This window comes from Spermophilus citellus, assembly GCF_964194105.1.
Source record: "Spermophilus citellus genome assembly, chromosome: 13".
NCBI lineage: Eukaryota > Metazoa > Chordata > Mammalia > Rodentia > Sciuridae > Spermophilus > Spermophilus citellus.
This window is the reverse complement of record NC_138193.1, coordinates 91,597,240-91,741,418: the sequence shown is the minus strand read 5'-3', so window position 1 is coordinate 91,741,418 and position 144,179 is coordinate 91,597,240. Positions and strand designations below refer to the sequence as shown.

Here is a 144,179-nt window from a genome sequence, read left to right as displayed (position 1 = left end):
GATTATCCAAAATTGGGCACAGAATCAAAACCGAAATCATGTGAATTTCAGCCAGATTATGCACCACAGACACATAAAAACTCAAAAGGCCCAGAAGCAAATTTCAATCATTTTGACCTGCATAATCCTTCCGCATCTTGACAGTATCCTTCACACTCAATAAATTTTGTAATTCCAGGGTTATTTTGTGGTGATGATGTTGAACTCGGTGGCTACCTGGACACAGTAAGGTCTCCCGTCTCTAATCTGAACCACTCTCACATAATTCAAGAAGGGGGGTTCTTACTTCTTTGCTCACTCAAAGCCTCAGCTCACACGTGCCCTGTAGACAATTCCGGCCAATGAGTCATCGATGGGAAAATTATCTACACAACCATTGCACCCTCACACCCCTCCCCTGATTTATTTTTCTTATCATCTGAAATGCTGCCTGGCGAGCATTTCTGTCTTCCTATACCCAATAAGATATCAGCAGGAAAGGGATGTCAACCCGCCCACCAAATGGTCACATTCTTTTTCTCTAGTGAGGAGTTCTACCGGGAGGCCACCACACAGCAAGGAGTGACGTTCCCAGGTTCCATGTGCAGATGAAGCCATGTGACTGAGTTCTAATGAATGTAATATGGGTGACAATCCAAGTTCCCACAGTAGATGTCAATGCCCAGGACAACCTTGGGAGCCACACACCTAAGACAGAGGAGCCTCTAGTCATCTCAGTCCTTAAAGCAACACAATGAGCTGAACACTTCCCTCTCCCACCCCTGCTGCCTAGTTGACTTTACCGGAGCAAGAAATGAACTTGCACTGTATTTACCCCCTGAGGTTTCTCGGTTCATCTGCTATAACATCTAGAATTACATTTAATTATACAATAAGTTCTACAGGGACACACTCAGCTGTCTTTTTTACTCAATGCAAAATTCTGCCTGGATATGGCAGACACAATACAGTATTCCCCTACTCCTTTATCCACAGTTTCGCTTTTGATAGTTTTGGTGACCTGAGATCAACCATGATCTGAAAGCATTTGATGGGAAATTCCAGAAACAAGTTGTAAATTTGAAATTGTTCCCTGTCCCAAGTACTGTGATAAAATTTCCAACTCCTTGCTCCATCCACAAGGATAAGAGTTCACTCTCTGTCCAGTATATACATGGTGTATGTGCCAAGGAATCACAGTGCTTGTGATCAAATAACACTTATTTTACTTGCTAATGATTCCAAAACAAGAGTAGTGATATTGCAAAGAAAAGTTAGGAGGTGTTTGTTTGTTTGTTTTAAGTGAACAGATATGCATGCATAGAAAGAAATACAGTATATTTATTATTCCTATCCAAGGTTTCAAATATCTACCAGTGTTCCTGGAACACATTCCCTGTATATCACTATGATACTATTGGATACTATTGTATTCATTTAGAAATATTTGTTGAATATGAATGGATGAATGAGAGTAAAGACAAAAATCAAGTTTTAGTTAAAAGAGAACATGGCTTACATGTCTAGCTTGCTCACATGCAAAACTGCATGAGGGCCATCACCCAGGATCAAGAGCTCCTGAGTAGAAGAACCTGGTCTCATCCCTAGGTCTCAAGTGTGCCCACTGCTAAAACTTTGTTTTAATGGTGGACTCCACAGAACTTCTGTACTAGGTAATTTTTCCATCTTTTTACTTTCAACTTTACTGAGACTTTGATGTGTCAAGAATTGAACTATGAATTGATTAACTCTTGGGTCAAAGAGGTCTAAGAATATTATTGTTTTCCTTTATAGACAGCCAACAATGTCCTGAGCCGCCATTGCACAAACTAGATCCCAAACTCTTTATTGCCCTTTTAAACATCACCATTCCCCAAAGCAAGGCTATAGAATGCCAACTTACATAGTGATACACTTAAAACAGCTCTTGCATGAAAACTTGAGAGCTTCCTAGTTTTATTACCACAATCTCTGGAAAGTCCATTTAGGGATCAAAAGTTTATCAGAAGATCACCTGTTGATCTTATTCTTCCTTTGTCCTTGTTCTAGAACTCTCCACAGGAACAGGGTTGTTATTGTTATTTGCTTTGTTTTTCTTCTTAAAAGGAAGAAAATCCTTCTTTCCTGAGGGGAAAAAAAAAAGAAGTCCAATGTTTACATCCCAAGGCATATATCCCCCAAAGGAGAAAAGTCCCTAAAGCAATCAGGGGTACAACATGAGTCACGTCCAACCTATTCTTTAGAGTATGTACAGTATTTCTGGAACTCAGGAGACATCAGAAACTGGACTGGCCTCCTCCAGACAGTCTTCCCTACAGTATGAGTCACTTGGTGGTGGCTTTATCCATGCCTGCCCCAGGCTGTCACATTTTTGGAGAAGGTCTGCCCTTATCTCCAGAGCCTGGAAAGCCAGTTAATGGTTCACACTTGTGTATACTTGTGTATTAATTTTTGAGATTTTAGCTATTTGTGGGTAATCCAGAAGGTTCATGATGTTTTTCTGAAGATGAAGTCTTGCTCATGAACTATATATAGCATGCAGCTGCACCTCAGTGCAGTGAGCAATTATTCAGATTAAGAGTTTAAAGGGGGGCTGGGGATGTGGCTCAAGCGGTAGCGCGCTCGCCTGGCATGTGTGCGGCCCGGGTTCGATCCTCAGCACCACATACCAACAAAGATGTTGTGTCCACCGAAAACTAAAGAATAAATATTAAAATTCTCTCTCTCTCTCTCTCTCTCTCTCTCTCTCTCTCTCTCTCTCTCTCTCTAAAAGAGTTTAAAGGGATAACTTGTTTTATTAGTTTGATTTTAGTGCATTTTATGGGGATTGGGAATGCTGGGACATGCACACCTCCTTACTATGTAGCAAGTAACCTTAGGCTCTTTTAGGAAAGTTATAGTTCCTGCTATAGATGGTGCCACCAAAGGCCTCCAGCCCTGAGGTCAGTCCTGAAGTCTGAAGTCCTCTCCACAGTGAGAGACATTATGAAGAGGACAAAGCTTTATGAAGCTGCCAATGTGTGCCAGGTCCTAGGAGAGGTGATCCTTATGGATTCCACTTATCTTTCAAAAAAAAAAAAAATCCTATGAGAGCGATCGATGTACCTATCTATCTATGTATATATATTATTATATAGATAAAAAAAGTTGACTAGGCTCGGGGGTTAAGCAAGTCATGCAAAGTCACATGACTGGTAAGGTGAAACCAAAATTTGACCCAAGTCCTGTGACACCAGAATCTTCTGACAGCAATAGAGAGCAAAGGTTAGGCTTTCTTAGGCAGACACCACCCAGAACAGCCCTTTCATATTCATGGAAGAGGAGGCAGAGGGGAGAACACCTCTTTTGCAGAGCTTCACCGACACTGACTTGGCACCAGCGAGGAAGTTTGGACTGAAGAGAACCAGAGTGAGGAGGGTAGAGACGGAAACATGTGCAGCATGACACAGGCAGGCGCAGGGTTGCAGGCCTGTCCTTTAACACACGGAGATGGTGCCTTTCTGTTTCTGCTCTTAGAGTTACTTTAAAGTGCTCTGAGGATGGAGACCACCGAGGGAACAGAAGTCTGACCTCTGACTATGAGAACCATGGAAAGCTCTGTGATCTTAAGCTGAAATGTAGAAGGTAAAGAAGCTACAGGAACGGAGAAGACCCCAGGGAGGTCGGTGTAGCCAGCATTCCATCTGACCCTTGGGCTCTCTGAGGACCTAAGGAAGGGCCTGGGTCCCAGCTTCCCTCGGTCGGGAGGAAAAGTGAATAACTGCCACCTCCCTCGAGGGCCCCAGTCCCAAGGTGTGCAGAGAAGAGGAGAGGAGAAGCACTTTCACTGGAGCTGCCTGACACTTGGACTTGGTTTGAATTCTGTCAGGATGACCAGAGGCTTCTGGAAAGCAGTGCCCCCTGGTGGCTTGGAGACTTCCTGGACCCTGGAGGGAACATGAACCTGGAAAGGAAGATTTTAACCCTTCCTTTCTAAGACCCATGGTCCAGAATAGAGAGTGATGGATTCAGCACAATAAGCAGAGAAGAAGGAATGAATCAAAAAGGGGTGGGTCCAAAGGAAGGTGAACACAGAATGGCAGCCATGGTGACCTCAGGGACCAACTACTCCATGGCCTCTTGGTCAAGTTTCCTAACCTTGTGATTGTTTCTTTGTTTTGTTTTGTTTATATCTTGGGACACTTAACCACTGAGCCACATCCCCAGCCCTTTTTTATGTTTTATTTAGAGACAGGGTCTCACTAAGCTGCTGAGGCTGGCTTTGAACTCTTAGTCTTCCTGCCTCGGCATTGAGATTACAGGTGTGCGCCACCAGGCCTGGCTTCCCTGTGATTCTTGTTGTTGTTATTCTTTTTAGATCTACATGACAACAGATTATATTTTGATTTATTATACTTACATGGAGTAAACCTTATTCTAATTAGGACACCATTCTTGTGGCTGTGCATGATGTGGAGTTACCCTGGTCGTGTATTCATATGTGAGGCTAGGAAAGTTATGTCTAATTCAAATTTTTGTCTTTCCTATTCCCATTCTCCCCTTCCCTCCCTGTGAGTCTTGATTGCCTTCTGTCTCCAGTTGATGAGCCAGACCAGATGGTTAATAGTCTCTGGTAACCTGGCCACTGTAATTTTATAGTCTTGATGACCATCAGTATTTTCACTAAATCAAAATTCTCCTTTTCATCATCTCTATCTTATTATCACCATTATTCTGAGAATGGCATGTAGAAGCAGGAACCAGGGAAATAAGGACCTGGGTGCTGGTTGCCTGAGAATGCGTCACACACAGCCCCTGTGGCTATGTCTGGGGTGCCAGAGAAGCAGCAGCTTCCAAGAAACTCACGGAGCACCTTGCCTGGAGGCTGAATGGGAGTGCTTCAATCATGTGTCTCTGAGCAAATATTGTGGACTTATTCAAAAAGCAAACCTTATCTGCATCTATATCTGTGTCGGTACCTATATATCTTCATCTGTATTTATATCTATTTATCTGTTCCTAGGCAGAATCTTGCCAACCTCCCTTACCTTTGCTATGAACAGAGGCCCCATTGAACCATTCTAGAGCATTTTGGAACCAAATATCTGGTTGAGATGAAACCATGGAAAGAGTCCCAGGATAAGAGAAGAGAACTCAGTGACATCCAGTGATCTGCTCCTTTCTTTGTCACTTTTGGCCAGCCCTTTCCCCATCTATAAAACTCCAGGGCCCCTTCCAGCTCTGACAGTGTAGCATATCAGGGCCTGGGATAATGCTGGGGTATCATTGCTTTTGCATCCTTCTTCCTGGTGACAAGACCTTTCTATGAGCAGGATGGCCTTTTTTTCATGCTTTCTGGGTCCCACCCATCTCTGAGCAGGTTGTGACAGTGCTACAGGATACTCCCACTTCTCATCCCACATTGGTGTGGCTAGAAGGCTAAAGAAAGGGTTGTCATATCAGATTAAGGAAGCACTCTAGTTTCTTGGATAATTGTCATTTTTATGTAACCACCTAGACCAGTATTTTCTAATACAGAATATCCTTGAGTCATCCTTTCTTTAGTAAGCCTCTCAAGTTTTCTTTTGATGTAGCCAAATACGTTGTTAGCTTGAAACTCTCTTTTACGCAGGGGTAGGGTGAGCTCCGTTCACACATCCACTGGGGGATGGAGGTTATGAGATGTCTTCCTAGAGGCAAGATCTGCTGTTTCTGCACACTCAGTACAGTAACCCTGAAAGTAAGCCTCCTCATAGGTATGACATGGCTCCTGATAGCCCCACCTTAAGGCCCCGCAAGAGGTGGTCTGGGCCAGCACTCTAGAACTCTGCTGTGACAGACCTCTCCCTACTGAGTAAGAAGTGCACTGGGCCTGAGGAAAGTGACAACTCAGAGTCCAGGTCACAGCCCTTTTAGAGCACATCTCACAGGCCACAGTCCCTCCCTAGATCCCCTGGGGTGACTCAAGGGGCAGAGGGCTTAGCTTGGCTATCTAGGCTGTGTTATCGCCTCAATTCTACCACGCGGCCTGCGCAGTGGTTTCATTAATGAGGTTCTAGGCATAAAGTTAGTTAGAAGAGATCGAAATAAAACACACAGACAGTTACCTTATTTATATTGCTAGGTCCGAGACGGCTCACCTCCCTGGTTCCCGCCTCCAGCCGCCCAGCAGGGCAGCGAGGATTACTCTGGGCTAGCAGGAGAGAGAGAGAGCGAACACGCCTGGGAGTAGCCTTTTATTTGGGGAACAAGAGATTCAGGGGAGAATTCCATCCAGTGAAGGTTGAGGGGGGCTGCACTCCAAGGTCAGGGTCAGTGATTGGTTCCCCGGGGTCAGTGGTTACGCACACCCCCACACGGATGGGCTCTCTCATCAGGAAAGGGTCAGGAAAGCTTTGACACAGCCAAAGCGCCTCAGGCCCATAACGGGCGTCACCCAATCACCTGTCAGAATGGCTCCCCACATATTCCCCCCTTTCTTTTCGTAACAATGAGGCGGCGGTTCACTCTCTGGAGTTCCTGGATTCTTGATTGGAAGAATCGCCATCCTATGGTTACAATACAAAAGAGAATTAACAGCAAAGAGAATAATCCAATAATGTACCAAGCGGAGTGTTTAAGAATATTTCCAGGGTTGAATCCATTTAACTCCTTCAATATTTGGTTAGCCAAAGAAGAAGGATCTGAAAAATCAGCTCTATTATTTTGAATGTCTTGGATATGGTGATGAAGTTCCAGAATATCCAAGCTATTATTACTATTTTGCCAAATACCTAATAAATGGTTTTTAACCTTCTCCCAATCCCAGAGAGAAGCATTGTACTTGGCAGCTGTAACACATACATACTTATAATTAGCATGGCATTTAAGCCTTTCCTTAAATTTTAAGGCTGAAAGTTCATTACCTATGTTTATGACAGTCGCCTCTAAGGCATTTAATTTAGTCTCAATCCTTTCATCAATATTTACTTGATTACGCAGAGCCTTGGAAGTATTTTGAGCTAAATTATTAAGAAATTTTGCATGCTGAATATTCTGAGACAATGTCAGAGATGCAGAGACAGTTGAGGCAATAAATGAGACCAGTGCTAAGACACCAACAATTATGACTCCAATAGCACGTTTAGGTCTTGTGAAATGACACGTGCTTGAGAAATGACTGGCCCAGAGTGAGAGAGAGCTGGGGATGGAAGTCACAATGGGGAGGGGAGACAAGCTGAGGGAGAGGGGTGGTGGTGATGTGCAGAGTCTGGAAATCGTCCATTAAAGTCTGATCTTTGAGGTAGTTATGAGGGTTTGTCAAGGGAGGAGCGCAGGGTATTTTGATTTAAGGTTTTTTTATGTCAGTTTGCAACTTATAAATATGTAAACATACAGCACATAGGTCTCTCCATAAGTACCCTTGCCCCACACCCTGTAAATGTAGGGGAGGTCTGGAAAGTGGTGCCTTCCCAACAGCTTTAGATACAGTGGTTCATCCCTCAGTATCTGTGGGGGATTCATTCCAGGGCTCTCTACAGATATTAAAACTTAAGGCTACTGGTGTCCTTATGTAAAATGGCCTCGCATTTGCATATCAACGTCATGCACCTTCCCGTAGAGTTCCAATCATTTCCAGATTACTATTAATATCTATTACAATGTGAATGCTATGAAAATAGTTTTTATAGTTATTACTTAGGGAATAATAACCAAAACAAAAGTCTGTACATGTTCAGTACTGACATAATTTTTCTTTCTGAATATTTTCTGTCTGAGGTTGGTTGAATCCACAGATGTGAAAGCCACGGATACAAAGAGCTAATTGTTTATTATTAAAGAGGGGGCGGAAATCGATGAGCAGTTAAAAAGACACACAACTTTAAAGGAAAAAAAAATCTCTCCTAAAAATCAAGGCAAGGCAACTAGACTCCAAGTCCAGTTCCAACCACTCTGTTTTAGCACACAGGGCCACACCACTGGGCCAGAGACCAGGCCCCCTCTGGCCTCATTTATGGCCACTTCTCCCACACTACCCATTTTGGTCCATAAGCTCACCACCATGTTCTTGTCTCCATGGCCCAGGTCATTTGCCCCGCCTAGAACTCCCTTTCTCTCCTTCTTCTCCTACTAAAATCTTTTAAAGTTCATATTCAGTGAAATCAGCTCCTCAAACACACACCCACAACCACACCCATGAACAATATTGTTCCCTCATCTATTTCCATTGCATTTCATACCTTCCTCTATTGTGCCATATAACACAGAAACTAGATTTTACTTATTTTCATATATGCAATAGCATAAGAGCACCAGTAAATATTTGCTCAAAGACCTCTGCTCAGTGGCAGAAGGCTGAGGGAAAGCCCATTTTCACCTGAAGAAATAGATTGAGTGAGCGAGCAGCAGAAGTGGAGGTGGAACCCCAGTTTCCAGAGTAGTGTCCTTTTTTCCTCTACTGGACCCCTGAGATTGCAACCTCTATGCCCCCACTGTTCTCTTAACCAAACTGTCTCCACCAAGCCTGGAAACCAACCAGCACAAATCATTCATTGCCAGATTGCACCAACAAGGAAGAGTTGGGGGGGGAAACCCTCAATGCTTAACAAATAAAACAACAACAATGAAAGTTCATGGACAAGGAAGTAACTTCCACTTAAATAAACCCCAGTCACCAGAAATGCTGGTTTAAGGAAAACAGGACTTTCCAGAAGAGAGACAATTGTCCAGGAGTTACGCCTGACTTGAACTTCCGTCATGGCTGATAACTGCAGGAAACTCACTCATGAGGAACATTCCTGAAGTGGTTTGGAAAAAATGCTTACTGAAGGGGTGGAAGTGAGCCAAAATGGGCGAATGGAGACTGTAAAGAAAGAAGAGGTGAGAAAGGGGCAGGTGGGAAAACAGGTCTGGGCAGAAGGTGAGGAAGGCCCAAGGAAAGCCGGCCGCAGGCACCAGAGGGGTGAGCCGGTGCCCCTGCCCACCTCTGTGGCCTCAGGTTCCAGTGGCATGATGCCAACTGGACTCCACACCAAGCCAGATGCGTCGGCTCTGGCAGGAAGTCACAGAGAATGGGTGGGACAGGGGCCATCTGCCTCTCTTCACTAAAGTTCCTGGAAAGTAAGACAATCTCTTCCCATTTCCTTGCTGAGGAAGGAGAAGCTGCCTGTTCACTGCAGGGTCCCTTTCCCCTCTCAAAGCTCCCCCAAGTTCCCCTTTTGCCCTCTCAGAAAGCAAAAGCCCCACACTAAGACCCTTTCTGCTAGGCCACAGGGCAGGTAGACTGTCTTTCATTTTTACACTGTGTAGGCAGCATGATCTGTATTGGGATTTGCAGGATGCGATAAGAATAATGGTAATGCCCAACTCATGTGGCTAAATACAGTTTTTCAGAATCTAAGAACAGGGCCTGAGAATCAGATATCAACTCCAAGAAGCAGTAATAGGCATGACCTGATTAAAGACTTACTTTCACACGCCTGGCACCTGCCCTCTCCCTCAATAAGGAACTGGAGCTACATCTCTTTCCTACCAGTAACCACTGAAAGGAAAAGAAGCATTGAGAATAGGGGGAAGACACTGTTTGCGTGCAAAGCTTAACAGAACCCTGATATGCCACTCACATTTCCACCAGAAGCTTCCTCAAGGACAGAGCTGCAGGCCCAAAGTACCCTGCAGAGCCACTGGCTGAGGATTAGTCACCAACAAGAGCTGGTAGAACAGCTTCAGAACAGATGTGATAGGGGCAGGGGCAGTTAATGACACTGTCTGAGATATTGGTGCCAGCAGTCGCCCCAACGGGTCCCCCTAGTTATGGTGTGCTCTCTGACTTGGGAAGCTCCACAATTAGTTCTGGGAAGCGGTGTGAGCAGAGGGGACCTGCACCTGGCCTCTCCTCTGGAGCACCCCAGTGTCTTCAGATGGCAGTAGGCAATGTCACATGGGTCCCAGGAGCCTCTCTGAGAGGATGGGCTCAGCCCAGGGGCTCCCACTGGAGCTCTGCTCACCCCTGGCTTCCTACGTCAGCCCAAGGCTTGGTTTCATTTGCGCATCTTGGGCCCGAGTAGCCAACAGGAGTCAGGAAAGAAGGCTTTGCTGTTTTGATTCCCAAGTGTTGCCCCTCAGGACTTTCTTTTCAAATGTGTAAGAACTAATTTTGTCACAAAGCGATTGTTTCCAGGAGACACACACACACACACACACACACACACACACACACACACAGTCTAATACCAGTTCAGTAAAAAGAGGTTTCGAGGGAAAATGTGCTAGGGATGTGATTCAGAGAAGGGAATACCTAGAGATCTTACGGTATGGACATCCTCATCACTAACATGCAGTGTGGGAGCGCAGGGGGGAAAGAGGCATCAAATTCAAATTCGTTCCTGTCACTGGCTTTGCACCCATAGGCAGATCCTTATATTCTCTCAACCTATTTCCCCATCTGCATAATGGAAATGGTAATATTTTCCTCACCTGGTTGTTCTAAGAAGACAGTATTTGTTAATGGCCAGGAGCAGAGCAGCTATTTAAGAAATGTTTCTTGAAGCAGAAGTTGGAGCTTGGCAGTACCTATACTGTATTTTAGACCACTCTCCCCAAAACTTCCTGGCCTTGCACATCTAACAATTAACAATGATGCTCTTTAGGCACTTCCTTGGGAAATGCTCCTGCACCCCACATTCCATACTGAGGCATACCAGTGACCACTCAGGTGAGGAGGGAGCACGGGCTTCTGCATGCTGACCAGACTGGAGTCACAGAACTGAACTAAGTGCACAGGTCCTCTTCCTCTCACTTGCAGAGAGCCAAGCAGAAATTAGACAGAGTGGTCTTAGACACCTTACAAATCAGGGCTTCAGAATCTTTATAGATCAGAGTCCACGGTGCTCCAAGGTCCTATCTAAGAAATGCTTAGTGGCCCAAAGGACATCAGTAAGGAATCAAGTTAGAACCAAGTGCTTTTCTATTAGGTGCAAAAGACCTTATAAACAATCTCATATTCTCTCTGGCTCCCTCCCTCCTAAACCATAAATATATAATCTGCTTTACATTGTGCTCCCAATTTGTTATGTGCAACTGCATTTAGACCAAGAGACCCTGATTTCTGAAACCTGGAGAGATTCAAACAAGGCAAATCTTCATGGAAATGATACGTATCACTTAGGCAGAATCAGTCACATATCACAGACAACTTCAAGGAAGTGTATCCATCAGTTATCTTAGTTTGGGTTAAACTGCAAAAGTGTTCTACCCCCAATTCTCAATGGTTTACAGAAATAGTGATTTCATGTGACATATGGCCATCAGGTGATCTAACACCCTGAGATCTAGACTGAAGAAACAATCCCAAATGGGACATTGTCATTCTCATGATGAACAGAAAATAAAGCTTGTAGATTGGTTCAATGACCCAAATGCTTCTGTTGGCATACCATGCTCCTATCCTTGGCCACAGTGAATCATGTGAACAATACCTGACATCCAGAAACACAAGCCTTCTGTATGGAGATGCTTCCACCACCAGGCACAGGGCCAAGAGTGATGGTAAAAGCACTGGAAGGTCTAATTACTTTTATCACAGGGGAGGATGGCAGACACTGGAAACAATGATTTCATTGATCACAGTAGGAAAATAAAATTCTCCCTGTAAATCAAAGTGGAAGAGAAGGTAATATCAGTGAATATTAGAAATGTGTACCATTAAGAGTTACAAAAAAATAAATACAAAGGACTAGAACATAGAACACTGTAGGAGAAAAATTCTATATGCTGCCTGCACGTGACTGGGGATAGTTACACAGAAAATCAGACAATGATCCAGGTCTGGGGTAGAGAACTTATCCTCATCTACTTTCTACTCAACAACAAATTCATTCAACAGATAATTAGTGGGTATCTACTATTGGGTACCTGCTGTTGTACAATGAAGGGAAAAACAGACCTGGTTTCTACCCTTACAGAGATTAAATATTGTTAGAGAAAAGTAACATAAAATCAATAAACATACAGATAAATATATACAGATTAGGCTACAAGTTACAATGGAAAAGACTGGGCTGTCAGAAACATGTCATGATATAGTAAGAGCGAGGCCACACTGAGGAAGCAATGGTGAATTTGAATGCTGACTCTGAGTTAGTCAGGCAAACAGTGGTGAAAAGAACGTTCCAGGCAGAGTGAACAGCTTGTACAAACTTTCTGAGATGGAAAAGAGTTTGATATACCCTAGATACCAGTAGGAAGAGGGCAAGCCCCAGAGTGAGAGGGAAGGCTTGGAGATGGGAGGTTGGGAGGTCAGCTAGGTCATGCTTGAGATCACATGAGGGGTTTTAGATTGTGTTTTTCAGGAAAGAAGCCATGGGTAGTTTCCCGGGGTTGGGGGAGTTTGTGTGAGTGTGAGACGTTTCTCTACTGCCATTTACTCTACTCATTCTGGCTACTACGTGGAGAATGGATTAAAGTAAGGTCACAGTTGAAACAGGAAGACCAGTGTGGAGGTTAGGCATCAAGAGATGGTAGGAGCTTGGGTTAGATGTGTGCAGATGGATATGGATATGTCTATAATAAACCCCAAGCGTCTGGGAGGCAAAATTGATAACACTATGTGATGAACTTGCCCTGAGCAAGAAGATTAACTAGTTCTCCCCCAGTTCCATCTCCCTAAAGAGGGAGAAGCCTGAGGGGTCAGGAAGGGGGAAAACAAAAGTTTATTAGGGAAAAGAGTCACAGATATTCATTTAAGGGTCATAAGCATATTGTGATATCCAAAGTCATGGGAATGGCTGCTTGAGGTAGTAGTTAGGAATGACAGTGGAATCAAACTAATAACAAGGAGGGGTCACTGGTTTCCTTTAAATTATTTTTAAGGCAAATGAATAATTAAATAACTTATAGAAAAAACAGCAGGTAAACAAACACTGAGAATAAACAGGGAGAAACAGAGGGAGCCAATTAAGAAATACATCAAGAAAGAAAGATCAATGGGGCGAACCCATTGTCTTCCAAGTAATTGTAACACAGTCTTCCAAGGTCATTGTAAAGTTAGGATTTATGGCCACAGCTTTCTCAGTGAATTTCAGAAGAGAAATTTCTTCAGTAGCCACAGGTGCACTAAAGTAACGTTTGTTGGAATACTGACCCTGATACACATATTAACATAGGATTGGCTGGTATGTGAAGCCCCCTGAATAGGATGGCCACCCTGAGAGTTCTGGAGAGGACCGACTAATGTCAAACCCACCCCTGTTGGACGTGAAGGAGGAGTTGAACGCCAGACTGATGAAGAGTGCAGAAGGTGGACCCCAGCTCTCCAGGAAACATGAAACATCAATTGGAAGCAGCCCTGTTTCCTTTGTCCTTCTCTGCTCTGAGATGACCAACTCTCTCTCTCAGGAGTGCTCTCTGCTTGCGCCTTACTGTACTTTCACTCATAATAAAATTCTCTTGCTTGGCTTCCCATAGCTAACTTAAAATTTTCTTTCTTCAGGATACAAGACCTGAGGTTTGGAACCTCAGCTCCCCGCTCTCCAGGGACAGATGGATTGAATGAGGATTGAAAGGGAGAAGAGCATCGTGGACTTCTTGTATGAGCACGCAGATGGCGAGGGAGGGGACTGTTGGCAGAGGAGTCTGGGAAGACCAGGGAATTAATAGAAAACCAAGGGAGTCCAGTGTCATGGAAGTCAAGATAAGATAATGTGGCAAGAAAGGAGTGGTTAAGAGCCTAGAATTCTACAGACAGGTCCAGGAAGTTGGGGACAGTGACCTTAGCCAGATACATTTCTATGGAGTGGAGGGGGCAGAAACCCAAACTGAATACACAGAAGAAGAAAAAAATTAATGCAAGCCAAGGTCAGGAGCTAAAAGGTACCCAGGGCAGAAAGAGTGCAACTAGAAACTTGGAGAATTTGCAAATATTCCTTGAGAGCAACAGAATGAGCTGAGGCCAGCAGTGTGGCAACTGGTGGTGCCAATCTCCCACATGAGGTTGGAAATCGTGAGCCCAGAGAAAGATTGGTCATCACAGGAGAGAAAAGACCCATCAAGTATGGGACTTTTTCCCAGAAACACGCAGCAGCATGCAGACAGGTAGGCACAGAAAGGGCAGTGTCTAGGTCTATCCAGGGTGGGATTGCCACGGGCAAATGCAATGGAAAAAGAGAGGAGAGGTGAGGGTATCTGTGGGTTCTACCCTGGCTAAGAGGGAAGTGAAGAAAGCTCTGGTGGATACGGAAAAAGCAATAGAGTCATTAAAGTGGAGAGCTCGGGAGGTGAAGGAGAATGAAGTTCAAGAGCAAGATCCTCAAACTTACAACTTAGGAGTTGGTACAATGACAGTTGCTACCTTCTCATGGAGTTTTTAATTTTTAATTCACATACCATTCAATGCATGAATCTTCAGTGTACAATTGAATGATTTTTGACTAATGTATTTGACTCTTTTCCCACCCCATTTCTACCTTTCCAGAAAGTTCTTCCAAGCCCCTTCTCAATCAACCCTCACTCCTTACCCCCAACAGTAGCAACTGCTATTCAGATTTCTGTCGCTGTAGATTACAATACTTCTGTCTGTTTCAGAATTTCATGTAAAGGAACCCAGAGTATGTATTCTTCTGTGTCTGGCTTCTTTCATGCAGAATAATGATGTTGAGATTCATCCATGCTGTTGTGTGCTTTAGCAATTCATTCTTTTGTTTTTATTGCCAAATAGTATTGCATTGTAAGAATACCCAGTTTACTTATCCTTTCTTCTATTATGCTGGGTAATAAAACAGAGGGATGTTTAACTTCAGAAGAAATTTCTTGATTATCCTTGAAGATGGTGTAACATTTTACACTCCCATTAGTAATATAAGTTTTAGCTACTCCACATCCTGCCCAATATTGAATATTATTCATCTCTTTCATTTTTCTATTGGATTGGGAGTAAAGTAGTGTTTTGTGCTTCCAATTTCATTTCCCTGATGACTCATAAATTTGAATATTTTTTCATGCACTTACTGGATATTTACATAACATATTTTGTGCATCCCATGGTTCAAATTGAAGTTTTGTCTTTGCATTATTTATCTGTAGGGGTTCTGTGCACATTCTGAACTCAAACACCTGCTAGAAGTACATAAATCTCGAGGTTCCTTTCCCTCTATGGCTTGCTATTCCTTTCCTTAACGGTGTCTCTTGATGAGAAGTTTCAAATTTTGCTTCAGTATGATTTATCAATTATTTTATGGTTAATGAATTTTGTTCTATTTAATAAATTAATGTCTGCTCTAAAATAACCAAAATATTCTGTTTTCTCCTAGATGCTTTATAGTTTTAGCATTTATGCTTTGGTCTGTGACCTATATCAAATTAATTTTTGAGTATGGTATGAGGTAAGTTGAAGTCCATGTTTCCCCATACAGTAATAAAGCTGCTTCAGCATCATTTATTAAAATAACTTTTTGGCTAGGGTTGTGGTTCAATGATAGCGCACTCGCCTAGCACATGCGAGGCCCTGGGTTCGATTCTCAGCACCACATAAAAAAAATATATATAAATAAATAAATATAATAAAGGTCTTGTGTCCAACTACAACTAAAAAAATAAAAATAAAAATCTAAAAAGATTTTTAAAATAACTTTCATAACTTGATATCCCATCCAATCCATTTGGCAACTTAACAATTTAAAAATGGGTAGATCTGTTTCTGAGCTCTCTGTTCCATTCAGTGAGTCTATTTATCATTCTTATACCCAGGCTGCATTATCATATATACTGTCATTTTATAAGGCCTGAAGTTAAAAAGAAAAGGTCTTCTAATTTGTCTTTTTCAAGATTGTTTTGGCTATTCTGGATCTGTTATATAGTATTTTTGTGTAAGCGTTAAAATCAGTTTATAAATTTCAACAAAAAAAAAGTCTACTGAGATTTTGTTTGAGATTATATTTCTATAAAACAATTAGGGAACAATGGACATCTAAGTATTTGGGGGGTTTCTTTTGGTTTTTTCTCTTATTTTAATATTTTTATTTGTTCTAATTAGTTATACATAATAGCAGAATGCAATTTTGATTCATTGTACATGAATGGAGCACAACTTTTCATTTCTCTGATTGTACATGATGCAAGGTCACACCATTCATGCAATCATACATGTCCCTAGGGTAATGATATTCATCTCATTTCACCATCGTTCCTGCTCCCTTCTCCCTCTCCCTCCCTCCCCTTTGCCCAATAAAAGTTCCTCCATTCTCCCCACGTGTCCCCCTCCCCATATGGATCAGCATCCACATATCAGAGAGAACATTTGGCCTTTGGTTTTTAGGGATTGGCTTACTTCACTTAGCATGATATTCTCCAACTCCATGCATTTACCTGCAAATGCCAAAATTTTATTCTCTTTTAATGCTGAGTAATATTCCATTGTGTATATGTACCACAGTTTCTTTATCCATTCATCTGTTGAAGGGCATCTAGGTTGCTTCCACAGTTTAGCTATTGTGAGTTGAGCTGCTATAAACATTGATGTGGCTGTGTCACTGTAGTATGCTGATTTTAAGTCCTTTGGGTATAGACCAAGGAGTGGGATAGCTGGAATTTCTTATGTTATATAAGTAGCATTACTTTTAAATTTTCATTTTTTTCAATGCTTCATTGCTAATATAAAGAAATACATTTAATACTGACCTTGAACCCTGTAACACTGATAAATTCACTTATTCTAATATTTTTGAGGATAAGGAGTTTTAATTATTTATCTCCAATGTTCGTATCTTTTATTCTTCTTTGTAGTTTTTGCTTTGTACTGGTTAGGACATCCAGAAAAATGCAGTAGGCATCCTTCTTGCTTATAGAGAGAGTAGCTTTTTATATTTATCTTGTTTCTACTGTAACTACAAAGACCCTTTATATTAGGAATCAAAATTTATTCATAAAACTGGAAATCCATATGTAACAAAATGAAAGTAGACCGCTATCTCAACTCTTGGTGGACCAAGCACCTATGCATTAGACCAGAGACCCTATGCCTATTAGAAGAAAAAGTAGGCCCAAATCTCCATCATGTCAGTTTAGGAACTGAATTCCTTAACAAGACTCCTAAAGCACATGAAGTAAAATCAAAAATCAATAAATAGGGGGCTGGGGATGTGGCTCAAGCGGTAGCGCGCTCGCCTGGTGTGCGTGCGGCCCGGGTTCGATTCTCAGCACCACATACCAACAAAGATGTTGTGTCCGCGAAAAACTAAAAATAAATAAATAAATAAATAAAATTCCCTCTCTCTCTCTCTCTCTCTCTCTCTCTCTCTCTCTCTCTCTCTCTCTCTCTTTCTCTCTCTCCTCTCTAAAAAAAATCAATAAATAGGATGGAATCAAACTAAGAAGCCTCTTCACAGCAAAGGAAATAATCAAGAACGTGAAGAGAGAGCCTACAGAATGGGAGAAAATCTTTGCCATCTGTAACAGATAAAGCACTAATGTCCAGGATATATAAAGAAGTTAAAAAACTTAACCAAAAAAAAAATCAATAAAAGGGCAATGGAACTGAACAGACACCTTACAGAAGAAGAAATATGATCAGTTAACAAATATATGAAAAAATGTTCAACATCACTAGCAATTAGAGAAATGCAAATTAATACTATACTGAGATTCCATCTTACTCTACTCAGAATGGCAATTATCAAGAATACAAGTATCAATAAATGTTGGTGAGAATGTGAGGGAAAAGGTACACTCATACATTGCTTGCAGGACTGCAAACCAGTGCAACCACTCTGGAAAGCAGTATGGAGATTTCTTAAAAAACTTGGAATGGAACCACAATTTGGAACCCAGTTTTCCCACTCCTCTGACTATACCCAAAAGAATAAAAATCAGCACACTACAGTGCCACAGTCACATCAATGTTTATAGCAGCTCAATTCACAATAGTCAACTATGGAACCAACCTAGGTGTCCTTCAACAGACGAATAGATAAAGAAAATGAGGTATATATACACAATGGAATATTACTCAGTCATAAAGAAGAATGAAATTATGGTATTTGCCAGTGAATGAATGGTGGGGAGGGGGGAGTATGGGAATAGGAAAGACAGTAGAACAAGTCAGACATAACTTTCCTATGTTCACATAGGAATACGTGACCAGTGTAACTGCACATCATGTATAACAACAAAAACAGGAAGTTATACTCCATTATGTATGAGACATCATGTATAACTAAGAAGAAAAAATGAAAATTTTATAAAACTTATTCATAGCTGTATTTGCCACCATTTTTGACAGAAAAGAATCTGACATTTTAGAAGCATGTAATAAATATTTGCTGGTGGCAGCAATGCCTTGGGGTCTCCATTTTGATTCTTGGCTACATCTGATGCTGATCTCTTAAAACGAAATGGCATCTCATAAAACCAGGCATGTACTGATAACATATTTTTTTAAGATAATAATTTCAAATTCTGAGTTTTATGCAAACATCATGTTAGAATGTCAAGACATGTCCTGAGAAAAGTGGTCATTTTCACCAGGATGTGAAGACACAATACATTATTCTAATTCTGAAATCCTAAACACACACACAAAAAAAATTATGAAAAGTAAAAATAACATTCAAGTTCATCAAGTGTGAGTCCAAAAATATGCAAAACCATAAAGTTTATTAAAAAGAATAAAAAAACTATAAACTAAGATTTGTGGGGAAAAAAATTCATCTTTTCAATACCCATCCCTAAAGTACATCACTTACCAGAATGTTATTAAATCTTGATTATCAAGTTCAGCAGCAACTGTTGATTCAAAGCATTTTTGTAAATAACAAGTAATAATAAGTGCCACTAATTATTGAGTACTTATATGCCTAGCATTATGATAAAAGATTCAAATATTCATGCCACATTAACCACCAATACTTGGGGAGAGGATTACATCCCACTTTGTAGACTGAGATTAAACTGCTGTCCCAAGCCATGCAGTTCCTATAAACTAGAGACAAGACCCATAAACCGAAGTCTAAACTATGTAAAGCTAACCACTGTTCTGTCTCTCCAAATTCTATGTCCTGTGAGGGTGTGTCCTGGTCACCTTCTTGTGCTGCCCCAAGGCCAAGACTACCTGATCCATGAGAGCAGGGACCATATATGTATGTCACTTATCCATCCAAAGTCTAGAATACTACCTGGCTTAGTGCCCTAACTTAGGCACTCCACCAAATTGAAAAGCTAAATGGCATACATTATCAGTTAGACAAATCACAGCCTTAATGTTTGTCTGTCTTAACTCTCAGGGACTGAAAAACATTGTCTTGAAAACTTCTAATCTGATGCTATATTTGTCAATTTCTCCTAGTATTTCTAGATACTTTGCTGATTTTCACCTTATATTTTTAGAACTATGTTGAGACATCTTTTTAGCAATTTCAGCCTTTTAAATGTTATATAAAGACCTCTTCACTCCTAAATGTGCATTTTATCTTAAAGTCTATTTTACCTAAAATTAATGTCTTGCCACCAGCTTCCTTTGATTTAGGATCTGCATGTGTTCTTTTTCTATCTGTTTTACTGTTATTTTACTTGTTCAAATCTTTAAGTTGAGGGTGTGTCTTTTGTCAAAGCACATGGCAGAATTTTGTGAACAATTTTCAAATCTATTGTTCATTTTAACTAGCATACTTAACTCATTTACATTTATTATTATATTATTTAGAATTGTTCCTACCATTTTCCTTTGTGCTTGCTTTTATAAGATTCTTTTTTCATTTCTTTTTTATTAATTTTTTTATTTATATATGACAGCAGAATGCATTACATATTACACATATAGAGCACAAATTTTTCATATCTCTGGTTGTATATAAAATATATTCACACCAATTCATGTCTTCATACATGTACTTTGGATAATGATGTTCATCACATTCCACCATCATTTCTAACCCCATGCCCCCTCCCTTCTGCTCTCACCCCTCTGCCCTATCTAGACTTTGTCTATTCCTCCCATGCTCCCCCTCCCTACCCCACTATGAATCAGTCTCCTTATATCAGAGAAAGCATTTGGCATTTGTTTTTTTTGGGATTGGCTAAATTCACTTAGCATTATCTTCTCTAACTCCATCCATTTACCTGCAAATGCCATGATTTTATTCTCTTTTATTGCTGAATAATATTCCATTGTGTGTATATGCCATAGTTTTTTTTTTCAATCCATTCATCTACTGAAGGGCATCTAGGTTGGTTCCACAGTTTACTTGGTTTTTAAATATTCAGTTTGTAACATGGCTGTTTTCTTATTCCGTTGCTTTTTTTTTTATTTCTGATTTGGCAGCTTTGACTCTACTTAGATTCTTTTAACAGTTGTTCTTGAATGTTCTTATGTACAGGTGTTTTGAAACGTTGCCTGGTTTCATTTTTAGGTGTTCTGTTTTCAAAGTTTTAAAATTTTTCACCCTTTCTAAGAATGATCTGTCAAAACTCTGGCAATAGAAGTAGCAAAAGAACAAGAAAAGGGTTTGTGGTTATGAAATAGAAACTGTATGCAAATTCCAAATACTTATAAAAAGTATTGATCCAAACAACAGGAAGCATCTAGACTTCAAACTTTTGTGAGGTAAAGACAGAAACATTGATTTACCAAGAAAAAGGAAAATCCCTCTTTTACTTGAAAAAAGTGATTTGGGGTAGGGGGCTAGCCAGAACTTTTGTAATCTAATTCAAGTTTCTCATTTCCAAAAAGTAAAAATATTTCCCCCAAATGCTGATTTTGGACATGAGACACACTATAAGGGAATCTCTTTTCCTACAACTGTGGCTGGAGGGATAAGGGAGAATCTAAGCATGAAATAATAACTGCAAGAGTCAGACTGTTTCTTCCATAAGCCTCTTCATCCAAGCAGAACCAATAGAGCCCTTATATCAGGCAAGGTGAAGGGGACCCCTGGCAACAGTTGTGGGACAATTACTATCATTTTATTGACTTTCAATTGCAGATCATTTGCCTATAATTCACCTGGTACCTCATATCAGCAGCATCCAAACAACTAGTTTTCAAGAAGTAGGTCAACTCATAGAGACCTTTTTATTTATGATCTCTTTATTGAAATAACAAAACACAACAAAATTAATCTCTATTTGCTAATTGCAAACTTCACAAAATATATCTGTAAGGAATTGAGCTGGTGAGGTCCATCCAGGAAAGCGTTCATTGCTTTTTGGACACATCTACTCTATAAATTGGAGAGTGATTTAAAATGGTGCTTTCCAAACTGATATTTTTTTGAAGAAAATTAATTCTGATAGGTATTTAAGTCATCTCTGGAGCGTGGGGGTCCTAATGTCAAATAATATACATATAAATGCTGGGTTAAACAAAGTTAGACAGAGAGGGCTTTCTCAGAGACTTTTTCTGGTTAAGGTGCTTTATGAGGAGATTTCATAGCTGATCCACACAAAAGAATGTTTTTTTTCATCATGAATAGTTTCATGGAACACAGGTTAAAAAATATAAATTAAAGAAATGCAAAATTTTGCAAATAACATCATTCTTCTTTTTATTCTGGAAAAATATGCACAATATAAGATTTACCGTTTTAACTATTTTTAAATGTGCAATTCAAATACATTCACATTGTTGAGCAACCATCACCAAACATCATCCATCTCCAAAACTCAAAGTGCATACCCATTAAACAACTGATCCCCATTCCCTCCTCCTCCCAGGCCCTGGCAGCCATTGTCCTATTTTCTGCCTACTATATACCTCGTAGGATCATACACTATTTCTCTTTTTTACGACCGGCTGGTTTCACTTAGCATAAACCCTGGCATCAAAGTTCATCTATGTTATGGCCTGTGTGTAAAATCAAATAATGCTTCACTATGTTTACCACATTTTGGTTGATTTGGTTTTGGACATTTGGCTTTCTTCCATGTTTAGATTATTGTAAAAAAAAAATTATGCCGTGATTCACTAATCTTTATTTCCTATAAATTTTACTCTGGTTCTATTCTTGAACTTGGAAAAAAAAAAGAAAAAAAGAAAAAAAGAAGTCCAAAACTTTCTTTTACCCACAAAATCATTTCTGGTGTATAAGATTTCCTGGCTCTAGCTAAGGCATTTAAAAGCTTTAAACATCCTGGTGTCAAACCTTCTCACAGGCACTCTATTACATACACTCTTTGAGGGGAAGCATTTGGCAGCCACATAGATTCTTCCATAGGGCACGCATAGCTGTCTATTACTCTCCTGGTTCAGCTTTGCTCTCTTCCATGACAAGAAACTTTATATCCCAGGACTTCGACCCCAAGTGGGGAGGGCGTGGAAGCTTTCTTGTGAGCGTCAGGCAGGAAGCAGTATGACTGGAGCTTCAGGATCTGCTTTTCCCAGTTGGAAGAAAATAGTCTCCTCTCAAGGAAAAGAGTGTTTCATCAGGTACTTAACACCCTGCAATTACTGTCTTTACTGGGATGGAATTTTATTGCTCTCTATCAAAATTCCTTAAGAATAAAGAGGTGGTAACCTGTTTTCTTTTAAAAGCCAGAGAAGCATGAAATTGACATGATCTCATACTCTACAGTGAGAAGAGAGTCCAGGGATGCTTTTAGGAATAAGAGGGAAACCATGTTGGCTGGTCAAACCACATGGGGTGGGAAAGAGGAAGAGTTTAGGGAACCAAAGCTTCCACTTCTGGAAAACCAAGTTCTTAGCTCCTTCCAAGAGAACAAAGTATCTGCTCCGTGTGCAGGACAAAAGACTCTACATTACGTCCTCTTGTAACTGACGCCCTCCTCCTCCTCTAGGCCCAAACTTACAGCTCTGGGCGGCATTGGTCCAGGCTGCACCCAGTTCTCCAGCTCACCATGTTTATCCAGGCCTTTCAGATTTAAATAAAAGCAGACCAAACTAAATCCTAGGGATGACAAGCATTCAGTACTCTCCCTCCCTCTGCCACAATTTCTGGGAATTTATAGAGACATAATTCTCCTGGTCATTGCTTGGTCCTAATCCCTCCTTTCACAGAATTCTTACACTGTTACATCTGGTGAAGCGTTTTCATTCTCCATCTTGCATAAATTTCCAAACTTGGGGCTCAGTCCTTTTTTTTCTTAAGTTCCCAAAGTATCACTCACATGGGCAGGTATGAAGAGTAGGGTTTTATTGAAGATTTTGGAACACTAGCAAGGAAGCCACGGTGCTGATACAGAGCTTCTCACCTTCTGTTTCATATAGTTTTATTAGGTCCTCTCCCCACATCTCTCTCCCTTTTCCTTAGATTAGTCCTGGTGGCTTGGATGAAGGGAGGAAGACAGAGGACGAAGGGTCTGCCTTCATCTTGTCCCCTCGTAAGTTGCCCTTTAACACTCAAAATTCTGCCTTCATTATTTGTACAGTAGAGTTTAGCATCTGATGGATGCCAATCAATCCATGCCAATCTCCAAAGGGTACTCTTTAATGTCAAAAAACAGTGCATTGAGATGTTTTGTTAAATACAGTCCCTTCTCTCACAGGCAGAGTTTACTCTTCATTATCAATATTAAGCCTGGACCAGAGCTGACCTTTGATCAATCTTTGCACACTTCTTTTAAGATAGCGAGGGTTAGACAGAGATTAGGGCAAAGTTCTATTCCAACAGAAAACTCTCAAGGCTGAGCCTCTCATTGGGAGATTGCCTGAGGAGACACAATCTATGCTCACATTGCACTTTCCCCCCTTGTCTGCCTGCCTTTCCACTGGTAGGATCAGAAGGAAAGTTCTGGGAAGCAAAAAAGAAGAACCCAGAGACACCATTTTGGAAAGTCCATTCCAGCACCATCCAAGGAAGAGGATGCCCGAGACGTTAGTTAGACTGGCCCAGGGAGAAAGTCCTGCCCTGCTCTGGCTCTTCCTTTGTTCCCTTGACCATCTGTTTGAACAGTCTTTAAAAATTTGAGTTCCCTTCCGGGTGGATGGACCACAATCCAAAGAAATGCTGGTCAAGCTAACACTTGCACCATTTGCTCTTCTTGGCAGTGCAGTCCTTGGTGTACATTGTTAAATCAACATTTTGGTTTCATAAATCCTCTCCTCGAGAGCATGAGTCAGCATCCCGGCCCCATCAGACCTAGGATAGCTAGCTGGTCGTAGGAAGGGAGCTCAGGACCTACCCTGAGTGCATTCACAGAAGGAAGAGCTGCGTGGCCTTGGGAGCCTTCCTCATCATGAGCCAATTGGCCTTCCCCAGGAAATGCCCCTCCTGCCTTCCCATGGATCCATTCTTTGGTTCAGAAAATAGAAACTACTTTGAGAATTTCAAGCAGGAAGGGATTTAAATTCAGAGAATTGGATCTTTTCAAGTTCACTGAAAGGGCTTAAAGATCAGGTTCCAAACCGGTCCTCTTGGAATAATCCTCCAGAGACGTAGAACAGATCTGCCATGGGAGTGACACCTTGGAGACTGTCACTATGGCTATAGAAGCAAAAGCCACTGCCCTGTCGGCTGCCTCTCACACCCACAAAATTGGAGAATGGACAGCCCAGGATATAATTAGGATTAGAGGCAGATCATGAAGCCATGGACAGTGCCACTCTACTCACAGGAAGCTGCAGGGTGAACTCTGGCACTGTCTGTAGGAAGGCCATATGTTTTTACAATTTTCTTTGCAAGAATACCGCCTCCACTTCACCTCTAATTTTAAAAAAGAAAATGCACAAGTGTCAAATTGTATGATTGGCAAAACCAAATTCACCTCCTGAACTCTAGCTATAGAAAAGTATAAGAGAGGCAGTTTTAAGTTTTCTAGCCTCTCCATCCTGAGATGGAGGCTGAGTGGCCCAATGCAGGGAACCCAACACAGATGCTGTCACCTCTGTTTGCAGATGAACTCTCCACATATATATGATATAAGAAGAAGCAAGAATCCATACAGGACTGAACTGAATTGCAACAATAACCTTCAGGTTCAGGGAATAAAGCTATTTACAAAAGCAAATGTACTGTTTTGGTCAGCTTTTTCACTGCTGTGACTAAAAGAACTGACCAATTTTAGGGGATGAAAAGTTTATTTAGGGGCTCATGGTTTCAGAGGTCTCAGTCCATAGACAGCTGGCTCCATTCCTCAGGGCTTGAGGTGAGGCAGAACATCATGGCAGAAGAGTGTAATGTAGAGAAGTGGCTCAAATGATGATCAGGAAGTGGCTCACATGATCAGGAAGGAGAGAGAGAAAGACTCAACTCAACAGATACAAAAATATATACCCGAAAGGCATACTCCCAAGAACCTAGCTCCTCCAGCCACACCCTGCCTGCCTTCAGTTACCACTCAGTTAATTCCATCAAGGACTAATTCATGGATTGGATTAAGGCTCTCATAACCCAATCATTTCTCTGCTGAACTTTCTTGCATTAACTCACATGTGAGCTTCTGGGGACGCCTCACATCCATACCATAGCATGTATGAATGGACAAGGTGACTGAGAGTAGGAAGGAAATTGGTGAGCAAAACACGGTAGGTGGCTAGGAGCCTGTTTTAAACATGTGGACATCCATTTAGAGCAAGACTAGTCTGAAGGGTGATGTAGAGTCGCACAGAAAGCCAAGAGTCAATTGTTCAGGGCTAAGGGTTTGGCAAATATATAATGGAATGAGAATAAGAAGCACAGTAAGAGAATTACCAGCACAGGAAAGCAACTAATTATAGTCTTAACAACTGCACATGGAACCAAGTGGAATAAGGAGAGAAGTGGGTTCACGAGGGCAGTGATAGAAAGTAAAAAAGTGGGGGAGCTGATGATCTTTATGTGACTAGAGAATCCATCTAGTGGGATTTTTTAGTTATTTTGAAAAATGATGGGTTTTTTTTAACATCAGAATTTATTTGATTTAGGATATTCCAGGACAGGGGTCAGCAAACCATGGCCAGTAAGCCAAATCTCATCCTTTATTTATTTTTATAAATAAAGTTTTATTGGGACATAGAGCCATGCTTTTTCATTTATGCGCTGTCCATGGATTCTTTAGTGCTACAGCGAACTGAGTATTTGCAACAGAGACTGCGTGGGCAGCAAAGCGTAAGATATTTACCATCTGATACAGTTCACTGACCCACAGCCCCTTCCAGCTCATGCTCCAGTGGATGAAACCCTTCCCACATCTTCCACAACTACCCCAGCACATGAGGGTGAGCAAGAAGACCTGAGCCAAGGGGCCAGATCTCCCATCTGGGGAACAGCCATATTGAATGGCAGGGAGAGCTGCTCACACACTGTTGAGAGCCACAGCCAAAGGGGCCCCAGCAAACTTCCAGCTGCCAGCAAACTTCCAGCTGCCGGCTGATGATTGGCTCACAGCGGCCCCAGCAACATCTAGCTGATTGGCTCCTCTGCGGTGATGTTCATTGGACTGTTTCCCCGCCCTTCAGACTGCCAGCTGATGATTGGCTCACAGCGGCCCCAGCAACATCTAGCTGATTGGCTCCTCTGCAGCGATGCTCATTGGGCTGTTTCCCTGCCCTTTCAGACCACGGAGCTGCTCATTGGGGGACTTCTTTGGCTCCGCCCACACGACCCAGCCAATCCGCCTCAAGAGCAGGAGGATTGTGGGAGGTGGAGAGGCTGGTGTTGGGGTGATAGGCTTGTTGGAATCCGGTGGTGGCAGTTGAGCTCTGAGGGTTTTTTCCTGAGGAGTGGTTTTGTTTGGCGTGTGTGGTTCTAAAAATAAAGTTAGTTTCTTTTGACAAGTGGCTCCTGAATTGTGCCCAGCCAGACTGCGGCAACACACAGTGACCTCTGGGACTAGACCTCTTCAAGACTTGGAGGACTAATGAGAACTGAGGCCTGATTACTTCTCGGGGGCCATGTGGCACTGTTGGGGACAAAGGTGTGGGTGCAGGCATGTGTGTGGGTGCAGGCTTGCTGTGAACCCAGGGTGTGGTGTGAAGGGTTAAAAGGAAAGGAAACAGGAATGGGGAGAGGAGAGTTAAGAACCCCACACATGGAGCTCCTGGTCAAGGAACCTCACAAGAGCAAGGCCAGGCCCCAGTGCATGGCTTCCTGTTACCGCCCCAGTAGCCACACCCTGTAAAACTTCACAACGTTGGCCTAAGCTTTCATATAAAGATTTGTGCACAGCTACACAGAAAGGCAGCTAATTTAACCACTGGGGCCAAATAATAATCATCCAAAAAGATACTAACCTTTTATATATGACTCTTTAGTTCTCATGGCAATCTTTAATATGACTGATACTCTTCTTATCCCTTGTTTCAGGTAAATTGAGGCACAGAGAGGCAAAGAAATACATTAGTCATCTTTGTGTCATTATAATGAAATACCTGACACAGGGTACTTATGAAGAAAAAGAGGTTTATTTAGTTCACAGTTTTGGAGATTCTAAGTCTAAGATTTGGTGGTCCCATTGGTTTGGCCTGTGATGAGGCCAGCAGATGGAAGAACATCATGGGGAGGGGGAGCCTATAGAGGAGCAAGTTGTTGCCTCTTGATTAGGAAGAAGAGAAGGACTTGGGTCCCGCAATTCCTTTGAAGGGCATGTCCCCAATTGACCTGAGGACCTCCCACGAGGTCCTGTCTTTTAAAGAATTCACAGCACTTCTCATTACCACCACCACAATGGATTCTTGGGAACACTCAAGCCATACCCAGGCCATAGTAAGTAACGTGCCCTGGGTCCTAGAGCTAGAAGAAGAAGTAGACTATAGTCTGGTAAGTATGGCTCCAGAGGCCACCTCTTAGCCCCTACCCCAGATGGCATTGCCATAGCATGTTATTCAATTCACTTACAAGGTGTATTCATGCATTTATTAAGCACCAAGCAAATGCCAAGGCCTAAGGGGCAGAAATAATAAGCTGGACTCCTTAGCCCTCGTCATCCAAGAGACACTGACCTAAAAATTGCTGATTTCTCACTTGCATCTGCACACAAAAGCATTCCTAAAAGGAACTGAGCCACATGTAGGCAAAGTCACATGCTAGCTTTTCTAGGAGGAATTATTGAAGCCCGTTTGGGCCACAGAAAGGAGCAGGCACAGTAACTGAGTGGCCCATCCTGGGAGAGGCAGAGGATAAGGGTGGAGCCTGGAAAGGTCCACAGAGAGTGAGGGTTGGACCAAGTCTGGAAATGTAAGCAGGTGTTTGCAGGTGGGCAAGGAGAGGAAGGCTCCCAGACGAACGCAGTGGTGTCCCCAGACACAAAGGGCCCGGAAACAGAAGGGCACAGTTACTAGTGCTCCTGGAGCTGTGCTGATAGCTAAACTGAATTGTGTGTTCTCCATAGATGGACCCCTAAGGTGAGGCTGTTCTCTCAACCCCTGCTCATGGTCCCATCAGGACTGCAGTGGGACCAGCACCGAAGTCCCTGACTCTATTAGATGCCTGTTCCAGGAAAATCCTCAGACTTCCTAACTGAGTGGAGAAGAAGCTGAGCTGAGCCAGCAGGTTTCCTGCAAAGCCAGGGAAAGAAAGCTACAGAAAGAAAGTTCTAGAAAGGCCACCAAGGAGCTCAGAGTCATCCGACAACCAGGAATTCCATTAATTCCACCATCACTGATTGAGATCCTTTGCTCTGTAAGGCACTATGATTGTTGTTGAGCCATCAAGTTTCTAAATTGTTCCATTAATTCTTAATGTTTTCCAAATAGCATGTGCTGTGACACAGCAGTGTGACAAAGACAGACATGATCCTGACTTCCCTGGACTCTCTAATCTAGTGTGAAAGACATGCCTTAAGTAACTAGTCTCACAAATAAATGCTTAAATTACACTACTTTGTAGTGCTTAGAAAAGCACTACAAAGATGAAGAATTGCAGCACCTAGCTTAGTTGGGTCCCAGACAGAGTAGGAGACATTTAAAGTGAAATGTAAGAAGTTGTCTCAGCAAAGAGGAAAGGGAACCACATGCAGGAAGACTCAGAGGTGGGAGGAAACTTTGTATGTCCATGAGCCTTTGTGTTAGCTAACCCTTCCCACAGAAATAGAATCTCCAGCTTCCCGCTTGGAGATGAGGCCAAGGATACCATGCCCTTGCCTTCAAGTGGGACTGCCCAATCCCACTGCAATAGGCAGGGAGGGCTGGGGCCATCTCCAGAAAGATTTCAAAACTGTCCTATATAACTCAGTTATTTCTATGCTTAAATAATCCTTGTCCAAATCCACCAGGCATCTGTTACAGTTTCTGTACAGGCTCTTCTCTTTTTAATGATGTACCCCTGCTCTGTCTCCCTTCTAAGGTGCTTCTTCATCTTTCACTTAAGTTGCAATAATGCAATTCTCAGTAAAAGGGATTTTAGGTATTAACCAAGACATAGGAGAGATTTGTGGAAGGAAAGATAAAGAAGGGCATGCTACTGAGGCCTTTTAAATGGCCCCATTGATGTGACTAGACCTTGGTAGTTCTCCTGTTCAAAGTGGTACTCTGTAGACCACAAGCTCGGGTAGATTTTTTTTCTTTTTTATAATTGGTAATATCCCATTAAGGTTTGCAACTACAATTTGTTACCAGAAAGAAAATCTTAACTGAGCTAAGCATGTGCCCAGAGTCCTATCAGGTCAAGTCCCAGATGACTTCTCTTCTGACTCTGTGACTCTTCTCTGGCCTCCAAACCTGTGTTCTATACACCGTCTATGTAGAAAATGGAGAAATTGACTGGGGACCAATATATGTTCCCATATGTGGGAAAACAAATACTTAGAAAATAACACAAATACTTAGAAAATAAATAGTATCTTTAAATTCAATTTGTCAACCAAGATTTTCATGCTGTAGGCTTTTAAAACCTTCTGATGGGAAGTCATGTGAGGATTGTTGTAGAAATACAAGACCCAAGACTTGGAATTGACACAGAAGATTCTTATTGGCAGAAACTTCTTTTCAGGAAGAAAGAGGGTGACTGTGCACCGGTTCAGGTTTGGACTACCAACCCTTTATACATCAGCATTTCTTCCCTATATGAACCTAAGCCGAGGATCCTCTCAGAATTTCTTCAAAATCATCAGAGAGCAAGATCCCTGATAGGGAAATGAGACTTTGGCAGGATGGTGAGATAAGACTTTGCCCTCATAGATTAGATACTTTCCCAAACAGGCTATCTGAAATGGGTACTGATAGTATACATTCAAAAAAGAACACGTCTGCCCAATAAATATAAAGGATCTATAAAAATTCATAATATTTACCCAAGGGACATACTTTATTACACACACACACACACACACACACACACACACACACACGGGAAAATCTATATAAGTAAAGATCTATAAAAGTGAAAGCATTTTTCCAAGGGAATAAAACATTAAGTATCCCTTTATTTGGTTGAGATTGTATCTTCTAAATCAACTAAGACTGGCCTGGGCAAATTAGGATGGAAACCCATGTTACACTACACCACATTTAAGTGCATTGCTCTGACTCATTGGCCATGAAGCCCATATGCATGCTAAATGTAAATGAAACTAAAATTAAGAGGACTCTGCAATTTGTCCAATTAGTGAAAGCTGCTCAACGACTTGGGACTTATGATTTAGAAGTTCCAATGATGCTCCCAGTGTCTGTGGAAGATAAGGACAGTGATAGAATCTCAGGTAAGCAGGGGTGATACAGACTCCACCTAGAGCAGAGGTATGGTCTCCTACCCAAATAATTACTATCCTTGAAGGGAAAAGTTCCTGGCTTAGTACTGAGTCCTGGTTGAGACTGAAGGTCTGACCATGAAACCCAAAATACCATTGGCACAGCACTCATTACGAGAAGGCTATTATCTGAAACCCAGCTTGCAGCATTGGGCATGCACAGCAGCAAGCCATAATTAAAAGTAGAATATTCCTGGAACAGAAGTCATTTGGATGAACAGGTGGCTCTGGTCTCCATGACATCTGCTTCCACTATATCACTGTTGCAATTAAAATTGCATCTGATTAAATTTTCAAAAAAAAAAAACATTGCATCTGATTAAATTTTCAAAAATACAGTCATTCTCCTTGACTCAGCTACCTTTTGGCCAAGCCAATAGGCAGATCAAGTGGGGCTCTTGGAGCAATCAACATCTGAATCTTTCAAGTCTTTGATGGTGACACAGTTTAACAGATGTATGGCACTGGCTTTGGGGCACTACCTGTAAGGAGAGGAAGTTCCAAGGGTTTCTGCTTAGATCTTCCTACCTTAATGATCCTTAGTTGACAAGTCAGGAAACTAACATGGTGGTTCTGCCTGGTACCACTAGGTCTATTCCAACCAGACATCCAGGAACTTTCAAAATTCAAAGACTTTCTAAAACCCACTCTGAGGTAGTATTAGACTAGCACTCCATTTAACACCCGACCTCCATAAGTCCCTACACTGGTAGATCATGAATGTGTTTCAGGTCCCCAGGGATTAACATTGACTCAATTTCTTGCCTGTAATTCCTCATGATCTTGTTTTTTCTTCTTCCTCAACTCACAGTTATATGATGTTTGGATGCGGGTCCTTTGGGGAAACCTCAGAGGACTACTTTCACTGTAGAACTGTGGTAGTATCACAAGGTGGTATGGCAGCCTGCTCAAAGACACTCAATCTCTCCTCTAGTCTCTGAACTGGCTTTGTCAGGGACCAGAGTGAAAGACCACAATCCCCTGCTGTGGTAACAAGGTGACAATAGTGACTATTGACCAGATCTTAAACCTTTCTGATCATATGTACTAGTTTATTTGAGTTCCCACAGATCAGTAAGATGCTGGATCCAACAGCCTCCCTGGATCACAGCATCTGATTTCTGCTCCACCCTGACAACCATTTCAGTAACTGGGCCCACATTGTCCAGGAAACAGATACTCCAGAGCTTTACAGAATCATTGTGTTTCCCTCATTATTGTGTTTCTTAATGTTCTGGGTTTTCCCAGGGACATAGAACAAGGTCATAACTGAGAAATATATCTCAACCTTCCTCTTTCTAAGCCTTTGGCGTCCCTCTTTTCGATTATGTTAGAGAAGTCAAGACACCTTAACTTCACTGAATTAGGCCGCTGGCAAGTCCAGGTTTCAGACCACTGAACAAGCAAACTGATAGTAAGCCCTCCAGCGGTCCATGGTAACACATCGACTGCAAAGTCTCTGAAATTGCACCCTTATCAATGAATGCAGTTTGATCCAACATTAGGAGCTGTCGTCCTTGATAGCAAATACTGTATCAGTCAGGTTTAGTCAGGGGAAAGAAACCACCTTAGGTTTTTTAAGCATACAGTGACTTAATAGAATAGACAGTGTTTTACGTGTTAAAGGGACTAGAAGTGGGAAGGAGGGAGAAGAGAGATTTGGTAATGTGAGAAGCCACTCTCACCTGAGTGGGTTTTTGCTAGGGATGCCAAAATAAAGTACCATAAACTGGGTGGCTTAAACAACAGGAATTTATTTTCTCACAGTCCTGGAGGCTACAAGTCTGAGATCAGGGTATCAGCAGAACTGGTTTTTCCTGAGACCTCTCTCCTTGCCTTGCATACAGCCATTGTATTAGTCTGGCTGTCCAGAAAAACTGAGCCAATAAATGGATGGATGAAGAGATTTATTATAAAACATTGACTCATGAGGTCATGGAGGATGAGAAGTTCTAAGATCCATAGTCAGCAAGCTGGAGACCCAAGAAAGCTGATGGTGTAGCTCCAGTCCAAGTCCAGAGGTTTGAGAACCAGGACGTGGACTGTGTAAGTTTCAGTCTGAGTTTGTGTCTGAAAGCAGGAGAAGACTCAATGTCCCAGCTCAAAGACAGTCCAGAAGAGAGGGAATTCTCCCTCAGTTCCATCTTTTGTTCCATTCAGTCCTTAAACAAATCTGAAGGACCCACCCACACTGGGGAGGGGAATCTGCTTTACTCAGGTCACTGATTCAAATGTTAATCTCATCCAGAAACACAGTTCCTCACAGACACACCCAGAATAATATTTAACCATAATATTTGCCACATAAAATCAGCTATCAGAGCCATCTTCTCCCTGGGTCCACACCTGGTCTACTCTTTGTACATACTTGGGCTCAAATTTCCTCCCCCACCCCAACCTCTTACTAGGAATGGAATCCAGGGCCTCACACATTCTTGAAAAACTCTCTACCCCTGAGCTAAACCTCCAACCTATTTCCGCTTCTTTTAAAAACACCAGTTAGATTAAGATAGGGCCCTCTCCAATGTCTTCATTTCGACTTTATTTCAACCTCTTTAAAGACTGTCTCTGAACACAGTTACATTATGAGATACCCAGTCTTAGAGGTTTGAGGGGAACAAGATTCAGCCCACAACCTCTGAAGGGGTCCACACTGGCCTGCTTCACAACCTCCCTACTCCTACAGGATCCTGTAGAAGTACAAGTGACCCCCCAGGGAAGCCTGTCCTGCCACTCAAAGGCTTCTGGAATCCACACTCATTTGAGTCCTTGCTCCTCTATCTCCATGCATCTGTGCCCTTCACCCAGGTGCCTATGACTCCTGCCTCAGTCACTGAGGTCCTCCGAAGCCACACGAAGTTCCTGCTGTCCCAGGTGAGATCATCACAGCCTGTGATATGCTGGAACCCCTTTTGTGGCCACAAATACCTCTGCTGGAGATGCTGTCACTACCATAAACAGAATGGCTTCTCTTTCCTGTGGTCAGTAATCTTGCACAAATGCCTCCCTGGGTGGAACACTGCTGCATGTCTACTGGGAACAGACTCTGGCATGCAGTCCCTGCAGCACTGGGAAGAACACAGAGGGCAGTCCTGCATCTGAGAACCCACCATGTGCCTGGCGTGGAAGCTTTTCTAATAACATGTGAGCAGATACCTGCAGGAACAGAGGGGCAACCCTGCAGATGCAGAAAGCAAAAACATTCCAAACCCAAGGGCTAAAAGTTGCAAATCCCTGAGGGGGGACCATGCTTGATTCATCTGAGGAATCCAAAAGCAGTGTACCTGAAATGGAATGGACAAAGGAGAGTAGTATGAAATGAAAATAAAGAGGTGGTCAGGGCACCAGTTCCCAGAACATATATAATGTGAATGATAAAATAATGTGTACAAACCCAGGGCATTTTGAGAATAAAGGAATTAATCCTATTACTAACTATAACTATAGTAATCCTATAATAACTATACAGGATGACAGGCATAAAATGAATTATCCCAGACTAACCAATGCATAGCCACTCTATGAGTCATTGTAAGGATTTTTTTTTCTTTTACACTGAATGACAAGGGAAGCCCTAGGAGAGTTTAAGAGCAGTGACATAATTTGACCTACATTCTACAAGGAGCACTCTGACTTTTGTGTTAAGAATTGGCAATTGGGGGGAGGGGAGAATTGGTGACTGGGGCCAAGAATGGAAGCAGACAGAATCCTACTTCGATCACTGATGTGTGGGATCACAGTGGCAGGAATAGGGGGACAGCCGAGAAAGTGATGAGAAGAGAGATTTATTGATGGATTGGATGGGGATGCAAGAAGAGAAAAATTGAGGATGGTGCCAAGGTGGTGACTCTTAACACAAAAGCCAGAGTGGCCCTCAGTGCCTGGGTCTCCCCTCTTCTCTTTCTACACTCACTCCCCTGGCGCCTACCCTCAATCCCATGGATTTAAATGCCTAACATTGCTGTCATGCCCTGCCCCTGACACGCAACTCATGTATAGCATCTCCAGACTCATATCCAATGGTCTTCCCCAGGTTTTCACTTGAATGACTAATAGATGTTCTAAAGTTATTATATCCCTATTTGAACTGGGCTCCCTTCTACCTTTCTGAAAATGTCCCTGCTTTGCTCTTCCTCCATAACAGTTCGTTAATAGTCTTCCAACCCATTTCTTAGCCAGAAAATATCTTGACATGAACCTTGATTTCTTTCTTTCACTCACACACTGCATTCAATCCACCAGCAATAACATTAGCTCTACCTTAAAATACAATCTAAATCCAGCCGTTTGACACCCTGCCTGCCACCTCCACCTGGTTCTTACACCACCCTACCTCACCCTGACTGCTTTCCTTAGTTCTCTGTTTGAGCTCCTGTTTTCAGCTCTTCTCTCAGCACACAAGTCTGTTACCCGCCACTCCTCCTCCTTCCCGGGTAGAACACACAGCCTTCTCCATCACGCACCATTCACTTTAGGCTAAAGGAACCAAAAAAGCCTTCTAAAACCATCAAAATGTAAACTAGGTCTTCAAAGTTTTCTCAGATCTCCTTGGACCGTGTGTTCACTTCTCTGCCTCGTAACTGGGTATTTCTTAGCCTGTCGTCTTCCCTTTAAGCCTCTCAATCCCCACAGGACAGGCCCCTGAAGTTGTCTCTCCCTTTCCTTTAGTAGTAGAGAAGAGAAACAGATGCTATGTGCAGACCTTCTAAAAGAAACCAGGTGGTATGGGATAACAGAAAGAAAATAGATTGGGGAGTGGGTCAGATAGACCCGGGGTAGAACCCTAGCCAGTCATCATGTCTTTCAAAGTCTCATACCTTACATCAATAACACAATCCTCCCCCCAAAAAAAAAAATGATACAAGCACAATACTTTCTTATCAAGGTTTTATGACATCGAATGCCTGGTTATACTGTTTCCTCGTTTCTGTTCTTACTCCCTCCACCCAGGATCTATTTATTTTCCCTTTCTTCTCAAATGGAGAGCCAACTTTATGTACACAAAGCTGAAGAAGTGGAAACCTAAGAAGATGGCCCACCTGTTTAGAATCCCAAACCCTACAAGCTAAGACTCTTAGGTTAAAACAGCAAATTGTGCCCTTTGAGGCTACTCGATTCTTTGGATTCACTTGAGTTGAGGAGACCTGGTTTTACTCCCCTGTCTGTCCAGCCTGAATTAATGGAAGAGTGACCAATTTCTCCTGCTGCCAAGGGTAATGAGATCTCTGATATATAGTCACTCAGAGGGGAAATTCAGTGTGGAGCTGATTTCATTTGATAGGATACTTAAATCTCAGTGCCTGCAGAAACTGTTCTGTTGAAATAGGAGTGTTGGTTCGTGCCATATTTTTATTTATGTAGTATATTTTAGTACAGTAGAGAAGGAAAACACATGCTATATGCAGACCTTCTAAAAGAAACCTAGTGTTAAACTGTGTTCCCCATTTTATACAAGGAAACAGGGAAGGAGTAGATAAACTTTTGTAAGGGAACAAAGATCCCTGAAAAATCAGGCTCCTGAAGCTCTTCATATGTGGAAAAATAAAATCATAAATATAACCAGTGAATTGCAGGCAGATGAGGTATTTGGAGCCTAGTTTTATCAGAGAAGGACCTAATTGAACCTGCAAAATATTCTCAGGGAAATGAGACCAATTAAACAAACTACCATTTGAGAGCAGTTTTCTTCTTTTATAATCTTGTCCTACATGTTATTTATCCCCGATTGAATAATATAATAAATCTCTGGAGTTTTCAAAAATAAAGTTTTCTGTTTTGTTTATAAAGAACAGTTTTTCAGACTTTGGTCTATGGGGCCAAGGTTACCCAACCATAAACCATAAACCAAGGTTTCCAAAGCCTGGCACCATCTCTTACCTGTAGCCACAGCTCTGGAGAGGTGAATGCTCATCCCCAGTGGAATAAGTTCATGGTGTAGGAAAGGGACACATCATTCCCATCAGAGCTGATGACCATTACCAAGTTCATTGACTCAAATAATTGAGTCAAACCAAGAAGGAAGAAATTGCCATACTAGCTTAGATGATTTGATAATTGACTGGAGTGGAGCCTTTTCATAGTCCTTGGACCAAATATATTCTAAGTTCTCTTTCTAAATGCTGTGCAAGTGCCAATTAATCAGATAGCTATTTTTTATATTAGCAGTTAACAACATCAGAGGACAGAGAGCAGCCACCATGGGTACTAGAATACATCACTCTTCACTCATACAGAACTTGACTTTCTTTTCTTTATTTAGAAGTTGATCTGGAGCAATGCAAAGTCTGTGTTTCCTATACTATATCAGTACCTATATTTTTGTATATGAAACATTTTTTAAAAATACTATCTCCATGTTTCTAGATACACTAAGACATACTCTACCGCAGTCTATGCAGGTAACAAAAACAGAAAATTTGCTAGATATACCAATGACAGACTGCACAGTATATTGGATGCCACATGCTTAGAATAAACAGGGTGGCTGTCATTTGGCTTCCATATATTGTGTCAAGCAGAAACTCAGGTTTCACAAGTAGATGGAAAACCTGGATTTTTTTTATTTTTCAGAGTTTATAAATGATACTTATTTTAAACAAACTGCTCAAAGCTCCTTGGTTTGCAGCCTCCAAATTCAGCTAATGATTCTGGCATTGCTGAGATTCCCAAAGTTGGGGAGAGCTGTAGTTCCCGAGCGGCCACTGATGTGGTCAACACAGGAGGACAAGGTTTAAGAGAAACATTATGAGTTCACCTTGATGCCACCAAGTTTAGGAGAGAAAATTAGGAGCAAAAGGATATTCTGCTTGGGAGCATGCCAATATGTAGGAGAAAAATAGGGAAGAGGAGTGGAGGGTAAGAGTTAAGCCTGAGAAGTGGGAAACAGACCCAGAGAGAAGAAAATCAGACACCAAGAGAGAAGGGGTGAAGAGGGAATGGTGAGGTGAGGGGATGGAGAAGTGATGCCAAGCCCCAGGTGAACCTTGAGGTGACTGAAGCTCCAGCTGACAGCTTTACTGAAAGCCTGCAAGAAACCTTGAACCAGAACCACCCAACTGAATCGCTCCCAAACTCCTGAACCTCAGAAAATGTGTGAGCCAGCAACCGTGGACTGTTGTGAACTGCTAAGTAGTTGAGAACTTTGTTACACGGCAACGGGTAACCCATACAGGAAGAGTCGTTCCAGTGGAGCAAGGGGGTGGAACCCAGGACACACTGAGACTAAATGGGGATTTAGGCAAGAGGAAATGGAATAAGAAAATGTGGAGAACTCTTTCACAAAACTCTACTGGGAGGAATTGATGAGTGATTGACCAAAAAAAAAAAAACAAGGATTTGGCAAGAAGGAAGAGTTTGATTGTTTTTTGTTCTTTAAAGGGAAGAACTTAACCTTGCTTTTATTTGGAGAGGGAAAAGCCAATAGAGAACAATAGTTTGGAGAGAGAGACCACATGGAGATGCTGATGCATCAAGATTTCTTGCAAAGGCAGAGGAAGAAGAGACATTCTCCTGGAGATGAGCAAGGGACAGAGTGGTATGGAAACCTGAAACAGCAGGAGAGGAAGAAGCTGAACCCTATTGGCTCCAGCATGTGCGATTCTGTCTCCTGTTGGTTCTAGGCCATCTCTGTAAGCAAGCAGTCTCTGACCTGACTAATCTTTTCAGGAGCCAAGAACTTTTATGTGATCCCTATTCTCCACCCAGGGGGGGGGAAATTAGGGAGCTTGATTATCACACTGTAGGTAAGAGAAATTCACAATTTGGATAGTTTCAGTTATGTCCTAAGTATCTAATTTTACATCATCAGAGCTAGATGTGTCTAAGAGTGTAGGAGACAGATTCTTTTGGGGTGGTTGACTACTGCAGGTAGATTGATCATCTATGAAGTCAAGTGATCATACTATAGCAGTACTTGCAGACACGTTTAAAGCAGCACAATTCACAATGGCCAAACTATGGAATCTGTCTTGGTGTCCGTCAATGGATGAATGGATAAAGAAAATGTGGTATATGGAGTGGTATATAAATGTGATATAGAAAACACAATGGAGTTTTATTCAACCATAAAGAAGAATGAAATTATGTTGTCTGCAGGAAAATGGATGGAATTCGAGAGCATTATATTAAGCAAAATAAACCAAACTCAGAAAGTTAAGGGGGACCTATGTTTTCCCTCATATGTGGAAGCTAGAGAGGAAAAAGGAGAAGAAAGATGGGAGGTGTCATGAAAACTGAAAAGAGACAGTGGAGTAAAAGGACCAGGGAGTGAGAGGAGGGGAGGAAAAGGGTAAATACTGAGGAATTATATTGCTATATGGCGTGCACGTACCAATGTGTAACAACGATTCCCACCATTGTGTATAATTATGATGCACCAATAAAAATATGGAAAAATGAGTTTCTATGAGAATTATAATTAAGTCCTTTAGTAAAAATCCTGCACCTGTGATTTCAACCTCATCAGTTCAGGGTTTACAATTCTCTCCCAGGCTGACCTTTCCCTCCTCAGGGCTTTCACCCAGTGGGCGTTTTCCTCCACTGGCATGCTCTGCACCCTGCCCACTGCCTGGGTTCTTCACGACCAAATGACAAGCAGTTCCACTTCATTTCCTAACACTGTCCACTGACTTTGACATCTTTTCCCTGATTCCCATAGCTTTTCTTCGTGCCTTATTAGTTCCTTAGATTATTGCCCCACTTACCCTGCCAACCTCTGACTCAGAGCTATGCCTCATTGACCTCAATGCTCTTAGTATTCAGCATAATGCCTGGCACATAATAATCTGATTATATGAGACACGCATGTAAAATGCATTTAACATAGTACTTGACACAAGGTAGGCTCTCCTTTAGCATTTGATTTCCCTTCTCTGGTTGGAAGGATGAATGGCTATATGTATAGACAGATGTAGGGACTGACCCACAGAAGAAGAAATTGGGCAGTTTTGCCTGCCCCTGGAACATGCAAGCAAACACAATGCTGTCTACCTTAGGAATATGTTACTTCAATTTTGCATACCTATGGGGAACACTTGAAATGATTGCACTGAAGATCACTGTCAATTCTGACAGCTGTCATTCATCAGCAATTGGTTTTAAGGGCAGCCTGATAAAGAATATCTAGTCTCTCTGCAGTGCCAGTTCTTGGTTTCAGATAGTGCTGTGGCTGGGTCTTTTCTACTCAGACCTGCCAAAATGAGGAAAAGACCCACAACCAACTACACTGCTTAATAAGTAAGACTGTAAGAATTCAGAGAACTCTTCCCACAGAATGCGTCTTCATTAGCAACTCTGTGAGATCAATCAGGCAGGTGTTCATTACACGATAAAGCTCTGGTTAAATGCCATTCTGCCAAAATGTTAGGTTAGTGCTGTTCACTTTCCTCAGGGACATAGTCTCTTGTGTTTATAGTTTTATTCTTATAAGCCCAATTCTTATTGGAATTAGAAGGAGAAGGAAAGAGCAGGGGGTGCATGAATGTGCTCTTCCTTGACTTATATCTCTGTTTACCTTTCCTCATCTGGAAGACTGAAAACCAAGAACAGCCCAGGTCAAGGGAATCAAGAAGGCCCCTTGGCCTGCTTTCGATGTCATCCTTAGCCCAGTCTGAAGCTGTGTGACCAACTCAGCTCACTAAGTTTTTGAGAGAAAAACTGCAGTGATACATAGCTTTCTTGCTTGGAGTTTTCCCTCCGCAGAGTTTCCTGGAAAAGCTGTGATAGTCCAAAATGGCTAATTTGGGGGGCTCCCAGGAGACGGCATAAGGTCATCTCAGTTGGATAAACAGCTGATATATGGATCCGTTCTCACTCCCCAGACCCAGGTTCACTTTTACAACGATACAGGCACCTTGAGGATAAAAATGGCATGACAAGCAAGAGAGGCCGGGCTTCTTCTAGCACCTTCCTTCTTTCCCCCACCCCAGGAAGCATCCACAGGCCCAGGCAGCCTCTCGCCCATTCAAAAGGCCACAAACTGGTCCTTTCAAAAAAGGCTCAATTAGCAAAGGAGCATTTGACTACTCTGGACATCAGGCTGCAGCAGAGGGGAAAGGCAGGCTGGTCATCAGGACCACATCGTGGGCCACGACGGTTGCAAAAGCATTAACAATAAATTACACAGGAGAAAAGAGTTTGTCCCTCCTCTACGTTGGTAGACATCAGGGGAGCTTTGAAGGAGGGAAGGAGGCTGGCAACGGGTTCTAAAGAAGAATTTGGTTTTCAAAGTCTGATAAGAGAATGTTGATCCCTAGTGGGAGGGGGGTAGAGAAGAATGAAGGAACTTTGGACTGTGCAGAAGGGAGTGAGGGGAGGGGCTGTGGGGGTGGGAAGGACAGTGGAATGAGACAGACATCATTACCCTACGTATATGTATGACTACACTGTCACTCTGCACCATGTACAGCCAGAGGAAGGAGAAGTCAGGCTCCATTCGTGCACAATGTGTCGAAATGCATTCTACTGTCATGTATCACTAATTAGAACAATTTTTAAAAACTTTTTTAAAAAGAATTTTTTTGCTGAGGAAAAGAAATGGGGAGTGGGAGACATTTCTGGTTTGTCTGGAAGAGGAACAAAGACTCGGAGGGGAGGATGGGTGCGGGATATTTATGTGACAAGGAGGAAGTAGAGAGTGGAGATGGGCCTCCTAGGATCAGAACCCAGTCACAGCGTGAGGCCTGCAGAGCCAGAGAGATTGTTCCTTTTTCTTCTCTGCCGCAGTGGGGCAGGGGGTCTTCCTGCGCTCTCCGTGGGTAGACTGCTCCTGCCTGTGGCTGTAGGAGGTTTCTGATGGGCATAGTGGACATTCTTGGTTCCTCTGCTCCAGCCTCAGCCTTACTGGACCCAGGCACTGGGCCATCGTGATGGGGACTTCTCAGCCCTCCTGCTCCAAACCCCACCCTCCTGGAGCCAAATTCTTGACTGTGGGGGTCTTGGGCAGGAGGGAGTTTCCTGCCCTGCAGGCTCCCAGTGGACGCAGACCATTTCTTGGCATCCCCACAGGATTCTGATCCCAAAGGGGTTTCCTGCCCTCTCCTCAGGGGCAGATAGCTTTTGCATCTACCCCTCCCGCAGCATCAGCGTACCTTTGTCTAGGACTCAGGACAATTTTATGACCTTCCTCCAGCAGCAGACAGCTAATGCTTGTCACTAGGCACAAGGCTCATGGAGGGAGTTGGTGAATTTTCTGTCCCTTCCCCAAAGAAATAATGTTTACTTCTCCCCCTTTCCCTGGGGCAGTGTAACCAGGAACTGGGACTGGGGACAGGACAGATTCCTGAATCTCCTCCTTGCTGGTACCTGTTTTTCCTTATCCCCTCCCCTGGAGATAAAGGGGATCTTTATTTACTTGGGACCTCAGAGAAGGCATAGGTGGGGGGTTCCTGTGCCTCCCCCAAAACTCTTCCATTTCTAAACTTGTTATTACTATTAATTAATTAGTATTTGTTTATTTACTTATTTGGTACTAGGCAATGAACCATTGAGCTATATCCCCAATCCTTTTTATTGTTTTATTTTGAGAGAAGATCTCACTAATTGCTTTGAACTTGCAATCTTCCTGCCTCAGCCTCCCAAGTTGCTGGGATTACCTGTGTGTGTCATAGCACCTGGCTTTGCACTGTATTTGAGAAAGATCTGGAAGACGATGAGTTTTTATGACTGCATAATCAAGAGGGTCTTTCTTGGGTCTCATTTGTCTTGTAAGCTACAGGTGGAGGTCTGGGCAGAGGCTAAAATCTGATCCTGACTGGCCTGAGACTTTCTCAGAGCATGAAAGTCCTGTGTCCCAGGGACTCTTCTGTCCTGGGAAGATCAGGATGGCTGGTCATCTTTGTAGAGTCATTTGTGACCAAGGCTCCCAGGGGTTCTAAACGCTCATGCAAGGCCCCACTCAGCTATTAAGAACTCATTCACTTTTTTCCTACTCTTATAGCAGTCCCCTCTTCCTTCTGTACTTTGCCCAAAGTGAAATAGTTTATATGCTGGGCTCACCTTTGGGAATCCTGCTCTTTGGTTGCTTTTCTATCTCAGCTCATTAAAGGGCTCTGCAATAGCCACGACTGTAAATTGGCTGGATTTTTCTCATTGTTCAGCTTTCCACACACTAAGTGGGAACAAAACAGCCCCTTTACTTTTACAGAACTGAACTGTGGCATTATGTTACAGTCCTTTCAGGAGGGCATGATAAGAATCTGGACAAAACTGACCATTGCATTTGTTGTAAAGGTGTTCCCCACATCACAGTGAAGAAATGTGTCACCAGCCTCAAAACCAGTAATAGTCAAAATCTCAGGACAACTACTTCCTTGGTTTTGTTTTGTTTGCATTTGATTTTTAGTCTTATGAGCGCAGTAAGTTTACCTGGTTTCGTTTCTTTGAGGATTCAGCACCCAATCGACTCCTCGCTCTTAACCACATCCGTAATCTCTGGCTGTGCACTTTTGCTCTCTAGCTTTATCTCTGATTTTATTAATTATTCCTATATTTGCATATCTCCACTCATCTATTGACAATGCATTCGGTTATAAACCACCACAAAGAATATTTTGATAAAATAATGTCTAAAAGACAGCTCATCACAAAGGAGAGTATTAATGAATAAGTGAAATTTAATTGGTATTGACTTTCTAGTCAACATTGGAGAGAATAAAAAAAAAAAAAAAAAAAGCATGCAACCCCATCTGGAAGGTGGCTTTGTCCGGAGCCCCTGGAGAAGAGGAAACGGCCGTGGGTAGGATGGATGCTCACTCCTCTGGATGCTCCCCCTCCCTACTGACCTCCTGGCATTGGATGGCGCCACACACTTCCCAGAACCATGACTTCATCTCTTTCTCATAACAGTCACTGCTATGCAAACTGAAAACCATCTTTACGAGGTGAGCTGACAGAAATACAGTTAAATACAGTTAAATCGTTTATCGTGAGGCACAACCATATGGCTTGTGTTCAGCTTCTCCCTGAAAATGGAGCTCAAAGAAGAGTTCTCCCTCCCCCCTCTCTCGCCCTCGGACCTCTTTTGCTGGAAGGGTAAGGAAAGGATCAGGTTCATGCAGTTTGGCCACAAGGACAGGGAGAGACCCACTCTGTTGGGCCGGGCCCTCTCCCGAGGCTCTTCCCTTACTTCGTGGCCAGCCTTGCTGTGTGGCCCCCACATAACTCCTCACCTGTCTTCACTGTCCCGTGCTCCTCCTGCCACGTGGGAGGGGATACTGGACACCCCGCTCCCCACCAGCCTCTGACTGCAGCCACAAAACCAAGCCTGGAACCAGCAAACCCAGGAGCCAGCACAGCCTGGTGAGCACCTTTACCCTCCCCACCCAGTCACTTCAGTCACCCAAACTCCAAACTGAGGTCAGTGGGAAGAAATAAGAAACAAAACAAATGGAAGAGCCTGATAAGACCACAACTCAGTGAACTTGAGAGGGAGTGAACTTAGACATGAGCCTACTCTACAGGCTATGAAAGCACCCCGGCCCCCATATTGGCAGCTGGCTCCAGGCCTCTTTCTTTGATCCCAGGAGAGTGCTTATGCTGTAAAACCTTCAGCAGCCTTCTCAAGAAGGATCCACTTTGCATTTGTTTTAACCCTGCGTGTTTGCTCTGCCTGGACTTCTGCCCACAGGCTCTTACGGAATCAAAGGCCGGGAGGGAAGGAAAAGACTCTCTCCTTGAGTCCATCCTTCACACACCAAGAGCTGGCTGGCCGGTAGGCTTCTCGGTGAGATTGCCATGAGGTAACCTCTGAAAGCCAAGGCGGGCGGCAGCTGTAAAACTCCAGGGCTGTAAAACCCCAGGTTTATTTATTTGTTCTTGGAAGAGATTAAGCCCCTAAATCACTGTTTAGTTGCAAATTTTTCATTAGCCTTTTTTTTTTTTTTTAACCTTTTAGGATACAGTGGAGTCAGTGAAACTCTGGTGAAGTTTTAAGGTTGAGATAAGGGGAGTTTGTGAATAGAGACCTTTTATAACACAAAGGTCATCTCTAATAACCAGGGCAGGAAAACCACTCATTATGGCAAATATGTTCCCGGCAAGGGCACAGGTTTGTTTTAACCCTGCATATTTGCTCTGCCTGGACTTCTGCCCACGGGCTCTTAGGCAATCAAAGGCTGGGAAGGAAGGAAATGACTCTCCTTTCGAGAGACACCCTCAGAGTGGCAGAAAGATTGCTCACAAGCAAGGGCAAGATAACAGGTGTGTCTGGATTGAGGCCCGGTACTATGATCTGGCTATTTTTCTCCTGCAGGAGTTTTTTATAGAAATCCAAGTGGCAGCCCCTAAAGGCCAAGCAGCTTGTCTAGCTCAACAATATCCTCAGAGCAGCCGGTGTAGCTCAGTGGTAGCACACACTTCTCACACACTTGGTATGTGTGTGCGCCGAAAAAGAAATAAAAACTTAAAAATATCTTCCTCCCACCAACTAATGTCTTGCATTTAGTAAATATCTAATAAGTGAACATTGAATGAGTGTGTTCAGACCCTGGAGCCTCTGCTGAATCTCTCTTGTGAAAGTTTTCTGTATTTAAGAGAAAAAAAAACTTCTGATCTTCCACGGGACAAAATGAGATTGCTGCCCAGACAACTGTGAACCTCGGGGATGCAGGCTTCCTGCAGGGTTTACATTTGTTTTAACCCTGCATATTTTCATACCAAAGTGTCAATGTCTCCAGCTATGAGCCCAAGGGGTGGGGCTAGCTGATGTTGAAGGGCTGCTTCAGCTTTTTAAGTCTAAGTTCCGAAAAACAAATAAAACACAGCATCTTCTGCAAAATCAGCAGAAAACAATTTCTCCATGAAAGCTTCTTCGACAAGAACAAGACCGAGTACCTTATTAGCTGAGACATCATTGTAGTATTTTCACCAAAAGAACTGTGGAAACCTCCACTGGCTTTATTATATTTATTTTTATTGTATTTTTTGCTTTCCATTTTTAGGAGAGATGGGGAGAAATACCTCTAAGAATGAGCATACATTCAGACTTCATTATTATATTTAATCCATATTTGTATTCTAGTCCTAAACAAATAAAACTGGAGTTAAAAAAAAATGGCTCTACAATACTGACAATAACTCAATTATCCAGAGAAAATTTCAGATTACATGGAGTTTGTTCTATATTACATATTACATTAAGAAGATATGTAATAATGCTAACTTGGAATGGCAGTAACATAGGAATTTTGTGGGGATTTACACCCAAATAACATAAATCACCTAAATGAGTCAGGATCTTGGACCTGAATAACATTTTGGAAAAGTGCCCTCTTGTGGCAAAAATATGGAATTGCCACATAGCAGTTTTGTCCTGTTATCAAAAGTACTAGAGGAAGGGTAGCTGTGATTTATCCGGCATTTAATACATTTCAGGGACTGTCCTGGGTTTTTCCTGGAAATAAGATAAAGGATTTAATAAAGGAAGTGTCAAGGTCATAAGAGAATTAGAAGTCTTTTATTTCAAGTGAGCTCAAGCTGTCATTTATCTCAGTGAGTTCTATGGTTCAGATCTTGAGTAGCCCCAGTAGGCCCATGTGCTAGGGGCTTGGTCCCTGGCTTCATGTGGTAACTCAAGCAGATGGGGCTTAGTGGAAGGTCTTTGGGTCACTGGGGGCTATGCTCTCCAAGGAATTATGGAAACTCAGTCTCTTTCCGTTTTTTGCTTCTTGTCCAGGAGGTGAATCTTATTACCTTACCACGTGCTCCTCCCTAGAGCCTCACCACAGTCTCAAAGCGATGGCACCAGGCAATCATAGACTAACATCCCTGAAACTATGAGCCAAAATAACTTCTCCCCTCTCTTTTTAAAAATGTTTCAGTGCAAAGGATCAAAGTAAGGCCTTCCACATATGTTAGCACTCTACTACTGAGCTACACCCCAGCCTAACTTTTACTCTTTATAAGTTGATTTATCTGAGGTATTTGTTATAGTGACAGAAAGCTAACACACAGTTTTCCCCCTTGTGCATACCTGAAAACAGCATATTTTCCCGCTCCTTTATTTATTGTACTTCCTTGGAATTCTGAACTGTGATCAAGAAACCTTGTAAGTCATACTTCATTTCCTACTCACAGTTCTCTAATTTCAGGTTAGCAAAAATGAAAAGAGAAGACCCCAAAAAAATGAAGCAACACACACACACACAAAAAAAAAAAAAAACTGGTACAGGAGATGGAGAGAAATACAACTTAATACATTATAAAAACCTCCAGAAGTCCCAGGATCTTTAATTCAAACAAATTTACTTAACATCTGTGACTTGAGAGGCATTTAAGGAACAGGAAAACACATATTTATATCACTACAATTTGTATTTTTCAGTTACCTACTCTATCCCCAGCTCTTTCAAGTTCTCTATGTGTCTTACACAGTTTCTGTATGTTAGCACCACATCTGATAAAACTGGTGGTCCATTTTCAAACGGTTTGTTGAGTAGTGCCAATGCTTACCACAAATCAGGCCTAGGAGACAAATATGTGCACATATTCAGATTCTGAGTGCTCAGCCCTTTCCTTTGAGTCCAGCGAGGCCATGCCCTCACAAGACGCTGTAGATTCAAATGCATATCTGCTACTCAGTCCCAAGTTCTCACGTAGGAATGCAGGCTGTGCACCTAGATCCTCCGAGTTGCTGAAGGGACCTAGAATGGCAGAGTTTTATGCAGAACTTCCTAAGTTTTAAATTTTAGAAATTTTAAATTTAAGGAAAAAAAACTAGGTGTGAAACTGTAAACATAATGAAATAGGTCTTCTGCCCACTTGTTTCTGTCTGCTGTTCTCATCTTCTGTCCTTGGGACCATGAAGGCTGAAGTTCAAGCCACCCCTGGGGCACATCTTCTTGACAGGCATTGAGCACTGTGAGGTTGAAATTCCAGAAGAGGAAAGCTGCTCGGGATCTGTTGTTGTCTTTCCTACCTTTGTAGATCTCATCAGGACAAACACCACAGGATCTTACTCATGAATTTCCCTTATTGGTTATTCTCATTTGTTTCCAAGAACATGGGATTTTGTGATGTATATGGCAAAGCACTTCTTTTTTTTATTTTTTGTTGGTTGTTCAAAACATTACAAAGCTCATGACATATCATCTTTCATACATTTGATTCAAGTGAGTTATGAACTCCCATTTTTACCCCAAATACAAATTGCAGAATCACATCAGTTACACATTCACATTTTTACATAATGCCATATTAGTGACTGTTGTATTCTGCTACCTTTCCTATCCCCTACCATCCCCCTCCCCCCCTCCCCTCCCATCTTCCCTCTCTACCTAATCTGTTGTTGTTCAGTTCTCTCCCTTGTTTTTCCCCCCATTTCCCCTCACAACCTTTTATATGTGATTTCATATAACGTTGAGGGTCTCCTTCCATTTCCATGCAATTTCCCTTCTCTCTCCCTTTCCCTCCCACCACTCTCCTCTGTTTTATGTTAATCTTTTCCTCATGCTCTTCCTCCCTGCTCAGTTCTTAGTTGCTCTCCTTAAATCAAAGAAGACATTTGGCATTTATTTTTTAAGGATTGGCTAGCTTCACTTAGCATAATCTGCTCTAATGCCATCCACTTGCCTGCAAATTCCATGATTTTGTCATTTTTAGTGCTGTGTAATACTCCATTGTGTATAAATGCCATATTTTTTTTATCCATTCATCTATTGAAGGGCATCTAGGTTGGTTCCACAGTCTAGCTATTGTGAATTGTGCTGCTATGATCATTGATGTGGCAGTATCCCTATAGTACGCTCTTTTAAGGTCCTCAAGGAATAGTCCGAGAAGGGCGATAGCTGGGTCAAATGGTGGTTCCATTCCCAGCTTTCCCAGGAGTCTCCATACTGCTTTCCATATTGGCTGCACCAATTTTCAGTCCCACCAGCAATGTACAAGTGTACCCTTTTCTCCACAGCCTCGCCAGCACTTATTGTTGTTTGACTTCATAGTGGCTGCCCATCTTACTGGAGTGAGATGGTATCTTAGGGTGGTTTTGATTTGCATTTTTCTGACTGCTAGAGATGGTGAGCATTTTTTCATGTACTTATTGATTGATTGTATGTCCTTCTCTGAGAAGTGTCTGTTCAGGTCCTTGGCCTATTTGTTGATTGGGTTATTTGTTATCTTATTGTTTAATTTTTTGAGTTCTTTGTATATTCTGGAAATTAGGGCTCTATCTGAAGTGTGAGGAGTAAAGATTTGTTCCCAGGATGTTGGCTCCCTATTTACTTCTCTTATTGTTTCTCTTGCTGAGAAAAAACTTTTTAGTTTAATTAAGTCCCATTTGTTTATTCTTGTTATTAACTCTTGGGCTATGGGCGTCCTATTAAGGAATTTGGAGCCCGACCCCACAATACGTAGATCGGAGCCAACTTTTTCTTCTATCAGGCACAGAGTCTCTGATTTGATATCAAGCTTTTTGATCCATTTTGAGTTAACTTTTGTGCATGGCGAGAGAAAGGGATTTAGCTTCATTTTGTTGCATATGGATTTCCAGTTTTCCCAGCACCATTTGTTGAAGATGCTATCCTTCCTCCATTGCATGCTTTTAGCCCCTTTATCAAATATAAGAAAGTTGTAATTTTGTGGATTGGTCTCTGTGTCCTCTATTCTGTACCATTGGTCCACCTGCCTGTTTTGGTACCAGTACCATGCTGTTTTTGTTACTATTGCTCGGTGGTACAGTTTGAAGTCTGGTATCACTATACCTCCAGATTCACACTTCCTGCTTAGAATTGCTTTTGCTATTCTGGGTCTTTTGTTTTTCCATATGAATTTCATGATTGCTTTATCAATTTCTACAAGAAATTCCATTGGGATTTTGATTGGCATTGCATTGAACCTGTAGAGAACTTTGGGTAATATCACCATTTTGATGATGTTAGTTCTGCCTATCCATGAACAGGGTACATTTTTCCGTCTTCTAAGATCTTCTTCTATCTCTCTCTCTTTAGGGTTCTGTAGTTTTCATTGTATAAATCTTTCACCTCTATTGTTAGGTTGATTCCCAAGTATTTTTTTTTTTGAGGATATTGTGAATGGAGTGGTTTTCCTCATTTCCATTTCAGAAGTTTTGTTACTGATATACAGGAATGCCTTTGATTTATGCGTGTTGATTTTATATCCTGCCACTTTGCTGAATTCATTTATTACCTCTAGCAGTTTCTTTGTAGACCCTTTTGGGTCTGTTAGATATATTATCATATCATCCACAAATAGTGATAATTTAAGTTCTTCTTTTCCTATTTTTATGCCTTTAATTTCTTTTGTCTGTATAATTGCTTTGGCTAGTATTTCAAGGACTAAATTGAATAGCAGTGGTGAGAGAGGGCATCCCTGTCTTGTTCCAGATTTTAGAGGGAATGCCTTCAGTTTTTCTCCATTTAGAATGATGCTAGCCTGAGGCTTAGCATATATAGCTTTTACAGTGTTGAGGTAAGTTCCTGTTATCCCTAGTTTTTCTAGTGTTTTGAACATAAAGGGATGCTGTACTTTGTCAAATGCTTTTTCTGCATATCGAGACGATAATATGGTTCTTATCTTTAAGTCTATTGATGTGGTGAATAACATTTATTGATTACCATATATTGAACCAGCCTTGAATCCCAGGGATGAATCCTACCTGATCATGGTGCACAATTTTTTTGATATGCTTTTGTATTCGATTAGCCAGGATTTTATTGAGAATTTTTGCATCTAAGTTCATTAGATATATTGGTCTGTAGTTTTCTTTCTTTGAAGTGTCTTTGTCTGGTTTCGGGATCAGGGTGATGTTGGCCTCATAGAATGAATTTGGAAGAGCTCCTTCTTTTTCTGTTTCTTGAAATAGCTTGAAAAGTATTGGTATTAATTCTTCTTTGAAGGTTTTGTAAAACTCCGCTGTATACCCATCTGGTCCAGGGCTTTTCTTGGTTGGTAGTCTTTTGATGGCCTCTTCTATTTCTTCCTTTGTTATTGGTCTATTTAAATTGTGTGTGTCTTCCTGACTCAATCTGGGCAGATCATATGACTTAAGAAATTTATCGATATCTTCACTATCTTCTATTTTATTGGAATATAGGGTTTCAAAATACTTTCTAATTATCTTCTGTATTTCTGTAGTGTCTGTTGTGATATTGCCTTTTTCATCCTGTATGTTAGTATTTTGAGTTCTCTCTCTTCTTCTCTTCGTTAGCATGGCAAAGGGTCTGTCGATCTTATTTATTTTTTCAAAGAACCAACTTTTAGTTTTATCAATTTTTTCAATGTTTTTTTTTATTTCAATTTTGTTGATTTCCGCTCTGATTTTAATTATTTCTTGTCTTCTACTACATTTGCTGTTGTTTTGCTCTTCCTTTTCTAGGATTTTAAGATGTAGTGTGAGTTCATTTATTTGTTGGTTTTTTCTTTTTTTGAGGAATGAACTCCAGGAAATGAATTTCCCTCTTAAAACTGCTTTCATTGTGTCCCATAGATTCCGGTATATTGTGTCTATATTGTCGTTTATCTCTAAGAATTTTTTTATTTTCTCCTTTATGTCTTCTGTAACCCATTGATCATTCAGTAACATATTGTTCATTTTCCAGGTGATGCAGGATTTTTCCTTCCTTCTTTTATCATTGATTTCCAGTTTCATTCCATTATGATCAGATATGGTGCATGGTATTATCTCCACACCTTTATATTTACTGAGAGTCGCCCTATGGCATAATATATGGTCTATCTTTGAGTAGGATCCATGTGCTGCTGAGAAGAACGTGTATCCACTTGATGATGGTTGATATATTCTATATATGTCGGTTAAGTCTAGGTTATTGATTGCGTTATTGAGTTTTATAGTTTCTTTGTTCAGCTTTTGTCTAGAGGATCTGTCCAATGGCAAGAGCGGTGTGTTGAAATCACCCATAATTATTGTGTTGTGGTCTATTTGACTCTTGAACTTGAGGAGAGTTTGTTTTATGAACGTTGCTGCACCATTGTTTGGTGCATACAAATTGATAATTGTTATGTCTTGATGGTGGATGGTTCCTTTTAACAGTATATAGTGTCCTTCTTTATCCCTTTTGATTAACTTAGGTTTGAAGTTGATTTTATTCGATATGAGTATGGCTACTCCTGCTTGCTTCCGAGGGCCATGTGAGTGGTATGATTTTTCCCAACCTTTCACCTTCAGCCTGTGTATGTCTTTTCCTATCATATGAGTCTCCTGAAGGCAGCATATTGTTGGGTTTGTTTTTTTAATCCAGGTTCCTAGCCTATGTCTCTTGATTGGTGAATTTAAGCCATTAACATTTAAGGTTACAATTGAAATATGGTTTGTACTTCCAGTCATGTTTATTTATTTATTTATTTTAGTTTGGCTAATTTTTCCTCTTTGGTTATTTTTCTCCCCCTTTACTAAGATACCTCCCACTGTTAGTTTTGGGTGCTATTTTTCAATTCCTCTTCTTGTAGTATTTTCCTCAAAATGCTTTGCAGTGCTGGTTTTCTGGCTGCGAATTCTTTTAGCTTTTGTTTATTGTGAAATATTTTAATTTCATTGTCAAATCTGAAGCTTAATTTTGCTGGATACAGTATTCTTGGTTGGAATCCATTATTTTTCAGTGTTTGAAATACGTTGTTCCAGGATCTTCTCGCTTTCAAAGTCTGTGATGAAAAATCAGTCGTTAACCTAATTGGTTTACCCCTGAATGTAATCTGCCTCTTTTCTCTCATAGCTTTTAATATTCTCTCCTTGTTCTGTATGTTGGCTATCTTCATAATTATATGTCTAGGAGTTGGTCTATTATGGTTTTGAATGTTTGGGGTCCTGTAGGCTTCCAGGATTTGGCAATCCATTCCATCTTTCATCTCTGGGAAGTTTTCTAGGATTATTTCATTTAATAAGTTGTCCATTCCTTTGGTTTGAACCTCCATGCCTTCTTCTATCCCAATGACTCTCAAATTTGGTTTTTTTATGAGATCCCATATCTCTTGGATAGATTGCTCATGAGATTTAAGCATCCTTTCTGTGTTGACTATATTCTTTTCAAGTTGATAAACTTTGTCTTCATTATCTGATGTTCTGACTTCTACTTGATCTAGTCTATTTGTAATATTTTCATTAGAGTTTTTAATCTAGTTTATGGATTCCTGCATTTCTAGGATTACTGTTTGGTGTTTTTTTTAAATCTCTATCTCCTGGTAAAGCTCGTTCTTTGCAGTTTGAATTTGTTTGTTTAATTCATTTTCAAAATATACTTTCATTGCTTGGATTTGCTGTCTCATGTCTTCTCTAATATTCCTTTCCATCTGAGTTAGGTATGCCATGATTTCTTTCCCTGTCCATGTTTCTGATGCTTCTAGGTCCTCCTGTAGATTTAAGTTGTCCTGCATTGTTTGTAATCCTTTTTTCCCTTGTTTTTTCATGTTGTTCACGTTACTTTCCAGCTGTTTGACTGCTGTGTAACTGCTTTCTCCTATACATTTTTTTTTTTGGCTTTGTATATCTCTGTTGTCTCTCCTTTGTGGTGGGAGATTATGCCTAGAAATGTTGGGCTTTATTGTACTTTAAAGCTGATTCATTCAATTCATAAAAGGCTTCCGGGTTCTGAATGCATATAGTGATTTATTGTTTGATCTTAGGACTTTTTGTTTAGGTTAGGTGCTATGATGGTATGAGGGTTAGTATGTCTTGGCTACTTTAGAAGATTGCTCTACTGAGGGGGGATACTAACAGGCGATTGGATCAGGGTGTTGGTAGTAGCTAGGTATTTAGGAGCCCTATAGACAGCCTTGAGACATTCACCTATTTGCATTTAGACAATTACACGTAATGGAAGACGTAATGCTTGGGATGAAAGTTGGGGGGTAGGGGAATGAAGGTGCTCTTAAAAAAAAGGAGAGAGAGAGAGATAGATTAGAGGAGAATGAAAAGAACAATAAGACTTGAAACGGGAAAGAAAGAAGGAAGGAAAAGGGGAGAGAGGAACAGAGAGAGAAGTAGAAAAAAAAATTTGAAGTCTTAGAGATCCATTTTCTTCTTTTCCAGTAGGTGGAGCTGTGCCCTCCAAGCAGAGCCTCTGCCCTCTACCTGCCAATAGCAATCCTTGTAAGGCGTCTCCTGGGAGTCTCTCAGACTTGTCAGTTTCACCTCTCTGGCCCCTCCCCCCTTCCTCCTATCAGCCAGCCAGCCAGGTCCTGTTCACCAGAAGCGGTTCCCCAGAGATCTAGTTATACTTGCAGCCCCACCGGGTGTCCCATTTAAGCCCCAGTGCTGTGGTAAACTGGCGGCTAAGACCTTGGGAGTCACCGCTGGTGATTTGGGGGGTTGGGGATCGGGGATCCCCTCTACTTCCCTACAGACACGACCCCTGAGAGGTCCATGAAGTTTCCTGGCTGCCTGTATCTGGATGGGGCGGGAGTCACACACCTGCTAAAGTGGATTCTGCTGGGAAGGAATTCCATCAGCCGAACTCTGATGACGTCACCTCTCTGCTATGGCGGGCCCCAGGCTCCTTGCCTGAGTGTCCGAAGGGAGGGGTGGGACTGGTCCGTCCCCGGTTGGCCTCAATTCCCGGCTCGCTATTTCATGAAGGCCTGGCTAAAGACCTCTTCCTGCCAAGCTGCATCTCGGAGGCTAGCGGGACCCAGTCACTTTGGCTGCGAGCGGGTGGGCAGGCAGCCGTTCAGTGCAGCGCACAGACAGCGGCTGGCGGATCTGGACCTCTGCAGATCTGGACCTCTGCGTCTCGTTGCGGGGATTCGCTCATCTGGGGCAAACTGTGACTTCAAAAAAATCCTAGTAGCTCCCGGCCGGTCTCTCTTCAGTGGAATTTTGCTAGGAGATTCTCCGTTGGTAGAATCTAAGCGTTATCTATGCGTCTTTATGACCCCATCCCTGAGGGGGTATTGAAAGCACTGCCTCTCTGCCCGCCGCCATGTTGTCCATCCAGCCTTTGCAAAGCACTTCTTTACTCTCTCAGTAGCCATTCGGGGTCACATTCTTTTCTTTGTCTTTAAAATCTGAACTTCAGGCTGGGGATACAGCTCATTAGTAGAGCACTTGCTAGCATGCATGAGGCCCTGGGTTTGATCCCCAGAAACATGAAGCAAAAACAAAACAACACAGCTGACCTTCAAGAAGGTCACACTAGTTTTCTGGGTTAGGTTGATATCTCTAATGGGGACTGTGGAATCTTCTGGAAGACTGAGGCACCCCTTGATTAAGACACTGTGCAAACTTGAAGTGGGGTCAATGTGTCAGTACATTTTTGGCAATGTAAGGAGGCAGATCTGACTCTGTCTTTTCACCTCTTTCCTAATTAACTAAGGAAAAGGAAGATGTGACTAGGTTTTCATTGAGGAGTGGGTGTGCTCTGAGCATACATGGCTTTGGAATTTAATCCTCTGCTACTCTGCATAGGTTTAAAATGTATGCTGTTCATAAATTCTATAAGCACTGCCCTCACCCCAAAAACTCTTGGCTACAGAGTTGTCCTGCATTGATACAGAGAAGGAAAAAGCAACAGGTACTGGGATTAGCCATTTAAAAAAAATAAAGGAAGTTCTACACTTTCTAGGAGGCATAGCTAAGAAGATGTCTCCACTTGGAAAATGAAACTCCAATAGGAGATCAGGATAGATTCTGCATCACACAGAATCCCCAAGCCAGTTGGCAGAACGATAACTACCACATTTTATACATGCATACTTATATAATGAAACTTTACAAATCATAGTTTCAGCATCTTGAGAGTCAGCATCTTGGTATTATGGTAGCTTTGCTCCTTTTTTTTATTTGGTTTCTTTAAAAGATGAATGGAATAAGGGCTTTCCGAGACTTGGGATAGTCCTCAAACATCTTGAGATAGAACCTAAAAGACACCAAATGAATAATCACAAATACAATGGAACAGCAGCCAATAGTCAAGGTCATTGTGTCTGAAACCCTGGTTACAAATTGACCTACAGTTATTTAGGGCCTGGCTCTTCCAGGTGGCCATTTGGGAATCCTTTTCTCTTTGTTGTAACCCATCTCTTATAAATGTTGACAGTTCTTATGTTGAGAGTTAAAAAGGAATCACCAGTGACGGTGGTGACGGATGCACAACATTAACAAACACACCTAATGCCCCTGAATTTTACACTTAAGAACTGTTAAGATGGCAAACTTTAAGATGTGTATATTAATTTATCAGAATTTTTTTTTAATGTAAAGGAAAGAAGCACCATTTGGGTTCAGCTGAGAAATACAGGGAAACCAAAACTCCCAAAGACAATGATCAAAGTTAATCCCAGACGGTTGGCCATATTCCCAGGAAAATATTCCTTCATGAAACCTAGGAATGCCCTTGTGTGATGGGTTCAATTCCCTCCTCCCCATATATATACTGAAGTACTAACTCCCGGCATCTGGGAATGACCTTATTTTGGAACTAGGATCTTTGCAGACATAATAAATTAAAATGAGGTCATGCTGGAGCAACCTGGGCCTTGAATCCAATATGACAGGTGTCCTTTAAAAGAAAAGGAAAAGAAACATAAGACAGAGACACACAGGAGGGACAGCCACATGAAGATGGAGGCAGAGGTTACAGTGAGGCTGACACAGGTGCTGAGAGTTGGGACTTCAACTTGTTTGGGGGGACAAAATTGAACTTATACTACATGGGCACCCAGTATGGCTGGCCACTACCAGGAGCTGGGATGAGGCAGGGAAGGATTCTTCCCTTAAGCCACCAGACAGCATGGCCCTGCCTGCAGTGAATTTCAAACTCCTCTTTAGAACTGCAAGACAAGAATTTCTGTTGTTTCAAGCCACCCAGATTGTGGTCTTTTCTTATGGCAGCCTTAGGAAAGGGATGCATCTTGTAAAAAGCCTTTCTTCTTAGGTTAGGTAGGTCAACCACCCTCTTTGCAGAATGTGCACTGGTTGGTGTCCCATTCTCTAGGGTCTTCCCAATCTCCCTGATTGGCAGATTGGGTAACTCACTGGGGTTGCAGGGCCCTTGGAGGAGTTACATCATTGGCTGCTTTTTCCTTGGCCCATTTACTTTCTTGACTGTAGTCTCCAAGTTTGGGGTTTTAAACATCCATCAGACCAGTTTCACCAGTGTTTAAATGGGAGTAATGGGTTTTAATTTTATAGTTACCCCTTCCATTTAATTGGGGATCAATATTAGCACTGGAAGTTAGCTTTATTTCATGTCTGTCCCATCAGTGAAAGCTTATTATCTCAAATTAACTCAGGTTGTTCAATTAGAAAGAGTACCTCTGAAAAACATTAATGGGCAACAGCTGTAAAGTTTTAAAGGAAAATACAAATTGAAATTACCAATAGCAGAAACATATTTAGTTTGGATAATGGCTATGATCCAAGAAACATAATTTTTTTATAATTCTAAACCTTACTTAGTTATATATTATATGTCCTGTTTATTTTGAAATCACAGTAATCTTTATGACAAAAATTTATCATTTGAACATAACTTTAAAGAGCTTAAGTCTAGTCTATTTTGAAATCATCTTAACATGGAGTAAGATGAGAGGCAGAGTCTTGCTCAGATGAGGCAGAGCTCTTGACAAATCTTACGTATAAGTGTTTTATTTCTGAAGCTGATCTTTACCTCTTTTTTTAAATACCATTTTACAAAGTTTTTATAAGCTGTATCCTGAGTCTATATGAATGTTAGTTAACATAACATTATATCTGAAACATGAATCAAACAAAAGTTAAGAAAGGTTTTAACACCCTTTTGTGGGAAAGCGGCAAAATGTTTTTATGTTTCACAATATTAACCTTTAAACAGATCAGGCTTTCAATATCTTTCAAAAGCACATTTAAATTTTCATCACAGTGTAAAAAGTAACATGGATTTTACATATACTTTATTGATAACAAGTTCAGTTACAGAACGTTAAATGATATAAACAAGTCCCCAATTAAATTTGCTATTTCTATAAGTCTAAAATTACCATTACAGACAACATTAGTTTGGAGAACACCAAAGTTTTGTAAAGTGCTTTCCTAAACTTTATATTTTAAAACCTATACTAAAAGAACGTAAATGTATTCAGTATACAAAGAAGAACTAATAGTTAGCATCACATTACACAAATGTCCTTATATTAATTAGGTTTATTTTCACAATAGAATTCAGAATTTGCAGATAATTGCAAGCTTGTAGACGTCAATACTACTAGCAAAAATCAAGGATAGCCTTAAATCTCATAGCCATTTAGGGAACGGTGTTAATGATCAGAACTAGACTTAGTCAAAGCAGATAGATCAGATAGACATTAGCCAGTTTTCCAAATGGCAGTGTGACCTTTTTATGCCAGATAAAAGAGAGCTCTTATTGGATAAACCCACATGAACTTTTATTTTTTTTTGAAGTATTTATTTTTTAGTTTTAGGTGCACACAACATCTTTATTTTTTTAATGTGGTGCTGAGGATCAAACCCAGTGCCTCACACATGCCAGGTGAGCGCATTACCACTTGAGCCACATCCCGAGCCCTGAACTTTTATTTTATAAACTTTTACAGAACATTTAGATAAAGCTCAGACAAACATATTTAGTTTCAGATGTATCTGTCTCTAGTATTGCTCTCAAGTCTTGCACTAATTAGCACTCATCAGTGTGAGGTTTTTTTCAACAGGCAGAATAGGCAGAGTAGATGTCTGGCAAAACTGAAGCAATACACATTTTAAACAATTGTCCAGAACAAAATGAATCCCCATTAATGCCTCTCTCTTAAGGGTTATTTTATTTTTTCCTGAGACAAGTTATTTCCTCCTAAAACAAATCTTGGTTAGGATGACATTGATCACCTTTCTCAGAGTCTCTTTGGCCTAAAAGGTCTCACTTCTACTAGACCTCCAGCACAGCAAGCTCTGTTTTCTTTTTCTAGAAGTTGTTGCTTTTGGGGTGAGAATGTTATCTCTACATTTAATTTACATGACAAATTTTATCCTAAGAGAGGGATCACAGTCTGTCATACAAAAAAAAAAAAAAAAAAAAAAAAAAAAAACAACTGTGCCTTAACCTTTTTTTTCCTTCCAGTTTGCATTGAAGGGGTTTGAGCACAGGTATTGTTGTTTGACCAGTCTCCCTTAGAATCATCATAACGCCATCAACAAGTGAGTCCCCCACTGTCCCACTGTCAATTGCACCCGAGACTCTCTCTTTATATACATCTATGGCACTCTGTCCAGTGAAGGTCACATTGACCATTACAGAGATTTTTAGGGACCTCTCTCTGCAGAAATCATCAGGGCCAAGACACAGATGCTTGCGTACATGGGGACTCAGGAGGTCCTTGTATTTTAGCTCTGTGAGCAACAGGCAGGGCTACACCCAGAAATGTCCCCTGGCCAAATGGGTTATCCTCTCAGATCTTAAAAGTGGAGACTATTTTGTCCCCAGGCTACAATTTAATAGTACTGGTACCCATTGCCCCGTTCTTTGTGACTGGCAGTTTTTACCCACCCCCCACCCCCATAAAATAGGCTAGTTATTCAATGAGTATAATGGGTGGCAAATAAGGTTTTTTCAAATATAAAGGCAACCCTGTAAGGTTAAGCATTTGAGTCCACTTCTTTGTCCCAAAGTAGTGGGAAAATTGAAATGGGGGTGGACCTAAACGGAGGTTACAAAAAGTTTAGACTTAAGGACTAAAAGTACCCAGCCAAATAGAAAGTCATGGGCCAACCCACTAGCCTTGGTACTTTTCTAACATCTGTACAGCACAGATCCCAAAAATTAGCCCCAACACTTTTTAGTGTCTGTTCAGCATGGACTCTGGTCAACGCCTTTGTCCAGAAGCCTTACGTCTCCAGACTAGTGTCCTCAACTGGAAAAGCTTTCCACCAGTTTCCCCCTCACATCCTGGGGAATTTCACTTTTTTTCCTCTCATTCAAAACTAATTTTATTTCTTTTATATTTGTCCTCTGCCACCATCCATGGATTTCATTCTTTGAACCGATGAGACAAGAACCCAGAAAGAAATCAGTGAGGCCTACAGCCCACATAGATTTCATTTGTCTACAGAAGCTGTGAACTGAGCCCTGTTCTCAAACTCTGATTTTATTTCCATGGGCAAAGAGGGGCTGGAAAGCAGGGTGGAGGCCAGGTCCTCCTTACCCATTTCTCTATAGACCAGGCAGTTTCCCTGGGATTTTTTTTTCCTTTATGCCAGGACTGGTGTCTCTGACCCACAGCAGGATGAATTGCAGCTGCCTGGGGCCAGGATGAGAAGCAGTGCTCAGACTGTCAGCACTGGGTTGAAAGGGATTTTAAAAAATATTTTTTAATCCTCTTTTGGTCTCCTGCTATATCCACACATTTGAGGCAGCACTTTTTTATATCCAACTTTGGTTTTGACTGTTAAGACTCCTTATTATGTAATTGCATATGTTCCTGTACATACAGAATCTTTCACTTATTTTATCTCTGACAGACCAACTCCCAACTGCAAGATTGTACAATAATTCAGAAAACCATTCAAAGACTAGATTGTTACAGTAAAACATCATCTTTTTCTTAGACAGGTTTATATCTATAAGTGACCCATTCAACCATGATCTTTCCCAAGAAAACAATCTATAGGATCAAAACAGTATTATTACCCACCTCTTAAAGGGCCAGAAACAGATACAAACAAACAAAAAATAGAGACCGACAAATAGAGACAATCCCCAAACCATGGCCAACAGATGGGAACCTTTAAAACAAAACAGATAGAGGAAAATCCCCCAAAGTTCCCAACTCCCACTTAACTATGACTTCTACACCACTGGTGCCACAGATGTCCCACAAAGGGGAAACGTGTAGAATTGAGGGTCTCAGTGTGCACCCCGAGGGAGCTTACTGAATGGCCAAGGTGTCACAACTTTACTGTGCTCAGTTTCCTTTTTCTCAAAGTAGACCAAGATGGAGAGACCCATATAGTTCAGGGAAGGAAGGTGGGAGTTCCCTGAAGCTAAATGTGCTTCAGCAATTGCTGGAACAATCCCTCAGTCCCTCCCTGTACTCACAGGAATAGCTCCTTTGGTTCAACTCCAGGTACATTTGCCCATCTCCTAACTTTCCAGCAGTCAGTTCTCAAAAAAGTTTGCCTTACATCCTCAGCACGGAAGTTTGGTTGCTTGGAGTGCCAGGCCTGCCCAAGAAAGCCGGAGTGGGGGCTGCTCTCTGGTCCCATCTGGGTCACCAATTTTGTTACCAAAATTGTCCCCAATGCCAACTCATGCCAATTAATCATGAGGACATGGTTTTGAGTAAAGGAAAACAGAAGGTTTAATCCTTTGTTAGCAAAGGAGAAACACTAGGGACTCCAGTCTCAGAGTCTGTGGTTCTGCTCTTCAGGGAAAATAGAGGGCTTTGAAAGAAGCTCTTCAAAGGCTCCATTCCAGATGTGCCCTGAAGATGTGTTGAAATTCACTTGTTAACTTGGGACACAGTCACTTCCTGGATCTTCTGGTGACATCTCCTTCCTATGAAGCACAGATAACCCAAGGTAATCTAGTTCCCCAGGTCAGGAAGAGGGAGAGGGAGAAGAGAAAAAGAAAAATATGTCCCTTTAAAAATAAGCAGCAGGGCTGAGGTTGTCGCTTCGTGATGGAGTGCTTGCCTTGCACGTGAGGATCAGGCCCTGGGTCTGATCCTCAGCACCGTGTAAACATAAATAAATAAAATAAAGGTATTGTATCCATCTACAACTACCAAAAAAATCTTAAAAAATAAAATAAATGAGCAGCCAGGGCTATATTCAAAAAGTAAAGTGGATCATCCTCTCTCAGTCTCCAGGAATCACAGGCTTTATCTTGCCCCAAAAGCCATTTGGAGAAATGGATATGAAGGTCACACTCAGGTTTAAACTAAGATAACAACTTCATATGTTTCCTTCCAGCGATACTTTTAGTTATCCCTTTTTGTCCCCACCCCACCCCTAGTGGGGTTAGTGAAGCTGTAGACCAGACCTTCAGAGGAAAGGTTCTAGATGCCTGCAATCCCAGCAATGACCAGCAGAGGGGGCAGTCCAACAATTGCACCCTCCACACAACTGCTTACTCTTCCTTACCATAGCCTTGGCTATGAGAGATGGAGAGGGGTAAAGGAAGGAGGACAGTACCAGAAGAAGCCCCAGCATTGGAAGATTCTAGAACAAATAATCCTTCTGCAGATTACAGGACTCTGTGATTACCTGAACTGTTAGCACCAAGCCTTGAACTGAAACTAGCTCCCAAAAAGAACATCCACATAGACACCAGCTAGTGTTTCTTCCCAGAGGTTCTCTATCCAAGCTGTACCTCAGAATTATCTGCGATCCTTTGGGAGGTGCTGGCCCTGGTCTCCCCAACAGAACACACTTCCAGAATCATGGAGGAAGTTGGACTGGGGCATGGAAATGAAGGTGACTTCTTTTGTCTCTTAACTCAGTATCTACAATTTACTTACTGCCAAGTAGCACCCATCCCCAAGCACAGAACCGGGGTCAACAGTCACTTAGATACGAGGTGCCCTTGCTAGGAAGGCTTCTTCAAAGTGTAGACACAGCGGCTTCTCAACTGTCACCTTAGGGGCCTCCATCTACATGGGTTTGTTTTTGCTCTTAGAAAAATATTTACTGCTTGGGTCGTCCAGCTAAATTGCAATGACAGCAAAATCCTTAAATTTCAGAGTTTTACAGCCCAGATTATGGTATCTAATTTCCCTTAAAAAAAGATAAATCAGGTTTCTAAATCAGACTCCCTGTGCTAAAAGGCATGTCTGGAGAGGAAAGCTACCTGGGTTCCACTGCGTTTATTGACAAGTTTACCTGTGGTGATGAGAAGCTCGCTGGCCAAGGTAACAAAGTGAGAAAAAGGCAAATGCAAGTCCTGGAGGGGACCAAGTGGCCAAGGCATAGCCGATCCATTCAATGATCTCGCCAAGGTAATTGGCTCCAGAAACATATGTAAACAAACCACCTGTGTGCAGAAGAATCAGAAGGTCAATGATCAGAGCTGCATCCTTGTGACATTGTACCCCTCCATGTGTTGTTCCAGAACACATAAAGGTAGGTAGAACAAAGTTGGGGTTGGAGACTCCCGTTACAAGCATAGGAGCTTTGTGGGGTTCTCCTGGATAATTTGTTCTGGAATCTTCCAATGTGTTAAAGGATTACTGAAACTGATCCATTCCCACCTGCTTATCTGTTTATCTCACACCCTCCTTTCTTGGGAATAATTAGGATTTCAAATATTCAGCATCTTCAAAATATTCAATATCCCCTGTGGGGAGCCATTCTGACACGTGATTGGGTGACTCCCGTTAAGGGCCTGAGGCACTCTGGCTGTGTCGGAGTTATCCCGACCCTTTCCTGATGAGAGAGCCCATCCGTGTGGGGGTGTGCGTAACCACTGACCCTGGAGACCCAATCACTGACCCTGACCTTGGAGTACAGCCCCCCCTCAACCTTCATTGGATGGAATTCTCCCCTGAATCTCTTGTTTCCCCCAAATAAAAGGCTGATCCCCGGCGTGTTCTCTCTCTCTCTCTCTCTCTCTCCTGCTAGCCCAGAGTAATCCTCGCTGCCCTGCTGAGCGGCTGGAGGCAGGGAAACAGGGAGACCGAGCCGTCTTGGACCTAGCATTAAAATAAGGTACTGTCTGTGTGTTTTATTTTGATCTCTTCTAACTAACTGAATGCCAGAACCTCATTAATGAAACCACTGCGCAGGCCGCGTGGTAGAATCCCCAAAAATATATATCCAGGTGCTGTATAACAATGCTTTAGTCAACATCAGATTGCTTATACAATGGTGACCCTTTAGATGATAATTAGAGTGAATCATAGCCAGTGTAATCTCATACACAATGCACTACTTGTGTATTCATGGCAACGCTGGTGTAAAAAAAACCTACCACACTGCCAGTCATATAAAAGTGTTGCACATTAAATTATGTACAGGACATAATTTAATAAACTAATGTGCTATGTTCTTAAATTTACTGTGCTGTATTATTTGTTATTTGAGAATACCAAAAAAATTAACTGTAAAACATTCTTAAGCAAGTATTCCCCACAAAAAAAAATCATTTTTATCATAGGAAATTAAAGCTAAATGTGTGTTATTACATGTAAGACTTTCCAAGGAGACAAGATATGAAGGTGGAAGCCATGATTTTAATGATTCTGAACCCATATAGACCTAGGCTAATGTGTGTTTGTGTCTTAGTTTTTAACAAAAAAAAAGTTTGAAAGGTAAAAATATGCACAGTTAAAAAAAAATTAAAAGCAGGCTAGAGCCAAGGGATTTAGTAGGCTACACTATCTAGGTTCTTGTGAGTGCATTCTATGATGTTGACAGCAATGAAATCTTAAGCTTCGTTTATTAACTCAGAAAGGATTACACTCTGGGTGCAGAACTATCTTATCTACTACAACTAGATTGCAATCTACTCCTACCCTACCCATGCCTGGCACCCTCTTCCACCTTCAGGATATTGTGATCTTGCTTTCTGATGATTCTTGTAGCTCTATTGAGCTTCAGGGTATATATGAGAAATGCAGATGTGCTGTGGAGGGAACAGGGAGTGGAGGAGAAGTCAGGAGCAAGCCAGGACTTGTTGCATACTTGTGCATTTGATACTCTATCTCCACTTGTTAGAGCTTAATCCCTGGGACAGGCTCCAAGGGAGAGTGGGAACCTGGTGGGTTGGGGAAGGCGTTACCTTGTGGAATCCTGTAGGTGATTTCTCCAGGCTTCCTGAGCTGGCGCAATATATAGTCACTGTGAATGTTGATTCCCATTCCCAAAACAAATAGGAAGATACCTTGGTAAATAAGAGAGAAATAAAGTTGAAAAATGTGTCCTTATTTCGATATGTTTCAGACATGTTGTTCTGTTTGTTTGTTTGTTTTCTAAAAACGAAGGAATTAATGTAGGAATGGTACTCAGATATGGTCCCAAGTTTGCGGGGCATGTGTGTTATTGTTCCCTAAACCAAAATGCTGACATACACCGTGATGCATGTCAGGTGGAGAAAGGAGGGAGAAGAGAAGACAGCAAGAGGCAACAACATTGTGCCATACTTAAATAACTAATCAAGTACATGAAAGAATAATAGTCAGCCCTGGGCTCATTCAAATCAACTGGTTGGCTAACTCAACAGTCATTCTACCTTCCTCTTTTTTTGTCCACTATAGAGGCTGAAAATCTGAACAGTGATCAAATCCCCTAACTCTGCCAGAAAATGTAAGGGGGAATCTTCTAGGGACTTTCTTGGATATCTTTTGTTTTTCTGATAAAGGGAACAGACAGGATCAATGCTTCTACTTCCTCTTTCATCCTGACTTGATTGCAGATGTAATATCTTGAGCTGCAGCCAGTGTCTTGCAACTATAAAACGACTAAAATGAAGTCTACAGGTAAGACTACAGGTAAGAACAGTGGAGCACTAACATAGGAAGTGTCTGGGTTTTTAGTGGCATCAGAAAGCCATCAAAGGAACACAGAAGACAGCTTCCTTTGGAAACTTCTTGTTATGTAAAAAATATGAACATAGTATGTATACTCTTCATAGCTTTTTCATTTAATTTAACCACATATCCTGAAGGTGTCTCCATGAATATCATCCACTGGTACAGAAATAGTCCTGGTCTTGGGTAAGAAGTTCCAGGATCAAGCATGCTAGGTCCTTCATCCCAATGGGCAGTACTACAGTCCAGAAACATTCTCTGTCCCCACCTAGAGGCCCAACCATACTTCTCAATAAAATGTGTCTGTGCAGATCAAAATTCAGCAGGCAAAAATCAAGAAAAGTTTTAAGTAAAACAATCAGATCTAATTTCATCTAATTTGGGGTGATGTGAAATCATGATTTTTCTACCTTCTCTTATCAAAATATCAATGGCCTAAAAGAAAGGTGACCTACCTAGGGCAAGGAGGGAAGCAGGGAAAAGAGAATGCACAACAGTGGGGGGATAAAAGGAACCTCAGACCAGCTGTCTGTGTGTCCTTCAGTAAGTCACTTTGAAGACCGGCATTGGAGGTGTTTTTATGCATTACCATGAATTGCACTATGTAAGGAACAACCATCAACCATCTGTATAAAACTCCCCCAAATCAGCATCCAAGCAAGAAGGGCTTTTTCCTCTAGCAGGCTTCTGGAGTAACTCACCTTCCTTGCCTCAATATTTTATCTTTCCAACTTAACTGACCTGTCATAGGGTAAGCAGCCTGACTTGTTCCCATGACAAATTTGGTGAGCCAGCCAGGAGGACTGCTGCCTGTGGCACAGCCAGCCCCCAGGATGGGGGAAGTCTCTGTACTAACTCGAGTAGCTGCAAGATCCCCTTTTTATTCTGGGAACTCGCCCTTGTTTTCATCATTCATGGTGCATCCTGACCAAGCACCTTGTTGATGCAAGCAGTTGACATTTGGGTAAGCCAGGAGGCTCTTAGGCTGGGTAAGTCACTCTGATGTGCACACTGGGACCTCCCATTCTCTGCCATCTGGACACTTCTGCCATTTACACTTGGTAGCATTTGTATAGGTGAAAATCTCACCATTTTATCATTTCAGCCATTTGAAACTTGGTACTGAAAGGCAGGTGAGATCGTTGTTGGACTTTGTACCCAGTTCTGGATCTCTGGTGCCTTTGAGCGTATGTACTTACATGTCTCTACGTGTTAAAAAGAGATGAGATGCTAAAGAGCTCCCCTGCCCCAAGATAAAGAAAAGGAGAGAGAAGAAGAAAAAAAAAACCTTTTAAAACTTAACTTCTGTGTGACCTGAAAATTTTGGGTTAATTGTATGTCTATAATAATAAAATCTCCTAGGAAATTCTATTCAAATTGACTTACAGATAAATGAGTGAGCAAATGTGTTCATTTAAATTTATTGGTAAAATAAAAATTAAAATCTCTTCAGAATTGTAAGCATACGTTTTTGTCTGGGTATCTATCTGACCAATCAGGATTGTACTTTTCTTTGTTAGATGTTTAAGATAAAAAGTCCTTTTTATATTGAAGAAAATTTAATTTTAGTACAAAAAAGAGATATTTTAGAACATATAAAATAATACATTTAGTTTTTCTTGTTTTGTTAAAGGTATGTGTATATATGAGGGCAAGGCATTCCATGTATCTGAGTTTTATCTAAACATCACTCAAAAAATTGTAGAGTTAAAGATACGTCGATTTAATTCATGACATGTAACCAATAAGTGTTCTTTTTTATACAATAGCCACCACATCTGAATGAATGTATAAAATGGTCATTACTAAGTTGTGATTTTTTTTTTATGGTTGGAGCCAGATTTAAAGTGTTCTTTTGTTTTTCAACTTCTATAGAACTGTTTGAAAAGCAAAGCAATACTATTATAGTTATCCTACTGATACATAGGTTTTTCTTTAAAAGTAAAAGCCAAATTGGTGTACTATAAAGGACTTGCATGTGTCTGTGGTGCTGGTTATTACTGGCTATCTTGTACGTGAAGTGCATTTGCATTCCCCAAGTGTATAAGCCTTAAGCTTAGGAGAGCACTTTACCATGTTGATGCCCTCCAAATTAGACTTGTTGAAAGCAATAGTCTTTACAGTTTTGTGTTTGTGTGATGTTAACTGTAGCATTTCACTGCTCCGTGGCTTCCATCTTTACATGAAGATGACTAAACATGCCCAAACGTTACATTCCAAGCAGTGTTGTAATGTGAGCTCCCTTCATACTTGGAGGGTAAACCTTGCTGCTCAACCATTGGTAGCTTATCTTAAAACTGTGATGTTTTTATTCTTTTTCTTCCTCCTTTCCTTCTCCCTGTCCCTAACAGCAGGAGAAACAAGATTAATACGTTTCCCATCCCAGTCTAAGATTTGTGTTCCTTGTTCACTAAAAGAATAAACTCCGGACCTGGGAACTGGAGCCATGGCTCTCTCAAGGACACCAGCTGGATATTAATTATAAAAATATCCAGTATAATAATTATACTTGGATCCCGGTCCTTGTAGTCCCCTCTTAGTTCACCTGAGATGGCAGTGAGATGGCAGTCTTTGGGACCTCCATCCATTGCCCTCCCCTTTGCTAGCAAATCAATAAAACTTCCTTTTTCTTTTTCTCATAAACTTTGCCCTCATTATTTGGACTGGCATCAGGAACAAAGATTGAACTTTTGGTATCAATTGGTGACCCAAACAGCACCTGAAAGCATTCTGTGCTCCGGACTTCTGGACAGGTCTAGAATTCTGATGGCCCCCTCCATTCTCCACTCTCTTCCATGCTGAGGGTGTGAAGTGGCTGGTGGGCTCATTCATAGTTGACCACTTAGGACTTCAGAGATGGGGTAAATTTTCCTCAGTTTAGAACAGTTTTGGGGGGGAACTTTTTTTATAGTTTTATTTTATTCATTTATGATTTATGTGGTGCTGAGGATTGAACCCAGGGCCTCACATGTGCTAGGTAAGCGCTCTACCACGGAGCCCCAGCCCCAGCCCTAGTTTGGACCATTTTGATGGAGATGCCATCCCACGAAAAAGGGAAGAATTTGAGGAACAGTCCCAGCAGCTGCCAATGCTCCCTTCGTTTCAGAACTCCCCTTTCTCTCCCTGAATGGGTAGGGCTCACTCAACCATTTGGCCTATTTGAGAAAAAGAAAACTAAGTTCAGTGAAGTTGTAAATCCTTGATCGTCTGCTAAGTCCTCAGCATGCATGCTGAGACCCTGGGTTCCACATATCTGGTCTCCCCACAAAAGGGGCAACTGGGATGCCTCTAGTATAGGAATCACAGTTCTGTGGGATTAGGGAACCTAGAAGATTTGTTCCCATCTGGTCTGTCTGTACTTCAGAGATTCCCATCTGTCACCCTTGATTTTGGGAATTTCTTTCAGTTGTCTGTGTGCTTACAATCCTTAATGTTTTACTGCAACACTGCCTGGCCTAGGTGTGTGTTGGAAAGTGAGGGAAGGTGGCTGCCAGATGGTCCTCTGAATTACCGTACTATCTTGCAGTTGGAATTACTCTGCCAGAGATCAGGAAAATGGAATGAGAGTCCATATGTGCAGGCATTTATGCAGTTACATAAGAAGTCATCTGAATGGCCAGGAGCTAAGTTGACTGGGCAGAGAAAGGCACCTTTTCTAGATTGCAAGGTTAGTGGAGTGCCAGAAGAGAAAACTGAGGAAGATTTAATAAATTTCCATATAATGAACCCTTTCAATCCCAATTTTAAACTTGTGCCAGCTGGCTTGGTGCAACCTCCATCCTGGCTCCAGCACCAGCAAATTCTCCCATGCCCATGGATGACCTGCCACAGGCCATGTAGTGTCAAGGCCCCTCCTCCTCCTCCCACACACACTGTTGACATGGCCAGGTTATGGCTCAGGGACAGGAATGGTGTTCACTCCCTTTGACCAGGAAACACCTATTGCCAGGCCGGGGCAATTTCCACTAGAGCACTGCCCTACTGGCACAAACACACAGAGGAGCCTAAAGAAGGCACAGCTGCGCAGGGGTAGGAAGGCCTGGCTGCAGCTCAAAGGTCAGATCCCCAAAGCTGCAACCTCTTCCAACTGACTTTAGAATTCCAAGTAAGGGTGGTAACCAGGTGCTCACAGAGGAACCTTGGGCCCCAAGGCGTCTGGCTCAAAATGGAAGGCAAAAAGTAGTGTCAACCCCAGAACCTGGAAGGCCCAACTTAAGAAGCTGAAGGTCATGTACTGCCTGGCCTGTACCTAGATCCTGAACCTCAAGCAGCAGGGCCCATGCTCATATGGGGAGAAGGAGGAGCCATCTTTGCAGGAACCCAACTCCAGAATTCAAGCCCAAGGTCCAGAGCCTCCCTGAGCCATGACTGTCACCCAAGGCTACACTGGAGATAAATGTGGCCTTCATGGCCCTCCTCCTGCACTTGCCCCTCCCCCCCACCTTACATGCCCTGAACCACTGTGCTGTCCCACCTCCCATGGACACATCTGGGTGGTGCCTTGTGTTCTGGCCGCAGAGCCAAGTGGGTGTCAGGGTCTCCTGGAGTCCCCATGCATGAAGGCACCTGCCTCTTAGCCCTGCTAATGTCCACAGAGAAAAACTTAACAACAGAAGGGAGGATTTTAAAAACAAAAGTAACCAATGCCTTTAAGTATCTGCTAATTTTTTTAAATTGTTCTAAGTGTTGTGAGGATACCTCTGAATTTTTAGAGCAAATCCCCACACATATGGGAAAGACACTGATGCAGCTCCTGAAAACCTCCATAGGGTCAATATGACCCTCATTGGGCACAGCATCCCAGACATTGGCAGAACGCTTCAGCGCGTAAAGGAAAGATTGACATAAACCCTTCACAGCTAGCTGATAATGCCTTTAATGTACACAATATCCAGGAAGAACAGAAACTAAAGCCAACCCATGTATTATGGAGGCCCTGCAAAAGGATCCTCAAAAAATAAAAAGTCTAGAGGAAAGAATGGGAAGAACTGCTCTCCATTGGGAAAAAAAATAAATAAATCAGTGTGCCTACTATTAAAACACAACCCCATAGGGGCCCTGGATACAATTAACAGTGAGGAAACATTTAACATCAATGACACCATGGCAGTAGTAGACTGAAAGGTCACACTCAGAAGCTTTTGTTGCTCCAACCCCTTGAATGTGCACTAGAAGAGCGGAGATGAAGGCATAGCTTCTCGTCCATGCCAGATTGCCTGCTCCCTCTCCCGGGATGAGATTTGTTATGTAAACTAAGTGTTCAAATAACCTTTCGCACAAAAAGCAATGACTTCATTTGCAAGTGCCACTAGACAATGCTCTCCAGTTCCAGCTTTTGCTTACCAACCAGAAACAGGAAGCCTTCTCTACTGGAGGTGTACAAGAAAGTGAGGAAGTCCACATGGGCTGATGGGACCCTCAGAAGGGCAGTCAGTGCTACCTTCCGATCTTACAAAGGAGGGGATAGCCTCCCCCAAGAAGAAGGAATACTCCCTTAGGAGAACGGTATTGAGAGGGATTCAGCCTCTTCTAGAAAAAAATTTAAAACATATATGGATGCCGCCCTGCCAGTCCCTCTACAACATCCTTATCCTGCCAGTGAGGAAACCTGACACTGATGAGCACCGATTTGTGCAACTTGAGAGCTATAAATTATATTGTCCAGGATATTCAGTCTACTGTACCAAATCCCTACACCCTGCTGACCATGAGTCCAGGTAACAAAGGCTGGTTCACAGTGCTGGATTTAAAGGATGTATTCTTCTGTGTTTACTAGAAAGGAAATCCCAATTACTGTTTTCTTTCACGTGGCAGGACTATGACACCAAATTAACTACCCAGTATTGCTGGACTGTCCTGCCTGAGGGATTTAGAACCTCCTCTAGTCTGTTTAATGAGCACCCAGCAAAAGACCTGCAGGCGTGACAGCTGGATCAAGGAATCTTTTTGCAATAAGTGGATGACCTGCTGATGGTTAGCCCCAACCGAACTCTGCCTTTCAAACACTATTATTGTATTGACTCACCTCATGTCATGCAGATAAAAGATGTCCACTAAAAAGGCTCCGATTTATAAACAAGTCACCTATTGGGATTCTAGATTAGCTAAGGAACCCAAAGTTTGATGTCAGATTGGAACCAGGCTATCTTGAGCCTTAAAGAACCAGGAACCAGAGATAGTAGCATGGGTTCCTGAGAATGGCAGGATTCTGCCATATTTGGATTAGTAGCCAGACCACTGTATAAAGGCCTTAAAAAAAAAATAGAACCTTTGATTTGGACCTCAGAATGCCAAAATTCCTTTAGAAGTTAAAAGAAAGTTTCATGAAGCCCCTGCCCTAGGCTTGCCTGACTTACATAAGAAATGCAATGCATATGTATATGAGAAATAGGGTACAGTCCTTGGGGTTCTCTTACAGGCACTGGGAGACATACAGTGACTGGTAAACTATTTGTCAAAACAGCTTGTCCACACTACAAAAGGATGGTCCCTCTGCCTTCAGGCAATGACTGCCATTTGTGATTTACTACAAGAGGCTGAGAAGTGCACTCTAGGGCCCCCCATTATTATGTGTTCCTCATCAAATCCTGGTCCTACTACAACAGAGGGGTGGCTACTAGATGACTGCTAGGAGGACAGGGACCTCTCAGGTCATCCTACTAGACAACCCAAATGTCAACTGAAAACCATGTCCACCCTAAATCCAGGGATGCCCGCTGATAATGGGCCAATACAATGTGCCCATCTGCAGATCTTGGAGACAGTTTGTCAGGTTGGACTTGTCTGATCATCTTATCACAGAGCTGTATTGGCACCTCTTCACCAACAGAAGCAGCTTCATGGACAATGGTCTGTGAATATTGGATATGGCATGGTCACCGAACAACAGGTATTAGAAGTCAAGGCTAGGAGCACAAGCCTAGAAAGCTAAGCACATTGCTTTAAGAAGAACTCGGAGGAAAGAGGGTAAATATTTCCACTGACTCAAAATACGCTTTCATAATAGCATTTGCACATTCAGCTATTTGGAAAGAGTGATCCTCACCACTGAAAACAAAACATTAAACATGCCCTTAAAATACCAGCATTGAAAGGGGCCAGACAAAAGCAAGTAGTAATCATGTACTGTTCCAGTCAGCAGAAGACTGACCTTCCATGGGCAGGTGAAATCAGGCCAATATAGCAACCAAAAGGGCCACAAAGAGCAAACTGTTTATCAGCTCCCTGATACCTCAGCTTGAATTAGACCAGTCTCCTTATATTGATGAGGATGAGAAATGGGCCTCAGAGTAGAGTTTAGGCTCCTGGGATAGCGCTGCCAAGTGGAAAAACAGGATTCCCATGGGCTCATCCTCCTGCCTGAAGCACTGGTCTGGCACCTACATGAGAATGTCCACTGTGTAAGGAGCACCTTGGTGAATGTCATCAAGCCCTCATGTGAGGGTCACAGCTCCAGCTGCTTAGTGGCTAAATCAGAACTGTGTCATATATGCCCAGAACAATCCAAAGACGGAAAAGCAGCTTACTGTAAAAGGAACACAGCCCTTCAATGATTGGCAAGTAAATTGTATCCAAATACCCATTCCCTGGGAAAACTTCAGATACTTGCTTGTAAGAGAAGATACCTTTTCAAGATGGATTGAGGCTTGTCCCATCAGAACAACAACAACAACAAAATATTTGAAAGTAACAAGTTCTCTTGAAGAAGCTGATGCCAAGATATAGATTCTCTTTTGATAAGTACCTTATCTAATACTCAGATCATATTCTGATTTTCTTAGATGTCTCCCAGATCCCCCTTGGAAGTGGTTTGTGCAAACCAAGGTCCAATGTAAGGCCACATCTTACACCTGGATGTTATATCTTTTAATTTTGACTCCTTCCTTTCTTGTTCTTCTCCTCCTCCTCCTAATTCTTCTTCTTGTTTATCTGTTTGTTTGTTTGTTTTAGGACTCTCACTCATTGAAGAGATTAGACCGTTGTCCTTCAGAATGTCCATTTTTCTAGATACGACTGGCTTACTTCCTCATGGAGGTATTTCACTTGCCTGTGTCCCACACTTCCTGTGAACTGGCTATTTTCTTGTGTAGTTACATCACCAGTTGAGTATATGGTAAGGTATACTCACCCTGATCTCTTTACCCAGAGACATGTAGGAGATTTTTATATTTTCAGTGTTTCCTTCCCAGTTACACACACACACACACACACACACACACACACACACGTTCCTCTATCCCATTTCTACATTAAAAAAAATAGCATCCTATACACACAGTTCACACTTTATTTTTATTTAACCACATATCCCAGAGGCGTCTCTGCATGAACGCACAGAGTACTCCCTTGTTTTTTTGGTTTTGCTTTGTTTTGTTTGTTTCTTTGTCTTTGTGTCTGTAGTGTGGTCTATGGTGGATATGTATCTATATTCATGCAACAAACCCTTTGGTCATTTGTGGGTTTGAGTGTTCACCCTGACTGCTGTATGGAAAATGTAAGCAGGCTGTGGAAGGACAGGATGGAGGCAGAAAACTGATTTTGGAGCTCTGGAAGTCCAGGCAATTGTGGACTAAACAGAAATTAATACAGTTTAGGGAGAAGAGAGTCCAGTTGTCCCATGTTCTGGAGACAGATCCAGAAGTATAAAATTGATGGGTAGAATGTGATTTGTGATACTAAGAGGGATTAGGAATAATCTGTATTGTCCTTTTTTTTTTTTTTTTTTTGAGTCAAAGCAGTATTCAAAGGAGTGAGCTTACAAAAAAAAATTAAAAAACAAACCAATGATCAATATCTTCCATTCTTTTAGATAGGCAGTCAGGAAGTCTTTTTGAGGAGCTGTGAATTGTTAGAGACCTCAATAAAATGAGGACCAAGTTCCATGGACACATGAAGCACAGCATTCTAAGCAGGGGGAGAATCCTGCACAAAGGCTCTGGGCAGGACAGGCTAACTGTTTCCAGCACAGCAGGAAGGTCCTGGGGCTAGCCCAGGACATGAGGGAGAGAGAAGCAGGAGGATGTGGCTGGAGCCTCGGAACAACTTTTTGGTTTCACAGGCTGTGGTAAGGAATATGCATATGGTCTTGAGAGCAATGGAAATCTATTAGATGGGTTTGAGATCCCTTTATATGAGTTCCACACTGAGGGAAGACCAGGGTAGGGGGGTGAGAGGAGGAGAACAGGATCATTCAGAGGTTACCACAGTAGGATGGAGGGAGGCTGTGGTGATGTACACCTTGGAAAGGGGCATCAGCTGGGTAGTGGGTGAGAGCTGGTCAGATTCACTTACCCAGGCTAAACCGGATGTCGGCATACCATTCTTCAGGGTATTCTGCACAGTAAATCAGATAGTAGGCTTGAAGGAACCCATTCCCAACACAGAAGATACTTCCTCTGAAAAGTAAGACAACTGGAAAAGGTCTCCCTCTGGTGAGCAATGCATAAATAAAAGTCCTGGGATACAGGGAAGGAAAAATTAGAATCTACCATCAAAAAAGAAAAGAAATACAGTCAAACAATGAGAGGACAATGTTTAAAACAGATAACTACATTAAGTGCATTGTTACAGTTTTTCCTTAAATTTATGCAATGGAAGAATGTTACTATCTGGTTCCAGAGTAACCATTTATGTTATTATTTGCTTTATTTCATTAAATTCATAGTAGCTACCATTCAGCACCTCATTTTATTCTCACAACAGTCTTAAAAGGTAAAACCCATTCCATCCAGTAGTTAATAAATTAAATTTTATGAGCCTAGGGTTGGAGATTGGTTTTCTACAAATCTTGAAGTTAAATTTAATTTATACTAGACTGGAGCTGGGCATGGTGGTGCACACCTGTAATCCCAGCTGCCCAGGAGGCTGAGGAAGGAGGATTTCAAGTTTGGGGTAACTTGGTGAGTCTCCATCTCAAAACAAAAGAAAAAAAATAGTGCTGGGGGTGTAGTTCAGTGGTAAGTGTGATCCTGAATTCAATCCCCAGTCCTGCAAATAGCAACAACAATAAGAATGATGATGAATAAAAATTTTACAAATATATTAGAAGAACAGTAAAGCCTGGTTTACCCACACACAGCAGAACAGCGTTTGGACAGCAGCCACTTGACCACATGACTTTCTGTAATTTCTCTAGTATATTTATTTACTGATACTATTGCATCTTTATATCTAATATATGAAGTGGACAGCAGGATCCCTGGAGAAAAGAGACTCCTATAAATGTTACAAACTATGACTCTAGAGTCATCTAGAAAGAAGGGCATAAAAATAAAAATACTCAAAAAAATGTACCCAAGGCATGTGGCTAAAACTGGACTTTTTATAATTTTTCATGGAGTGCAACGTAAAAGTCAAACAGGAAAGTTTATAAACCTTTGTGAGAAGCTTAATGAATAACCACCAAATAAACACCCAGACAGAAAGTAACTGTCAAGAAAAACAACACCGTCACCACCCGAGGTCCCATGTGCCCTCCCTATTCTCAGTGCCCAGAAATAATGGCTATCTCACTTTTGTAATAATCATTACCTTCAGTTTCTTTACAATGCTATAACATTCATATGTATCCTTAAAAAAACAGTTTATTTTGCTCATTTTTAATTCTGTGATTCTTAGAAGATTCTGGACCCACCCCCCCCCCTACTGTCATGCATATGAGGCTAAACACGTTGCTGTGCCCAGCTAGTTGCTGTGCCCAGCTATCGTTCATTCAGTTCCATTGTTGTATTCCCACCTCTGCTTACCTCTTTCACTTTATTTTACTTTGATGGATATTTGGGTGGTTTTTACACTGGGATTATTTTGTTTTAATTCTAAACTTCCCTGTTATTTTAATTATTTTCTTGTTATATTTAAACCTTTGATTTTTCACAGTGTCCTTTGTTATAAGAAGTTTTATATGAATCTAACATATTTTTTTTCTGATGCAAGTAAATTTACTAAATATCTGTCCTCCACAATATGTATTGTCACTGGTGTTATATACTAACTTACCCCATGTGTCAGTTCTTCTTCTGGGTTTTTGGTTCTGTTCCGTTGAAATATTTATTGCTAGGACCATACCGTTTTAATCATCATAGTTTGTGTGTATGTATATACATTTCAATTAGACAGAAAAAATTGTTTCACTGTGGCATATTCACAGATGCAAATAACATACTTTGACCATATCCACCCTCTTTTACAGTCCCCCACCCTCCCTTTCCCTCCCCATGATCCCCTTCCTCTTAGAGTTTCCACCTTACACTCACTTTGTCTTTTCACCTCCCCCACCAGCTCCCATATATGAGAGAAAACAGCAAAACTTGTCATCTGCACTGACATTTTCAAAAGATATTCTGTCACTCCACACGGACAAGTGATACACCAAAAAAGAGGCTTTATATACTTAAGTAAGTTTGGAATCACTGTGTTTATTTACATGTTCATGCCTTGGAGCCTCAACATACTTAAGCACATGGTGACTCTTCAAAGAACACACCAGGGTGCCACATTCATCACAGAACTAGAGCTCAACTCTGAAAAACAGCTTCCAAAATTTGACTGATGATCTTATGTTGACAGTTGGATTTTGAAGCTTTGAAAACTGTTATGGTTTGAACCTTGTACCCAAAAAGTTCATGGGTTGGAAACTTAACCCCAAAATTCACATGTTAATTGCTTTTGGAGATTAAACCATAGATGTGTGATTAACTTAATGAATAAATTAATCTATTCATGGATAAATGGGCTATTAAAGGAGTGGCTTTGTTATAGGAACAGCTCTCTGGTACATTAGTTCTGTCTAGCCATGCAATGCCTTCTGCCTTGTTATGATACAGAGAGAAGGCCCTCACCCGATGCTTAGTAGATGCTAGTAAGATGCTGTCTAGACTTCCCACTTTCCAAACCCATGACATAAGTAGACCTCTGTTCTTTACAAATTACACTGACTCCAGAACTTTGTTATAGTAGCAGAAAATGAACTAAGACAAGAACTGATACTTGATTTTGTAAATTTCACATCCATTGCATACAGATGTCATGAGAGTGAACACACACACACTACAAGCAACCCCACACACCTCCAAGCATTCATTGGACATTTGTAGAACAAAGAACAGACAAGGCTGGAGACTGTCATAGATGACCACAGTTACATTTCAAATATGGATTTCAGCTTCAAAGCCTGTGAGGTTTATCTTAGATCCCTCTATCAAAAGCAGGCAGCCTGAACTTCAGGTTAGAGAATTTGGGTCGTGGTTGCCTTATCTGGAAATGGAATGATAATTCCTTCCCTGTAACCTCCCAAGATTGCTACGAGGATCAAATTAGATAATCTACATAAAAGTATGTTTTGAACTGTAGAGTGGTTAGCAAACAGACATAAATGAGGGTGTTGTGTTACATGGAAGCCAAATTTTATAGATTTAAAATAGTCAAGATGGTCTTGAGGAACTGCACTTCCCCCCTTAACAACAGAAGTTCCGCCTCTCTCCTCTCTTGGCTTGAACATGGCCAACTCTAAAGGATCAGAGACTCTCCACAGACGTGATCAGATGCTAAACCTTCTCACCTCTACCATTCAGCCTCCTGGCCAGTTGCTGGATCATGAGGACTTTCAATTCTCTGTATTAAAGAGCTGAAGAGGAAAGAAAGGTCAGCTTCCACTTAAACCAAAACTAAAGCCACTGGTGGCTTCCCTCTGTCTGGGCTCAGGCCTCTAGGTCATCTGCAGAGTTCCTTCCTCCCTGCTCAGTCACAACAGCACCTACAATTCATTTCTTTAAGTAAACAATTGGCTTCTCTGTTTCTCACCTCCTTCAAAATACGATTACACTCAAGAGGAAAGAGGAGGTTGTGTCTCTTATACTACCATGTACATAAGCAAATTCAATTCAGGTCCTTTCCTCCTTCCCCAGAGGGAAATAGAGTAGTTACGAAGTGGAAAGAGCAAGCATTTCTCAGTCAAAAAGGTCTTGCTTGAAGGGTTCTGCTCTTTCATAACTTGGACAAATTTCTTCTTCTGTAAATTGAGGTTAATCATACTTCTTTATGATACTTTATAATTTCCTTAGATTATTATAAAAATTAAATAATGCAATGCAAGAAAAAGCATCTGACATAGGATTTCTGCTAAATATTTGTTTCTTCTCCACCTCATGTCCCATGAGAGCTTTGGGAGCCTGAAGAGAGCTTAACCTCTCAAAGGTAACAGGCTCTGTGAAGCTACATAAAGTCATTAGAAAACAGTTGTTTGCCTCTGGATGAAGGTTCATCAGTGCTAACTAACAGTGCTCCCCAAAAAAGTCAGAAGATAAAATCCCAAAACCAGAGCATGATGCTTCCAAATTATACAATGTGCACACTGGACCCTTACCCTCTGGGCCTTCTAAGTTCCAAATACAAAGTTCACAGTCACTGCATCTCATCTGAAGAAGCATGCCTTAGTCAGGGTAGGCTCGTTACTGTCACAAACAACTCCAACGTACCAAAGCTTCCATGTACTAAAAGCTTGTTCCTAGCTGGCAGCAGAGCACAACACTGTGCAGGGGCAATGCGCAGTCATTCAGGACCCAGCCTCTCCCAGGGGATCTGCGACTTCTGACCAACAGACAAAGCACAGAGTGTGGACCATGTAGGTTTTCTTAGGAGGGTCACACTTCAGCGGGAAATGGCATAAATTTTTCCACTTGCATTTCTTTGCCTCTGCCAACTGCAAGGGAGACTGGGAAACATTGTTTACTGGGCTTTCCAGAGGAAAAAGGTAAAGAAGATTGGTGCATACATCCCAGACAGAAGGTTCTAGAGTACCTGCTGTTAGAATGCGGGAGGTGGTTCAAAATAAGTGTCTCTATGTACAAAAAGATAAAAATGATCAGAAGGGGAAGAGTCAATTCGCCTGATGGGCTGCAAATCAGTACTGCAGAGCTTGAGGAGAGATTCCCGTTTGCACCTCAGGACAACTTGAGATGCCATTTCCCTGGTCTGGGACTACATCTCTTTAATTCCCTCCTACACTTCTAATGTCAATTTTAATTCTTTTATGTTGATTCTAATACAGAGACTGATAAGTACTCTTTAAATATAAAGTTTTCTATCACTGCTCAGTAAATATTCATTTGAGGGAACTCTCATTGTAAAGGGTTAACCGAAATTGCAAATCCAAATTAAACCAAAGGAAAAAACTTTGAAATTACACATCTTGCATAGACCAACTCATATTTAACTAAGTCTTTCTCAAATATAAATGCTATTGCTAAGATTATCAAGCCAACTGAAGACTTTTCATTATATGAAATTTTAGATTTCATTGTCAATCAAAATAAATTCAAATTTCATATACATGAATACAAAGTTTCCAGGTATTATAATTAGCTGTTCTATTATAGTAGTAACTCCTTCCTTGGCCTCATATCTTCTTTCATCCACTATCCCACTTTTATTTTCTCCTTTATAGCAAAACTCCTCCAAAGAGGTATCTATATTTGCCATTCCTGTGTCTATCCTCCTCTTCTTTCCTCCTCCCCCACAGAAACAAGCTTGGTGAGACCAGCAGAGACTGGCACATTCCAGCATGGCGGCTCACTTCAGCTCTCTCCTACCTTACCAACCTAACCACTTCCTCCCGCTGGACTGGGTCTTCGCTCAGCACACCACACTCTTTGGGTTCTTCTATGCCACTGATTTCTCCTGATTTTCCTTTGATGGTTTCTTTTTATCCTCCTGACCTTTTACTATTAGAGCATCCCTGGGGCTCAGGACTTATTTTTTACAGCCATTATCAATGTGATAATAGCTAGTGTCCTACTGCAATAGGGTTGGCAGGTGGGGTGTTGGGGAGGTGCTCAGGTCACAGGGAAAGGTATTTAGGTCATTACTTTCACAAATGGATTAACCTGTGGGAGTGGGTTCACTCTCTTTGGCCCTTCCAGCTTATGTCACATGAAAACACAACAAGAAGGCCCTTATCAGATGCCAGTGTCTTGGTCTTGGACCTCCCAGCCTCCAACACTTTGAGAAATGTTTCTTCCCATTATAAATTTCCCAGTCTTGTGCTAATGTGACAACACGAAACAGACTAAGACAATCATCCATCTAATAACAACTCCCAAATTATGTCACCAGAAGGATAACTGCAATCCTTGAATTCAGATTCATAGAGCCAAGTCCTTGCTAGACACCCAGTTTAATGGACATTTCAATCTCAACACATCGGAAACAAAACCTCTGATTCCCCAACCTTCCCAGAACTTGTACCTCCCCAAGTCTCACTCATTCCAAAAAAAATATCAAGTTTATTTCAATTTCTCAAGCTAAGGACCTTGAACCATCCTTGATCTCTCTCCTTCTTTCTCTCATATTGCAAGTGAACCTGTTGGCAAATTCTGTCACTTATATCTTCAAAATATTTTCAGAATCTGGTCACATCTCCAATTCCACTGCTCTGAATTCAAGCCATCATTAAACCTCTTCTGAATATTTGCAAAAGCCTCCTCACTTGAAAACCTCACTTCCTGTTCTTCATAAAGCATACTAAGTAAAGCTTTAAACTGGACCATATCACTGCCCCCTGAAAGTCCCCTAATGACTAAGGAAAAGCCTGAATTTTTATGATTGCTTCACTCTCTACACAGTCTGGTTTCCCAGCTACGTCCCTAACGTCATCTACTACTCTTCCCCCTTGCCACCTCACTCCAGCCACTCTGACCTCCCTGGCTGCTAGGGACAGGGCCAGTACTTACCATATCAGATTTCTGTCACTGGCCTGGAGAGCTCCTTCCCAGATATCCACAGGGCTCATTTCTGGGCTTTATTTTTTCCTGGTCTCGGCTCAGATGTTTCCCTGATCCACCAATGTAAGACACAAACCCCCAGTGCCTCTAGCACTCATTGTTCTCATAAAACTTCTACTTTTCCCAATAGCCTTTTTACTACCCAACCTAAAATATTTTGTTTGTTCATCATGTCTTCCCACAAGAATGTATGGTCCCCCAGGAGTGAAACACTATCACTTCTGTTCACCGTTGTATCTGCCGTGACTTCAACAGCACCTGGCTCACAGAAGGCCTGGAGTGAATGCCGAATGAAAGAGTCTATAATGGGCTATAGGTAGTATATAGTTTATGCGTGCAGATCTTCAAATCACACCTCATTAAATATGTATCACAACTTTCACTTTCAGGAAGGTGAATTACACGTACTTTTCACTTAATCCTCCTACCATATATAACTAAGTTCCTGAACAATATATACATTATCTTCCATATATATAATGTGACATGAGAAGATTCTGAAAGATGACAAGGTCAAGGTCCACACACTAGAAACCTTGGTACTTGAAGAAAATCAGGGCAGTAAGTTCCTGGGTTTCTTTTTGCCTCATATGTTCTAGACTTAGAACTGATGAAGTTAGCAACCATGAAATCCAACAGGCACAAGACAAAAAGCCCAGACAAAGCATGTTCTCTCAAGCCAAGGGACCAGAAAAAGGGGCAACCTAGAAAGACAAAAACAGTACCTGCTGTACCATAGCCAAACGCACAAGTGAGGAGCGAGGAGTGGACCAGCCCCACTCCCACCCCATGGAACAAGTTCAGTCGGGAGCCTAGATTCCCCTTCACCAAGCTGTGAAAGGCGGACCAGCCCCACTCCCACCCCATGGAACAAGTTCAGTCGGGAGCCTAGATTCCCCTTCACCAAGCTGTGAAAGGCACTCTACACCCCTGTAAGGCTATGTTAGAGAGGCTTGGTAGGGAGCCAGGACTTTCACTGCTACTGGGAAATAACCAGTTCTCCCCATGTCCTCACAGTGTTAGGAAATACATATGGAGTACTTGTACCCCATGTCTTCCTCCTGTCCTGGGTGGTATCAGAAGCCCTAGTTGGGACAGTCACCACTTTACAGCAGTAAGGAGGCCATACACCCCTTACTCCATGGTGTTGGTGGAGATCATTTGGGAAGACAAAGTCAACACTCTTGAATCTCATCAGTGAAGGACTAGTAGAGGACAACTTCCACCCGACACAGTCAAAACAAAAGCCTCCCCCACATTCAGGTATGTTGATAGGTGAACAAGGAACCTGAACGTCTACCCTCACCTAACAGCACCTGAGGTAGACGGAGCTCCCTCTTCCCTAGCCAGAGCACTGTGAAGGGACAGATGAGACAGAAGCCTGGGGGTGCAGCTTTGGAAGAGTACATGCTTAGCATGCACAAGGTGCCGAGTTCAATTTTCATCACAAAAAAGAGGGGTGGGGGCTAAACAAGATTTGGCCTCTTTTAATTCCCCCAAATGTCCAGGTTTCATTTGCAAATCAGTCATCAAGAACCAGGAAGATCTTAAACTGAAAGGAAAAAAATCAATGCATACCAATATATTATATTCTGTAATTCTAAATTATGGACAGGAAAGATTTACGACAATTATATTACAAATGGGGAAGGTAAGAAACATAAAAAGTAAGATTTCTACACTCTAACAGGTAGAACAGCAACACCTGTAAACTATGTAAAGTGCTGTATATATAATATGATACCTAGCACAACCACCAGGAGATAGTCTCAAAAATGCTACAGATAAATCAAAATGGAATTCTAAAATGATGTTCAAGTAACCCACAGGAAGCATAAAAAAAGAATGAAAAATGGAAAAAGAGAAAACAAAAATAAATGTCAGACTTAATTATTAATATATCAATAATTACAATAAATGTAAATCATGTAAGTACAGCAATTAGGGCTGGGGATATACCTCAATGGAAGAGGACTTCCCTAGCAGGGACAGGGCCCTGGCGTCAATCCCCAGTACTAAAAAAAAAAAGCTTTACAAATAAACCAATTGAAAGAGAGTTGGAGGCCAGGCCTGGTGGCATAAGCCCATAATCCCGGTGGCTCAGGAGGCTGAGGCAGGAGGATAGTGAGTTCAAAGCCAACCTCAGCAACTTAGCAAGGTCCTAAGCAACTCAGCGAGACCCTGTCTCTAAACAAAATATTTTTAAAAGGGCTGGGGATGTGGCTCAGTGGTTAAGAACTCATTCCAAATATGACAGTATAGACCTGATGAAAGTTAAAAAGAAGAAGGATGGAAAGAGGGAAGGTAGGAAAGAAGGAAGGGAAAATGGGGGTAATATATCATGCAAACATTAATTAAAAGAAAGCAAGGAGATGATTCTGGGAAGAAAGTAGAATAGGAATCACCAGGAATCTGTCTCCCCACCTGGACAACAATTATACTGGCATAATCTGTCTAATGTAACTTATTTTGAAATGCTGGAGTCTATTGGAGGCTTACAACTTCACAACTTGAATTGTGGTTCATTTCAGTGAACTTTATCTGGAGGCACAGTAGCAGATACCTGCTACCCATACTCAGCCCTGTGGCAGTAGCTGTGTAAAAGTTTTTGGAATAACTCGAAAGGACTAATATAGGTAAAAAGGACCTTGCCCTCCAAATATCATGGATGTGTGCTTGGATAGATGATTTCGCTTCTGATAACAGAAGTACAGATAGACAGTTATTGTTGTTATATCTTTAGCCATTATTGTAAGTACATTATTGCAGGCCCTCTGACTGATGTGACTTTTAAGGAATTTAAAGAGGCAGTGCCTCATTTTATTTCATTTATTTTTATCTTTTTCCCCTTTTGTGAGACAGACCGTAAAGATGAGAATATTCATAAACAACTGAATATATAGGGAAAATTTGAGAGTGATTACACATAACCAAGAGGAAATGCAGACTCATAAAAGACCTAATGTTCATACATCAAGATGATTCCTTGCACAGTGATAGCCTAAAATGATTTTAAAAATCTAAAACAATAACAAAATAAGGCAAATCCAAAGGAAAATGGAGAATCTGAGTTCCAAGATTATCACATTGTTAAAATGTTCACTTTTCAAAAAAAAATCACAAGATATTAAAAAAATAGAAAAAGATGGCCTACTCTAAGGAAAAAAATAAACAGAAGCTGTCACTGAAAAAGACCTAGCCAGGCATGGTGGCTCACACCCATAATCCCAGCAGCTTGGGAGGCTGAGGCAAGAGGATCATGAGTTCAAACCCAGTCTCAGCAAAAGCAAGGTGCTAAGCAACTCAGTGAGACCCTGTCTCTAAATAAAAATACAAAGTACGGCTGGAGATGTGGCTCAGTGGTTGAGTGCCCCTGAGTTCAATCTCTGATACAAAAAAAAAAAAAAAAAAACTAATGTTAGGTCAGTTCAACAAAAACTTTCTTGAACATATTCAAAGAACTCAAAGAGATATGAATAAAGTCAATAAGATGATGTGTGAACAAAATGGCAATGTCAAGAAAGAGATTGAAATCTAAAAAGAAACCAAAAACAAACTCTGGCACTGAAAAGTCCTATAACTGAAACAAAACAAAAAAAAGAAAGAAAAATTAACTAGAGAAATTCAATTCAAAGGCAAATTAAGCAGGCAAAAACAAGAATCAGCAAACCTAAATATAGAACAATAGAAATTATTTAGAAATTATTGAGTCTGAGGAACAGAAAGAAAAAAAAAGATTGAAGAAAAATTTTTAAAAATCAATAGAGTAGAGGAAGAATAACTGGGGGAGATAGGATAGAGAGGAAAGGAGGAACAGGGATTAAACTGAGTAATTCAAATCACAAGCACATATGATTTTGTCAAAATGAACCCAACTACTATGTATAACTATAATGCTCTAATTTTTTAAAAAATGTTACTCAAAAGATAAATAAATAAAATAGAACCCAAGGGACCTGTGAGATACCATCAAGGGAACCAACATACACATTGTGTGAGTCCCAGAAGAGAAAAAGAAACTGGTGAGAAGAACATTTGAAGCAATAATGGCTGAAATGTGATCAAAGATATTAATATAAACATATTAATATAATATATTAATATAAACTCCAAGATGAATTCAGAGGCCCCACTGATACATATGATTTCTCTTTCCAAAGACAAAGAGAAACTTTTGTTTTTTAGTTGTGGAGGGATACAATACCTTTATTCTGTTTATTTATTTTTATGTGGTGCTGAGGATCAAACCCAGTTCCTCACATGCGCAAGACAAGTGCTGTACTGCTGAGCCACAACCCCAGCCCCTCCAATACCTTATTTATTTACTTATTTTTCTGTGGTGCTGAGGATTGAACCCAGTGCTTCGCGCATGCTAGGAAAGCATTCTACCACTGAGCTACAACCCCAGTCCTACAAAGAGAAATTTTGAAAATAACAAAAGAGAAGTCACTCATCACATAAAAGGGACATTCAGTAAGATTATCCACAGATTTTTCATTTAGAGGTGAAAGGCAATGGGCTGATATTTTTAAAGTTCTAAGGGGGAAAATAACTGTCAACCAAGAATCCTATATATAACAAAACTAGACTTCAAACAGAGGGAGCAAACATTTCCGACAAAACCAGAAGGAGTTTATTACCATAGATCTGTACTACAAGAATCCTCAAGGGAGGTCTGTACACCGAACTGAAAAAAACACGAGAGATTTCTAAAGTGGTGGACAAGCAGCACCCGCGGCATACTGGCTGCTGCCTGATAGTGCAATTAAATCAGTGTGCAGCTACGTGGTGAGATGGGGCCATGAAGGGAAGCCTGGAAATCCAATAGGTCCAACCCAGGCAGCAGGTGAAGCCCAGGAATAGTGGTTTTTTAGAGATAGAAAAGGAAAACAGACTCCACCAGCATCAGCACATGGCCTCTCAGTGGGAGAGAGGAAGGAAGCTCCCCTCTGCAGAGCTGAAAAGAGAAATCATAAAGATATCAAGAAATGTGGACTCTATCATTAGACAGGCATGCCACATGAGCAGCAGAGGTTTAAACACAGCAGGGCTGGAGAGCATGTCTGCACTGCCTGCCACACTTTCCTCTGGAGCTGGTGAGAGCTGGGAACCTTAAAAAAGGACAACTTTGTCCAGGCTGTCCTTGCGAAAAATCAGAAATCCCAGCACACATTTTTTTTCCTTCTTTTTTGCCTCCCCTTTTTTATTTTAATCCCAAAGACCAAACAGCCTCCTTTTCTTTTCTTTCACTTCTCTTTCTTTTGTTCGCTTGGTTAGTGAGTGCCCAAACCAAACATCATTCCCCTATCAGAAGTGAGACGGTGGCCTGAAGCCACCGAGAGCTCTAGATTGTGACAGGCCGATGGCAGGATCTTTGAAATTGATGATTTAGATCTAGATAGGCCCACACACTCCAGCTGCAATCTGGAACAGATTAAACTGTCCAGATCTCCATCAGCAGGATTTATTCTGAGACTTTCAGAGTCACCTGACTGCCCCCAGAGAAGCGCAGAGAACTCTGCAGTTAACCCCAGGAGCATGGCTTTTTCCACAGGAAACAAAGACGCCCCCCAAGCCAGGGAAAGATCCAGCAGCAGAGCTTCATCAGAGTTATTCCCTCAAACCCTCCTGGGAGCTTTTAGGTGTCCAGGAACATCATGGAAATACTGGAGCCACACAGGGTCATACCAGAGGTGGGCCACCAGGTCAGTATGGGGAAACATGGGAACGTGAGTTTGGGGCAGTGTTTGAAGCAGATGACTGATCCAGACAGGTCAAGAGCTAAACAGACTAAAGGGCCAGTGTGGTTGCTATCTCCATGCCCAGAGGCACTCAGAGGTTATGCATTTGAAGCCTGAGTGTCTACTACCCCTCCTAATATCTGGTATCATCCCTTCAAGACCCTGGGAGAAATTCCTCCATCTCTAATACTTCAGCAAAGGGTAATTTTGGACTCTTCAGTGTTAGTTTTTCTTGCTTCCCTGGTATTATTTTCTATAATTTAATAGATCTTCTATGATTTAATAGATTCCCCACTATTTGATATTGAACTCTTTAATCCAATTTTATGTACTTTTCTTTAATATTATAATGTTAATTGGGGACTGGGATTGTGGCTCAGTGGTAGAGCGCTTGTCTGATATGTACGAGGCACTGAGTTCGATTCTCAGCACCATGTATAAGTAAATGAAAAAAAAAAAAAGGTCTATCAACAACTAAAAAAATTTTTTAAAAAATAATGTTAATTGGAAGTGTTCACTCATGTCATTCTCTCTCTCTTTCTCTCTCTCTCTCTCCTTGCATTTTTCTCTTCTGTCTCCCTTCCCTCCCAAATCCTAGTTTTTTGTTTGTTTTATTGTTTTATCTCATTGGGTTTTTCCATGGTGCTGGAGATTAAACCCAAGATGCTCTGCACTGAGCTGCTTCCCCAGCCCTTTTTGGTTGTGTTTTGAGGCAGGGTCTCCTTGGGTTCCCAACAGGGACCTTGAGCTTGTGACCCTCCTGCAATAGTTTCCTGAATAGCTGGGGTTGGAGGTGTGTGTCTCCATGCCCAACTTTTTTTTCCTCAATGTCATAGTGTTAATGGGATTTATTCATTCAATCTTTATTCCTCTTTAAGTTCTCCCTGTTTCTTCTCTCTCTCTTCACTTTTCTTCTGTCTCTCTCCCTCCCCACCCCCATTGTTTTTGTTTGTTTGTTTGTTTAATTTTTCTGTCTGGTTTGATTTGGTTGGTTGTTTTTTGTTGCTATTGTTCTTTTTTCTTTTTTTGTTCTTCATGGTAGTATGTCAATCGGATTTATTCTTTCCATGTTTTTCTTCTTCTTTTCTATATTCTTGATCCCTCTTTTTCCAACACTCATTTTTTTCTTCTTCTGTCTTCTCTTTTCTGTCTTTTCTTTCCCTTTCCTTTCATGCCTTTTCTTCTTTCTCTTTTATTTTTCATGACTTACATAGTATAACAACTCTACTTTCTTTAAAACTAACTTTTTAGCCTATTATAGGGTATTACTCCCTTATTGCATTTCTAGACTAGTAAAGTTATGGGGAACATTTAAATAAGTTTTTATAGACCGTTAGTTTGTGGTTTGACCTCAAGTTATAGGGTACAGGTGATCATCACCTCCTTTCATAATGGTGTTAGAGATTGATAGAAGCATCATGAACATGCTGCATGGTTCCTGTGACCCAGAGATATATATACTCCAGGCCTGGGAAACTGGTTTAAAAAAAAAAGCAGCTTCCTAAAAAGAGACCTCTTACTACAGCTAGAGAGAGATCCATTTCAGAAGATGCACAAATGTCAATATAGAAATGCAGGAAACTGCTGGGCGATGGCACCTGCCTGTAATCCCAGCAACTCAGGAGGCTATGGCAGGAGGTTCATGAGTTCAAAGCCAGTCTCAGCAAAAGCAAAGTGCTAAGCAACTCAGTGAGACCCTGTCCCTAAATTCTAAATAAAATACAAAATAGGGCTGTGGATGTGGCTCAGTGGCCAAGTACCCCTGAATTCAATCCCTGGTACCCCCCGCCAAAAAAAAAAAAAAGAAAGAAAGAAAGAAAGAAATGCAGGAAACCTGGGAAAACAAGGAAACAATATCTCCAAAAGATTATAACCCCAATAACTGAATCCACAGACGTCAAAGTTGATGAAATCCCAGGAAAACAATTTTAAAAAATCGTTAAAATTATCAATGAATTAAAAGTACAGCTAAGGATTGAATAAAGCTAAGGAAAATCAGGATGTGAAAGAGCATTTCAACTAAGAGATAAGCTGGAAAAGAACAAAACAGAAATCTTAGAAATGAAAGACTCAATAAATAAATAAAGACTCAAATAAAAAATTCAACTGAAAGTCTCTCCGAAACATTAGATCAAGTAGATGGTAGAATTTCAGAGGTTGAAGACAAGGTGGCCAGCCTTGACCATTCAAACAGAATTAAAGAAAAAAGTAGAAATTCTGAGCAGAATATATAAGAACTTTGGCACAACATTAAGAGACCAAACTTAAGACTCACTGACATTGCAGAAAAAAAGAAGTAGATAAATAAGCTAATGACAACGGTAACCTTTTCAGTGAACAGTAGCAGAAATATTTTCTGATATTTCTACTTGGGAACATTATGGACATCCACATACTAGAAACATTTAGAGTCCCAAATAGATAAGACCGGAAAAAAAAGTCCTCTCCATGACACATTATAATTAAAATGTCAAAAATTCAGACCAGAGAAAGAACTTTAAAAGCAATAATAGATAGACACTAGGTCACATTTAGAGTAACAACAATCAGAAATGCATAAGATTTCTAAGAAAAAATCCCCAAATCCAGGAGGGCTTTGAACAATGTTATTTCAAACACCGAAGGAAAATAACTAATTGCCAACCAAGATTGCTAGACCCAGAGCTATCCTTTAGAATCAAAGGAAAAATAAAAACTTTCCAAGATAAGTATAAACTAAAAGAATTCATGACTACTAAGCTAACATTGAAGAAGAAAATTAAAGGAATTTTATAGACAAAAGATAAAAAAAAACAAGAGAACTTGGGAAAAATAAATTCCATTAGAAGAATAGATAAGCAAATGAGAATTAGGTTTGAATCAAGCATCAAAAATAAATCAAAATGGCAGGAAGAAATAAACACCTCTCTATATTACCAGTAAATGTAAATGACCTTAATTCTCTAATTAAAAGACTTAAACTAGCTGAGGTTATGGCTCAGTGATAGAGTGCTCACCTAGCACCTGCAAGGGGCTGGGTTCAATCCTCAGCATCACATAAAAATAAATAGAATAAAGTTATTGTGTCAAAGTACAACTAAAAAATATTTGAAAAAAAAGACATAAACTGGCAGATAACTATTTTTTAAGACCCAACTATATGCTACACCTCACTGGAAGACATCAACAGGCTGAAAGTGAAAGGATGGGAAATGATATTGCATGCAAATGGAGCTCAAAAGCAAGCAGGAGTAGCTGCTCTCATGTCTGACAAAGCAAACTTTAAGTAGAAATTAGGAAAGACACAAGAAGTCACCTCATACTGGTAAAAGGAACATTCCAATGAGAAATTATAATAACAGTGAATATTTATACCCCAAACATTAGTAAAGCTAATTACACTAATCAACATAAAGGTTCAGAGAGATCCGAAAGTAATAACAGGGTGATTTCGATATACCTCTCTCATTTAGAAATGAAATCAGTAAAGACATGTCAGAGATAAAACACACTATAGATCAAATGGACTTAAAAGACAGCTACAGAATATTTCATTCAACAACAGTTGAATATTCTCTCTTTAAAAAGCTCATGGGACTTTTTTCAAAATGGACCATATTTTAGGCCACAAAACAAATCTTAACAAATACAAAAATACTGATATAATTCCTTGTATCTCATCAAATCACAATGGAATGAAATTAGAAACCAATAGCAAAAGAAACTATATAAACACACAGATATTTAACAATCCACTTTTGAAAGATGAGTGGGTCAATGCAGAAATCAGGGGTAAATTTTTAAATTCTTCAAATCAAACAAGAATAGAAATGCAACTTATTGTATCCCAAAATATCTGGGATACAATAAAGCCAGTTTTAAGAGGAAAGTTTATAGTTATAAATGTGTTTGTAAAAAAAAAATCAGAAAGATTCCAAATAAATAATCTAATGATGCATCTCAAGAACTTAGGAAAACAAGATTGAACCAATACCAAAGTTAGTAGAAGGAAATAAATAATAAATATCAGAGTCAAAATTTATGATCTAGATAAGTAAAAAATTACAAAGGTTCACTGAAACAAAGAGTGCGTTCTTTGGAAAGATAAACAGACAAGAGATAAACTGGTAAACTCTTAGTCAATGTAACAAAGAAAAAGAGAAGACCCAAATTAATAAAATTAAAGGAATGAAAAGAAGTTATCACAACAGACATAATTGAAATCTAGAGTATCAGTAGGGACTATTTTTAAAACTCACATTTCAATAAATTGGAATGTCTATAAGAAATAGATAAATTTCTTAACACATATGACCTATAAAAATTGAACCAAGAGGGTGTAGAAAACCTAAACAGACCAATAAATAGCAATGAGATTGAGGCAGTAGTAAAAAGTCTTGTAACAAAGAAAACCCCAGGACCAGATGAATTCACTGCTGAATACTACCAGATATTTAAATAAGATCTAGTGTCAATGTTCCTCAGATCCATGAAGTAGAGAAAAAGAGAATGAACACTACCAAACTCATTCTACAAACCCAGCATCATCCTGATATCAAGCCAGATAAGGACACATGATGACAAGAAAACTAAATACAAAAAAAATCCCTGATAAATATATATACCAAGATTCTTAATAAAATATTAGCAAATGAAATGCAATGACATATTATAAAAATTATATACTATGATCAATATACAAAAATCATATACTATGATGTTAATCAATAAACATAGTATATTACATAAATAGGACCAAATAAAAATCACATGAACATCCCAATAGATGCAGAAAAAGCCTTCCAAAAGTTTCAGCACCCATTTATGACAAAAATCCTGAAGAAACTAGGGATAGAAGGAAGTTACTTCCATATCGTAAATGTTGTGTATGACAAACTCAAAGCCAGCATCATACTGCATGGGGAAAAAAATCGAAAGCATTCTCTCTAAAATCAGAAATAAGAGGAGAATATCTACTTTAACCACTCATATTCATTATAAAACTTGAAATTTTAGACAGAACATTTTGGGAAAAGAAGGAAATAAAAGGAATACAAATAGGAAAAGAAAAAGTCAAATTGTCCCAATTTGCAGATGATTTGATCCTCTACTCAGAAGACTCCAAAGATGCCACCATAAACCTTTTAGATCCGATAAACAAATTCAGTAAAGCAGCAGGACACAAAAATCAACACATAAAATCAATAATTCTTCTAAATGCCAATAATGAACTTGCTGAGAAAGAGATCAGAAAAACAATTACATTCACAATAGCCTAAAAATATACAATACCTAGGAATAAATCTAGCCAAAGAAGTGAAAAATTTCTATAACAAAAATTACAGAACATTGAAAATGAAATAGAAGAAGACACAAGAGGATGGAAAGATCTCTGATGTTCATGGATATGCAGATTTAATATTGTTAAAATGGCCATATTGCCTAAAATGATGTATAGATTCAATGCAGTTTTTATCAAAATACAAATTACATTCTTCACAGAACTAGAAAAAAAATAGTCCTAAAATTTATAGGGAATAACAGAAGACCCCCAAATAGCCAAAACAATCCTAAACAAAAAGAGCAATATTGAAAGTATAGCAATACCTGATTTCAAATTACTTACAGAGCTATTATAACAAAAACAGGATCGCACTGGCATAAAAACAGATAGGCAAACCATTGGAATAGAAGACACAGAGACAAAACCACACAGCTTCAGTCATTTGATACTTGACAAAGGCATTAAAAACATGCAGTGAAGAAAAGATGGTCTTTTTAATAAATGGTGCTAAGGAAACTGAATATTCATATGTGGAAGAATGAAACTAGATCCAATGGCTCCCACTGCACAAATTCAAAATGGATCAAAGATCTAGGAATTAGACCAGAAACTCTGAAACTTCTAGAAGAAAACATAGGGTAAGCAATAAAACATATAGATGCAGACTGTGACTTCTTCAATAGTATTTCTAAAGCCCAGAAAATGCCAACAATTATTAAAGGGATGGGATTGAACTAAAATGCTTCTACACAGCGAAGAAAATAATAAAAATCATGAAGAGAGATTCCACAGAATGGGAGAAAATCTTTGCCAGCTATTCTTCCAACAGACAATTAATATAAAATTTTATATAATATATAAATATATATATAATCCAGAATATATAAAGAACTCAAAAATCTCAACACCAAGAAAATAACCCAATCAATCAATGGTCAAATTAATTAAATGGACATTTCTCAAAAGAAGTATAAACAGATAACAAATATATTTAAAAATATCTTTCACAATCAAAGAAACTCAAATCAAAACCACAATGAAATTCTATCTCATTTCAGTCAGAATGACGATCCTCAAGAACACAACTAATACTGGGCATGGTGGCCTATAGCTGTAATCCCAGCAATTGAGAAGGCAGAGATAGGAGAAACACAAGTTCAAGGCCAACCTCAGCAATTTAGGGAGCACTTGTCTCAAAATTTAAAAAATAAAAATAAAAAGGTCTGGGAATGTAACTCAGTGATAATGTACCCTTGGACTCTATCTCCAGTACAAAAAGAATAATAACAATGAGTGCTCCTGAGGATGAGGGAGAAAGGAACACTTACACACTGTCAGTAGGAATGTAAAGTAGTTAGCCACTATTGAAATCAGAATGGAGTTTCCTCAAATGGCTAGGAATAGAACCACTATGTAACCTAGTTATTCCACTCCCACATATTTATCCAAAAGAATTAAAGTCAGCATATAATTTTTTAAAATATTTGTTAGTTGTTGATGGATCTTTATTTTATTTATTTGTATGTGGTGCTGAGAATGGAACCCGGTGCATCAAGCATGCTAGGCAAGCACACTACCACTCAGCCACAACTCCAGCCCCAGCATATTATAATGATACATGCATATCTGTTTGTAGCAGTACAATTCACAATAGGGAAGTTATAGAACCAGGCTAGGTGCCTATCAACAGATCAATGGATAAAGAAAATTTTATATATATATATATATATATATATATATATATATATATATATGTACACACACACACACATTTTATATATAAAGTAACATGTATATATGTATATTATTATATATTTGTGTACATAAATTTATATTATTGTGCCATAAAGTAGAATATGGCACAATATTATGAATATAAAGAATTATGTCATTTGCAGGCAGAAGAGTAGAAGTGGAGAGCTCTGTGTTAAGCAAAACAAGCCAGGTTCAGAAAGTTAAGGATCGTGTGTTTTCTCTCATATGTGGAAACTAGAGAGAAAAAAGAAGAAAAAAAAAGAAATCTTGTGAAATTGAAAGGAGGGAAAATAGAAAGGAGACCTGTAGGGTAGAGGTAGAGGTTATGAAGGGAGGAGTGAAGAACAAGGGCAGGTATTGGGGAGAAATCTTGTTATGTGCAAGTACAAATGTTTCAATGAATCCCACTGTTAGGTGTAATTATTATGCATTTGTAAATAATTTTCAAAAACCACTAGAAAGTAACAAGAAGCTACATAAAGAAATACAGTAAAGGTAAATGCATGGCTATTACATAAAAGTAGCAGAACAACAGAGGTGTGTAACTGCTCTTTTTCTACATAATTTAAAACACTGATAGATTTTTTTATAAATAATTATTAGTTTAAAAAGCTAGTACTATTGTGACATTGTTTTGTAACTCCACATGTTTTTTATATAATTTAAGAGGCTAATGCATTTCAGAGAACTATTAGTTTGTGCTTTGGAGCACAAAAATGTATAAACACATAATTTGTGACTTTGACAACCAAAAAGGGTAGGGAGGGACCTGTCAAAGGAGCGGAGGTTTTCTATACTATTGAAGTCAAGCTGGTATAAATTCAAGTTACAGAGTTATAACCTTAGGATATGAAATGTAATCCCAATTGTCTCCATAGAGAAAATAGCTCTAGGGTACATTCAAAAGAAAACAAGAAAGTAACTTAAACATTTTACCATGAAAAATCAACTAAACACAAAAAGGTATGAGGCATATAGAAAATAACTCTCAAATTGACAGAAGTCCCTACTTATCAATAATTACTTTAAGTGAAAATGGATTAGACTTTTTGATTAAAAGATAATAGAAGTTGGCAAATAGATTTTTTAAAATGACTCAAATATATGCTGTCAAGAGATTCATCTTCCATCTAAAGACTTGAATCGATTGAAAATGAAGGAAGGAGATGTTTCAGACAAATAGAAAAAAAGAACAGGATTGAATATATTTAATAGCAGATAAAATAGACAATCAAAAATGTTATAAGATTTAAAGCACATTAATATTAAAAGTTTCTACAGAACAAGAAGATATGATAATTATAAGCATTTATACCCCTAATGACAGACCATCCAAATATATGAAGCAAGGACTTAAAGAAGAAAAAGACACTTGTGCAGTAATAGTTGAAGAACTGAATACACCACTCTCAGAAATGGATCAGGTGGCCAGTTAGAACATAAACATTGAAGTAGAGGACCTAACACAACAAACCAACTAGATCTAACAGGCATACATAGAACACTCTAGCCAAGGACAGCACACACATTCTTTTCAAATGTGCATGGGACAATTTGTTCTCAATAGATTAAAGCAGATAGATACCATCTTCTGTGACCAAAACAGGATGAAATTAGAAATCAATAATAAAATAAAACCAGGAAATTTACAAATTTGGGGAAATTAAATAACACATTTTTAAATTTTTATTGTCTTTTTAACTGATACACAATAACTGTAGAATGTATGGGGTACAATGCAATGTTTTGATGCCTGTATATGCATTGTGTAATTAACAAACCAGGGTAATTAGCATATCCATAACCTAAAGTATCAATGTTCATCATTTCTCTATAGTGATACATTCAGAGTCTTTTATTCTATTTTAAAATATACTAGTATTAGTGTATAGTATTAGTATTAAAATATATTATTATGAACTATAGTCACTCTGGTGTGCAATACAACAGGGTCATGCTTTCCAGACAGGAGCTGGTCTTATCACACTATCTTGGGAATGAACAACAACAACAAAAAAAAAAACAGTAAAGTTTTGTTAACATTTTTTCTAGGACTGTTCTTTTCCATGAGTCTTGAACCTGATAAGGAGTATGGTCTTATATACTTCAGTAGTCTTAACCACCAACAAAGGACAGCCTTTGGCAGGGGGGGGGGGGGAGCCAGTAAAAGTAGAGCAAAAAGAACTAGAGAGAAACCAGGTCCTGATGGTATCTTTGGAACCATTGCTTCAATCTAAGCCTGAAGCTGGTATTTCCCAGTTATGAGAATTCATATGTTAGGGTGTTACTCAAACTTACTCAAGTTAGTTTTCTGGTCACTTGAAACTGAAATAGTCCTAATTAATATGGAATTTCACTGTTTCTCTTTTGAAATAAGCATCACAGTTTTCTGATTGTAAATCCATAATTGATGTGGTTTGAGCATAAAATAGAGTTTCCCCCCAAATTCCTCTCTTCCGAGGCAAGCCCACCAAGAGGCCTATCCTTGTTGAACCTTTGCCCAGTTCCCTGGGTCACTGCAAAGAAATAACCTGATCATTAAAAATCAATACTCACTTGACTGAATACAAAGTTGGTGCCTGTTATGTAAATCATGGTCTGGGACGTGTTGGAGAATGAGATGCCCAGGCCAAGCACAAGGGTGAGTGAACACAGAATAAGCCAGTAGAGCAGCCAGTTCAAGCTCACTTTATAACGGTATCTTGTGAAATGGGCTGAATGGTGACCCCCAAATAAGTGTCTATATCCTAATTCCATAGAACTTGTAAATATTACCTTATTATAGTAAAAAAAAAAAACACTTGGTATTATCTAGTATGAGAAAAGACATGAGTAAACTAAGAATCTCAACAGAAGGAACTTATCCTGTATAATCCAGGTGGGCCCTAGATGCAACATCGTGTGTCTGTATACAAGACAGATATAAGCAGAGAAAGAAATACACACAAAGGAGCAGGCACTGTAAAGATGGAGCAGAGATGTGACCACAAGCCAAGGGATGCTAGGAGGAGGAAAAGTACAGGTTCTCCTTCAGAGCTTTCAGAGAAGCAATGCCCTAATAATGCTTTGATTTCAGACTTCTGGCCTTGAGAATATTGAAAGGAAAAAAAAAAAAAGCCTTTTTTGTGTGTGCTGATTCGTTACACAAGGAACTAAAACACCTTATTAGAGCAATGTTAGATCACCGAAATTCTTTTTTTTTTTTTTTCAGTTCAGACATCCAGTAAGGGAAAGGTTAACAAAGGGCCACAAACAACTCATATATATTGCCTGAATATTGCTAACAGATAACATTCTCAGTGCCTCAATCTTCGTAACAATCCTAGGAATTAGGTATTATGATGATGATTCTTATTTTACAGTGAAGGAAATAAGTCACAGTGAGATTAAGTTAGCACAGGTCACAGGTAAAGAAATAGCAGAATTAGGAGTGAGTCCTTGTCACTTAAGGACAGGGTTTCAATTTCAGACTCTAGTCTTCAAGTGTAACTTGTTCAAGATAAGCCCGTGAAAAACCTGCAACCACTCTCTCTCTACTCTCCCAATCTTTTCTGAAGTGCTTCATCTCTTTATCTTTTCTCACATTTCCTACTTTGTACTGTGGCTCTTTTGACTTCTTTCCCCCATTATTTTATGCATATGTTATTTTTGTCTTTGCCCTCTCTCTGAGTAGCCTCTCTATAATCTTATAGCCCTACAGAATTTGTCACATATTACCTCTAGAACTTATTACTCATTCTCTCCACAAAAATGGGCTACAGATAGAAATAAAATCAAAACGTAATGGACACCAAGTTTTGGGAATACATTAGTTAGTTTTTCATCACTGTGATCAAGATACCTGAAAAGAACAACTTAGAGGAGAAAAAGGTTGTTTGGGCTCATGGTTTCAGAGGTCTCAGTCCATGGTCGACCAACTCCATTTCTCTGGGCCCAAGATGAGGAAGGACACATGGCAGAAAAGCATGGCAGAGGAGAGCTCATGACAGTAAGGAATAATAGAGAGGGAATTAGGAGCCAGGGAGAAGATACATAATCCCCAAGGGCATGCTGCCAGCCACTCACTTCCTCCAACCATGCCCTACCTGCCTCCAGATACTACCCAGTTAGTTCATTGAAATTACTAATCCATCAATGGGTTCATCCACTGAATATATTGCAGCTCTCATAAACTAATAATTTTACCTCTGAACATTCCTGCATTGTCTAACATGGTTTTTTGAGGGGACACCTCACATTCACACTGTAAGGGGAGACAGGCAAATGTTACATATTATCCAAAGAGCAGTTGCAGAGAAAGATAGAAATCCGTTCACTTTCCTGGGCAAATACTCCCCCTAAAACATTTTACAAGGCCCCAAGAATACAAAAAACAATAGATAAATGTACCCTTTCTCTCCCCCACAGGAGAAGCAAGAGATCCTATCATTATTTAACTTATTTTTTCTAGAATTAAGCTCCTCTCCAAATACATCCTCAGTGGAGAAACACATGGCACAGTATGTACAGTGCCAGTTCTCCCTGTTTGCAGGCTCCAAGACTGTACCAGCACAACAATATTAACATTCCATGTTCTCTGGTGGAAAAAAAATAGAGTCACAATGGAACAGAGCAGATACCTGAAAAAATTGATGGAAAGTTTATAAATACAAACCATTCAGTTTAAACATGACACAAATACAAGCAGAGGCCACTGACACTAACAAATCAGTCAGGGTTGTAGATTATTAAATTATCAAAAATAAATGTTAAATCCCATTGGAGAGATTTATGCTTCCAGTCAATACTGGATAACAGAAATTGGATTTATCATCCAGGCCAAAGAGGAGAGAGACATGTAGAAGCCTACAGAGGGTCTTTTTCAAGCACATTCATCAGAGCGCTAATTCATGCATTTGTGAGGAAAGAACCCACCAAAAAGATCAAAAAGAACAGCACAAATGCTTACATGTGGCCAGGATTATGAGCCACTTTCACCAGTCAGATAGAAAAACCCATAATATATGACACATTTGGTAAAGCACACAAAAGAGCCTTGCTAGAGAGGAGCATTAGGTGGGCCTAGCACTAGGATTCTTTGGGGACCACCTAACAAATCAGATGAATACATGAAAGGATCAGATTGTTTCCAAGTAATTTAACTGCATTCCAAAATAGAGCTCAAGCATATTTATGGGAATACAAACCTATTTAACATCCAATAAGACACATATCTGACCATCCAATTAAGATTATTAGGTAAGCAGTGTAACCATTCTTTCACATGTACACAGAACATTTACCAAATTCAATAATTTCAAGAGGATTTCTGTCATATAAAGTAAGTTCTCTGTCCATAATAAAGTTAGAAATTAAAAACAGAATCCCTAAGTATTTGGAAATTAATTAACACCCTTCTAAGTAACCTATGAGTAAGAGAATAAGCAAAAAAAAAAGAAGTTAATCTTTAGTGAATTAAAATAAAATATATTAGAATTTGTGGTATCATAAACAATATTTAGGGTGAGATTCACAACAATAAAGGTCCATATTAAAAGAAAGAGAAGGTCTCACTCTATAATCTCAACTTTCACCTTAAGAAGTTAGCAAAAGGAGAGCAAATTAAACCCAAAACAAGCAGAAGAAATAACAAAGATCAAAGTATAAAACAAGTAAGAAACAGAAAATTCATAAACACAATGAAAACAAAATCTGGTTCTCTGAAAATATCAATAAAATTGATAAAGCTCTAGTCATTCATATCAGGGGGAAAGTGAGAGATATAAATTACCAATATTGAGAATGAGAAAGGTGACATCTGAAAGGCGAGTGACTCACCGGAGGCGGAGATTTAACCAAGAGATTTATTGGGGGGCTGCCTGGAGGGGAAGAAAAGGAGAGGCAGAGAGGAGAGGAGGAGGGCAGAGAGAAAGAGGAAGAGCAGAGAGAGGAGAGAAAGAAGAGGAAGACGGCAGAGAGGAAGAGAGGAGGAGGGCAGAGGGCGTCAGCTTGCAAGCTTCAGCTTAAGAAGGCTTGCATAGATGACCGGGCAGGCGCTGATTGGCAGGGTGACTCAGAACGGGATTGGTCGAGAAAACTTTTGAATTTGGCGCTCTTAGGCTTGGCGCCCTTCAGAGAGGAGGGGGAGGGGTAAGGGATTACATGATGTTCTCCAGAGACTTAACTTCAGCAGCAACATCTCCTCAGACTCAAAGGCTATTAAAAAGGATATTTATCTGGACACTTTGCCACATAATATTTCATTTTAAGGAATTAAAGCCAGATTTAAAGTTAGGTAGTCAGTGTAGTTAGGTAAATCGGGTCTAATATCCAGTGAAATCTAAAATGGAGGCCGTGCTGGGAATGACTCAGGGAAAACACAGGACAATTCATGGAATGTTAATGAAGTCCCTAAAAGGCCCTAGGCCAAAGTCCACCTGGAAGAAGTATTAATGAATAGCCCCCGACAGATTTGGAGATAGCCCATCCCAGAGAAGTGATAAGCCCATCCCAAAGTCCTTCCTGCTCAGACTACTTCTTTGGCCCACCTGTGTCCCACCCCTCGGGCCTTCCCACCTACATTCCATCACCAAAACTATAAAAAGGGGAAACAACCGCCCTTCCACGGATTCCACCTCTTGGGTCCCCTTCTTCCTCCGGGAGAAGTCTTTTCTGCTGTCCTTTAATAAACCTCTAATTTCTCCTCTGACCTTGCCTCGGCGTGCTTCTTTGGTGTTATTCTTCAACATCGGGGAAGCAAGGACTCGTCACCGGTCAACAGCGGTAACAGAATCATTGACTTCTTAACTCAAAGGAGCAATATGAAGGATGACAATTTCAGAAGCTGTGGTGTCATGGTGGCTCAACGAGGGAGACTTACACATGAAGAGTGGCCTTTGAAATCTCTCAAAGCAGTACCTACTTATAGGATGTATTAAACTGTGTTGAGATTTTAAAGACATAATCAATATGTAGGGAACTTTTTAAAATCTTATAATATCTGTATTATTTCTTGGTATGTTTTAAATATGTCCCTAAAAGCCCCTAGGTTAATGAAGGAATGTTTGGAGGTAAAACCGGTTGGACTGTGAGAGCTGTAAGGTAATCAGCCCATCCTAGTTTGGATTAGCTAGGTGGTTAACTGCAGGCAGGTGGGGCATGACTGGAGGTGGGTCACTGGGGGTTTGCGCTTTCCTCTCCTCTTCCTCTCTGCCTCCTGTTTACCACAAATGGAGCAGCACTCCTCTGCACATCCTCCCATTGTGATGTTCTGTCTCACCTTGGACCCAGGCAATGGAGTCAGTAAACCATGGACAGAACTTCTGAGACTATGAACCAAGATAAACTTTTCCTCCTCTGAGGTTTCCTTGTCAGGTATTTCAATCACAGTGATGCAAAGCTCACAAGGAAATTGTACCTAGAAGTGAAGTCATTTCTATGACTAACCTAACCATGTGATCAGAAACCTTTGGAGCTGGTGTGTAGGATGAGTTTGGAAAAGTTTGGAGACGCATGGTAGAAAAAATTTAGAATGTTGTAAGTGGAGCTGAATAGGTGATTCTGGTGGGAATGTAGAAGACCAGAATGCAGACAGTAAATACTGTACTTATGAGGTTTTAGAGGGGAATTGGGATTCTATTTAGAATTGGACTAGAAGCCATTCATGTTATATTCTGACAAAGAACTTGGTCTACGTTTTGCCCATGTCCTGAGACTGCATGAGGCTGAAATTTAAAGTGATTGACTAACTAATCTGGCAGAGGAAATTTCAAAGCAGCACAGTATTCGAGCAATGGCATGGATTTTGCTGACAGATTTTAGCAGGTTAACTGGGAGAATCAGGAACAGAAAGCAGACCTGAAGGATTTTAAAAACTAACAGCTTGGCCAGAAAAGTGCATATAAACTGGGCTGAGCAAGGTGTGGTTATTGAAGGATTATAGCCACTAAAGAGATACTAAGTGCCTTACACAGAGACAGTAGGAAAGATACCTTGAGGGCATCTCAGGAATTACCTCACCCATAGCAGGTTCAAGGGTGTAGAAGGGAAAATTACTTTGAGAAGAGACGGTGGGGACATCCTGATCACACAGAGGGGCATAGGAAGTTGTTTCACCAGGCTCAGCCACTCAGGCTCTCAGAAGCCACTGCAGCCATCATTCCAGGCAGAGGGCTGGCAGAAGATCTCGGCATCATCCCTGTGATGCTGGTTCTGCAGGAGGTTTCCACCAAGATTTCAAAGGAAGTCCTGGGAGTCCAGACAAAGTGTAGCAGGGTTGAAATCCCTGTGAGCTGCCCCTGAGAGGGCAATGAATGAAGCTGTGAAGGTGAAGCCAAAGCTGGAATGGAGACCCCAGGAATTAATGATGACTGTCATTAATGTGACAGTCATGGGAACTGTCTGCGGAGAAAAGCTGCTGACTGAGAGAGAAACAGGACCCACGTGCACTGCAAATAGCAAGGCCAAAGGGGTGGGGCCGCCCAGGTTCTTTGCAAGGCACATCTCACCACCATGTATCCTGGTTGCTGTATGTGGAGTTACAGGACCTGTTTGCCCAACTGGATTTCTGTCTTGTTTTAGTCCCATCCTTTTTTTTTCTGTGTCCCTATTCCTCCCTTTTGGAATGGGAATGTTCACTCTGTGCCATTGTATTTTGGATGTATAAAACTTGCTTTTGATTTTTACAGAGGTTCGTGGCCAAGGGATTGCCTTGAGTCTCAGAGAAGACTTTGGACAATGTGGGAAGTTTTGAAGGACAGAAGATTATTGAATTATTTCTAAGCTCTTATAGAGACTCATGGAGATGAACTAAATGCAAATTGCATTGTGAGATGGACATGAGCTTTAGGGGGCCAAGGGTGGAATATTAAAATTTGGATGTGAAATGCTGCCCCCCAAAGTTCCTGTGTTAATGCAGGAATGTTTGGAGGTAAAATAATTGGATTTTCAGAGCCATAACTTGATCAGTCCATCCTAGTTTGCAGTGGTGACTGTAGGCAGGTGGGGCATAGTTGGAGGAGGTGGGTCACTAGGGGCATGCCCTGGAGGGGATCATCTTCCCTGCAGCCCCTTCCCTTCTGCATTCCTCCCTCTCCTTCTCCCTTCCCCCTTCATCTCCCTCTCTCTTTCTCCTTCCTGGTTGCTATGAATGGAGGAGTGCTCCTTTGCCACACCCTTCCATCACGATGTTCTGCTTCACCTCACCTTAGCCCCAGAGCAATGAAGTTGGCTGACATGGATGAAGAGACTTCTGAGATCATGAGCCCAAATAAACTTTTCCTCCTCTAAGTTGTCCTTTTTAGGTATTTTGGTCAAATTGACAAAACATTTCTTTTATCAGCTATAGTAGGTGTTAAACTATTAAATACATTAATAATATCAGAAGAAAAATGCAAACCTCAAATATCAACTTTCCCATCACTTTATATTCTGATCACTCTGAATATGAATTCATACATGTTGAGATAGATTGTTGAGTGTGATCTTCCTGGGTATATTTTAACCAAATGACTTTAGTTAGAACCAAACACAGATATAGTCCATGCAACTAATATTTTTGAACTATATGTGATATGTAATTACAATTGATCCTAGAATATTTAAGTAACTTCTGGTGTTTCACAGTTGTGCATGGCATTACAATAACTATGTAGGCTTATTTGTTTCCTTTGTATTATTTTCCTTGAGTTGCATTCCTAGATTTCTCCCTTGCCCTCCTCACACACATACAAAAAAGAAGTGAAGGTTTTCAGATCTTGTTAAAGATGTTCACAATGAGTTTGAACAATTCTCAGTGACACAGGCTCACAGGCCCACTGAAATTGGTTCATTTTATTTTTATATATAATGGACCAAACATATTTCAAGTGTGCAATTTGATGTAATATATATGAAACTACATCATATCAACACCTTGAGCATAACCATCACTACTAAAAGATCCTTTATACCCTTTGTCTCCACCCTCTTGTCCGCCTGTCCTCAGGAAACCACTGGAGTATTCTGACACTGTAGATTATTTTAATTTTTTAAGAATTTTATATAAATATTTTATATAAGTAGAATGGTATATTTTGTTCAGTCTGTTTCACCAAGAATAATTATTTGGTCTTTCATCATGTTGCAACCTGCATCAGTAGTTCATTCATTTTTATTTCTGAGTAATATTACATTATATGGTTACACCTCAGTTTGTTCACCCATTCACCTACTGATCAACATTTAGATTGTTTCCAGTTTGGGGCTACAAAAAAAAAAGCTGTTACTAACTTTTGAATGCAAGTTTTGAAGGACAGAAGATCATATACAAGCAGAGAGGAGCTGGGAGAGAAATGAGGTGTACACATCCCACAGAAAGGGATCTGGAGATGATCAGAAGCACGATATTCACAGCAACTCTGAGGACTGGCCTGGACAACATGGAGCAAATATGATGGAACAATTTTGAAAACAGCCCAGAGCTTGACTTAAGAATCAGGGAGTAGGACTGGGTGGTACAGCATAGACACAGAAGACATGTGGAATTAAAAAGTGAACAGGTATTCCAGAACTGAGTATATGGAGTACAGGGCAATTTTAAGTCATAGATCACCAGATGAGCCGCTTTCTTTACAGAACATCACTTTCCCACCCAAAAGTCTGGAAAGAGACCATCCTTCAAGGACTAGCTCAAGGGTTTGCCTTTTCCATCCTTGTTCATTCACCTCCACCAATCGTCCCCACCGCAATCCCTTGTGAAAGAGCACCAATAATCAAGCACAGCATGAAATAACCAATGTAAAACGCATCACATACTGACTGGAACACCAAGGGCTCAATAAATATTGGCAATAAATATTGGCTTTTCCTTGCCTTCTCCCCATCCATAACCACATGGAAGGCAAATTGCACTGTTGGCCCCAGTTCAGAGGTTTTTAAAATTTAGAGCTCCTATGTTGAGCTGAATATCATTAAAGGCTCCCTGATTGAGGACAGAAACTTTTTTTTTTTTTAAAGAGAGAGTGAGAGATGAGAGAGAGAAACTTTTAATATTTATTTTTCAGTTCTCGGCGGACACAACATCTTTGTTGGTATGTGGTGCTGAGGATCGAACCCGGGCCGCACGCATGCCAGGCGAGCGCGCTACCACTTGAGCCACATCCCCAGCCCGACAGAAACTTTTTAAAATAACTTGAGCCTGGTCTTTGTGGTCCCATTGCCACACAGGGCAGGGAGGCAATGACAGAATGGAAAGTGTCCCAGGTTCCAGAAGCAAGTTGCCAGGTAGAAAATTTGTATCTACTGTGTAGAATCCAAAAACATTTCTGCTCCCCCTCCCACTTGCTAAAAGACCCTCCTGTTCTTTCCACTGTTTCTTACCCACTCCCACCTCAAGGAAAGAGATGGGAATGACCTGACAGGTCAATTTGAGAAGAGGACATCTCAGAGTGTGGACAGCTCAGCCCTTCTGTCTTTTCAGAATAAGAACCACTGGAAAAGGCCTCTGGTTATAGATCATTGTGGCTGAGTATCTTTGAGGTACAGTGATAAAAGGCCCACATGATCCAAAATCCAAATCACTTTCCCCAAAACCAGCTTTTTGATTATGTGTGGTGGTGATGTGTCTCCGTCACCTAAGCCCTGGGTCTGTCTCAGCTGGTTCTGAACCTGGGTGGGGAAGAGGAGCCTATCTGGAGGCTTCCTCAAAACCTCCCAACGTCTAGCCTCTGTCCCAGGCACACCCAGACAGACAGACACCAGGGTACTCAGTGTTTTCCAGTGACATGACTGTGTCCCCCCACATTCCAGCTCCTCTTCCTGTTCACTTTATATATGCCCACCTGTTTGGTACTCTGAAACAGACATTGCTATCACTGAAGTTTCACACCAGAAACAGTGACAGGTATACCATGATGGTTCTTTCCTGCCTTCCTCCTGAGGGAACACCAGCTGTTGTACCTTAGTGTCTTCTATAAGACCTGAACATGCAGAATTCCGATAAAGGTTAGGAGAGCTGGGTTCAAATCCCATTCTCTCCTTTCTTGCCATGTAACTTGATGCATGTCACTTCACCAATTTGGATCTCAGGTTCCTCATTGTGTTTGTTCTTTTTCAGTGACACTGTTAAATTCAAAATGAGTTTTTAAGTGACATTGTTAGATTTAAAATAAGCAGGAAGTTGGTCCTTTCTGCAATGTGGTAAAAGTGAAACAGTCAAGAAAGGTCTAGGGGCTGGGGTTGTGGCTTAGCGGTAGAGTGCGCTCCTGATGCAGGCGGGCCCCTGGGTTCGATCCTCAGCAACACATAAAAATAAAGGTATTTTGTCCAACTACATATTTTTTTTAGAAAATAAATATTTTTTTCAGAAAAGAAAGATCTAAAACTTGTTTACATTTTTTTAGCAAACATAGCTATATATTTTTCAGCTGTGCTGTCACCCACCAAGACTCCTATTTCCCATAAAGGTTCAAATAAAGGACTTAGAGCCCAATAATTTCATAAAAGAATGTTTGCAACCAAGTCCCCAATTGTGTAACAGAAATTTTCTAAAATGTACTCACTGCAGAATTCAACCAATTTTATTAGAGAATTAGCACTGAATATAAAGCTTCTCCTACTTTTCTTAAGGGGTTGGCTAACTATAATCCCCAGGCCAAATCTGGCCTACTACCTGCTTTCATAAATAAAGTTTTATTGGAACACAAGTGCACTCATTTGTATACATAATATCTGTAGTGGCTGTCCTACTACAACAGCAGGGGTAAGTTTATTGCAACAGAAACTATATGGCTACAAAGTATTATCTAGCTTTGTACAGAAAAAGTTTGCTGACTTCCATTCTAAAAATCTCTCAGGTGAACCTTAACTTTCACAGTATGTCTCTCAAACGTCCCTAACACATGAGTGACTACAAGAATGTTGCTTATCTTGTCTGGACTTTTCTTCTAATCTGTAAGAAGGGAGAGTTGTCATTTCCAATACAGACATTCATTATCATTGTGATTCTCAGCCAATAAGCAGTTTCCTAAGTGTGGTTTGATACTTCAGAATATCTTAAATAGCTGTACTTTTTTCTTTTTCCTTGTATTTTATTTATTTATTTTTTGGTACTGGGGATTGGACCCAGGGGTGCTCTACTACTGATCTGCATCCCTAGTACATCCCCCCACCCCAACACACATACTTTTTATTTTGAGACAGGGTCTCACTAAGTTTCCCAGGCTGGCCCTAAAACTTGCAATCCTCCTGCTTCAGCCTCCTGAGTAGCTGAGATTACGAGCCTGTGCTGCCACATCTGGTTAGAAAACAAGTGACACATTGGCAGCGCCCTATAGGGAACTAAGTGCCAAGCCCCCTCTTCCTCCTGACTGGCTTAACTTCCTGTGCTTTGCTTCTGTGAGGCTGGGCAGGCGAGAACTAAGCTTCCTTAGAATACATCACTATTAGCCAGTGTTCAGAGTATTTGGAACTACAAAAGCCCAAAGAATGGCATCATAACTGCATTCACAGAGGAGAAGGGACTTAGACAAGTCTTCTTGGAGGAAATGATGCCTGATCTGAGTCTCAAAGGATGAAGAGGAATTTGTGCTGCTTTAGAAAGAATTAACCAATAAAGCAACAATGCATCCTATTATAGCTATCATTTTATTTGTTTAATCAGGAAAATGTTTCAGCATCTAAACCCCAGAAAGCCCTCTCTGAATTCAAACAGACTCTAATGTATGTGTTTCACGCTGCCAAGCACCTTTTCCCAACAGTCACCTTTTTTTTTCTTTCTTTTTTTAAATTTTTTTAAACAAATTCACATCCAAATCTTTAAAAAGACATCAGCTACCACAGGCATACACATTGTGTGATGGCCAAGGCCTATGACACCAAGACTTCTTTGAGAAGTGAAGATCACTGGACAAAGAGCCATTCCAGAGCTGTCGCAGAGGTCAGCAAGAGGTGAGATAACTCTGACTTCAAGCGACTTGGCAGTGGGATTAGGCAACATGCTTAGGCAGCAGCCATATTCATCTGGCTAAACAATCCAAAAATCTACAACAATAGATTCTGAAGGGAAGAGAGTGATTTGAGTTGACCTAGGCATGCAATCTCAGCAGGACTGATTCCTACATAATTGCAAGTACTCTCATAATCCTGTCTGTACTGTTTTTGCAAGTAGAGTTCATTTATGCATTCAATAAATCTTAATGAGTACCAACTATGTAGCACCACGTTTCTGTTCACTGGAAAAACATTAAAAAAAATTAGACAAAAATCCTTGCCCTTGTGGAACTTAGATGCTCGTGTGTTACCCTTGTACTGAGAAAAGTACAATGAATTTTAACTTCTATCCCATAGGACTGTACTGAACAGTTCCCAAGGAATGTTTTGCCAAAGAGCCCCAACCAAACCTGAGCCATTCATCCCTCTATCTCACCCTCTGTGTCACAGCAGTGAATAGGACAGAGTAAAGCCAGGATAGCCAAATGCTTCTTCATTAACATGCCCTTATCATCAAGCCAAATGACTCCTGAAGCTGCAAAGCAGATATGTATCAAGACCCTAAAGAATGTTCACAGCTTTTGAATCACTCCTGTGTGTGTGTGTGTGTGTGTGTGTGTGTGTGTGTGTGTAGGAACTGAACCCAGGGCCTCATGTATGCCAAGCACTCTACAACTGAGTTATACTCCCAATCCCATTTCTAGAAATCTTAACCATGAAAATAGACTTAATTTCTGAAAACAATTTACATGCAAAAATGCACATCACAGTTTCATTTAACCTATACACACACACACACACACACACACACACACACACACACAATTAAGTGTATAGCTACAAATGAATAGATCAATTATTTTTTACACGAGAAGAAATAACAAGCAGCCATTAAAATGGTGTCTACAAAGATTCTAGGTAATGTGGGAAAAGTTTTATAAAATGTTAGGAAGTCAAGCAGAACAAAACAACTATAAATTCAATACAAGAACCATGTGTAAAAATCTACTGACAAAGATAAAACATTATGGAAATATTCCAAAACATTAATAATTAATATATTTAGATGTAAAAATTAAGAGTATTTTCTTTGTGAATTTTTCACTTTATTTTTATAAGTAAATGATGCAGGTTTTTTTTTTTTTTTTAAGCAAACATGAAGTAGCAAGAACAAGTGTAAAGCAGCCTATCATTGCAGCTAAGAACCTGAGATCTGGATCCAAATTGCCTGGGCCTGAACTCTGATTCCTCAAGTTATTGTGTGACCTTGGGCAAGTTACTGGATCTTTTCATGCCCCAGTTTCTCATCTGCAAAACGGAGGTGATAATAGTGCCTACCTAACAACTGGCATGACAACTAGTAGGTAATTCATGTAGGCTTCCTGGCAATAGAGTGTTATTACCAGTAAGTATTCAAAATGATAATTCTTCCAATACTCCAGGGGGCTCAAAGGAAAAATTTAAACAAAGGGAAAAGTTGGCAAACTCCTATTCTGATGTCTTAGGGGCAAGTAACTCAGAGTTGTGCTTCCACTGGGCAATTTTCCCTCACAGAATCAATCCCAAATCTGTTACTCATATTTTTAATTTTCCCCTGAAGAAGATGAACAGTACGTACACATTTATTTTATGGGTAATTACTTCCTTGGTTTCCTTTTACGCTCTAGTCATAACTTACTGTGCAAAGTGCCTTTTGGTTTTAAAAATAAATCTAAAAATTCTGTTCATAGGATTGTCAAAAAACACAAATCATTAATATGAAATGACCTCATGAACCTATCAGTCAGACAACAGCAGTTAATCTGAAGATGAAAATAACTGTGAATACAGTCATATTTTCTGCCAAATGTCTATTTCAAAATCAGTGAAACCAGCAGCTGATTGCTTGGGTCCTACATCCAATATCCTTCTTTCTGTGAAAATTAAACCATCTAAATTTAGGTAAAATAAAGTCATTGATAACTAGCCCAGAATCTTGTTCACAAGAGCCACTATTTATCATTCTAATCTAAATTTCCTTCAACTTTTGACCCTTATGAATCCTCTACTCAAAATAAGGCAGTGCTTCTATTCAGGTCTTGGTTTGGTCTGGCAACCTTTTCCTTCCCATGGACTCTCTTCTCCCTCTGCATGAAATATCTACCTACTTTACATAGCTCGACCTAAGAGATTCACAGGCTTAGATGTGAATCTTGCTGAGAACTAGGTATATCATCTTCATCGGTCACATAACCTCAGTCTGTCTGTAAAGTGGGCATAACAAAGACACATCTCGCACAGTTACTATGGGGCTAAACTAGACAACAGATACTAAAGAACTGGGCATAGTAGACAATTTAGTAATGAGTTCTTCTATTCATTGTCTTTGTTGGGGTTCCAGTCATTCTTAAAATCCTGATATCTCTGGTATTCTTCCTGTTTTTCCTGTTTTTCCTTCCCAAACCAGAAAGGCCAAGTACTACTGAACTCAGAATATTCTGTTTCATCAAAAGAACATTTATTAAGTCCCTGGGGACTTGGAAAGGTAGATGCATTAATTAAAAGTAATTCGTGTCCCTTTTGGGTGGAGCCTAAGAAGTGGGGCTGGCGTGTGTGTGGGGGGGTGGCTTCAGTCAGTGGTAACCCATTATATTCTCTTCCCCGTGAGGTCCTTATCTGGGCTCAGCCCCCATGCCGCCCCACACCTGCAAAGACTAAGTTAATTAAAACATCTGAGCTGAGGTTCCTTCAGAGGGTACCAACCCCAAAGACTCTCCCAAGATCCCCAGCCAATCTGGCCCCAGCCCTCAGAGGAAAGGTTCAACAACAGAAGGGACGCCACAAAGTGGACGCGGACCTCGTGCCTTTGGAGACAGAACAGTGCGGGACAATAGCTCTGCCCAGCCTGAGCTTTACAGCGCGCCTCCGCCCCGCCGAACCGCCTTTTCCCGTGCAGCTAGACGGTTTGGAGCTGTTGAGAGAGGCGCAGGACCCCGGCCGCTTCCCATCTCGCCGGCGTCCGCCCAGAGCCCCGGGAGCTGCCAGGTGCACCCGCGAGCCCCACTCCGCGCTCTTGGCAGCGGTCCGCGCCGCCCCTTCGACGTTCCCCCGTGCGCTCAGCGCGCGGCGCTCCGGGGCCAGGCTGGGTGCAGCCCTCCGCGCCCGCAGGGGGAAACGCTACCTGTGAAAGTAATGTGCGCAGAAGAGGCCCAGAAGCAAAGTCCCAGGCGGTCCGAAAAGAGAGCGGGGCTGCCAGGCGAGGATCCCTGCGGACACCACAAAGGCGGGCAGCTCCTGCAGGAACCAGGCGGTGCGGGCGGGCAGGCAGCAAGTACCCCCGGGAGCCGGGATCTCCATGTGCTTCCCGTAGCTGAAGGGCTTGGTGAGGTATAGCATCAGTGCCCCCAGGGTGGCCATGGTGGCGCTACCTGCCAGCACCGGGCTCTGCTGGCACCTAACCGGCATTGCGCGTGTTCACTGCCTGTGACTGCCGCCCCTCGCAGAGAAGAGCGCGGCCCCCACGGCCCCTTTATGAAGCAGGAGACGCCACCCGGTGTCCGCCCCTTTGGCCTGGGCTCCCGCCCCTCTGTCGTGCCTCCCACCTCGGCGAGGCCGGCCCCGCCTGGACTCAGCAGCGATGCCCCTTTCTCGGGACTGACTCTTTCGGCTGCAGACACCGCAGAGAGGACAACTAAGGCTTTCGTGGTGCCAAAAAGTGTCCTGGGGTCCCTGCCCCGCCCACGCGCCTGCCCTCTCTACCGCTTTGCACTCGGCTCCCCTTAGGCTGCCCTTCGACGACTTGCTCCTCGCCCATCCACCTCTGTTGCCATAACTTCTGGGTCTAAGCAACAAGGAAGAGAAAAACACTGAGACAATTTGGCCAGGTAGTTCTCTCGCCCCAGACACAACTGTGCCCTCCTCGCCACGCAGCCCCTGCCCTCGAACCCCCAAGCCAGGATCTCGCCAACTCTTCGCGGCCCCTGCTCTCACTCCCGCAGTTCCCACTCCACCCAGGATCCTTCCTTCACCCCCTGGACTCCGCATTCTGGCGTTGGGACCGTCCCCCATCCGCTCTGCTATTGGCTGGCTGCCCTGCTCCTTTGCCACTCTAACATCAATATCAGCTCAGTCCTCAGCAGAACTCCCAGGCGGGTCCCAGCCTCTCCCTGCCTCAAACTATCCCGCGGTTTTTCTTTGTATCTGCACGTGTGTCCGGAGCAGCCCCACTTTAGTGAGAGCCGTGTTCCCTGAGCGCAGGTATGGAGGCACGAATTTGGGCCAGCAGTGTCCTCCTGCCCTGAAGTTGGCACAGACTCGGGCTAAAGTCTAGGGCTTCTCCCGCGGGACTCCCACTCCCAGCTCTGGAGTGGGTGTGTCAGGTTTCCTATGATGGTGAACTTGGAGATGCCACCGACCTCCGAACATCTGTCCAGCCTTCGTGCACTGGTCCCGTTCTTTCTCTCTTCCATTCCCCATCCTTCTCAATCTCCATGTCCTCGTTTTACCTCTTGCCTTCCCTGATCCAGCGTCCAGCTTTTCCTGACTTCCTCCTCCTTTGCATTGTGCCCCAACTCCTTTTCTTCCCACCCTCTTCCTTCCTTCTTATTCTGACCTGGGTTTCTCCTTCTAGGTTGACCTGCTTTCTTTGCCTGTTGTTTGCTCCCCTTCCTTGATTACTTTATCCCTATTTTCCCCTCTTGGCCCTGCTTGTCGCTCAACCCCAGGACCTCCCCCCTTTCTTTCTCTTCCTTTGCAGCTTTCTTCACCATTCCCCCTTAGCTCCAAATCAACACCCTGCAGAAGATCCTCTCAATATTTCCCCATCCATTCCAGCCAGGCCAACCAGCTGGTGCAGGAAAAGGCACAGTCCCTCATCCTCTATGGTTTCCGATGTTTTCTGACTCTTAGGACACTGTCACATATGGTGATGCTTTAGTGCCTCAGGGCATCGTCAGCTGATGACCAAGAGGTATTTATCATCTTCCTGTTTGGTTAAAACCTAAACCAAACATGCACAGAAATTATTTTTGGGAAGGAAAAAGTTGACATTTACAAATCCCTGATAAGGAGAGACACAGTACACCATACAAGACTAGCAGGAAACACTAAGGTCAGTCAGGGTCAGCGGGACTGTGGGAGACATGGATGAGGCAGAATATGCAGGTTTAGAAATGGCTACTTTGAATGCTTCCGGTGGCTCTGGGGCATAGGGGCTGCCTCTGGTTGTCGGTTATCTGACCCTGGGCTGATTGAGGCAAGGATATGTGGCTCAGAGTTTGAGAGCCTAATAAAAAATATTGTTTGGTCTACATATGAAAGATACACAGATAGTCATTTACATCTCTAGGAATTAGCTAGCCCTGTGAGGGGCAATCCCTCCAGTATCAGCAAGACATGATTAATACTGTGGGTACAATACTGTGGGTGTGCATGTGTGTACATGCATGTGTGTGATCCATTCGTATAGTTGCATATAGTTGTAGTTTGTTTGTTCTCAATATTGTATAGCATTCCATATGTGAGTGTACTACACTTTATTTACTTTTGATGTCTGTATTTGTGCACTCAGGCTGCAATAACAAAATACCATAAACTGGATAGTTTAAATAACAGAAATTTATTTTCTTACAGTTCTGGAGGCTAGAAGTCCAAGATTAAGGTTTGACCAATTCAGTTTCTGGGGAAAGCTCTCTTCCTGGCTTGCATAGAGCCATTTCTTGCTATGTATTCAAATGGTCTTTCCTCAGTGCGTTCATGAAGCTTGAGAGAGAAAGAGAGAGAGAGAGAGAGAGAGAGAGAGAGAGAGAGAGAGAGAGAGAGAAGAAGAAGAAGAAGAAGAAGAAGAAGAAGAAGAAGAAGAAGAAGAAGAAGAGGAGGAGGAGGAGGAAGAGGAGGAGGAGGAGGAGGAGGAGGAGGAGGAGGAGGAGGAGGAGGAGAGGAGAGACACTTTTGTGACTCTTCCTAAGATCACTAATTCTATCAGATCCAGGTTGCACCTTTATGAACTCGTTTAACCGTAACTATTTCCTAGAGGCCCCATTTCCAATTACAGTCACACTTAGAGGTTAAGACCTCAAAATGTTAAATTGGGGAGACACATACATTCAGTCTGTAACAATAAGCATTTGAACAGTAAAATTTTGACATATTTATAGAGATTATTGTTCCCTCAACCTCAGTCTTCTCTCAATTTAGCTTCTCCTCATTACCATAGCAACCCCTACAGTACAATAAGCAGTAGGCTATTAGAAGAGATGAGTAAAATGGACCAGAGAAAAACAACACTCTTTAAAGGAAGACAATTAAATCCAGACAAATAACAATGTAGCTGATATGGTTTGGATCTAGAACTATTCTCCCAAAAATTCATGTGTTGGAATATTCAGATGACTATATTATGAGTGCTGCAACCTTATCTGTGAATTAATCCACTTGATGGATTAATAATTTGAATGGACTACTGAGTGGTAACTGAAGGGAGGTGAGACATGGCTGGAGGAAGTAGGTTACTGGGGGCGTGCCCTTGGATTATATCTTATTCCTGGATTCTCACACTCTATCTTGCTCTGCTTCCTGTCACCAACAGCTGAGCAGCATTCCTTTACCATGCCCTTGCACCATGATGCTCTGCCTGATAAGAGTCAGCTAACCATGGACTGAACTTCTGAAACCATGGACCCAAAGTAAACTTTTCATCCTCTAAGTTTTCCCTTCATGTATTTTGGTCACTGTGACAGAAACCTGATAAACACAGTAACATTCACACTATCCAGTATCCCTCAAATTACTAGGCATGTTGCATTGACTTCTGATACCAAATATACTTTTCCTCTAAAATTGTTCTAGTCAGGTCTTTTAGACACAGCAGTGAAAAAGTGGACTAAAACACTCTGTATCATTAGTATGCATTAATACAAAATAAATAAAGGTAGAAACTTAAGGCAAAAAACATGCTTTGATGCATGAAATTGCTAAGAGAAAAAATAGGAGATCTCAATAGAGATAATAGAAACAATTTTTAAAATATAAAACAACTAGAACCCAAAACTGCAGTTTCTAAAATTAAATATTAGGAATTACACATAACTGCTGAACAAAGACAATGGAAAGTACATTGAACTTGAAGATGATTGTTAGAAAAAAGATGAAAAACATAGCATCAGTGACTTTATAGATGAAGTCAAACTGCCAAAAGTATATGAATTGGAATTAAGTAGGAAAAAGGAGACATTAAAAGATTGCAAAGAATTGCTTAAATATTCCTGAGGTTGATAAAAGGCCAATGTTTACAAATTGAAAGGTTTGTATTGAGCCAAAAGGAAAAAAAATGCAAAAAAAAAATTCTACACTGAGGCATAACGTATTTATTATTCAAGGCTATAAACAAACAGCAAATCTTAAAATCAGGTACAGGAAATCAACACACTTTCTATGGAGAACAACAATCTGATTGATGGTTAACTTCTCATGAGATTACAAGCAACCCAGAAAAGAGCACAATAACACCTTCAGAAAGACTCAAATTTTAAAAAGGCAACCCCAAATTCCACCTATATCCAACAAAAAATGTCCAGACGTAAAGGCAAAATAGGAATATTTTCAGATTTAAAAAAAATCTCAGGACTCATAATTACTGAATAATACACTGTAAAGAAATATTTCTCACTAAAAAACAAAAATATCTGATGAAAATAGGTCTTTTCTACACAAAAAAAGGAGAGTGTCAGGAATGGACATTTGGGTCAATGTAAAAAAATTTTTTAAAGCATTTTTTAATCCTTTTAGTCTATATGCTGTATACTGAATATTTATGCCCCACAAAGATTACATGGTAAAGTATTGACCTGCAATGTCATGGTATTAACAAGTGGGTTTCTACGCTGGGGCTGTAGCTCAATGGCAGAGCACTTGTCTAGCAGCACAAGGCCCTGGGTTTGATCCAAAACACCACAAAAAATAAAGTTAGGAAGTGGTAATCAGACCATTAAAGTGGAGCCCTCATGAATGGGATTAATGTCCATATAAGAAGAAAGATATCTCTCCTAACCATTTATTGACACAATGAGAAGACAGCCACCTAAAAACTTAAAAGAATGCCTTCACCAGGCACTGAATCTGCCAGTCCCTTGAACCTGGGATTTTCAGACTTCAAAACTGGAAAGAAAAATGTTGTCTAACCCACCTACTCTATGATATTTTCAGTTATATATCCCAAAGACACTATATAACTGTTTGTAATTGTTACTAAATTGCTTTATAAAATTTCTAATGTGTGTTGATATACCACATATACAATTATAACATAAAGGATACAAGAGATATAAATTTCTAATGTTGCAAAATTTTTATTTTTTATGTGAAGTAGTATATTACAATTATAACCCTATTGGGAAGTTACATTTAGAAATGTCTGAAAGAAAACAAAACTGTATTTGCAGATGACATTACCTTGTGAATAAGATTCTAAAACAAATTTATAACTAATAAATAAGTTCAGCAAGTTTACAAAATTCATCAACAGAACAAAATCAATTGTAGTCCTGTACATGAAATTACCAAAAAAAAAACCCATGAATTACATGAAATCACAAAACAATCCATTTATAATAGAACCAAAAAGAATAAAATATTTAGATATAAATTTAGCAAACTAAGTTTAAGGCTTATATACTAAAAATTGCAAAACATTATTGAAGGAAATTAAATTGATGGAAAGATATCCCATATCCATGTGTTGGAGAACTTAACATTGTTAGATGCCATTCTCCCTGCTATGAACTGACTTGTGTTCCCCCAAAATTCATATGTTGGAGCTGATCCCCAGTGTGTCTGTATCTGGAAACAGAGTCTATAGTAGATAATTAAAGTTAATTAAGGTCCTCAGAGCAGAGCTCCATCTGATATGTCTGTGGCTTTATATATTTATTTACTCTAATTTATTATACATGACAGCAGAATACATTTCAATTCATAATACATATATAGAGCACAAGTTTTATTGTCTCTGGTTGTTCACAAAGTAGAGTCAAACCATTCATGTCTTTAGACGTGTACTTAGGGTAATTATGTCCACCTCATTCCACCATCTTTCCTAACCCCATGCCCACTCCTTATCTCTTCCCCACCTACTGCCCTATCTAGAGTTCCTCCATTCCTCCCATGCTCCCTGCCCCATCCCCATTATGGATCAGCATCCACATATCAGAGAAAAGATTCAGCACTTGGGTTTTTTGGGATTGGCTTAGTTCACTTAACATAATATTCTCCAACTCCATCCATTTACCTGCAAATGTCATAATTTTTTTCTCTTTTAATGCTGAGTAATATTCCATTGTGTATATATACCACAGTTTCTTTATCCATTCATCTACTGAAGGGCATCTAGGTTGGTTCCATAGTTTAGCTAGTGTGAATTGAGCTGCTATAAACATTGATGTCCCTGGAGTATGCTGTTTTTAGGTCTTTGGGGTATAAACTGAGGAGTGGGATAGCTGGGTCATATGGTGGTTCCATTTCAAGTTTTCCAAGGAATCTCCATACTGCTTTCAGATTGGTTGCACCAATTTGCAGTCCCACCAGCCATCTATGAGTGTGCCTTTTCCCCCACATCCTCGCCAACACTTATTGTTGTTTATATTCTTCTTTTAAAATATTTTTTTAGTTGTAGTTGGACACAATATTTTTATTTTATTTATTTTTTACATGGTGCTGAGGATTGAACCCTGTGCCTCGCACAAGCTAGGCAAGGGCTCTACTGCTGAGTCACAACCCCAGCCCCTTATTTTTATTCTTTATAGCTGCCATTCTGACTGGAGTGAGATGAAATCTTAGTTTTGACTTGCATTTCTCTAATTTCTAGATATTTTAAACATTTTTTCATATATTTGTTGATTAATTGTATATCATCTTCTGAGAACTGTCTGTTCAGTTCCTTGGCCAATTTACTGATTGGGGTTTTTTTTTTTTTTTTGGTGTTAAGTTTTTGAAATTCTTTATGTATTCTAAAGATTACTGCTCTATCTGCCATGCGTGTGGTAAAAATTTGGTCCCATTCTGTAGGCTTTCAAGTTACCTCACTGATTGTTTCTTTTGCTAAGAAGAAGCTTTTCAGTTTGAATCTGTACAATTTATTGATTCTTGATTTTATTTCTTGTACTATAGAAGTCATATTAAGGAAGTCAGGGCCTAATCTGACATGATAAAGATTTGGACCTAATTTTTCTTCTTTCTTCTTTCAACCCTGTCACACTTCTGCCCCTTTTGGGGACCGGCCCAGTGCAGCCTCCACTTTTTCTTTCATCTGCAGGGTCTCTGTTTTTATTTCCTAGGTCCTTGATCCACTTTGAGTTGAGTTTTGTGCATGATGAGAGACAGGGGGTTAATTTCATTTTGCTGCATATGGATTTCCAGTTTTCCCAGCACCATTGTTGAAGAGTCTATCTTTTCTCCAATACATGTTTTTGGCATCTTTGTCTAGTATGAGATAACTGTATTTATGTGGGTTTGTCTCTGTATCCTCTATTCCATACCATTGGTCTACAAGTCTATTTTTATGCAATACCAAGCTGTTTTGTTACTGTTGCTCTGTAGTATAGTTTAAGGTCTGGTAAAATGATGCCACCTGCTTCACTCTTCTTGCTAAAGATTGCTTTAGCTATTCTGGGTCTCTTATTTTTGCAGATGAATTTCATGATTGCTTTTTCTATTTCTATGAGGAATGTCATTGGGATTTTGATTGGGATTGCATTAAATCTGTATAGTGCTTTTGGTAGTATGATCATTTTGACAATATTAATTCTGCCTGTCCAAGAACAAGGGAGAACTTTCCATCTTCTAAGCTCTTCTTCAATTTCTTTCTATAGTATTCTCTAGTTTTCATTGTAGAGGTCTTTCACCTCTTTTCTTGAGTTGATTCCTAAGGTTTTGTTTGTTTGGTTGGTTTTGGTTTTTTGAGGCTATTGTAAATGGGGTGGTTTTCCTGGTTTCTCCCTCCTAGGATTTGTCACTGATGTACAGAAATGCCTTTGATTTATGGGTGTTGATTTTATATCCTTCTACTTTACCAAATTCATTTATTAGTTCTAGAAGCTCTCTGGTGATTTTTTGGATCCTCTAGGTATAAAATCATGTCATTGGCAAATAGTGATAGTTTGGGTTCTTCTTTACCTGTTTGTTTGTTTACATTATTTTACTTATCTTTTTTTACCCTTTAAAATGACCTGCTAGCCTATCAAGGAGTTTTCTTTTTTTTTTAAAGAGAGAGTGAGAGGGGGGGAGAGAGAGAGAGAGAGAATTTTTAATATTTATTTTTTAGTTCTCGGCGGACACAACATCTTTGTTTGTATGTGGTGCTGAGGATCGAACCCCGGCCACACGCATGCCAGGCGAGCGCGCTACCGCTTGAGCCACATCCCCAGCCCAATCAAGGAGTTTTCAACATTCTGTCATAGAATCTGAAATCTCTGTTGTGGAAACTGCTGTAGTTCCCACTTTCACTTCCCTCTGACACCCGTTCGGGGACAAGAAGCTGCCACAAGATGAGAAGTCGAGGTTCAGGGAGACACGCCTGGGACCTGTTGTTCCAGGTGCCGCTGGCTGCTCTTTCGGTCTGGAAGTGTCCTCATCCTGCAATCCTGTTACACTGCTGCCCCTTTTGGGGACCGGCCCAGCACAGCCTCCACTTTTTCTTTCATCTAATTGTTCTGGCTAGAGTTTCAAGAATTCTGTTAAATAGAAGTGGTGAAAGAGGGCATCCCTGTCTTGTTCCCATTTTTAGAGGGAATGCCTTCAAGTTTTCTCCATTTGGAATGATGTTGCCATGGGCTTATCACAGACAGCTTTTGCAATGTTAGGATATGATCCTTTTACCCTAATTTTTCTAGTGTTTTGAACATGAAGAGGTGCTGTATTTTGTTGAATGCCTTTTCTCCGTCTATTGAGATATCATATAATTCTTATCTTTAAGTCTATTGATATGATGAATTACATTTATTGATTTCCATATGTTGAACTAATCTTGCATACCTGGGATGAAACCCACTTGATTGTGGTGCACTATCTTTTTGATAGGTTTTTGTATTTGATTTGCCAGAATTTTACTGAGAATTTTTACATCTATATTCATTAGAGATATTGGTCTGCTGTTTTCTTTCTTTGATGGGTCTTTGTATGGTTTTGGAATCAGGGTGACATTGGCTTCATAGAATGAGTTTGGAAGTGTTCCTACTTTTTTCTATTTCATGAAATAATTTGAGGAGTATTGGTATTAGTTCTTCTTTGAACGTCTTGTAGAACTCAGCTGTGTATCTGTCCGGTCCTTGGCTTTTCTTGGGTAGTAGTCATCTGATGGCATCTGCTTGAAATTGATCTGTTTAACTTGTGTATATCATCCTGATTCGGTTTGGGCAAATCATTTGACTCTAGAAATTTGTCAATGCCTTCAATATTTTCTATTTTATTGGAGTACAACTTTTTAAAATAGTTTCTAATTATCTTCTGTATTTCTGTAGTGTCCATCATGATATTTCCTTTTCATCATGGATGTTAGTAATTTGAGTTTTCTCTTTCCTTTTCTTCATTAGCATGGCTAAGGGATTATCAATTTTATTTATTTTTCAAGAACCAACTTTTTGTTTTGTCAATTCTTTGAATTGTTTCAGTTTCATTGATTTCAGCTCTGATTTTAATTATTTTCTATCTTCTACTGCTTTTGGTGTTGATTTGTTCTTTTTCTAGGGCTTTGAAATGTAATGTTAGGTCATTTATTTGTTTACTTTTTCTTCTTTGAAGGAACGAACTCCATGCCATGAACTTTCCTTTTAGTACTGCCTTCATAGTGTATCGTGTTCTCATTTACCTCTAAGAATTTTTAAATCTCCTCTTTGATGTCTTTTGCAACCCATTGTTCATTCAATAGTATATTATTTAGGTATTGGAATAGCTTCTATTTTTTATTTTACCATTGATTTCTAATTGCATTTCATTATGACCGGATAGAATGCAAGGTAGTATCTCTACTTTTTTGCATTTGCTAAGAGTTGCTTTGTGGCATAACATGTGGTCTATTTTAGAGAAGGATCCATGTGCTGCTGAGAAGAAAGTGTATTTACTAGTTAATGGATGAAATAGTCTATATATGTCTGTTAAGTCTAAGCTACTGATTGTATTATTGAGTTCTATATTTGCTTTGTTTAGCTTTTTTTTGGAAGATCTATCCAGTGGTGAAAAAAGTCTGTCAAAGTCAACCAGAATTATTGTGTTGTGGTTTGTTTGGCTCTTGAACTAGAGAAGAGTTTGTTTGATGAATGTAGATGCTCCATTTTGGGGGGCATACATATTTATAATTGTTATGTCTTGGTGATGTATGTTTCCCTTAAGCAGTACAAAATGTCCTTCTTTATCCCTTTTGATTAACTTTGGCTTAAAATCTACTTTATTTGATATGAGGATATAAATCTCTGTTTGTTTCCACAGTCCACATGAGTGGTATGTTTTTTTTTCCAACTTTTGACCTTCAGTCTGTGGATGTCTTTTCCTATGAGATAAGTTTCTTGAAAGCAACATATTGTTTGGTCTTTTGATTTTATCCATAATTCTTTTTTTAATCCAATCTGCCTATGTCTTTTGATTGGTGAGTTTAAGCCATTAACAGTCAGGGTTATTATTGAGACATAATTTGTATTCCTGGTTATTTTTGTTTATTTTTGGTATTTAACTTGACTTGGTTTCTCTTTTGATTGGTTTTCCTTTAGTGAAATATCTTCCTTTGCTGATTTTCATTGTTGTTTTTTATTTCCTCCTCTTGGAATATTTTGCTGAGGATGTTCTGTTGTGCAGGCTTTCTAGTTGTAAATTCTTTTAACTTTTGTTTATCATGGAAAGTTTCTATTTCATCATCAAATCCAAAGCTTAATTTTGCTGGTATAAAATTCTTGGTTGGCATTCATTTTCTTTCAGAGTTTGGTATATGTTGTTCCAGGATCTGCTAGATTTCAGGGTCTGGGTTGAAAAATCTGCAGAGATCCTAATTGGTTTCCCCCTATATGTGATCTGATTCCTTTCTCTTGTGGCTTTTAAAATTCTATCCTTATTCTGTATGCTAGGCATTTTTATTATACTGTGTCTTGGTGTCGATCTGTTGTAATTTTGTACATTTAGTGTCCTCTAAGGCTCTTGTATTTGATTTTCCAATTCATTCTTCATGCTTGGGAAATTTTCTGATATTATTTCATTGAAGAGATTGTGCATTCCTTTGGTTTGTGCCTTCAAATCTGTGCCTTCCTTTATCACCAAAAATTTGGTCTCTTGATGTTATCCCATAATTCTTGGATGTTCTGTTCATGGTTTCTTGCCATCTTCACTATGTAGTCAACTTTATTTTCAAGATTGTATAATTTGTCTTCATTATCTGACATTCTGCCTTCCAAATGACCTAGTCTGTTGGTGATGCTTTCTATTGACTTTTTTTATTTTATTTAAAGTTTCCTTCATTTCAATGATTTCTGATTTTTTTCATACTCCATACTCTCTATTTCTTTCTTGAAGTAGTCTTTTGCTACCTGTATTTTCTCCCTTACCTCTTTGTTGGTGTGATTAATGGTTGTCTGTATTTGCTCACTTAGGTAATTCTTTAATTCATAGATCATTTTAATTATAAACATTCTGAACTCCTTCTCTGACACTTCATCAACTGCACTGTCCATGGATTCTATTATTGTAGCATCTCGATTTGTTTGGGGTACTAACCACCCTTGTTTTTTCATGTTGTCTTTGTGTTTTCCCTTCTTACAGTGTGGATCTGGGGTATTACAGTTTCTACCCTATAATCTTATAGTGTTCCTGCAGATTACCTGTACCTCACCTTGGTGCTGGGCTTCTAGACTCCAGCAGGTGTCCCACAATAAATGCTACTGCAACTAAAGGTGGTGGTGGCAATAGCAGAAATAACTCAAGATAGCAGTAGGGTGTCCCAAAATGGATGCAACCACCTTCAGAGAAAGGGCTGAAAGGGTGGGCCTTACAATGGCTTTGGGCTGCCTATTCCAAGATGCAACTGCCTCTAGGCCCTATCTATTGTCCCAAAGTGGAGGGTACTGCATGGGGAGGGCTATGGTGATGGCTGCAGGATCCCAAAATGGAGGTGGAGTAGGCCTGGGTTCCACCATGGGTCTGCTGGTGGGCATGGACAGTCCTGGGACTAACCTTGTCTTTGGCTCCTGTATGGGTTGGTGGGGGTGGTTCTAGGCCTAAGCTTGGGCTCTGAGGTGGGTCTGCTGGTCAGCAGGAGCAGTCCTAGACCTGGGGCTGGGGTCTGGCATGGGTCTGATGGTCCTGCGGCTTTATTTATACAGAGAGATACCTTTCTCTCTATCAGTGGAGGACACAGAAAGAAAGAAGTCATCTGCAACTCAGAGAGATCTCGCCAGACACTGACCCCTATTAGTACATTTAGAAATGTGAAAAAAAAATTTTATTGGTATTTTGTTATGGCAGCCTGAGCAAACTAAGATACTCTCCAAACTGATGTACATATTCAACTCAATCTATCAAAATTTGAAATTATATTTTTTTAAAAATGGGAACGTTGATACTAAAATTCATATGGAAATGTAAGAAAAATTACAAAATAATATATACAAAATAATATACAAAACAATCTTCAAAGGAATAAAAAAGGACATGCATTTCCAATTTCAAAACTTAACACAAAGAAACAGTAATCAAGATAATGTAGTACTGACATAAGTAAAGATGCAAAGATCAACTGAACAGAATTGGGAGTCCAGAAATAAATTATACATTTATGGTGAACTGATGTTCAACAAGGGTGCCAGGGTCATTCAATGAGAACACAAGCTTTTTTTTTTTTCAACAAATAGTGCTAGTACAACTATATATTCAAATGCAAAAGAATGAAGTTGGAATACTCACACCATATACAAAACTTAACTCAAAATGGATCAAACACATAAATGTAAGAGTCAAAACTATGAAACTCTTAGTAGAAAACATGTGTAAATACTTATGACCTTAAATTAAACAAGTTTCTTGGGTATAACATGAAACAAAATAAAAATTAGATTAATTGGGCTTTATTAAAACCAAACAAATTTTTGCTGCAAATAATACCACCAAGAAATTTGGAAAGATGATCCCCAAAGTGGGAGAAATATTTTCAAGTCATATCATTTATAAGGATCTACTATCAAGAGTCTCTCTCTCTCTCTCTCTCTCTCTCTCTCTCTATATATATATATATATATATATATATATATATATATATATAAACTCTTACATTTCAACAATGAAAAAGTTAATAATCCAGTTTTTAAGGAGGATCTGAATAAATATTTCTCCAAAACAAATATACAAATGATAGATACACACATGAGAAGAAGCTCAACACAACTAGTTATTAAGGAAATACAAATCAAAACCAAAGATTATATGGTAAATTTTTAACTCGAATATTGTGGTATTAGAAAGTGGGATTTAAGGCTGGGATGTGGCTCAACGGCATAGTAAACTGGTTTGGGAGAAGTGCTCCACTTTTCTTGTGAGTGGAGAGTAGCAGCAGGAAGTCACTTTGTGAAGATTACATCTAAGCTTGCAGCTTTGGGAAAGACAAATCCCTGCATCTTCTTCTCTCCTGGAGATAGCAGCAAATACTGCCAGAGGGGGAAGGCCTTTGAAGCTAGTCATTTAAATGACACATACACTGAGATCCCTGGAAGCCAAAGGCTGCTGAGGTCACTTCCAGCAGGTAGAGAGAGCAGAGTTGGACAAGGCACACTCCAAAGCCACAGTGCACTGTGCTTCTCCCTGTGCACCAAGATCTCCAGGATCTCCACATCTTTTATTTATTCTATATCTCCCTGAGAACTCCAGGAACACACACACAGCTGTTGCCCTCACCTGCAAGGGGTCAGCCTGCTGGATTGAGAACACTCCAGCATCGTCTTCTGTGCGCAAGAGGAGGTTCTCCAGATCCTGGTGCACGCTGCAGAGTTTCGGGTCCACCTTGGCTACACTGGAGAAGGGTGGAGTGAGGTCTATATTAATAGCTCCCCCTATGCTGTGCTTTACCACAGCACACAAAGCAGCCACCTGCACCAAAAAGGAATTTGGGTGCTGGCTCACAGACACCCAGGGCTGTCCTCTCTGTGCCACCAGAGAACACACTGGTGGGCCCTCACAGATCTACAAAAGCCACGTCCATGCACACCAGAGCTGGAAGGGTGAGGACTGTGTGGGTAGGCGTCAGAGCCCAAATTCCATGCATTTTTTTAAGCAGAAGACCAATCTAGACACAGGAAAAAATAAATATGAATATACAGTGCTGAGGGCCATTGCCAAGTAGGAATGACACATCGAAATTTCCTTGCCAGCGTACCCCATGTTAAATGGACTTGCCTTGGAAATTCACTGTGACATTACATGTGTGTTTGAGAAAGGTGACCCTGCTCAAGGACCAGGGTGGATCCAGGTTTAGGGTGTATCCTGCAGGTTTTAGGAAGTATCCCGCTCCTTGGGTTTAAGGCGTTCCCGGTTTAAGACAAGTTTAGGGCCTTCCCGGTTTAAGACAATCTGGGTTTAGGGAAGTTCCAGGTTTAAGGTTATTGCTGCTGGGAATAGAGCGTATCCTGCTGCCTGAGTTCCTGTTGAGTTCTCGTGGAATTGAGAAAGTATTTGGGACGTGAATTGGATGGCAGAACTTGGATTTCCCCAGAACGTGTTTGTAGAGGGCCGGTGTGAGTTCGGGAATAAAGAATTGCTGTTTGAATCTACAAAGCTGTGAGTGGCTCGTGATCTAGTGCCCAGCCAAGACTGTGCCAATACAACACTCCAACTCAGCACCGCCTCCAAGCCCAGAGACAGTCAAGAACATATGCCAAATCTTGATCATTTGTTATGCTCCAGTACCTGGTGTATACCAAAACAGGAAGTTTCTGGGGGAAAAAATTCTCTCTGCCTTGAATACCTCTGCAGGAGACATTTTAGTCAGTTTTTTACTTTGCTGGCATTGTCTTCTACACTGGATTGTTTTGGTTTCCTTCATTATTTGTTATTTGTTTTACTCGTATAATTTTAGGCTTCTTTTAAAATTCATTAATAGGGTTTATTCTCCTTTTTCTCCTTACTCATTTTTTATACTCTCCCCTTTTATTTTGTCTGTCTTTTCTTTTCCTATTTTTCTTCATCTGTTTTTTCCTTCCTTTCCTTATTCCTTTTTTCTAACTTTCTTTTGCCTTATGTTCTTGCCCTTTTCTTTTTTTCTATATCAGTTAATATTAACTTTATATTCTTTTTTTTTAAATTATTTTACTGTTGGTTGTTCAAAACATTACATAGTTCTTAATATACCATATTTCACAGATTGATTCATGTGGGTTATGAACTCCCATTTTTACCCCGTATACAGATTGCTGTGTCACATCAGTTACATGTGCTGCTGAGAAAAAAGTGAAACTACTTGATGTTGGGTGGTATATTCTATATATGTCAATTAAGTCTAGGTTATTAATTGTGTTGTTGAGTTCTATAGTTTCCTTATTTAACTTTTGTTTGGAAGATCTGTCCAGTGGTGAGAGAGGTGTGTTGAAGTCTCCCATGATTATTGTACGGTGGTCTATTAGACTCTTGTACTTGAGAAGAGTTTGCTTGATGAACGTAGCTGCACCATTGTTTGGGGCATATATATTTATGATTGTTATGTCTTGTTGGTATATGGTTCCCTTGAGCAGTATGCAGTGTCCCTCTTTATCCTTTTTGATTAACTTTGGCTTGAAATCTATTTTGTTTGATATGAGTATGGACACTCCTGCTTGTTTCCGCAGTCCATATGAGTGGAATGATTTTTCCCAGCCTTTCACCTTCAGTCTATGTATATCTTTTCCTATCAAATGCGTCTCCTGTAGGCAACATGTTGTTGGATCTTGTTTGTGATCCATTCAACTAGCCTGTGTCTCTTAATTGGTGAGTTTAAGCCATTAACATTTAGGGTTATTATTGAGATTTGGTTTGTTCCTCCAGTCATATTTGTTTATTTATGTTACTAAACCTGATTAGTTTTCCTCTTTGATTACTTTCCCCCCTTTACTGTCCTACCTCCCACTGATGGTTTTCAATGTTATTTTCAGTTTCCTCTTCCTGTAATGTTTTGCCAAGGATTTTTTGAAGAGATGGTTTTCTAGATGCGAATTCTTTTAACTTTTGTTTATCGTGAAAGGTTTTAATTTCATCTTCCATCCTGAAGCTTAATTTCGCCGGATACACGATTCTTGGTTGGAACCCATTTTCTTTCAGTGTTTGAAAAATGTTATTCCAGGATCTTCTAGCTTTCAGAGTCTGTGTTGAGAGATCAGCTGTTATCCTGATTGGTTTGCCCCTAAATGTAATCTGCTTTCTTTCTCTTGTAGCTTTTAAAATTCTCTCCTTATTCTGTATGTTGGTCATCTTCATTATAATGTGTCTAGGTGTGGATCTCTTATGATTTTGCACTTTCGGCGTCCTGTAGGCTTCCAGGATATGGGATTCTGTTTCATTCTTCAAGTCTGGGAAGTTTTCTCGTATTATTTCATTGAATAGATTGTTTATTCCTTTGGTTTGGAGCTCTGTGACTTCCTGTATCCCAATGACTCTTAAGTTTGGTCTTTTAATGTTATCCCATAATTCTTGAATGTTCTGTTCATGGTTTCTTAGCAGTCTTGCTGAGCTGTCTATGTTCTTTTCAAGTTGAAATACTTTGTCTTCATTGTCTGATGTTCTATCTTCTAAGTGATCTATTCTGCTGGTAGTATTGTCAATTGAGGTTTTAAGTTGGTTTATTGCTTCCTGCATTTCTAGGATTTTTATTTGTTTGTTTTTTATTACTTCTAACTCCCTGTGAAATTGATCTTTTACTTCCTGGATTTGTTTCTGTAGTTCCTTGTCAATGTGATCTTTCATTGTCTGATTTTGCTGTCTCATGTCTTCCTTGAGACTCCAGATCATCTGAAGCATGTATATCCTGAACTCTTTATCTGACATTCCATCTGTTGCAGCTATTACCTCTTCTAGAGTTGAGTTGACCTGCATTGCTTGTGGTCCTTTCTTTCCTTGTCTTTTCATATTGCTTGCGTTTCTTTCTGCTTGGTGAAACTGTTGTGTTTTTGAAATTTTCCCCCTATTTATTTATATTACTCTTGTATAGTTGGGAGATCTCTCTTGTAGGGCGGGTAGTGGCTGTGCTCCTCCTCTAATTAGGGTGATCTATCTACCACGCTGGTTGGTCGTAGGTAGGTCTGCCCACCCTGCGGGCGCGGGTGGCTGCTCTACTCTGCCCCTACTCCAATTGTGGTGACGTAACTACCATGTCCTCGGATCATTGGTCCTGATCCGGATGTGGGCGGCAGCTCTGCTCCACCCCTACTCCAATTGGTGTGACGTGTCTACCACGCTGGTCAGCCTCTAATCCTGTTCCGCTGGTGGGTCTCAGATCTGCCTACCTTGCGGGCTTGGGCGGCAGTACTGCTCAGCCCCCACTCCCAGTGGGGGTACCAAACTGCCTCTCCAACGGGTCACTGGGCCTTTTCCGGACACTGGCGGCAGCTCTGCTCAACCCCTACTCCAACCAGTGTGACGTGACTGCCTCGATGCTACTTGTCCACCACACTGGCAGGCTGCTGAGCCTGTCTTGCCAGTGGGACACAGGTCTGCCTAACTTGCAGGATCAGACGGCGGCTCTTCACAGCCTCCACTCCAAATGGGGTGACTTGGCTACCGCGCTGTCGGGTCGCTGGTCCTTTTCCAGGCGTGGGCGGCTACTCTCCTCGGCCCCAGCTGCAGTTGGGGTGTCGTGATACCACACCGGCGGGTCCCTTAGCCTGCTCTGGGCGCAGGTGGTAGCTCCACTCTGCCCCCCAGGCCCCCGCAGCACCCAGCAGGACCCAGACCGAGAAGCAGTCCCTGTAGGATCCCCAACCCTGGGCCAAAGCAGCTTCTGGAGCCAGAAGCCGGCCTCTCCGCTCCCAGCCACGTTCTGCTAGGAGCAGGCTCCACAGAGCAACCGCCGCGGGTTCCCCAACCCCAGGCCAAAGCAGCCCCGGGAGCCCAAGCCTGGCCGCACCAAACTCTCCCTGCTCGGTGCACGCTCCGCTAGGAGCAGAGTCAAAGACGCAGTCCCCACGGGCTCCCCAGCCCCGGGCCAAAACTATTCCGGGAGTCAGAGCCCCGCTGCCCCTCGGCGCACGTTTCACTTGTAGCTGGCCTCAGCTCACAGTCCCCACAGGATCCCCGGCCCTGGGCTAAAGCAGCTACGGGAGAACTTCCAAAGACATTCTATGAGGCCAACATCACCCTGATGCCTAAACCAGACAGAGACACCTCAAAGAAAGAAAACTACAGACCAATATCTCTAATGAACCTAGATGCAAAAATCCTCAATAAAATCCTGGCGAATCGGATTCAAAATCGTATCAAAAAAATTATACACCATGATCAAGTAGGATTCATCCCTGGGATGCAAGGCTGGTTCAATATACGGAAATCAATAAATGTTATTCACCACATCAATAGACTTAAAAATAAGAACCTTATGATCATCTCGATAGATGCAGAAAAAGCATTCGACAAAGTACAGCATCCCTTTATGTTCAAAACTCTAGAAAAATTAGGGATAACAGGATCATACCTCAACATTGTTAATGCAATCTATGATAAGCCACAGGCCAGCATCATTCTGAATGGAGAAAAATTGAAGGCATTCCCTCTAAGATCTGGTACAAGACAGGGATGCCCTCTCTCACCACTTCTGTTCAACATAGTCCTCGAAACACTGGCAAGAGCAATTAGACAGATGAAAGAAATTAAAGGCATAAAAATAGGAAAAGAAGAACTTAAATTATCACTATTTGCAGACGATATGATTCTATACCTAACAGACCCAAAAGGGTCTACAAAGAAACTATTAGAGGTAATAAATGAATTCAGCAAAGTGGCGGGATATAAAATCAACACGCATAAATCAAATGCATTCCTGTATATCAGCGACAAATCCTCTGAAACGGAAATGAGGACAACTACTCCATTCACAATATCCCCCCAAAAAATAAAATACCTGGGAATCAACCTAACAAAAGAGGTGAAAGACCTATACAATGAAAACTACAGAACCCTAAAGAGAGACATAGAAGAAGACCTCAGAAGATGGAAAAATATACCCTGTTCATGGATAGGCAGAACTAACATCATCAAAATGGCGATATTACCAAAAGTTCTCTATAAGTTCAATGCTATCCCAATCAAAATCCCAACAGCATTTCTTGTAGAAATAGATAAAACAATCAGGAAATTCATATGGAATAATAAAAGACCCAGAATAGCAAAAACAATGCTAAGCAGGAAGTGTGAATCAGGCGGTATAGCGATACCAGACTTCAAACTATACTACAGAGCAATAGTAACAAAAACAGCATGGTACTGGTACCAAAACAGGCGAGTGGACCAATGGTACAGAATAGAAGACACAGTAACCAATCCACAAAACTATAACTATCTTATATTTGATAAAGGGGCTAAAAGCATGCAATGGCGGAAGGATAGCATCTTCAACAAATGGTGCTGGGAAAACTGGAAATCCATTTGCATCAAAATGAAACTGAATCCCTTTCTCTCGCCATGCACAAAAGTTAACTCAAAATGGATCAAGGAGCTCGATATTAAACCAGAGACACGGCGTCTGATAGAAGAAAAAGTCGGCTATGATCTACATACTGTGGGGTCGGGCTCCAAATTCCTCAATAGGACACCCATAGCGCAAGAGTTAGCAACCAGAATCAACAAATGGGACTTACTCAAACTAAAAAGTTTTCTCTCAACAAAAGAAACAATAAGAGAGATAAACAGGGAGCCTACATCCTGGGAACAAATCTTTACCCCACACACTTCAGATAGAGCCCTAATATCCAGAGTATACAAAGAACTCAAAAAATTAGATAATAAGATAACAAATAACCCAATCAACAAATGGGCCAAGGACCTGAACAGACACTTCTCAGAGGAGGACATACAATCAATTAACAAGTACATGAAAAAATGCTCAACATCGCTAGCAGTCAGAGAAATGCAAATCAAAACCACCCTAAGATACGACCTCACTCCAGTAAGATTGGCAGCCATTATGAAGTCCAACAACAAGTGCTGGCGAGGATGCGGGGAAATGGGTACACTTGTACATTGTTGGTGGGACTGCAAAATGGTGCAGCCAATTTGGAAAGCAGTATGGAGATTTCTTGGAAAGCTGGGAATGGAACCACCATTTGACCCAGCTATTCCCCTTCTCGGTCTATTCCCTAAAGACCTAACAAGAGCATGCTACAGGGACACTGCTACATCCATGTTCATAGCAGCACAATTCACGATAGCAAGATTGTGGAACCAACCTAGAAGCCCTTCAATAGATGAATGGATTAAAAAAAATGTGGCATTTATACACAATGGAGTATTACTCTGCATTAGGAAATGACAAAATCATAGAATTTGGAGGGAAATGGATGGCATTAGAGCAGATTATGCTAAGCGAAGCTAGCCAATCCTTAAAAAACAAATGCCAAATGTCTTCTTTGATATAAGGGGAGTAACCAAGGACAGGGTAGAGACGAAGAGCTGGAGAAGAAGATTAACATTAAACAGGGATGATAGGCGGGAGGGAAAGGGAGAGAGAAGGGAAATTGCATGGAATTGGAAGGTGAGCCTCAGGGTTATACACAATTACATATAAGAGGAAAGGAGGGGTAGGAGAAAAATTAGACAAGTGGAAGAAATGATTTATAGTAGAGGGGGTGGAGAGAGAGAAGGGGAGAGGAGGGGAGGGGAGGGGAGGGGGATAGTGGAGAATGGGATAGTCAGCAGAATACATCAGTCACTAGAAAGGCAATATGTAAATTAATGGAAATGTAACTGATGTGATACAGCAATCTGTATACGGGGTAAAAATGGGAGTTCATAACCCACTTGAATCAAACTGTGAAATATGGTATATTAAGAACTATGTAATGTTTTGAACAACCAACAATAAAAAAAATAAGATAAATAGGTTAAAAAAACCAGACCATATGGTGTATGTTTTCATTAAAATAAAATGTCAAGAGTAAGTAAATCTATACAGCTTTAATTAGATCAGTGGTTGACTAGGGCTTGAGGGGAGGGGAGGAAGGGAGGAGAGGGGTGACTACAAATTGGTGTGAGGTTTTCTACTGGGTGATGAAAATGTTCTGAAGTTTGCTTTGGGTGATGACTTCATAATTTGGAACCTATCAAAAACCACTGAATTTTACATTTTGTATTGTTAAGCTCAATGTATATAAATTACATTTCAAGGTGTTTAAAATAAAGAACATATAATGGGAGTAAACACTTTCAGTTTTAATTTATGGGGTGTGTATTATCCTGGTTCCAAAACCAGATGAAGATATTACTAGAAACAATAACAGGCAACTATACCTTGTGGACATAGATGCAAAAATCCTTAACAGAATCTTAGTGATTTTGAATGAATCCAATAGTGTATCACAATGACAACACACTTGAAGGAACAGGGGTTGTGGAAGAGTATAAAAGCTTTGACATAGACTCACATAAAAGAGGTTGGTTGATTTTCAACAAAAGATACCAAAACTATTCAATGGAGAACTGTTTTTAGTAGTATCATTTATTGTGGCGTAAAGTACAATATTTTAGGAATAATATAGGATTAAGCAAATGAGCAATTATATAAATGAGTTGTTGAAGTATGTTTCTCACAGTGAAAGAAATGACTAAATTCAACAATCGAATGTGAGAATGGAAAAAACCACCCTGGGGGAATGAACTGTAATTAGAAGTATTGGTGTGGCTTCATAATTCCTAAAATATGTATGTTGTATGTGTCTTTATGTGCATATATGTATACACATATATTTGTGCATGTGTTTATATTGTATGGATATGTGTATATGCTTATATACTTGCACATATTTCCTAGCTGTCTGTTAAGGAACAAGAAGCAAAAACATCCCATAGCAGTAAGCACAACTAGTGCCCAAATCTTAGCCTCTAATACCATTCCTACTACAAGGATCTAGAACTCCTCATAACGATGACTGAGTCAAAGGCTGATGCAGAGTAGGTACAAAAAGAGGTTAGAACATCATTATACCAAAAAGTAAAAATGTTCTTAAAAGTGATAAAGATTTGAATGCTGAACGTTGTTTCCAGCACAAAGAAATAATATACATCTAAGATGATACATATGTCAGTTAATCTGATCTGATCCTTATATGTTGTGTACATATGTTGAAATGTTACAGTACACCCCATAAGTATGTACAATTACTATGTATCAAAAATTAAAATGTGTTTTTTAAAATGATGAGTGCATATCACAATGTTGTATTTTTCCTACTTTAGTCTTAAGGTCTTACTTAGGAGAGAAGTTATACACTCTAGCCCTTCCCTGCTGGGAATCCAGGTGATGTAGTCAGATTATTTCCAGTATTCCTTTCACAGGATTCTTCTCTATCCTGGGGGGTGGTTAAATTTCTACAGGTCTAACCTGTGACCAGATGTCCCTCTCACAGGAAACCTGTTGGTACTAGTTGTTACTAGTTCTTGTCCAATCTGTATCCAGTTTGTTCCTGCTGAGATAGCCTTGCAGGGAAAGAAGTTTGGTTCAGGGGTGTTGGTTAGATAGACACAGAGGAGATCACTCAACATAGCACAGGAAATAAAAGCAGCAGATTTATACTTAGAGATTCCAGACAGAAAAGCGTATCACACCTCAAAGACGTCAAAGGGCCAATGAGAAGGGGAAACCCATCTGGAACTCATGAGCTCAAGAGAAAGAGGAAGGAACCTGGGAACCAAAAGTTTTATTGGAGTCCCGGTCATTACCCTGGCAAGTTTCTCTTGGGAAGTTCAAATTTGGGGCGGGGGTATGGGAGGGTAAATCAATAAAAGGTGGTATTACTTATTTTTCAACCTTGTTTTCCTCTGTGTACTTCAATGTGGATAATGTCTATGGACCTGCCTTTTAATGCATGTCCTTTCCTCTGTAATGCCTCTCTGATGCTAATTTCATCCAGTGAGTTTTTTTATTTTAGATATTTTTTCAGTTCTAGGATTTCCATTTGGTTGTTTTCTAAAGTTTCTATTTATCTTCTAAAATTCCCTAAACTTCCATTCATATTTTTCCACATATTTTAACCTATTTAAATTCAATCCAAAGACAGTTTATTCAAGCACTGGCTACTTGTAGGTCAGCTTCTATAAACTGATTTTTCTCTTGACTGTGGATCACATTTTGCTGTTTCTTTATGTGTCTAGTATTATCTTACTGCCTACTAAACATGGTGAATACGTGGTAAGGATTCTGTGTTTGGGCCTCTTCACCTTGATCACTTTGAACTTGTGAAGCCCTGCTTTTTCTATTGTTTGTTGGTAGCTCCATCTTTATCTTGCCCTTAGTCTTAGGGAAAGTCATTTATTTCTAGAGCAGGCTTTATTCTCCTAACGTGTGGCTCTCCTGTGATCTATCTCAGTAGGAAGGTCAAAATGTTTGCCAAACTACTCTTATCTGGCAGGAGTAGAACTTCAAACTGTCTCCACTGGCGCAGGCCTAGTCCACCAGCCTTCCCAGTGGACACTTGTTTATCTCCCATGGACTCTTCAGTGAGAAAGCACAGTTTCCAAGTAAGGCTGAATCCATGTTTTTACTTCAAGTTTTACTTCAGATTTTAGAGGTATTCAATAATTACAAAGTCTGTAATAGTTCCACGTGTCAAGTTTGAAGCAACATTAAGCAATATTATTCTTACATTCCTTGTATCTGGAAGTCTAGATGTAATATGTATGACAACAACAGAATGGCAGTTGATGAATGCCGAACACTAGAACTGCAAAGAGATTTGTTTTTATAAAAATATCCAAGCCGGGCGCAGTGGCACACACCTGTAATCCCAGTGCCTCAGAAGGCTGAGGCAGGAGGATTGCAAGTTCAAAGCCAGCCTCAGCAAAAGTGAGGCACTAAGCAATTCAGTAAGACCCTGCCTCTACATAAGATACAAAATAGGGTTGGGAATGTGGCTCAGTGGTTGAGTGTCTCTCAGTTCAATCCCAGTACCCCCCCCAAAGAGAAAATATCCAACAGCTTCATTAAATTCTTAAATAGTTGTTATAAATCAGATATATTAAGGTTGATTTTTAAATGCTGATACCCACCAATTGTAATTCAATTTTTATCTATAATAAATAATTTTAATATTTTAACAGAAAAATATTTTTGAAAATTGTTAAATTTTCCCCTTGCATAAAGTTATACTTGATGACTAAACTATATCCATATTGTGTCCAATTAAAACACCATTACAGTTTTAAATGTTTTATCATTACTGTTAATAGAACACAATTAAGTAAAAATATTGATTATAACAATATAGTAACTTTACTGAAATGCAAACAAGAAAAATAAATACTGTAAAACAAATTATAGTAAGTAATGTTTTATACATATCCTTATTATTTATCCAAGTATCATAGGCTTTCTACAGATCATCCAGATATAAGTTAAACTCAATATGACATTTTGATGAGCTCCAGTCACAAAACATAGCTTTACATATATTTTTAAATTCTGTCACCCTGAAGGTTTGGGCCATTCCCATTACTCATGGTAGATATGTTCTATAAAGTCTCTGTTAACACTGAGTTAGTGACTAGTGAATCTTTGACTCAAGAGAAACCTAACACAGGATTAAGTTCCTGTAAACCTTTGATCTCAACATTTTTGTCAACTGAGCAATCTTTTTCCTTGATTTCTCTTATTGCAACAAATCAATACATAACCACATTTTGTGTGATGTTCTGTTTAAAGACACCTTTTTGTTGTTGTTATTGTTGTTGTTGATTCATAAACACTGAACTCACAGCTAACAGCACATCAACGATGCCTACATGACATCCATGCACATCTTCACCATGAGGCACCCGACAGCCTTCCTGCACCTGGGAACAGCAGACAGCACGTCAGCACTGCACATAAGGCCCATTCTCAGCAACAAAGTCAACCAACAAAAAGGCAGAGAAAAAAATGAATGTGCAAAACAGCCCAGAAAAGACCAGGAAAAGGACACACACGTTTACAGTTACAAAAGATGAAACGGGAAGGCAGGTGTCACCCTGCTTGGCCTCAGTCGGCAACATGGTTACTGGCAACACTGATTTTTCACCGTGCTGTGCCTGTTCAAGAATCACCATGAAGTTTTGTGCTGTAAGTACTGGTTTAGGGGTTACGAGTAAACTTTAGCCAGTCAGCAAATGTGAAAATATAGAATCCATAAATAATGAGGATTAACTATATATATTTATCAAGTTAGGAATGTAAAACATATTTATTTAATAGTTCATTGGCTTGGCTTATGCTTTTAAATACATTTGAAATCTGAATACATATGATTCTTGCCTAGCCCCACAAATGTTAGTGGCAGGGCTGTTCCTCGCCCTACTGTTGTTTTATTCATCAGTCTTCTTCACTTCCCTGTGATAGACACACACACACACACACACACACACACACACACTCATACATAGTATGACTTTCTTCAGCACCCTACTCTACCCAAAATGGAAACATAAGCCAATTAGAAAAGAAAACCCTAATGCACATTCCATCTCATCTCTACATCAAAACTTATCTGCTCCTCTCCCGTTCCTTCAGGGCCCTGTGAAATGCTAAATGAGGTAAGAAATGATGATCAAATAATTTCTTTCATGATTGTGGACTACAATTTTGTCACACTAGGCCAATGTGCTACCCCTTCTACTTGATATCAGACTTCAATTACATTTAATTTTTCTTTTTTCCTTCGGAAGAGCACTAAGAAAGAAAGAAAGAAAGAAAGAAAGAAAGAAAGAAAGAAAGAAAGAAAGAAAGAAAGAAAGAAAGAAAGAAAGAAAGAAAGAAAAGACTCAGTGAGGATTTGAGACATGGTAGTAGAAATTTCTGGAAAGAATTTGAAGGTTACACAGAGCTTTCAAATCATATTATCAAATTAGAATCTGTTCTATGAGACACGTTATGTTTTAAATATGATCTTTTTTCTCTAGTAGTTGGCCAAAAATATCATTAGGAAGAACAAGAGACATCTCCTTCTGTGTCCTGAAGGAAAATGGACAGGCCATTAGTCAGGCGGAAGTGTAAACATCAAAGGATGTAAGCTCCCGGGGTGGACCCAGACCACAGCTCAACTGTGCCAAGTTCACTGTGTTCTGAAGAACCAGGTCTGCACAGAGAGGAAGCCGGTCAAGGCTAAGGGCACACGAGGTCTCAGGGAACAGGGAACGTGAAGATGAGGAGCAGAAAGCATCCTGGCACAAGAACCTTTGTACCTCCCTCTTCTAAAACACCCCTCCTGAGCCCAAGCCTCTGAGAAACCAATTTTTCCTTGGAATACCAAAAACAGTGGTATAAACACTTTAAAATTTCACAAACTAAACTTAACTGTATTTTAGAATTGGGACCCAAGAATTGCCAACTTTTTACTTCACTAACAAAATACCTTTTAAATAAATTGTTGGCTCTTATAACAATTTCATAGAAGAAATGTTATTTTGACAACATCAAAAAATTCGGAAATAAAATGATTACAGAATAAAAGGCAGTCTTTCCCCTTCTAGAAAGAACTGTTGACGACCTGATGCTGACAGCTGGTAGTACCCCAGGGAAAATGTCACAAGGCTGGAATGGCCCAGAGAAATAGCGTCTGGAACCTCTGCTCCAGAACCAAGTTCAAACGCTGGGCTCGTGTCACAGGACCCTGTCATCACCCAGGAATCTGAGCTGGCTTAGTCATCAGAAGAGGCTCCATGCCTGCCCCGGAGAAAAGCCTGTGCTGCTTCCAGGCCTCAACAGTGAGCCTCACTGTGTTGTCGTTGGATCTTTCCTTAACCTCCCACCTTTGGTGTTATTTGCGCATGGTTTTTCCCTGGAGAGTGGCTCATGCCATTCTTCTCCCCAAAGACAGACCTGGCTCAAGACCCGGGGTGGAGGTGGGGGAAGCAGGTTCAAAGTACAGATACAGTAATTGTTTCATGAGGGACACTTTCTCACAGAAAGCAGGATTTCTCAGAGTCACCAATAAACCGGTGAGAGAGACAAGCTTAGAGTGCAACCAGGGAGACCACAAATGAGGTGACTTCCAACAGCCTGTGGCATCTCCCTGTCCCTGCTTGAGAGGCAGCCACACTGACTGAGGCTTCAGCGCAGCTTCAGAGAGGCCTGGCAGGCTCTGACCCTGGGCACCAGGTGGGAAGACAAGGGGGCTCTGAGGAGCCCTGGGCAAGGTGTGCCCCTCTCCTCGGGCGTTTGTTTAGGTCTGCGTTGGTGCTCAGCTTTTGTTTCCTGGCTGTAAACTAGCCTTGAGACCTGACTTATTTCTAGCCTTTAGGAATGATATTTGGAGCTGAAAACATGCTGGTGTTGTTTCTAAGGTCTCATGCCAGCTTCTCTCACTGATCTGTGACACGATGTTGGAGTATTATCACCTCGTGCCATCTCATCTCACCTCACATCCACGTGCCTCAGGTGTACCATGTGCGGTCAGTGAGGTAGCAGCAGTAACCCTGCAAGCCTGCTGGTCACCGCCATTGCTCCAGGTGAGCATGCCCTCCTAAGCCCATTTCATAACTCCACTCGGGCTCCTAGAGAGGCCACCCTGCCAAGGAGATGGGTGACACGAGAGTCCTATTCAAAACGGTCCTTCAGAGATGGAGGAGCTGCCAACAGCTGCGGATAAATGGCAACGGGGCCATTTCACCCTTAGGCTGAGCTTCGTAAATGACTTCTGAACGAGAAAAACGTTCTCAGGGTCGCAGCCCCTGTGGCTTCCCTGTCTATGAAACAGTGGCCTGCATCCCTTCCCATTAGTTTGGTTCCTGGACAGGGGCTAAGTGGAACATCCTGGGACTTTGAAATAACTTACCACCTAAGCACTGAACTAGCAAAAGTCTCATGAATTGGATGACATCTTCACCTCGAGGGACGTGATGATTGCTTGATCAAAGCAGGAAGAGTGACCTGGAGTCAAATCAATGTATAAATAAACTTGGGGAAGAAATCTGTTGTCTAATCAATTTCATTAACATATATGAATAAAAGGGACCAAAGAGCAAGTCTGGCAGTGTCCCGTCCACTCCGTCCAAAGGAAGTACAGCAAAAGCACCGAACAGAATGGGCTGACGGGCCTGGTCCCCTTAAGGTGATCTGCCTTCCGTGTCTACTCAATATTTTGCTCATTCAAAAATTACCAGGCAAAATGTTGGTGGTGGCTTTAGCTCCCCATCTCTAGGGAAAGAATCCCCCGAATACAGACACAAATATCTTGGCCCCTGAACACATACAGTCTCCTCTAAAAATCCATGAATGGCCTTCTGGGTTTTTTTATAGCAATCTCTTGAGAATTTCACTTGAATGGGTGGGACCTAAACAGTCTATACTCTCTAGAAACACAGGCAAAACTACGTTTCTTGCCCGCAAGACTAACTGCCATTTGAGGATTCCACTGAGAAACCACCCAAACCCTCAGCAGCATCCTCCAACATCAGCACTCACCATTCACTGGCCCTCTGCCTACACTGCTCTGAATTACTATTTTGTCTCTTATTTTCCAAGTAGAGTACCATGGGGTCCTTTAAATGTTTACCAGAGTAGGTTTCAAGGTGGTGCATGAGGGCGGAAATATCTAGAAAACGACCCGCGGCACCAAGAAAAAGTTGGAGCAATGTTATAGGAAGCATGAAGGTGGAAAGGGTCTGTGCGCAGAGTGCATTCCAGCCCCAGCCCTTCCACGAACAAATGGAAGGGTCTGAGACCGACTGCTTACCTTCTCTGCACCTGGTTATCTTCATCTGTAAAATGATAAAGAGGACAACCTAGAATTTTCAGCTGTGTCCTACAGGGAATCCATGTATAAACCACTGACACGTGAAACTAGAGTATCAGCTAGTATTTATCATAAATCTAGAGTTTCAGGGAAAGACAGTGATTCAGATCTATGAGATCAGCCTCATACTTTCTCCTTAGCCCCCAGTTTCTATCAGACCCAGGACATAGGTATATGAATAGAGATAATAGATAAATAACCTGTGCCAGATGAACCTCCCTAATGAGGCTTGGGAGAGGCCAGAAGCAGTCAAATACCATCTCAATGATGCTCCACCCTTTCAGAGACTCTCTCCAGGACACATGGAGGCCTACAGAGAACCCAAAGCCCTGGGACCGATGGAGCACAGGAAGAAGTCCTCAGAGGCCTTCTATGTCCTAGACAGCTACCTGTTGGCCACTTTCCAAACTATAGTTAGGGGCTCAGGGCTCACATCAAGTTGATGGGAAATCCTATCACTCTAGCCAATAACTTCCAGTTCCCTCTCCACTAATCTCAAAGGCAAACCAAGAACACGCTCAGGCAGCCAGACATTTCAGTTGTCTGACATCTTTAGCTACAAAACATCTCTTCCAGGTTTTGCTTTTGAAATCGTCAGACATATAGAAGAGGGGAGAAAATGTTATCATGAACACGTATATGCCTGTTATTTAGATTTTGAAATTGTTTTGCCATATTTGTTTCTTTCTGCTTTCTTCTGCTCAAGTATTTTAAAGAACATATAACATAATGTTTCACTTCTATTTTATTATGCAAGGACCTGTTTCTATGTAATCACAAGAGCATTTTTGCTACTTACTTATTACTAATGAAATTCATAATAGTTTCCTAATACCTAGAGATATTCAAATTTAACAGTTAGTTATTCTCCCCCCCCAAAAAAAAACAACATGTTTTATGATGGGCTTAATCAAATCAATGTCCAACCAAGCACCATATACTCTTTTTAAAAAAAAGTATTGATGCATTATAATTATACATAGTAGTGAGATTCATTATGTCATATATAGTCTTTTGTTGTTTTTAGGGGTTGTAGCTCAATGGTAGAGCACTCACCTCTCACGTGTGAGGCACTGGGTTCGATCCTCAGCACCAAGTAAAAAATAAATAAATAAAAATAAAGGTATTGTGTCCATCTACGACCAAAAACATTTAAAAAAAGAAAAAAAACTTTTTTAGTTGTAGATGGACACAATACCTTTATTGTTTATTTCTCTGTGGTTCTGAGGATTGAACCCAGTGCCTTCCACATGCTAGGTGAGTGCTTTACCACTGAGCTACAACCCCAGCCCATGGGTTTGTCATATATAGTCTTTAGGAAGTTGAGGTAACTTCCTTCTATCCATAGTTTCCCTAGTGTTTTTATCATGAATGGGTGATTAATTTTTTCAAAGGCCTTTTTTTCATCTATTGAGTTGATTGTATAATTTTTGTCCTTAATTTCATTTATGGTTGCACATTACATTTGATGAATGTGTCTTCCAAGTCTCTTTTAATTGAAATAGCAATGCTCTCATTTTTTTTCTTGCTAAGAAACCAAACCAATTATAGCATATAACAGACACATTTGAGACTTTCTTTTTCCTTGTGGTTTGATTTCTTTTCCTGCATTCCCTGTATTTTCTGTAAATTGAAGTTAAACCTAAAGTCTTAGTTAGAGTCTGAGTAAACATTTTAGGCAAGAGCATTTCATGAGATATGTTGTATGACTCATCCGACATTGCATCCAGAGACAGCACTGTTGCCTAGCCAGTGGGGATGTTGATTTGAGGATGAGGGTAAAATGGTGGTTATTCACTATAAATTTATTTATTTTTTCCTTGGGATCAACTTTGTGTCTGCATGAGGATACTTTGTTCCCTGTCTCTCTCTTTGCAGCAGGCAAAAGTTTTCTCATAAAAACTAAGACGTTGGGGCTGGGGATGTGGCTCAAGCAGTAACGCGCTCGCCTGGCATGCATGGGGCGCTGGGTTCGACCCTCAGCACCACATAAAAATAAAGATGTTGTGTCCACCAAAAATTGAAAAATAAATATTAAAAAATTCTCTCTCTCTCTCTCTCTCTCTCTCTCTCTCTCTCTCTCTCTCTCTCTTCTTTCTCTATCTTTAAAAAAAAATTAAGACTTTGAAAGGCAGATTGCATGCTTGATTCTTCCCCTTTTATTGCCACTATCCCAAGTAAGAAGTTGTAGCAGTCACCTCCAATGACTGTTACAACAATGACTCCAATGAGCAAGATCTTCTTTGTTTTGGGTTTTCTCAGTATAATGACAGGTTTGTTGATTTTATATATGTTTAATAGGTTTCAATCTCTTAAGAGCCATTTTTAATTTTGATCTTCAATTGTCCCAACTTTGACCTGTGGAAGCCCCTTCAGTCTGCCTTCTGTGTCCTTTTCGTATGACCCTATTAGCCTTTGCTTTCTGCAAAACAAGTCATTCCAAGATCTACACATTTTCTACTCCAGACCTGCAATCAGCCATCCCCCCCAAGGTGTCCTGTTCATTTTTTGTGAAATGGAATTTATACAATTAAATATGGCCACGTGGGGTTCTCTGCTGCTGGGTTGACATTTCCTTTAAGACTCTTTTTGTGTCTAGAACTATGAAATAAATTATAAATGTATATTGATGGTTCAAATTCAATATTATGTTAACCATTAATAGATCATATTAAATATTACCTAATTTGTTGAGAGCCACAGCCAAAGGGGCCCCAGCAAACTTCCAGCTGCCAGCAAACTTCCAGCTGCCGGCTGATGATTGGTTCACAGCGGCCCCAGCAACATCTAGCTGATTGGCTCCTCTGCGGTGATGTTCATTGGGCTATTTCCCCGCCCTTCAGACTGCCAGCTGATGATTGGCTCACAGCGGCCCCAGCAACATCTAGCTGATTGGCTTCTCTGAGGTGATGTTCATTGGGCTATTTCCCCGCCCTTCAGACTGCCAGCTGATGATTGGCTCACAGCGGCCCCAGCAACATCTAGCTGATTGGCTCCTCTGGGGTGATGTTCATTGGGCTGTTTCCCTGCCCTTTCAGACCACGGAGCTGCTCATTGGGGGACTTCTTTGGCTCCGCCCACACGACCCAGCCAATCGGCCTCAAGAGCAGGAGGATTGTGGGAGGTGGTGAGGCTTGTGTGGGGGAGAGGCTTGTGGGAAGCCGGTGGTGGCAGTTGGGCTCTGAGGGTTTTTTCCTGAGGAGCTGTTTTGTTTGGTGTTTGTAGTTCTAAAAATAAAATTTGTTTCTTTTGACAAGTGGCTCCTGAATTGTGCCCAGCCAGACTGCGGCACTAATTTATTTAATTTTATGCTTCATCTCTTATGTCTAAATAGTTCAACATAGATTTCTGAAAATATTAACATAATTACTTATTTGCTTTTCCTTCTATAGTTTCAAAATAACAATGATAATTATACTACCTACAATGAATTCACTGAATAAAGCTTCATATTCCTACACAGGACAGTACAGTTCTCAATTTTAAAGTCACTGGGAATAATTATTTTCTCTGTGTGGCTGTTACAAATTTGATTTTAAAAAGTAAATTCGTATCTTTTCACTTGTTTTCAATGCTAGAATTTGCCTTTTTAAAAAAATTTTTCCAGGAACATAGACAGATTTACTTAGAAAAGCAGATACATAATCAAGGAAGAATGTGGGCCATCTCCAGAGGGAAAGACAGCCTTATTTAATTTTTTGCATGAATAAAATATTCACCTGCTTCCAAATATAAGGGGAAAATGGTATCTATAGTATACTCAGGGAAGTTTTACTTATGCTTTATCTGTTCCCTTAGTCCCACATCCCCATCCCCCTCAGGTAACCATTTTCATTAATTTCTGGTTTATGCTTCCAGTATTTTTTGTAAATATAAGCAAATGTATATATGTACTTTTTTGTTCATTTTTATAAAAGGCATCATTCTCTATGTATTGTTTTTAAAACAATATATCCAAAATATTACCCCATATTATTAAAGAGGAATAGCCCTCATCTTTTTCATGGCTGCATTGTACTCAGTGTATGGCTGTTCCGTAGTTTTTTCCACTATCTCTCTACTGATAAACATTCAGATCATTTCTAACATGTGCTATCAAAAACAATGCTATAATTTATAATCTTCTGCATGCATCATTTTATATTTGTCAAATGAATTCTTACTCTCTCTCTCTCTCTCTCTCTCTCTCTCTATATATATATATATATATATATATATATATATATCCTTTACCAAATTCTCATTCTCAAATTAGAGCTAAAGTGGACAAAATTTATGTAAATAGGATAAGTTTTAATGTGTGAATCACAAAGGTCCAGCTTATCAACATTGTCTGCCAGCATCCACCTAGATGAAGCTTGGGAGAGATGGCATTTTAGTATCAAAAAACTAACACTTTTTTTTTATTAAGAGTTGAACTTGTGCATTTTAAAATATAGAGAGAAATAAAGTGTAGATCAACAAAAAAGCAAATGCAGGAAAGTATTAAACAGAAGTATTCCACAGTTTTATTTTTGTCAAAGAAAGAATAAAAGTAATCAGATATACTAGAGTGTAACAAGTCAAAATTGCATGCTATCATGGTTAATTTTAGGTGTCATCCTGGTTGGGCCACAGTGCCCAGATATTTGGTCAATTATTAATCTGGATGTCTCTGTGTGGCTGTGTTTTGGATGAGTAAATTGGTGGACTTTGAGTTAAGCTGATGACCCTCCATAACATAGGCTTCATCAATTCAACTTGCAAGGTTTAAAATATAGAGACAAATTAAGGTTTAGGATAACAAAAATGCAAAGGCAGGAAGGGTTTAAAT

General features: G+C 40.6%; 1 protein-coding gene across 2 annotated transcripts; it reads right to left on the bottom strand.

The window, feature by feature from the left end:
* Positions 1–49,801: 49,801 nt before the first annotated feature.
* SRD5A2 (steroid 5 alpha-reductase 2) lies at positions 49,802–110,989 on the bottom strand. 2 transcript variants are annotated; one of them, XM_081265284.1, is made up of 5 exons: positions 110,596–110,989; positions 74,245–74,408; positions 64,206–64,307; positions 62,309–62,459; positions 49,802–55,358 (listed from the first exon to the last, which is right to left on the bottom strand). In XM_081265284.1, the coding sequence occupies exons 1-5, from the start codon at positions 110,877–110,879 to the stop codon at positions 55,292–55,294; spliced, it is 768 nt and encodes a 255-aa protein (XP_081121410.1). In that variant the 5' UTR covers positions 110,880–110,989; the 3' UTR covers positions 49,802–55,291. The 2 variants fall into 2 exon arrangements, with proteins under 2 accessions (XP_081121410.1, XP_081121411.1); XM_081265285.1 differs by lacking the exon at positions 49,802–55,358 and adding an exon at positions 60,853–60,983.
* Between the last annotated feature and the right edge of the window lie 33,190 nt (positions 110,990–144,179).

Bases quoted from the DNA above. Each gene is read 5' to 3' on its own strand.
- SRD5A2 (XM_081265284.1), bottom strand. From the start codon at position 110,879: ATGCCGGTTAGGTGCCAGCAGAGCCCGGTGCTGGCAGGTAGCGCCACC. The intron at 62,460-64,205 runs GTAACGCCTTCC...TTCTGCACACAG, and splicing joins CACCTACAGGATTCCACAAG to GTGGTTTGTTTACATATGTT. The intron at 55,359-62,308 runs GTAAACTTGTCA...GGTGTCTTTTAG, and splicing joins CGAGCTTCTCATCACCACAG to GTTCTATCTCAAGATGTTTG.